This window comes from Camellia sinensis, chromosome 2 (genome assembly GCF_055761805.1).
Source record: "Camellia sinensis isolate YWXY chromosome 2, ASM5576180v1, whole genome shotgun sequence".
NCBI lineage: Eukaryota > Viridiplantae > Streptophyta > Magnoliopsida > Ericales > Theaceae > Camellia > Camellia sinensis.
Window position 1 is genome coordinate 83,536,144 of NC_138962.1, and position 121,896 is coordinate 83,658,039.

Below are 121,896 nucleotides of genomic sequence, written 5' to 3' on the forward strand. Positions count from 1 at the left end.
AATTTTTTTCTTCTCTAACTTTTGCCTAGGTTGCCCTTTCGGGTTTTCGACCTAGCGAGCCACTCAGGGATAATATTTCTTCAGCTTGTCCATGTTGATTGGTTAGGAGAATTCGAGGCCATCTAGGTCCATAAGAACGACAGCTCCACCCGACCAAATAGACTTGATGATGTAAGAACCAATCCAATTAGGTCCAAACTTGCCCCTAGGGTCATGAATGGGAGCTCGGTTGTCTTTACGCACCAAATCCCCTTATTTCAAATTCCTGGACTTAACTTTCTTGTTGAAAGCCTTGGCAATTCTTCGTTGATAACCTTGTACGTGGTACAGTACTTTCAGCCTTTTCTCATCGAATAGCATAAGTTCCTTGAACCTGCTCTGCTGCCAATCCGCTTCTGCTATCTGGCACTCAGCCATAACCCGCAGCGACGGAACCTCAACTTCGATCTGCAGAACAGCCTCCATCCCATAAACCAAAGAATACGGAGTTGCCCCAGTGGAAGTCCAAATTGATGTTCTGTAGCCCCAATGAGCAAATGACAGCTTATCTGGCTAGTCCCTGTAGGTTTCCACCATCTTCTGTAGAATGTGTTTGATGTTCTTGTTAGCGGCCTCAATAGCTCCGTTGGTTTGCGGCTGATATGTGGATGACTTATGAAAAGCCACATTGTATTTCTCCAACAAGCCGATCACTTCCTTCTTGAAGTAAGAACCATTGTCCGAAATGATCTCATTCGGGATCCCATAGCGACAGATGATGTTGTTCCTAATGAACTTGGCTACGTGCGACGCTTTCAGCACTGCATAAGATTGGGCCTCAACCCACTTTGTAAAGTAGCCTATCACCACCAGGATGTACTCATGCCTGTTTGACCTGTTCGGAATAACTACCCCAATAACATCAATTTCCCAGACTGAAAATGGCCACGGTGAAGTCATGTTGTACAGCTTCGACGGCGGGATATTTATGCGATTTGCATGGATCTAGCATTTGTGGCATCGCCGAACAAAACCGATACAATTCTCCTCCATGGTTGACCAATAGTAACCTTGTCTGAGAATCTTCCGAGCTAGCATCACTCTGCTCATGTGCGATCCGCACTCTCCTCCGTGGATGGCCTCCATTAAGCGCTTCGATTCTTTAGCATCAACACACAACTTATGCATTCCCAAATGGCCCCATTTGTACAATTTATCCCCGCAGACGATAAACTGAGAAGCCATTCACCGTATTGCCCTTTTATCTTTGGCATTTGCCCCTGGTGGATAAGCCTCCTTTTCCAAGAAGTTCCAGATGTCATGATACTAGGGGTTCTAATCTTGTACTTCATCAATTGCGGCAATCAACTCGTAGGCCGGCACATACCTCTGTTCAATAATGATTAGACGCATCCGAACTCCCAAAGGGATGTCTATCATGGAAGATAGAGTTGATAAAGCGTCAGCGAACCTATTGCTCTCTCTTAACAGATGCGTGAAGGTTAGCTTCTCAAACCTAGGAATCAGAACGCCCAGGGTTTGGTGATAGACTTTCATCCTTTCTTCTTTAACCTTCCAGTCTCCTTTCGCTTGAGACACAACCAAGTTCGAGTCCCCAATGATGTCCAACCATTTTGCCCCTAGTTCCAGGGCGGCTTCTAAGCCAGTGATACATGCCTCGTATTTTGCTTCGTTGTTAGATACCTTGAACCGGAGTTTGAAAGCTAAAGGTATGTAGGAATTGTCGGGCGCTATCAGCAACACTCCTATCCCATACCTGTACAGATTAGACGCTCTGTCAAAGTACATAGTCCAAATCTCTTCTTTGACTTGCAGAATGGCCTCATCCGGGAACAGATACTTTACTGCTTCATCTCCCTCCACAGGGTGATCGGCTAGGAACTCCGCTACCGCTCTCCCTTCCACAAACTAGTGAGTCATATACTTCAAATCAAATTCAGAGAGAAGAAGCAACCAACGGGCTAGCCTATCCTCAACTCTGGTTTCTCGAAGAGATATTATTGGATCTAATCTTGAAACCAGAATTATAGAGTGAGCTAACAGGTAGTGCCTCAACTTCCTGGTAGTCTATACCAAGGCCAAACAAGCCTTCTCAAGCGGAGTGTAACAAGTTTCATATTCTAGCATCTTTTTGCTCAGGTAATAGATGTTTTTCTCCATTCTATCCTCAGATTACTGTGCAAGCATGCATCCCATTGTCGTGTCGGTTATTGACAGATAGAAAATCAACGGCTTCTCCGACTCTGGCGGTGACAACACGGGTGGGTTCTATAGATACTGTTTGATCTGCTTGAAAGCAACTTGGCATTGGTCATCCCATTGAAATTTCTTTCCTTTCTTCAGGAAACCAAATAGTGGTTCACAAGTCAAGGTTAATTTTGCAATAGACCGTCTTATGAATTGCACTTTACCCAGAAAGCCCCGTACCTCCTTTTCAGTCCTTGGTGGTGGCATTTCTAGTATGGCCTTGATTTTGGAAGGATCGACTTCGATGCCCTTTGTGTAATCAAGAACCCCAGCATTTTCCCTGCTGTAACACTAAAAGTACATTTCTGAGGATTCAGTCACAACCGATACTCTCTGATCCATTGCAAAAATATCTTCAAGGCACTGTAGTGGCCTTCTCTTTCCTTTGACTTGACAATCATGTCATCCACGTACACCTCAACCTCTTTATGGATCATATCGTGCAAGATCGTAGTTGCAACCCATTGATAAGTAGTCCCAGCATTTTTCAGACCGAACGGCATCACCATATAACAGTAAGTTCCCCACGGCATGGTGAAGGCAGTCTTCTCCCTATCCTCGGGTGCCATCAAGATTTGGTTATACCTGGAAAACCCATCCATAAAGGAAAGCAATACATGCCTGCGGTGAAGTCCACCAATTCGTCGATGTGCGGCAGAGGAAAGTCGTCCTTCGGACTAGCTTTGTTCAGATCTCTGAAGTCCACACATACTCGAATTCTGCAATCTTTCTTCGGCACTGGAACACTGTTGGCCAAGCAAGTAGGATGATCAGATACTAACAGGAACCCTGCATCTATCTGCTTGGTGACCTATTTTTTAATTTTCAAAGCCCAATCCGGGCGTATTCTCCGAAGCTTCTGCTTAACGGGTCGGGGTCTTAGGGTTAAGAGGGATCCAGTGCTGTACAATCTCAGGATTGATTCCAGGCATGTCTTCGTAGGACCACGCGAAAACATCTTTGAAATCTTTTAATAAAACGATTAAACGCTCGCGTTCATCCGAAGACAACGTGGACCCGATCTGGACCAGACGTGGATCCTTCTTAGTACCAACATTAATTGAAGTGATTTCATCAACCAAAGGTGTTACAAACCTCTCCTCCTCTTGATCAATCAAATGTTTCAAAATCGGAGAAATTTCTTCCTCGTCATTTTTGTCAAAGTTTTGAAAGTCCTGATTAATACAATAAACAAACGGCACAGAAAAGTACTTGAAAACAGCAGCGGTACCATTCTCATTTACAACTTCCAGTTTGTCTGATTCCTCAGTTATAACCGACTCAAAAGAAAATGAAAAAGACAACCTGGACAAAACAACGACATCTGGGTTAGCAATCCCAGGAATATTGGACTCTGACTTAGAAGAACTAGAATCTGATTCTGACTCCATAGACTCTGTGGAATTAGATTCTAGTTCACTACTTGACTCAGAACTGCTAGACAAAAAGCCCTCCTCGTACTACCAAATGAGGGAGGGTGCGATAGATGCGTCTAGAATGTCGGAAGAAGGGCCCACAGCTGATTGATCTCCAATCATGGAAACAGAGAAGTCACCCCCCAAGCTCTCTGGCGTGATCTAAGGATCTAAGAGAAGATAAGCCAACGCTGCTCCTATCTCGAGTTCTGTGCCATCGGACTCATCCTCTTTACACTGGTCAGTGTCAACTAGTAGGTCAGTCTGCTCTTCTGCAACTTCATCCCCTCGTAACTGTAGGTCAAAATATATCTCGAAGCTGGGCAAACGCCACTTCTCAGAATTCAGCCATGGCTTCGAAAAGCCACAAAATAGGAAATCTTCCCCCTCCCAGACAAAGCGACCGTTCAGGGTTCCTTGAATAATGCACCAGCTCGTAGTGCTTCCCGACTTGCTTAGCCTTGGCTCTTCCGGCCATTTCCTTTCCCTTTCTTACCCAATCCTCTTTGGTAGGCGTGTAACCTAAATCAAAGGTATAAGAGTTGTGCAGCACTTCGGCCAACGCAGCGACGCCCTTCTGGCCACTCCTTCCCAATCCCATTTCGAGTACATGTTGAAGCTTATTCATGAAGTAGATGGATTACACACTGAAATACAGTCCCTCATCAACAGCCAGAATATCCTGCACTACCCGGGCCTCGGCCAAGGTGAACCTAGACAAAAAGACATCCTCCTCGCCGTGCACAATTTCTAATACCGGTGTAGTAACCTCTGGCAATGGATGTATGGAAGAGTTTCCAAAAACAATAGCTACCCCATTTCCATGGAGGTACTTCAGCATTTGATGCAGAGTAAAAGAGACAGCTCTCACTTGGTGCAGCCACGGCCGTCCGAGAAGTAAATTAAATGTGGCTGGGACATCCAAGACATGAAATTCAATGTCCTGTTGCGTCGGGCCAACCTAAGTTCTGATCCGCACTGTCCCCATCACTTCCCAACTTGTATTGTCATAAACCCGAATCACCTGGGCTGTTGGTACGAAGTCTGTAGGTTTCAAACTGATAGCGTATGTCGTGCGCGACGGACACACATTAATTGTAGATCCCGTATCAACCAAGACAACTAGTATCCACTTCTCTTTACACTCCACAGAGATGTATAATGGCTTGTTGTGCTTAGAGTCCTCAGGCGGCAATTCTTTATTTGTGAAAGTCAAAGTTGGTGAAGCGCCACTTGGGAAAACCAATCCTACTAACTGCTCGAGGGTTGTGTCAATAGAGAGCTTAGCCTTATCCATTGCTGATAGGACGGCTTGTCTATGCGCCCGTGAGACCATGAACAATGCCCAAATGGAGATGTCTGCTTGAATCTTTTTTAGATACTTCAGTACAACTTTCTCCTCTAGCAGTTTATCTTTCTGTTTCTCTACTTCCTTGTCTTTCCCTGACGCCTCTGAGTGGTCCAGGTGTGGGGGCTTGAAGTACCGCCCACTTCGAGTCATGTGATCAACTTCCTCGGTATACCAAGTATCATCTGGTAAATTCTGCCCCCAGTCCTCATCAGTATGGTTGAGACACAAACCATCGTCTTCCCATCACATTCCTTCGATAACTGACAAACAAATGTCCGGTTCCGCTGTAATTGTTCCCGTGTTCACAACACATTTTGTCCCTGCGGGGCCTTTGGCTTTTCTATCCTCCTATTCATTCTCGATTCTTTCCTGCTCAAACCGCTTTAGCGCGGCCTCCTATTCTGTATTAGTTGTACACAAACTACTCAATTCCCAAGCAAAATGCTCAGTACCGGTGCTCTCTGACAATGTCCCCTTGTTGGCGACCATTCTGGCCGTTGCAGACGTTCCTGTTTCTGACTGTCCCTGTTTTGGTTGAGACCTCTCATCTACATCCACCTCATCACTAAGCCACCTTGTATTATCCGTTGACCTGTCCATATCAAATGAGCTAATCTGTACATCCCCCAGATCCTGTTCATCAAAGAACTACAGGTTACTGATATCCTCCTTATGCTCAGCCAAATCATCCAGCCCCTGGCTCGACCCGTCTTCCCGGACTACATTTACCTCCATCCCCATCAGCAATTCCACCCTCGACTTGGCCTAGCTAGTTGGCACGATGTAACTGCAAGGGTTGTATGCTTCCTTAGTTAAGCTCACGGAGCCCTCAGGCATATGCCTTCTTCTGTCACAGCCACCACCACAGGTTCGGGTTGGGATATGGACATGCTCATCATGCACAAGTCTGTGCTTTCTGGGATAAATAATGCCAGTTTAGGCAGGTGGGAGGAAGTGATTTAAATGCAGAGGTCGTATGGGACGACCATTGTTTGGATAAGGTTTACTTACCTGGGTAGTGGGGGTTGGTTATGTGGTGGGAGTGGGTTTGTGGTGACGTTTGGCTTCTCAGGAAGCACTATCACTTTGTTGTCAATGAGATCCTGAATCTTATGACGGAGCCTAAAGCATAGGTTAGTATCATGACCATGCTGCTGGTAGAAGGCGCAATACTTGGCCGGGTTGTGTGTAGAAGGGAGGAGATTAGGCAATAGGCATGGTTCCAGGGGCTTCAGATGCCCCTTTCTGATCAGGACCCTCAAGGCCGTAGACAAAGACATGTAGAGTGGGGTGAAAACCCTCTGGCGTCGGGGTGGGTACTTTGTAGGTTGTGGGGTAGTTCCAGATGTACCGGTAAAAGGTGTGGCTGTTTTTGGTGTGGTGGTGACCATACCAACATTAGAGGTCCTTGCAGCTGCATTGCTACTCATAGCTGCATTTGAATTACGTGTAAAAGCCCTCTTGGGCTGCTCCTTTTCATGGTCAATCAAACCATGTTTCATAGCATCTTCTATGTGTACCCTTATCTCATGAAGGTTAGCAAAGGTAGGGAGGGGTAAGACATTCATCTTCTACAGCAGCTTCGGTTGCAGATTACGAACGACCATTCTTATCTGATCCTTCTCAGCTGGTCGGGTTGTCATCATTGAGGCCTTGGCCCTCCACCGAGTGACAAAGTTGGAGAAGCCCTCATTCGGTTCTTGTCAAGTAGCCTCGAGATCACAAGTTGTGACCTCGATTTGAGTATTGTAAGAATATTGGGCGATGAAGGCCTCGGCCATCTCCTCCGAGCTCTTTTTCACAGAATCTTCCAGTTTAGCATACCAGATGGCCGCAATACCCGACAGGGTCCAACCAAAGAGGGATAACTTCTGTAGTCTAGTCAGGCCCATTGGCTACAGAATATCTGAAAATAGCCTCAAGTGGACCATAGGATCGCCCGAGCTGTCGAAGCAGTCTATGTGAGGCATTTTAAATCTATCCGACAATGTCATCGCCGAATCTGTGTAGTCGTCGTCGATATCTGGGATCGAATTGACTCTCTGAGCTCGTTTGAACAGCTTCTCAAGCTTGCTTACTTTCAAAGCTGTAGGATCAACCTTAAACTCGAACGGTGTGTCAGTTGGGTAGGCCGGTGCTTTGGAAGTCTGAGACGGGACTGGCCCTGCTGGAGTGTCTGTATTTTTCTGGATATTAGCTGTATCCCCAAGTATTGGAACCCTAGGTGGGGGTGGGTGCGAAGTAGAAGCCGCTGCTTGTTGTGGTTGTTGTTGCTGTTGAAGCTTAGCAATTAGTTCAGCCTGCTGGGCTACAACCTCTGTTTGTCGAGTGGTAACTTCCGCTTGACGGGCAGCATCCCGCTGTATAGCCTCGATGGTTTGTTAAAATTGACGCATCATATCCTCTATACTGTTTATGGGGTGCTGATCTGTCTGAATAGGTGTATACTCTCTTTCTGAGGTGGAAGCAGAAAACGGGGCCCAACTGCGCACAGGTGAGGCAGACAATGACTGTTAAACTAGCGACTGTTGTACCGGTGATCTATGCCTGACTGCCTCCATCTCGTAACCGGGGGTAGTGAAGCAAACACTTGTTGTCCTCCAATAAGATCCTCAGATCGGTAAATCCTCATAACCTTGGTCCAGAGTGCTCGGGGGGTATCTGCCTCGTCAGAAGCAATTGTGAAATACTACCTTGCAAAAAGAAAAAGAAAAAAAAAACAAAAAGGAAACAACAATCAGCAAACGCACAGCACCTTAGCTTAGACAAAGACAACACACAGTTGAAATCATAAGCTGGACAATCTGTACTCAAACACTGATTTCTGCCCCCAAAATTTCTACTTCAAAACTAATACCCTCAGACTGATACCCAGACTTGCAACTGGTACATGCATTCCTGCAGAGACACACTCTAACTTCACATAGCAAGCAAGTGGGAGCCAAAACACCCCTATGATGGGGTAGGGTTTCCCTGTCCTAATTTCATCAGGAGCTAGGGTTTCACTATGCACACGTGCGGTTTCAAACAATCCTGCATTCGGGTGAGCAACCTATCCTAGTTTGGAATAGTCTCTATGGTTTCCAATATGAAACTAGGTCAATTGGTCAAAAAGGGTGCCTCAGCAAGACCACCTAATATACCTCTCGCACCTAACACTGAGAAGTGAAAGGAGGATCAAACGGTACAGCGGTGATCCAGATCCAAGGTTTGTGCTCCCATCGTGGCAGAGCCCACAATCGGTCAGCCTTATGGCATGTTTTTCCAAGCAAGCCTCCGACAAACCGTTCAGGAATAGCAGATGGCAAACACTGTAACTTAGGCGCACCATGTAAATGCAATGCAAAGAAACACATAAATATAGATAAAACAACATATCATGAGTTCGAGTCAAGTTCTCTAAATCCCCAGCAGAGTCGCCAGAAATTGTAGACTCAACTTTCTTCGCGCCCCCCCTTTCGGAGTGGCTCGAATTGGTCCTACAGTTCAGACTGCTGTCACGGTTCTGAATCTAATCTCACAAAGTGCAATGTGAGACTAATAAACACCAAAGAGTCCAATCCGGCAAATCATTTTGAAAAATCGATTTTGAATCAAACAATGCCAAAACTGGACTACTTTGCCAGATTACAGAGTCGCCACCTAAATATTTTATTTTTGGAAAATTTAGGAAACCCTGACTTGTGCCAAAGGCCACTTGTCTATCATCACCAAAGTTGCCTCGGCTCGAGAACTTAGGTACGAGAGGGGAAGGTCCTGAAATGAACACCCCCGCTCGCTCGATCAAAGGATTGGCCTCTACTAAGCATGATATGTTGTTTTATAAACCTCGTGTGTTCTTGTTCTAGTTATTTTAGCTAACTTTACTATGTGACGCACACACAAGTATAGACTAAATCACAAGAATTGAAATGAATTCAACTCATGTTTACTTTCGAAAATGGTTTGAAAATGCCACCCTCAAGTGGGCTAAAGCGCGGATTTGCCATCCTTAAGTGGGCTTAAAAACATGATTTGCCACTTCGCAAAGTGGGCTTAAAACTCACATTCGACAAATTGTTCCAATTCAAGTAATCGAGCCTTTATCCATAGGCATTCATGCAGTTCATCAATTAAGCACATAGCCTCATGGCAAGCATGCGATCATGGCAACACTCACACTCATGTAAGTATGCTAAAGCGTAAAACCTACATTGCACTCCGAGCCAAAACAAAAGCTAGTTAGAAACAATGTATGATCCTAACTATACAAGATGCCTAATGCAACACATGCAATAATGCAACTAATAGGCTCGGCTACTAATATGGCGTTTGAATGCAACAATTTGATAACATGCTTTAAAACACGTATTCAAATAGGTATTGAAATACAATGAGGTTTGAATGATGCGCCGAGCCCGATGCATTCAAGACAAATGAATGATGTACGCATGCGAGCATAAGGTATGCTAATCAAAACATGCCCTAATCTAACCATCGAAAGCAGTTAAATAAAAGGGAAAAAGACGTGAGGTTGGAAGACATGCACGCATGCACGCACACTTATTACAACATTGCGCCCTCTTGAAGGAGGGTCCGAATAAATAAGCTAAGCTACACTAGGCTAAGCTAATTTATTACAAAATGAACTAATTAACTATTCTAATTAACTAATTATTACAACACAATTGAATAACTAGCTATGCTAAGCTAATTAAAATATTACAAAACAAATTGAATGATTAATTACAACACATGTAATAATCAACTACAACTAGCTAATAAAGCAATAAAGTGGCCTCGCGGGCGAGGGAGACCTGCATGCTAGGGCTGAGCAAGGAATTCGTAAAATCCGTAATCCGATCCGGTCCAGTCTAATCCGATAGGTTTGGATAGGTTTTTTGAATCCGTGGTTCGGTTCCGAATTGAAAATCTCAAAATCCATAGGCCACGGATCAGTTCCAGATTGGAACCGATCCAGACCATCTAAAAATAACTATATTTATACTATATACCTTCCTACACAATATAATTTCTTCTCTTATATAAAAACTAAAATGTGACCTAATTTACGCCTCACTCATTCACGCCTCATCTCATCTCTCTGTCAATGGTGTCTCTCTCTCTCTTCTCTTTCTCATCTCAGACTGAGTTCTCTCTCGCACTCTCATCTATCTCAGATCAAATCGGCGACGGTGTGTTGCTCGTCTCTCTTTCTCGGTGAGTTCTCTCTCTCTCTCTCTCTCTCTCTCTTGGTGACACTATTTTTGTTTCTTTGTTCCCAATTCATAATCTCATATCAGATCGATAGCTATAGCTATTGTCTTTCTCTCTCTCGATGAGCTCCCTCACTCTTTCTCTGTAATGTTGTTATCTACTATTGTTGATGTGTGTTTGCTTGGAATGGATGTTGTTTGCTTAGAATGGATGTTTTGAGATATGTAGAAGGTTTATGCTGGGTTTACTGGTATTACTACCAAGGTGTCTACTCATGGCAATGGTCAGTTTCCGATTTATAGGAGACAACATCATAATTTGTCTTACCAATAATGTTCGGGACACTAACAATCATATTAACTAGACTATTTGGTGAATGTGAACCCTATGTCAACATGCGATTCTTGTATCTTAGTTGGTTTGTTTGTTGGTATATTTGTGAGTGTTCTAGCATTACTGTTTGTTCTACTTGTTCAATCATGAAGATAATCAGTCATCTGTGTATGTGTATAGATATTAGATATTAGTGCATATGTTGATGATAAGCTTCTGTAACGACATATGGCAAAATAAGAGGCTGTTCACCCATATTGTGTTGTATATTTTTTTTGTTATTTAATTATTTAAATCCATGGTCCTAAACCGATCTAATCTGTGTTTTAACGGATTGGTTCGGATTGGTTCCACAATTTAAACGGATTGGATTAGTTTTAATTTTTCAGGAACCGTAGATAACGGATTGGTCCTGGTTTTCTCCCAATTCGGACCATGCTCACCACTAATGCATGCTCGATTGCTTCCTCCAAAAATCCATCGCCTTGCCATTTGCTGCCTTTATTTGCACTCGCCTTGATCGCTGAACATCGAACCAACTTTCCAGACTGTTTCTACTCCAACACACGAACACTTTGCACAAAAATGGACTGGTGGCCGGTCGGCCACAAAAAGTGGCTGCCAGCCACCTTAACTGGCCAGTCGGCTAGTTCAAGTGGCCGGTTGGCCACCCTTTTTTCCAGGCTTCTGATTTTGCTGCAACAGAGAGCAACAAAGGCAAAACAATGTATTTTTCAAGAAATGTGTGTACTGCCACCCTCCTTATCATTTCTCAAGCTCAAAGGAGTATGGCACTTGGCACTCAAGCCACCAATCAAGCATTTTCATGCATGATGGCCAAAGAGTCAAGCTTGTACATGCTTAATGAATGCACAAATATGACTCAAATGGCCACCACCCTATCATGCATGATCAAGGGTGACGGTGACCAAGAAATGTGACACATTTCATCATTTTGAGTATGAAACGTCCCACATTTCTTGTGTTTGGATTAACATCCGATCCAAACACATGCAATGCAACACACATGTTCATCTTGCTCAAATTTTACTTGGTTCATTTTGTTTACACATTTTAGATTACCGATTAATCCTTTAACCGATTAAGTCCAATGTGAGAGTCCTCTAATTGGAAAGATGGCCTAAGCCACAAGTGCCTTGAGATTGAAAGAGGCCTCATGTTGTTGGTTACGAGGAACCCTCGAGAGAGGGTTAAAACCATTAGGCATGAGAGCCTCAAGTTCACACTCAAGCCAACAAAGGGCTCAAGACCACTTTTAAAGCAAATTGAAAAAGTGAAGAATAGAGGGAGGTTGCAAACTTTTCAATGCTAAAATGGCATGAAAAATAGTGCTACAACATGCAAGCAACACATGCACAACAAGTTAAAGAGTAAAAACACTAAACTAGTGAAGAGCATTACACTAGAAGCATGCAATATCAAGCTCAAATGACCAAACCAGCTCAAAATAGAGCTTAGACATGCCAAAATAGTGGCTAAAACATGCTGAAATTGAAGCATAAAAGAGTAGAAAAACATGCACACATATTGGCTCGCAAGCAAGACTCAAGACACAACTCTCAAAAACAATGAAAGAGTGAAATAAGTGAGAGTATGGCAGAGCTATAAATACTGAAATCACATGTTAAATGATGCTATAACATGCAATCATCTCATGCAAAACATGTTAGAGGCCTTAAAACACTAAGCTAGTGAAGGCAATTACACTATAGCTATGCAAGACAAAGCTCACATGACCAAGACCACCCAAAACAGAGTTAAATCATGGCAAATCAGTAGCTAAAACATGCTGAGATCAAGTCACAAAAAGGCAGAAAAACATGCTCACATGTTGGACTATCTACACTTGCAAACAAGACACAAGTAGGGGAGGCCACCCCCTCCTATTTTGGACCTCAAAACGAAGTTTTTACCACTGAAACTTCCCTGGAATCCAGTGGTTAAAAGGCCGAAAAAGTTGTTTTAGAAGCTTTGAAAAAAAATGCACAACACTCTAGCAAACAAGCTACAAAGAGAGTGGACCACCCCTAACTCCAAAACAAACCTCAAACCATCATTTGTAACCTTAAAAACAGAGTTTTTTAGAAGTTAAAACCAGCCTTAAAATAGCATGCAAAGGTGGCCAAACAAGTAACTAAAACAAAGCTTAAAAGGGGTAAGCCTTATACCTTTGAAGCACAGCAACAAACAACAATAATTCTGAGCTGAAACCACTTTTAGAAGTTCAAACAAGGCCTCCAAGAACCTCAGCTCCAAGGTGAAGGTGTTTGGTTAAGGGTTTTAGTGCAAATGTGTAGAGAAATCTCACTTTCTAGCACAAAATAGGGAGAAAGAGAGAATTCTAGAGAGAGAGAGAGGAAATTTTGCTCACAAAATTTCTAACCCCTCAAATGGGGGAGAGACCTCCCCTTATATAGAAATACAAGCCAAAGGCTTGCTTCCATCCCTCCATACACGTGTATGGAGATGGCAATCAATGATCAACAGCTGGCACAGTTGGGAAAGAAAATATCTGAAAATGGAGAAAAATGGCCGTCGGCCACTTTAGGTGGCCGGCCGGCCACCTCCCTAGCCGACCAACCACTTCAAGTGGCCGACAAGAGGGAAAAGTGGCCGACAAGGCCCTTCCCTCCTCCAAGCAAGAGGGACCAAGGTTTGGTCCAAAAACAAGCACAAAATAAAGAGAGTTTAGACGCCTAGAGACAAGGCGTTCCGCCGAGAACTTTGTGCACTCAAAACGAGCACAAACATGCACAATCATCGAGTGCATAAACGATGACGTCTAAGTCTTAAGGTCGATTAAAAATGGGGTGTCTACCCCCGTTGATAAGTATCCCCAGCATTCTTCAGACCGAACGGCATTACCTTGTAGCAATAGGTTCCCTACGACGTGGTGAAAGCAGTCTTCTCCCTATCCTTGGGTGCCATCAGGATCTAGTTGTACCCGGAAAATCCATTCATAAAGGAGAGCAGCGCATGCCCTGCAGTGAAGTCCACTAATTCATCGATGTGCGGTAGAAGAAAGTCGTCCTTCGGACTAGCTTTGTTTAGATCTCTGAAATCCACACACACCCGAATTCTGCCATCTTTCTTCGGCACTGGGACAATGTTGGCCAACCAAGTAAGATACTCAGATACTAACAGGAACCCTGCATCTATCTGCTTGGTGACCTCTTCCTTGATTTTCAGAGCCTAATCCGGGCGTATTCTTCGAAGCTTCTGCTTGACGGGTCAAGCGTCAGGGTCAAGAGGGATCCGTGCTGTACAATTTCAAGATCGATTCCAGGCATGTCTTCGTAGGACCATGCGAAAACATCTTTGAAATCTTTTAATAAAGCGACTAAGCGCTCGCGTTCCTCCGAAGACAACGTGGACCCGATCTGGACCAAACGTGGATCCTTCTCAGTACCAACATTAATTGAAGTGATTTCATCAACCAAAGGTTTTACAAACCTCTCTTCTTCTCGATAATCAAATGTTTAAAAACCGGAGGAATTTCTTCCTCGTCGTTTTTATCAAAGTTTTGAAAGTCCTGATTAATGCAATAAATGAGTGGCACAAAAAAATACTCAGAAACAGCAGCGATACCATTCTCATTCACAACTTCCAATTCGTCCGATTCTTCAGTTACAACCGACTCAAAAGAAAAGGAAAAAGACAACCTAGACAAAACAATGACATCCGGGTTATCAACCCCAGGAATACAAGACTCTGACTTAGAAGAACTAGAATCTGATTCCGACTCCACAAACTCTGTGGAATTAGATTTCGGTTCACTACCTGACTCAAAACTGCTGGACAAAAAGCCCCCCTTGAACTGCCAAACGAGGGAGGGTACGATAAATGCATCCAGAATGCCGGAAGAAGGGCCCGCAGCCAATTGATCTCCAATCATGGAAACAAAGAAGTCACCCCCAAGCTCTCTGGTGTGATCTAAGGATCCGAGAGGAGACAAGCCAGCGCTGCTCCTATCTCGAGTTCTGTGCCGTCAGACTCATCCTCTATGCACTGTTTAGCCACAGCTGGTAGGTCAGTCTGCTCTTCTGCAACTTCATCCCCTTGTAACTGTAGGTCGAAAAAGATCTTGAAGCCGGGAAAACACCGTTTCTCAAAATTTAGCCATGGCTCCAGAAAGTCACAAAATGGGAAATCATCCCCCTCCCGGACAAAGCGGTCGTTCAGGGTTCCTTGAATAGGTCTATGCACCAACTCATAGTGCTTCCCAGATTGCTTAGCCTTGGCCCTTCCCGCCATTTCCTTTCCCTTTCTTACCCAATCCTCTTTGGTAGGCGTGTAACCTAGACCAAAAGTATAAGGGTTGTGTAGCACTTCAGCCAATACAGTGATGCCCTTCCGGTCGCTCCTTCCCAATCCCATTCCGGGTACATGTTGCAATTTATTCATGAGGTAGATGGATTGCGCACTGACATACAGTCCCCCATCAATAGCTAGAATTTCTTGCACTACCCGGGCCTCGGCCAAGGTAAATCCAGATAAAAATACATCCACCTCGCCGTATATAATTTCCGGGACTGGTGTAGCAACCTCCAACGGCGGATGTATGGAAGAGTTCCCAAAAACAATAGCTACCCCCTTCCCATGGGGGTATTTCAGTATCTGATGTAGGGTGGAAGAGATAGCTCTCACTTGGTGCAGCCACAGCCGTTCAAGGAGTAAATTAAAGGTGGCTAGGACATCTAAGATGTGAAATTCAATGTCCTGTTGCGCCAGGCCAACCTGAGTTCTGATCTGCACTGTCCCCATCACTTCCCAACTTGTATTGTCATAAGCCTAAATCACCTGGGTGGTTGGTGCGAAGTTTGCAGGTTTCAAATCGATAGCGTAGGCCGTACGCGATGGACACACATTAATTACAGATCCCATATCAACCAAGGCAACTGGTATCCATTTCTCTTTACATTCGACAGAGATGTATAATGGCTTGTTGTGCTCAGAGCCCTCAGACGGCAATTCCTTATTTGTGAAAAAAAAAGAAAAGAAAAATGAGAGTCTCGTACTCTCAACACACACTTTCTAGCTTACACACATAGTCACAGTAAAATGAGTCTCGTACTCTCAACACACATTTCTTCGCCTCTAGTTAGGCAGCATCACCACATCTTTTCCTGCACAAAATCCCGTAGGGTGAGCATAAACCCCAGTAGGAAATCCTTAACAAAGTATATACATTTTATACAAGTCTCAAGAGATGAAATGCACATGTTATGCTATGCCCTTTTGAAAGAAAATCACATCTTCATCTTTGAAAACCATTATGCTCATTGAGGTCATGCAATTTCAATTCTTCAAAACTTAACAATTCATTTCAAGAGTGGTAAAGATGACTCTGCTAATCCCTAGGTTGATATCTGCAAGTAGACTATATAAGTACTACCAATTTGTCATTTTTACTATCATTGACTGGAAGGCTCGACACCTATAATCTGTCATTTTTACCAGTATTAACTGGAAGGCTCGACACCTATTCAATTTCATCTACACCATGTGTCAAGACTTACCCCCTTATTTACCCCAAAACCAATTCATGGAAACTTGTTTCTCAATATTCTTTTCTCAATGCAAGTTTTCAAATCAATTTTCAAAGTTTAATATAATCAAATGAATTGATATGCCAATAACACAAGATGAATATAAATACTTTTATTCCAATTCATCATCCAATGAATAACACAATTCCCTTTTCTCAAGTATCCTCAACAATTAGTCATTTCAAGACTATTTCAACATTTTGAATAACAATTTCCAAAATGAACAACAATTCTCATAATCCCTGAAATTCATCATTTATATAAATATAAATAAGAAGTTTTCCAAACATCCATTTATTTTGACACAAAATAAATATAACAATATCATTCATGGGTTTTCAGTCTCTTTAAAAAAAATTCCCAAATTCTAGGTTTGCTCACCAAAACTATACAACTCAAATCTTTTGAAAGAAAACTTTCCAAAATCATCTTTTCTTCAATCAACAAAGATCAAAACGCATAAGATCATTTTAAAAGATCAAGAGACAAACCCACTTTCAAAATCGCTCAACTTCTTGAATTAGCAATCAATTTTCAAAACTATCGAAGGATGATTTCCAAAATCATCTAGATCTTGCAAAAATATATATATATCTAAGAAAATCCCTATCTTAAGTTTTGAAGAAGAAATGAGATGAAATCCCCAAAATCAACGGTGTCGAAACTCGATTTTCACCCTACACAACGAAGCCCTCGAGAAGTTAACCAACTTTGATGAAGAATCTATGACAGAACTCTAATGGATCCTGGAAAATCAAGGTTTTGATCCAATTTGGCGTAGGGAAATGTAGAGAGAAGTGAGAGGAAATGTTTTTAGAGAAAGAGAGATATACAAAAGTGATATGAAACATCAGATTCATGAACTGATATAACATGGTCCGCTCGAGCGTCGAATATACCTTCTCAGTACTTTTGCAGACAAGTCAAACTTCTGGAACCAAACATTCTCCGCTCTAGTGCATAAACGGCCACTCGAGTGAACAAGCAACTTCGAATGCATTTTGCATTTTTGCTTTGGGGGTGCTGCCCCTCAACCCTGCCAGGGCACTACCCTTGGACCCGCCAATGGGTGCTGCCCCCTCGACCCCCGTGAGCTGACCGGGTAGCTCGATCCTCGACTTGGCCAGTCGAAGTGGCAAAACATGAAAGAAGGGTCGAAACCGAGATCGTTACAACCTTCCCCTCTTAAAGAATTTCGTCCCCAAAATTTCAAATCAAACTACCCAAACAAAGGGGTTTCTAGCAATCAAAACCACGCCATTTCATTTTCAAATCACAATACTAACTCTCAACCAAATTCCACCATTTCCACTATGGTTATCTCATTAACAACAACCTCCCAAATACGCATAAACATGTAATTTCCTAAAAAGTAATGGCAACTCTCAACAACCTTATGCTTAAAACAACAACGTACATATCAACATGTGGTTAACAACTTTAAATACGTTTGTAACAGCGCCCGCGTGGGCCTCGCGCTACAGTTCGGACTCGATTTGTGTCACGGTTCTTAATCTGAACCAAAGAGTCCAAATCTGGCAAATCGTTTTGAGAAACAGATTTTTGAAAAAGTAGTGCCAAACATGGACTGCTTTGCCAGATACAGAGTCGCCACCTAAATATTTTTAAAATGGGAGAATTTAGGAAACCCTGACTCGGTGCCGAAGGCCACATGTCTGTCATCACCGGAGTTGTCTCGGCTCGGGAGCTCGGGTACGATCGGGGAAGGTCAGCTATGAGCACCCCCTTTCGCCCGGTCCGAAGACCGGCCTCTACTAACCATGATATCTGATTTTGAAAACTTTATGTGTTCTTATTCCGGTTATTAGCCTAGAATTACTATGTTATGCGCACAGCAAACAAGTATAGACCAAATCGCCCAAATTGGAACAAAACATTTCATGTTTGTTTTGAAAATGGTTTGCTACTCGCAAGTAGGCTAAAATGCAGATTTTGCCACCCTCAAGTGGACTTTTGGAAAAGATGGTTTTGCCACTATCTAGTGGGCTTAAAAATCGCAGTTTTAACGCATTATCCCAATTTAAGCAATTCGACCTCCACCCACAGGCATTCAAACAGTTTATCTCATATAAGCACTTAGCCGCATGGTAAGCATACTGTCATGGCAACACTCACACGCATGCTGGATGCTAAAGCAAAAATACTTACATCGTACTCCGTGCCAAAACAGTAAACTAGTTAGCAAACATGCATGTCCTAGTTCATGTTAAAAGTGGCTAATGCATCACATGCAAAATGCGATCTAGGCAGGCTCGGCTAGCCCTAAACATGGCATATGAAATGCGATCAACTATCACATAGTCAATTTTTGAATTGAAGTACGAATGCAGTTAGCGTGATGTACCGAGCCTAATGCATGCAGTACAAATGTATGGATGCACGCATGCATAGCATAAGGTATGCTAAAATAAATGTGCCCTAATCTACCATCATAAGCAGGTAAATAAAAGGGAGAAAGAAGTGGGGGTTGGAAGACATACACACACGCACCCACACTTATTACAAATTTGCCCTCGCTCGGAGGGACCGAATAAATATTACAAATTAATTAACTACGCAAGCTAATTAAATATTACAAATTAATTAACAAATTAATTATTCTAAGAAAACAGTAAACCGCCTCGGGAAGCGCGCCGCCATGCGTAGGCTGCCTCTGTTTTCTTTCCTGTGCTCCTCTGGAGGCTGCCAAAATTTCAGGACTGCTTCCTTGGATGCTGGGAGACACCACCGGCTGGGTGAAATTGCCACCGGCACTGAGATGTTGCCACCGGCACAAAATTGAAGCTGTCGGCAGAGAAAAGATTGCCGGCCGGCACCTTACACTGCCGGTCGGCAGAGTATTCCTGCAGAACCTGCAGCCCACAGCAACAGAGGACAAGGCAAAGCATGGCAGCACATTTCAAGGCATATATGCACCAACCATGTCTCTTATCATTGTAATGACTCAAAGGGACATGTGCCTCGATTCTCGGACCACCAATCACGCATTTCCATGCATGATGGCCCAAAGAACCAAGTATGCAACTTTGATTTCAAATGTATGCAAACCAAATCAAACCAAACAAGGCCCAATTCCTATCATCAAGTCAAGGAACAAGGCATGCATGTAAGATGCAATGCAACCTAAGCATGCAAGCTAAGGATGCGACATGGCATGGGGGAGCAATTATGCAAGCATGCAAGCATAGATGAGGCAATGCAAATGGATGGCAAGATGGACTTATACATGAATTAGGCAGCTCTAAAATAGACCTAAAACAGTGGCCATAATATGAAAATGAAGTGCCTCGAAATGCGTGCACACGGGCACGCAAACCGAGGCAATGGCATATGCAATGCAATGGCTAAAACGGCATATAGAATGCAACACGGACTTATACTATCATGAGAGAGCCTCAGCCACACTCACATAAGAGGCCGATGAATGAAAATGAAGTGCCTCGAAATGCGTGCACACGGGCACGCAAACCGAGGCAATGGCATATGCAATACAATGGCATGGAAAATGACATGCAAATATGCTAATGGGATTTCATCACTGAAATATGGGGGAAAACAGCCCCGGAATGAGGCGAAAACACACCCGATGCATGGAATAGTCCCGAAACATGGACTTTGGCACCCGAAATGGCTTACAGCTATACGAAGCATGCATAATATGGACATGGAGCATGAAGACAGAAGCAAGACAGCTCTGAGACAAGCATTTTTACAGTTTATGACATGGCCAATCAGCAAGCAAAGATGGGGCTAAAATGGCATACAAAAACGGCCCTAAACATGCGATTATGAAGCAACTCACAGCTACTAACCCCAAATGGGTTAGGGCCCTTCAACAACATTGAAGAGGGGCCCAAAATATGCACATTTACAGTTCATGGCAAGGCTCAAAAACAGATACAAGCATGGAAAACAATTTATGCAAGATTGAGGCCACAAAAGGGCTATAACATGAAGTACACAAAATATTCATCAAACAGCCAAAGACCCTAAATAAAACATGTTCAGGAGGTCAAAATAAAGCCACTTTTAGTTCGGACCAAGGTCCAAAAACAGCAACATCAGGGGCTGCCAAGACATGCAAAAATGGGACCAAAAAGAGGATATAAAGGGGAGTACAACATGGAAGTCCCAAACAGTGTTGAGCCCTTCTTCAATGTTGAAGAAGGGCTCAAAATAAGCCTATCTTCAGTTTACTACATCCTCAAAAACAGATTACACATAGGCCAAAAATAACATGCAAGATTAGGGCCTAAAGGAGAGATAAAGAAGGAAGTGCTAGCTACTATCCTCAAACAGCAAGAGGTCCTCAATCAAACATGAAGAGGACCTCAAAATATGATGGTTTGAAGTTTGGGTCGGAGCCCAAAGATGCAAGAAACTATGGCTTATGTATTGATCAAGAAAAGGCTAGAAAAGAGAAAAAAAGGAGCTCACCCTTGTAGACCAAGTCTTGACAGCCTCTTGGCTTGAGTTGCAGCACTCCTAGCTCTGAAAATCAGCCTCAAGCTTCTGGAATGGATGATGGAAGCCTTGTGCTATGAGTTGGTGTGTAAATGGCCAAGGATAATGGACTTTTTTGAGCTTGGAAGAGGAGGGTTGAATGTATAGATATAGGTTTGTATGTATAATGGTGCCTCAGCTGGTTTTTCCTCTAACCTAGCATAAGGAAGAAGAGGGCTTCCTTTATAGAGCCAAAACCAAGTGCAAAGCTTCTTGAGGAAGCTAACAAGAGTGCATATCCTCCATACACGTGTATGGAGGATCCTGTCTGTGCCCTCCAGCTGGCATAGCTGGCATACACTCTATCTGTAGAATGCTCCGGAAGGTCGTCGGCTAGCAAAATATGCCGGTCGGCTACTTTAAATTGCCGGTCGGCACAATAAATGGCCGGTCGGCACAATAAATTGCCGGTCGGCACAAACATAGTGCCGATGGGTGGCCGGTGAGGTCAAAAAAGTGCCGGTGGATGTCCAGATTGAAGCCTCGGAAGTTATATTTCCAATGGCGCAAACCTTGCATTAAAATTCCTTCTGTGCAAAAAGTTATGCCCTTTTCCGTGAAGCCGCGCAGATTCGATCCAACCGGGATGATGCCCGACTTCAACTGATCATATCTCCCCCACCCGGACTTGGCTCTAGGAGATTCTTGAGTGAAAAATGAAGCCCCGGAAGTAAGCTTTCCGACGGTGGTGGCCCCATAGCTAAACTCCAAGCGTACAGACAGATAAGCCCGATTCAGCGAGGGCTGCTCGACTTGCTTCTACCCGGATTCATGCCGAACTTTTCCCAGACCAGTTTTCTCCTCTCCTTTCCTCTTTTCTTCAACTCCAAACCCCTAAACAAAGTGTTTTGAAGGATTTGCCTCTCTCCTTGCCGAAGAAATTGAATCTTTGCCCTGCACATCTCTCAACACCGAGCAAACCATCAGTAGTGCCCAAGTCTTAAGGGCGGTCAAAAATGGGGTGTCTACAGTTGCCCCTCTTTGACAGAACTCGAAAGTCATAACAATGACGGGAGTGAATGTCAAAGCCCAGAGACGACCCATTTTTGACAAGGCCAAAGACTTGGACAAACAAACAAAATACCGATAAATAAATGGTTGTGCCCACAGGCTGCCTACGTATCCCTTTGCAAGGAATCAAACCAGCGTAGTTCAGGGGCATGATGCAAATGATATGCAGGAAGACTTTGATAATTGGACTTATACGCCACGCGAAGCCAGTTTGAACATTGGACTTATATGCTACGCAAAGCCGGTTTGTAATTGGACTTATACGCTTTCGCGAAGCCGGTTTGATAAAACAATGCAAGTGGAATGTGCGTGACAACGCAAGTGAAGAGGTGTGCATGACAATGCGACCTAAGATGAATTCCAAACACACTGAAATTGTGTGGGGAAATGGGACAGGGAGAAACATAGGGACATATCCCGGTGTTTCGGAATGGTGTGAGCATTGGAACGTATTCCGAACGCTTTTAACTGAAGAGGGAGAAACATAGGGACGTATCCCAAGGATTAGGGACGTATCCCAAAGGTTAGGGACGTATCCCAAAGGTTAGGGACGTATCCCAAAGATGAGGGACGTATCCCAAAGGTTAGGGATGTATCCCGAAGGTTAGGGATGTATCCCAAAGGTTAGGGACGTATCCCAAAGATGAGGGACGTATCCCAAAGATTAGGGACGTATCCCAAGGATTAGGGACGTATCCCAAAGGTTAGGGACGTATCCCAAAGATTAGGGACGTATCCCAAAGGTTAGGGACGTATCCCAAAGATTAGGGACGTATCCCAAGGATTAGGGACGTATCCCAAGGATTAGGGACGTATCCCAAAGATTAGGGACGTATCCCAAAGATTAGGGACGTATCCCAAAGGTTAGGGACGTATCCCAAAGATGAGGGACGTATCCCAAAGATTAGGGACGTATCCCAAGGATTAGACAAAGGAGAAGAAACATAGGGACGTATCCTGGTGTTTCAGAAAAGGAGAAAGAAACGTAGGGACGTATCCCGGTGTTTCGGAAAAGGAAGAGAAACATAAGGACGTATCCCAGTGTCTCGGAAAAGGGAGAGAAACATAAGGACGTATCCCAGTGTCTCGGAAAATGAGGAGTGAAACGTATGGACGTATCCCGGTGTTTCGGAAAGAGAGAGAAACGTAGGGACGTATCCCGGTGTTTCGGAAAGAGAGAGAAACGTAGGGACGTATCCCGGTGTTTCGGAATGGGAGAGAAACGTAGGGACGTATCCCGGTGTTTCGGAAAGAAGGAGAAACATAGGGACGTATCCCGGTGTTTCGAAAAAGGAGAAAAAACATAGGGACGTATCCCGGTGTTTCGGAAAGAGATAGAAACGTAGGGACGTATCCCGGTGTTTCGGAATGGAAGAAGAAACATAGGGACGCATCCCGGTGTTTCGGAAAGAAGGAGAAACATAGGGACGTATCCCGGTGTTTCGAAAAAGGAGAAGAAACATAGGGACGTATCCCGGTGTTTCGGAAAGAGAGAGAAACGTAGGGACGTATCCCGGAGTTTCCGAATGAGAAGGGAAAGCATAAGGACGTATCCCAGTGTTTCCGAATAAGAGAGCGTGCATAACAATGCAAGTGGAAAGTGCGTGACAACGCAAGTGAAAAGGTGCATGACAATGCAAATGTAATGAGCATGACAATGCTGGATAGATGTGCAAAATCAATGCAATGAATGAGCATAACAATGCTAGTGAAGTGGGTGCATAACAATGCAATTGGAACGTGCATCACAATGCAAGATTGATCTTGCGCCTGAGGTAGAGGTACACTCATATTTCGGAGCATTGACAAGGCCCTGAAGAGGTACGTCCGGAGTACAATCACGGAATTTTCTGAAGTTGACACAAACTCAGATACTTCGATTTTCGCTCTTTTGCTTTTGCTTTGCAGTCTGGAACTATCATAGCTTCAGATAGGTCCTGGTTTCACCGTTCACACTTATCGGGGGTGGACCCTGCAGTTTTCGAAAGAACAAATTTCCTTTTTTGCACAAATGTGGAGAATGGCACAGCACTCTGAGCACACAACAAATCATTTTTTGAAATTGAGAAAATGAGTTCTCGACCAGGTATTGGGCCTACGACTGAACACAGCGAGAAAGACTCAACAACGGAAAACAAAAGGTAAACAACCTAAACACGTCGAGACACGCTCGGAACGACTCAAAGCAAGAATCGAGACAAACAAAACAAAAGACACGACACACAGACGTGCACAGGGAACCTGTTTCACCGGGTATTATTCCCACCCTTTCTTATTTGTGATTCTCACATCACTCGTCTCTCAAGCTCGGTTTTTCTCTCAAAACCCTTTTCTCGCTTTTTCTCTCAGCGCACATCTCTCTATTCTTTAATCTCTCGTTTTTCATCCCTCCCCTGGGTGGTTGATGGATAAGCTGGAAATTGTGGGCTCTTGCCCCTGGTATTTTACCAGGCTCTTGTTCACAACAGTAAGTTTCTCCCACAGAGGGGTTGCAATGCGACCAGACGCGCAGCAGATCTGCAATTGACATCGGTTGACGACGCTCCGCTGGGGAGTTTGGACGTGATCAGATCTGTCCAGATGAGGGAGTGGAATATCTTGATCCTTTCCAGTTTGTGCTTCGTACTTGACTTGATTCCTCGTTGCTTGGAGGATGAGAGAGCTTTTAGCCCTTTGTTGTTGACTTCAGTTGTGCCCTTTTCTGGCAGGTAGAGTGCCCTTCTTGGCAAGTATGTTCTGACAACGGGGGAAAGACAGGAAGCCTGACTCAACTGTGCCCCTAGTTCATTATTTTGACCATTTTTTTGTTTTTGTTTTCTACTAAAACAATTTTGACCAATATGAGAGTTAGATTGACACACTTGTTCGATTTTTGATTTGAAATCATGCAAGTCAGGCTATGAGCACTGAAAATTTTCCTATTTTGGGTCCAAGAAATGGTCCAGTTTTTTGGGAAAATGGAATAATTTTCGAGAGAATAGTCAACCTCAGTAAAAATTCTCAAAAACTATTTTTGCAAACGGCCAATGCTTAACAAGCACGGAACCCGCTCTTGAGACGCACAACCTCAGATTTGGAGGAAAATTGCCCCTTGTTGGAGGGAAGCTGCATGGCAACGGAAAGTTGCCCCTTGTTTGAACGGCACCGCAGCGCGTTGAATGGCAACGGAAAGTTGCCCCTTGTCTGAATGGCACCGTAGCGCATTGAATGGCAACGGAAAGTTGCCCCTTGTTTGAATGGCACCGCAGCACATTGTAGTCAGTCTTCACAGTGAAGGTCACAACCAAACTCTCAGATACAGAGAAGGCAAAGATGATCAAAACCATTACATGGACACAATTGATTTTAGAGGTGTTTGTGGCTGGACTTCAGAATGAAGTTGCCTACGTATCCCAAACATGGGAATCAAGCCTTACGTAGTTCGGGGGTTAAGGTACACTCGGGTATTTAACCTCTCCTTTTTAGGCTCTAACTTTTGCCAAGGCGCCCAATGCGGGTTTTCGACCTTGCGAGCTTTGTTTTTCTTTTCTTTTCAATTCTTTTCATTTCTTTTTTCTTTTTTTGATTTTTTTCGTTCTTTTCTTTGCATCTTTCTTTTTTGTTCTCTTTTTGCATTTTTTGCTTCTTCTTTTTTTTTGTATTTTTCTCTTGCTCTAACTTTTGCCTGGGTCGCCCTTCCGGGTTTTCGGCCCAGCGAGCCTCTCAAGGGTAAAAGTATAACAAGTCCATGCCAAATGGTTTTGAGATCCTGGAGTCATCTGAATCCAGGAGAATGGCTGCTGCTTTGCCTTGTAAGCTTCTTCTGATGAGATCTGATCTTCTTGACTTGACTTTGGTGCCTCTTGTTCGAGGGCTGCTTCAAATCTAGCCACACAGGCCTCACATTGTGGTTGATCGTTGAACCTTCTGAATCCAAGTTCAAGGTTTGAAAATGAGGGGTCGAGTCTCGAGGCTGAGAGCGATCCTAGGCTGCACAATCTCAAGAGCGATTCCACACAGGTCTTCGCAGGGCTGCGCAAAATATTTTTTGAAATTTTTTAAGAAAACGACAAATCGCTCGCGCCGAAGATAGTGTGGGACCAATCTGGATCAAGCCAGGATCCTTCTCAGTACTCACATTAACAAACATGATCTCATTCATTAAGGGCTTAGCACGCCTCTCTTTCTCTCAGTTGATCAAGTTTTGCAAAACCCAAGGAATTCTTTCCTCTTTGTTTTTATCACAATGTTTCAAAAAAAAAGTTTTGGAAAACTTAGGTCATTACAATGACTTGAAAGGCACAGAAAAGGCAGGCCAAGAGCACTGTCATCTCATTCAAACTTCTGGCATAACTGGCACACGGCAGAAGCAAACGCAAGAGTGTGGAAATCACTGCTGTTCATTCAAATCTGTTGGCACAACTGGCTCCCTGGCAGAAACAGACTCAAAAGGACAAACACAAAGCAAAATAGTGATATCCGAAGTAACACCCCTGGAATCACCCGACTTTAACAAAACAGGACTGACTCGACACAACAAGACAGACCCGACTGACTCAGCATGAAAAGACTGACCCAATACAAAACGACAAGACTGACCCAATACCCAAGTCAGAAAGTACAAAACTAACATTCACAAATGCTCAAAACAGTGCGTGCCATACACCATATCTGGAGTAAACTGAGTGCCGCCCGCAGGTGGTCCAACCTCTGATCACATCACATTATCCCCCACAAGTTCACTGATCCAATGACGATAGACTTTTCTGAGTTGGTGCGACGATGACCTCATTGTCAATCAGATCTTGTATTTCGTGGCGAAGACGGAAACACTTATCAGTGACATGGCCAACTTGCTGATGAAAGGCACAGTACTTGGCCGGATCATGGGAGGAAGGAAGTCTATCTGGCAGTGATCGCGGCTCCAGGGGTTTCAGATCCCCCTCTTTAATCAGGACCCTCAAGGCCGCTGATAGAGACATGTACAGTGGTGCGAACACCCTCTGGCCTCGAGGTGGGTGTTTTGAGGTTTGTGGAGTTTTGCTGGATGCACCAGCAAAGGGATTGGCAGGCGTTGACTGGGTTTGCTGATCGTTTCCGAGCACGGGATTAGGGCTGAAGGGAACATTCCTGGTACAAAGGCCCTTCTCCCGGCTTGCCCCTTGATTCAGAGTGCTCTCATTCTGAGTGGCGAAAGTGTCATCCACAGTTTTTGTGACAACCGCAAGGACTTGCTCTTTGTTCAGTCCCTCAGCTTTCAAAGCCTCAATATCCCACTGAAGGTGTTCATGGGGACCAATACCTGCTCCTACCTTGTTCTTACCAGTTGCTTCCACTTTGTCAAGAGATTGGCCTTCTTCCAATGCAACCCGTCCCAAAGTTGGGGAGCCTTTAGACATGAACTCCCTGGTACGTGATGTGGTTGATGATGGAGCCAAAACCCCAAAGGCCAGATCTGCCACAGTTCTCTGAAGATCTTCGATCATCCTCATTAGTTCAAATGTAGTAGGCTCGCGAGCCTGGTATAGCTGGGAGGCCCAGACCGGGTGCGCAACAGGCAACCTGGGCGAATGTGGTGCACCACCATCGATCTCGCCCTGCAAACTGATTCCTTGACCTAATGTGGCTGTCATAACCACAGTCTCTTCTGAATTCTGTGCCATCATAAGTCCTGCCTCAGCAAAGGGGGAACACTGGCTATTCTGTATCACCTCTCCGACTCTCCTGAACCCTTGAAAGGAAAAACAGGCAGCATTTCAGCCCAAAACGGATCAAACACGGGTGTAGCCGAACAACTATACCCTACTGCTGATCACTGTTCCCAAAAATCACTGTTCCCAAAATACTGAATCTGATACCCGCAGATAACTGATTCTCAATTACTGATCCCCAACAATACTGATTCTGGTGCCCTCGGGCCTGATACTCAAATGTGCAAACTGGTATATGCATTCCTGTAGAGATACACTCTAAAAGCACATAGCAAGTAAGAGAGAGCCAAAACACCCCTATGTTGGGGTAGGGTTTTCCTGTCCTATTTTGTCAGGAACTGGGATTTCACTACGCACACAGCGGTTTTCAAACAACCTAACATCGGGTAAGCAACCTGTCCTAACTTGGAATGGTCACTATGGATCCGAATATGCACTAGGTCGAATGGTCAAAAAGGGTGCCCCGGTAAAATCGGGGTTTGTGTTCCCATACTGTCAGAGCCCATAGCCGGTCAGCCTTATGGACATGCCTTGACAAGACAAGCCTCCGGCAAACCGTTCAGGAATGGCAGATGGCAAACACTGTGTTCCTAGGCGCACCAATGCACATGCAATGCAAAGAAACACATAAATGAGATCAAAACAGGATATCACGAGTTCGAGTCAAGCTCTCTAAAATCCCCAGCAGAGTCGCCAGAAACTGTAACAGCGCCCGCGTGGGCCTCGCGCTACAGTTCGGACTCGATTTGTGTCACGGTTCTTAATCTGAACCAAAGAGTCCAAATCTGGCAAATCGTTTTGAGAAACAGATTTTTGAAAAAGTAGTGCCAAACATGGACTGCTTTGCCAGATACAGAGTCGCCACCTAAATATTTTTAAAATGGGAGAATTTAGGAAACCCTGACTCGGTGCCGAAGGCCACATGTCCGTCATCACCGGAGTTGTCTCGGCTCGGGAGCTCGGGTACGATCGGGGAAGGTCAGCTATGAGCACCCCCTTTCGCCCGGTCCGAAGACCGGCCTCTACTAACCATGATATCTGATTTTGAAAACTTTATGTGTTCTTATTCCGGTTATTAGCCTAGAATTACTATGTTATGCGCACAGCAAACAAGTATAGACCAAATCGCCCAAATTGGAACAAAACATTTCATGTTTGTTTTGAAAATGGTTTGCTACTCGCAAGTAGGCTAAAATGCAGATTTTGCCACCCTCAAGTGGACTTTTGGAAAAGATGGTTTTGCCACTATCTAGTGGGCTTAAAAATCGCAGTTTTAACGCATTATCCCAATTTAAGCAATTCGACCTCCACCCACAGGCATTCAAACAGTTTATCTCATATAAGCACTTAGCCGCATGGTAAGCATACTGTCATGGCAACACTCACACGCATGCTGGATGCTAAAGCAAAAATACTTACATCGTACTCCGTGCCAAAACAGTAAACTAGTTAGCAAACATGCATGTCCTAGTTCATGTTAAAAGTGGCTAATGCATCACATGCAAAATGCGATCTAGGCAGGCTCGGCTAGCCCTAAACATGGCATATGAAATGCGATCAACTATCACATAGTCAATTTTTGAATTGAAGTACGAATGCAGTTAGCGTGATGTACCGAGCCTAATGCATGCAGTACAAATGTATGGATGCACGCATGCATAGCATAAGGTATGCTAAAATAAATGTGCCCTAATCTACCATCATAAGCAGGTAAATAAAAGGGAGAAAGAAGTGGGGGTTGGAAGACATACACACACGCACCCACACTTATTACAAATTTGCCCTCGCTCGGAGGGACCGAATAAATATTACAAATTAATTAACTACGCAAGCTAATTAAATATTACAAATTAATTAACAAATTAATTATTCTAAGAAAACAGTAAACCGCCTCGGGAAGCGCGCCGCCATGCGTAGGCTGCCTCTGTTTTCTTTCCTGTGCTCCTCTGGAGGCTGCCAAAATTTCAGGACTGCTTCCTTGGATGCTGGGAGACACCACCGGCTGGGTGAAATTGCCACCGGCACTGAGATGTTGCCACCGGCACAAAATTGAAGCTGTCGGCAGAGAAAAGATTGCCGGCCGGCACCTTACACTGCCGGTCGGCAGAGTATTCCTGCAGAACCTGCAGCCCACAGCAACAGAGGACAAGGCAAAGCATGGCAGCACATTTCAAGGCATATATGCACCAACCATGTCTCTTATCATTGTAATGACTCAAAGGGACATGTGCCTCGATTCTCGGACCACCAATCACGCATTTCCATGCATGATGGCCCAAAGAACCAAGTATGCAACTTTGATTTCAAATGTATGCAAACCAAATCAAACCAAACAAGGCCCAATTCCTATCATCAAGTCAAGGAACAAGGCATGCATGTAAGATGCAATGCAACCTAAGCATGCAAGCTAAGGATGCGACATGGCATGGGGGAGCAATTATGCAAGCATGCAAGCATAGATGAGGCAATGCAAATGGATGGCAAGATGGACTTATACATGAATTAGGCAGCTCTAAAATAGACCTAAAACAGTGGCCATAATATGAAAATGAAGTGCCTCGAAATGCGTGCACACGGGCACGCAAACCGAGGCAATGGCATATGCAATGCAATGGCTAAAACGGCATATAGAATGCAACACGGACTTATACTATCATGAGAGAGCCTCAGCCACACTCACATAAGAGGCCGATGAATGAAAATGAAGTGCCTCGAAATGCGTGCACACGGGCACGCAAACCGAGGCAATGGCATATGCAATACAATGGCATGGAAAATGACATGCAAATATGCTAATGGGATTTCATCACTGAAATATGGGGGAAAACAGCCCCGGAATGAGGCGAAAACACACCCGATGCATGGAATAGTCCCGAAACATGGACTTTGGCACCCGAAATGGCTTACAGCTATACGAAGCATGCATAATATGGACATGGAGCATGAAGACAGAAGCAAGACAGCTCTGAGACAAGCATTTTTACAGTTTATGACATGGCCAATCAGCAAGCAAAGATGGGGCTAAAATGGCATACAAAAACGGCCCTAAACATGCGATTATGAAGCAACTCACAGCTACTAACCCCAAATGGGTTAGGGCCCTTCAACAACATTGAAGAGGGGCCCAAAATATGCACATTTACAGTTCATGGCAAGGCTCAAAAACAGATACAAGCATGGAAAACAATTTATGCAAGATTGAGGCCACAAAAGGGCTATAACATGAAGTACACAAAATATTCATCAAACAGCCAAAGACCCTAAATAAAACATGTTCAGGAGGTCAAAATAAAGCCACTTTTAGTTCTGACCAAGGTCCAAAAACAGCAACATCAGGGGCTGCCAAGACATGCAAAAATGGGACCAAAAAGAGGATATAAAGGGGAGTACAACATGGAAGTCCCAAACAGTGTTGAGCCCTTCTTCAATGTTGAAGAAGGGCTCAAAATAAGCCTATCTTCAGTTTACTACATCCTCAAAAACAGATTACACATAGGCCAAAAATAACATGCAAGATTAGGGCCTAAAGGAGAGATAAAGAAGGAAGTGCTAGCTACTATCCTCAAACAGCAAGAGGTCCTCAATCAAACATGAAGAGAACCTCAAAATATGATGGTTTGAAGTTTGGGTCGGAGCCCAAAGATGCAAGAAACTATGGCTTATGTATTGATCAAGAAAAGGCTAGAAAAGAGAAAAAAAGGAGCTCACCCTTGTAGACCAAGTCTTGACAGCCTCTTGGCTTGAGTTGCAGCACTCCTAGCTCTGAAAATCAGCCTCAAGCTTCTGGAATGGATGATGGAAGCCTTGTGCTATGAGTTGGTGTGTAAATGGCCAAGGATAATGGACTTTTTGAGCTTGGAAGAGGAGGGTTGAATGTATAGATATAGGTTTGTATGTATAATGGTGCCTCAGCTGGTTTTTCCTCTAACCTAGCATAAGGAAGAAGAGGGCTTCCTTTATAGAGCCAAAACCAAGTGCAAAGCTTCTTGAGGAAGCTAACAAGAGTGCATATCCTCCATACACATGTATGGAGGATCCTGTCTGTGCCCTCCAGCTGGCACAGCTGGCATACACTCTATCTGTAGAATGCTCCGGAAGGTCGTCGGCTAGCAAAATATGCCGGTCGGCTACTTTAAATTGCCGGTCGGCACAATAAATGGCCGGTCGGCACAATAAATTGCCGGTCGGCACAAACATAGTGCCGATGGGTGGCCGGTGAGGTCAAAAAAGTGCCGGTGGATGTCCAGATTGAAGCCCCGGAAGTTATATTTCCAATGGCGCAAACCTTGCATTAAAATTCCTTCTGTGCAAAAAGTTATGCCCTTTTCCGTGAAGCCGCGCAGATTCGATCCAACCGGGATGATGCCCGACTTCAACTGATCATATCTCCCCCACCCGGACTTGGCTCTAGGAGATTCTTGAGTGAAAAATGAAGCCCCGGAAGTAAGCTTTCCGACGGTGGTGGCCCCATAGCTAAACTCCAAGCGTACAGACAGATAAGCCCGATTCAGCGAGGGCTGCTCGACTTGCTTCTACCCGGATTCATGCCGAACTTTTCCCAGACCAGTTTTCTCCTCTCCTTTCCTCTTTTCTTCAACTCCAAACCCCTAAACAAAGTGTTTTGAAGGATTTGCCTCTCTCCTTGCCGAAGAAATTGAATCTTTGCCCTGCACATCTCTCAACACCGAGCAAACCATCAGTAGTGCCCAAGTCTTAAGGGCGGTCAAAAATGGGGTGTCTACAACGTTTCCCTCAACACTAGGAAATATTACAAAAAAAAAAAAAGCAACTTAAGCATTTTTAAACAAATCCGGATATTTGAAGCTGACTCCTGCCTCCCGTTCCCACGTCGCTTTTTCAACCCCATGGTGTCTCCACAACACCTTTACCAACGGTATAGTTTTGCCCCGTAGCACTTGCTCCCGGGTATCTAATATTTGAACCGGTCGTTCTTCGTAAAAGGCATCCTATAGACACCCCATTTTTGACTGTCCTCAAGACTTGGACGTCACCGTTTGAACACTCGGTGATCATCCTTGTTCGTGTTCGTCTTGAGTTCTCAGAGGTCTCGGCTACGCGCCCTGCCTTAAGATCTCTCGACTCGACTGTTTTGTGTCTGGTTTTGCACCAAACACTTGTTGTTTTGCTTCTGAGGGTGGGAAGTAGCTTGTAAGCCATCCCCACACCTCACCGGCCGTGGCTTGAGGCCACCAGCCTTGTTTCCTTGCCACCGGCCATTGGTGATGGCCGGCCGGCACTATTGATGGTCGGTCGGCGTTGTGTTTGGTCGGCCGGCCACTGTTTCTGATCAATCGGCCACTTTTCCTGGCCGAGACCTTTTCTTGAGGGAGCTTGACCCTTTTGACCCTTTTTTAGCTTCTCCAAGAAGTTTAACCCTTTTTAGCTTCTCCAAGAAGCTTGAACCTCTTGACCCCTTTGCCTAGCTTCTCCAAGAAGCTTGGCCCTTTTGCTCCAAGCTTCTAAGAGAAGCTTGGCCTTTTTTCTCAAAGCTTCCAACAGAAGCTTTGCCCCATTGGTTTCTCTATATAAGGAGAGCCTCTCCTTCCATTTTAGGGGTTGGAAAAATCAGATATATATGATATATATATCACTCCCTCTCTATATCTCCCTCTCTCTCTACATTTGTATGGGTTAGAGGGTCCAAAAGAGTCTTGTTCTTGGCCTATTGCACACCACTTCATAGCCACACACTTCCATCATCACTTGGAGGTTCTTGGTGCTTGTTTTCAGAGGTTGAGGACTGGTTTTTGAGACCTAAAGGCTGCTGGTTCTTGCTGGTCTTCAAAGGTAACTTCTTACCCTCTTTATTCCCCGTTTTTGCACACCCTTTTAGCCTGTCTTTCTTGTGGATTTGGGCTTTGTGTATAACATAAAAAAGTTCTGTTTTTTTTGTGTTTAAGATACTTCATTAACACCACTTTTGTGTTTGGGGTCGTTTACCCCCTCTTAGGCCTTGTTTGGTCCCATTTTTGTGTGATTTTGGTGAGCTCCGGGACCACCTTGTTTGGGCCTCCTCACCACTGAAATCTTGAGGGATTTCAGTGGTGAGGATGGTGGTTTGAGGTCCTAAGAAGGAAAGGGGTGACCCTCTCCCTTGTTGCCTTGTTTGTTGCCCTTTTTGGCCTTCCAAAGGGGCTCCTATTTGCATACTTCCAAGCCTTGTTTCAAGCATTTTTTAGTGGGTTTTAGGACCCCCATAAGCCATTTCCAGAGTTGGTTTGGTCTTGTTGAATGTCCTTATTGCATGTGTAGAGTAACCCTCTTGTTGGCCTTTCAAAGAAACGCCCCATTCTAGCATGTGTGGACCTTGTTTCCATGGGTTTTTCGGGCTTATTTGACATACCATGTTACTATTTTTGCTTGGTTTAATGGTCCCTTGCATGCACCTTACACTTGCTTTGCATTCCTTTATTTTGCCTAGAAAGGCATCTTGCATTTGGACCACCATGCTTGCATGTTTTGGCTTAGCTTTGTGAAGTTTTTAGTCATGTTTTAACATGTTTAAGTTCTGTTTGGTGTCGTTTTGGTCATGTTTGCCATGCTTTGTATAGCCTCTTTGCATTCTAGCTTGTTAGCCTTGGGTGTGTGTGTCACTAGCATGCTTTACTTGGCATCTCATGATTTGGCACCATTGGAGACCATATTTTAGTCCATGTTCCATGCTTTCATACTTGCATTTTCCATCCCTTTTCATGCTTTGGAGAGTTGATAGCTTATGCTCCATGTTTAGGCCTTTGTGCATGCATGCTTGTGTGTGAGTTTTCATGCCTTTGTTACATCATTTTGGCCACTGATTTTGGCATGCTTGAGAGCTACCTATATTAGTTTGAGTCCATCTTTGCATGATGTTGCATGATTGTCTTGCGTATTGTCACATCCTTGTACCATTTTACATGATTGTTGCATGCTATATGTATTCACATGTTCATGTTGTATACTTAGCTTCCATGCCTAGGTTGCATAGCATTTTGCATGCATGCCTTGCCTCTTGAACCACCATGATAGAGGTTGGGCTTTATGTGTTTATTTGGTTTGCATGTCATTTGAAATCAAAATGCACAACTTGGTTTTTTGGACCATCACGCATTAAAGTGCGCAATTGGTGGTCCGAGAATCGAGTACCGCCGCCCTTTGAGTCATAAACATGATAAGGGGTGTGGTTGTGCACACATTTGCTTGAAATGCATTGCCATGCCATGTTGTGTCCTCTGCTGCTGTCAAACCAGTTTCTGCAGGAAGATTTGGCCGGCCGGCCATCTTCAGTGCCGACCGGCAAATAGTGTTGGCCGATGGATCAATTTTGTGGCCGGTGATCATTTCCCTTGGCCGGTGGCCATTCCCCTCAGCCGGTGGTGTTCCACAGTGTGCAGAGAGCATATCCTGGGACTTGTACAATTTTCAGAGGAGCAGAGCAGGGAAAACAGAGGCAACTTGTGCATGGTGGCGGATTTCCGAGCAGAACCGAGCACGCATTGCATTGGACCCTCTTCCCGAGGCTGATTTTATTGCTTAATTAGCTTAGTTAATTTGCTTAGCTAGCGAATTGTTTGTAATAATTAATTATCTTGATAGTTAGTTAATTGTATTATTCTTTTGGTCCCTCCGAGCGAGGGTTAATTTGTAATATGTGTGGGTGCGTGTGTACATGTCTTCCAACCCCCACTTCTTTCTCCCTTTTACTTACCCGCTTTGATGGTTAGTATTAGGACACGTTTAATTTAGCATACCTTATGCAATGCATGCGTGCATTCATACATTTGTCTTGCATGCACCAGGCTCGGCGCATCATTCTAACTGCATTTGTATTTCAATTCCAAATTGAATACGTGATTAGTTGTAGCATTTCACATGCCATTATAGATTAGCCGAGCCTATCTTAATCGCATTCTGTATGCGTTGCATTAGCCACTTTAACATGAACTAGGATCACACATGTTTGCTAACTAGTTTATTATTTTGGCACGGAGTACATTGTAAGTATTTATGCTTTAGCATACCGCATGTGTGTGAGTGTTGCCATGACAGCATGCTTACCAGGTGGCTAGATGCTTATGTGATAAACTGTTTGAATGCCTGTGGGTGAAGGTTGGATTGTCTGAGTTGGAAAAACTTGTTGAAATCCGTATTTTAGCCTACTTGCGGGTAGCAAATTCCAAAGTGTTTTTCAAGACAAACGGATATGTAATGCTTATTTCCAAATTAGGCAATCTAGTCTATACTTGTTTGCTGTGCGCATAACATAGTAATTCTAGGCTAATAACTGGAATAAGAACGCATAACGTTTTCAAAAATGGATATCACGGTTAGTAGAGGCCGATCTTCGGATCGGGCGAGAGGGGGTGCTCATAGCTGACCTTCCCCAATCATACCCAAGCTCCCGAGCCGAGGCAACTTTGGTGATGACGGACACGTGGCCTTTGGCACCGAGTCAGGGTTTCCTAAATTCCCCCATAAAAATATTTAGGTGGCGACTGTGTATCTGGCAAAGCAGTCCATGTTTGGCACTTCTTTTCAAAAATCTGTTTCTCAAAACGATTTGCCGAATTTGGACTCTTTGGTTCAAATTAAGAACCGTGACAATTTAAGAGTCCGAACTGTAGTAGACCCGCAAAACGAACAGAACGGGACTCGTTCTCCCGGGGCGTTCGGGGACGTGTTACACATCCTCATCTACCTCCAAGTCAACCCAATCAAGAACATGTGTAGACGTCCCCGAACGTCCCGGGAGGAAATCCCCCGTTTTGTTCATTGGGCTCACTACAGTTCAGGACTCAAAGTCACGGTCCAGTATTTAATCTCGCAGAGTGCAATGCAAGATCGATGAATCATCAAAGAGTCCAAATCCAGCAAATCATTTTTTAAAACAGATTTTTTTGAAAGAAGTGCCAAACATGGACTGTTTTGCCAGATATAGAGTCGCCATCTAAATATTTTATTTTGAGAAATTTAGTAAACCCTGACTCGTTGCCTAAGGCCACGTGTCCGTCATCACCAAAGTTGCCTCGACTCGGGAACTTGGGTACGATTGGGGAAGGTCACTTCGTGAGCACCCCAACTCGCCCAATCAAAGATCGGCCTCTACTAACTATGATATCTAGTTTTGAAAACATTATGCGTTCTTATTCCGGTTATTAGCCTAGATTTACTATGTGATGCGCACAGCATACAACAATAGACTGGATCGCCTGAATTGGAACAAAACGTTTCATGTTTGTTTTTTGAAAGGGTTTGTTACTCACAAGTGGGCTAAAAATACAGATTTTGCCACCCTTGGGTGGGCTTAAGAAACATGGTTTTGCCACTATCTAGTGGGCTTAAAACCCACAGTCAACGCATTATTCCAATTCAGATAATCCAACCTTCACCCACAGGCATTCAGGCAGGTATATCACATAAGCAACTAGCCTCATGGTAAGCATGCTATCATGGCAGTCACTCACACGCATGCAAGGATGCTAAAGCATAAAACTTACCGAGTACTCTAAGCCAAAACAAAAGCTATGTTAGAAATCCATGCATAATCCTAGCTATACAGAAATGCTTAATGCAACACATGCAAAATGCAACTAAAATAGGCTCGGCTATTTTATAGATGGCATGTGAAATGCTACAACTAACAAGTATTCAACTCGGAATTGAAATACGATACAGTTAGTATGATGCGCCGAGCCTGGTGCATGTAAAACAAATGAATGAATGCAAACATGCTATCATGCTGTATGTTAATTGAAACATGCCCTAATCTAACCATCATAAGCTGGTAAATAGAAGGGAGAAAGACGTGGGGTTGGAAGACATACATCGCACGCACGCACACTTATTACAGTTGTACCCTCGCTCGGAGGGTCCGAATAAATAATATACAGCCCGAATAAATAGTACAGTCCGAATAAATACAAAATCCTAATTAATTAACAAATTAATCTAGAAAAGTAGGTAAATTAGCAAGCAAATCCATGGACCGCCTCAGCTCTGTTCCAAATGATGAATGATGCATGCTTGAGTTGCCTTGCGCAGAAATCCATTACGATGCCCCAGTTTGCCTCTGTTTGCAATTGTTCTTGGAATATTGCGCAACGCTCCAAAAGGCCACTGATTTCTGATTTACTGCAACAGAGAGCAACAAAGGAGCATGGCAAAGTATTTTCACATATGTATGCATAACTACCCTTCAGGAAGTGTAGTCCTCGATCCTCGTGTCACCAATCACGCATATCGATGCATAATGGCCGAGGAGTCGAATTGCACGACTCGATGTGAAATGAATGCACATGAAAACACAACAAGACCTAAACTCCATCATGGGTAATCCGGAGTATCGGCGACCGGGAATTGAGACACGTTCTGTCACTCGGAGTACGAAACGTCCCTCGTTTCCTGTGCTTGGGCTAACTCCTATCCCAAACACAATGCAAATGAGATGGCATACACAATGCGACTAACATACAACCTAGCATACGCAATGCTATGGAATGGCATACACAATGCTCGATGTGACATGGCATACACGATGCTCTAACATGCAATCTAGCATACGCGATGCTATGGACCGAAATGACATACACAATGCACGATGGACTTACACCAACATGAATAGACCTCAGCCACACTCACATCAGTGGCCATTAAATGGAAAAGAGACAACCGAAATGCGTGTACACGTGCACGCATACCGAGGACCGAACCTAAGGCATAAAATTCCACTCTACCAAAGCATGGCAAGGGATGAAAGATGGCATACAAACATGTAATCTCCAGCACTAAAACATGATGCTAAATGATCCCGAAACATGGAAATAAGGCACCCGATGCATGAAATAAGCCCCGAAACTCAAAGCTAGGCACATGTATTGAATTATAACTATGCAAAGCAAGCATTATTTGGCCATGAGGTACAAAGACAGAGCCAAGGAAGTCCCAAAACATGCACATTTCTAGTTTAAAGCATGGCCAAAAGGTGCTAACATGATGGACTAAAATAGCATGCAAATTTGGCTAGCAAGCATGGTTTAAATGGCATGTATATGAAGCGTATGAGAACTCATCAAACCAGCCAAAAAAAGTGAATAAAACATGTCAAAATATGCCCAAATAACCACTGGAATGCAACCAATGCATGCAAAAATGATGAGTTCCTTTAGAGGGCCATACAAGGGGTTATTAAGCACATACAAGATAGACATGTAACATGGAAAAACCACCTCTGGAAATGAGTTATGAAAGCCCTAAAACCCACCAAATAGGCCCTGAAATCAGTCTCGGAAACATGCAAAGAAAGGCCCCTTTGAAAGGCCTTGAATGGGATTGCTCTATACATGCATCATAGACATAAAATATGGCAAAATGGGCTCTTGATAGAGCTTAGGCAGACCTTAAAACCCTCAAAATGAGGCCTGAAACATGACTTCAATACATGCAAAATTGGGTCCCTTTGGAAGGCCAACCATGCTAGTAAAGAGAATGAGGGGTGAGAAGGTCACTCCTCTATGATTCTGGAGCTTAAAGACACATCAAGGCCACTAAAAATCCACTGGATTTCAATGGCCAAGATGCCAAAACAAGACCAATGCAAATGCTCAAATGCATGGCTCAAAGCATGAGGAAGTGAAGCATGCAAGGAAGAAGATGACTCCAAATAGAAAAGTGACCTCAATAAAACTTAAAGAGGAGGTCAAAACAAGACTTTCTTAAGTTTAGGCCTAGGTCCAAAAATGCTCACAAATAAGGCTAATATATCATGCAAAATAAGCCCTAAAAGAGAGATAAAGCATACAAGTATGTAAGAGACCTCAAACAGAAAAGTATCCTCAATCAAACATGAAGAGGAGCTCAAAATAAGACTATTTTCAGTTTACACCAAGGCTCGAAAATGCTTGCAAATGGAGCTAAAGTATAGAGCAAAATAGTGCAAAAAAGGGGTAAATGAAGACTTACCCTTGTAGAGCCGACCCTCAGCAACTTCTGGACCAAGAATGTGACTCCTCAAGCTCTTCAAATGACCTCCAAGATGCTGGAGTGGATGGTGGGGGTGGTAGGCTATGAGGTGTAGTGTAAAATGGCCAAGAATATTAGGGTTTGGAGCTAGGAGAAGAAGGCTATGGAGGATGGAGTGTGTATGCCTTAACCAAATGTCTAACCCTTGCAAAATGAGATGGAGGGTTGGTTATATAGAGGGAGAGAAGTAAGGCTTCTTGGAGAAGCCAAGAGAGAGGTTCAAAGCTTCTAAAAGAAGCTCGACCAAAGGGGTCAAGCTTCTTGAGGAAGCTAGACCAAAAGGGTCAAGCTTCCTCAAGAAGCTTGACCAAAAGGGTCAAACTCCTCCTACCAACCAAGCAAAGGAGTCAAAACCCCTTTTAAGGACCAAAACAGGGACAAAACCTCGGACAGTGGGTCAAGTGCAAAACAGCTGGCACAGCTGGAACACACCTGAGAAGAGCAAAAAGCAGAAAGCTGGCCGACCAGCTAAGGTGGCCGGCCGGCCACTCCCCCTGGTCGGCCGACCAGGGGTCAAAAGGGTCAAGCAAAAAAGTTGGTCGGCTTCACCAAAAAGGTGGCCTCCCAGATGAGTAGAATACAGCTGTGTGGTGAAAAACCATAAAATGTGACCCAAGAGAGAGAAAAACTAGCTTTTTAGAGGGGTTCAAAAGGATCAAAAAGAATTACTAGTCGGCCTACCCATATTGGTGGCCTCCCAGATAAGCACAACACAATTATATTCTACCATCTTTCTAATAATGAAAATAGGTTCTCTACCAAAAATAGACCAAAACGGATGCAAAACGAAGGTTCGGGGGCTAAAACGCGCGGTTCGGGGCCCCGAAAGCAGCCTGTTGTAGACGTCCCCAAACGCCCCGGGAGGGACGAGCTCCCCCGTTCCGTTCGTTTGGGGTCACTACAGCTCAGGACTCTCAAATGTCACGGTTCTTAATCTGAACCAAAGAGTCCAAATCCGGCAAATCGTTTTGAGAAAACAGATATTTAGAAAAGAAGTGCCAAACATGGACTGCTTTGCCAGATACAGAGTCACCACCTAAATATTTTATTTTGGAAAATTTAGGAAACCCTGACTCGTTGCCTAAGGCCACGTGTCCGTCATCACCAAAGTTGCCTCGGCTCGGGAACTTGGGTACGATTGGGGAAGGTCACTTCGTGAGCACCCCCACTCGCCCGATAAAAGATCGGCCTCTACTAACCATGATATCTATTTTTGAAAAATATTGTGTGTTCTTATTCCGGTTATTAGCCTAGATTTACTATGTGATGCGCACAGCATACAAGTATAGACTGGATCGCCTGAATTGGAACAAAATATTTCATGTTTGTTTTTGAAAGATGGTTTGATGGTGCTACTCGCAAGTAGGCTAAGACGTGGATTTGCCACCCTCGGGTGCGTTTAGAAAACATGATTTTGCCACTATCTAGTGGGCTTAAAACACACATTTGATGAATTGTTCCAATCCAAATAACCCAACCTTCACCCACAGGCATTCAGGCAGTCATATCACATAAGCAAATAGCCTCATGGTAAGCATGCTATCATGGCAGTCACTCACACACATGCAAGGATGCTAAAGCATAAAACTCACCGAGTACTCCAAGCCAAAACAGAAGCTAATTAGAAATCCATGCATGATCCTAAATATGCTGAAATGCCTAATGCAACACATGTAAGAATACAACTATAGCAGGCTCGGCTATTCTAAACATGGCATATGAGGTGCAACAGCTAACAAGTATTCAATCTTGGAATTGAAATACAAATGCAGTTAGTATGATGCGTCGAGCCCGGTGCATACAAAACAGATGAATGAATGCAACATGCTATCATATTGTATGCTAATTGAAACATGCCCTAATCTAACCATCATAAGCTAGTAAATAAAAGGGAGAAAGACGTGGGGTTGGAAGACATGCATCACACATACGCACACTTATTACAACATTTCCCTCGCGCAGAGGGTCTGAAAGAATAATACAGTCCCGAATAAATATTACAGTCCAAATAATTACAAAATCCTAATTAAATTACAAATTTAACTAAGAAAACTGTAAACTAGCACGCAAGCTAGGGACTGCCTCGACTCCGCTCCGGATGATGAATGATGCATGCTCGGGTTGCTTGGCACGGAAATCCACAGCGATGCCCCAATTAGCCTCTGTTTTGTAATGATTTCTTGGAAAGCGTGCCAAGCCCCGGAAGACTGCTGATTCTTGATTTGCTACAACAGAGAGCAGGAAAATGGCATGATAATGTATTTTCACAAATGTATGCATGCCTCGATCCTCGTGCCACCAATCACGCATCTCGATGCATGATGGCCGAGGAGTCAAATTGTGCAACTCAATATAGAATGAATGCATATGAAAACACAACAAAACCTAGACTGCATCATGGATAATCCGGAGTGTCGGCGACGGGGAATTGAGACACGTTCCGTCACTCGGAGTATGAAACGTACCTCGTTTCCCGTGCCTGGGCTAATTTCTATCCCAAGCACAATTCAATATGCATGATATGCATGAAATGCAACTAAGATACAACCTAACATACACAATGCTATGAAATGACATACACAATGCACGAGGTAACATGGCATACACAATGCGCTAACATACAACCTAGCATACACAATGCTATGAAATGGAATGGCATACACAATGCATAAATGGACTTACACTAACACAAGTGGACCTCAGCCACACTCACATAAGAGGCCATGAGATGAAACTGAGACACTCGAGATGCCTACACGCATGCACACAAACCGAGGACCGACCCTAAGGCACCAAATGCCACTCTAACAAGACATGGCAAGGCATGAAATATGATATGCAAACATGCAAATTTCAGAAGCGAAATATGATGCAAAACATCCCTGAATCATGGAAACATGGCGCCCGATGCATGAAATGGTACCCGAAATGCAAAATTAGGCATACGCAATGACCTATAGCTATACAAAGCATGCATTATTTGATCATGAAGCATGAAGACAGATTCAAGGAAGTCCCAAAACAAGCATATTTATAGTTTTAAACAAGGCCAAACAATGGACACAAATAGGATTAAGCTAGCATGCAAAAATGGCCCCGTAAGGGAGGTAATGAAGCAAGTGGAAGCTTCTGGCCTCAAACAATGAAGATCCCTTCAACAAAGTTGAATAGGGGCTCAAAAAAAGGTATTTTACAGTTTATGGCCGAACCCAAAACAGTGCACATGCAAGCCTAAAATACTATGCAAAATGAGGCCAAAAAAGAGGTTAAAACACAAAGGGCAAAAGGGGAACCTCAAACAGCAAAAGACCCTGGATCAAACATGAAGAGGGGGTCAAAATAAGGCTATTTGCAGTTTGGACCAAAGCCCAAAAATATAAGCACAAAGGGCTAATAAATCATGCAAAAATAAGGCCAAAAGAGGGATATAAAGGCAAGTGGAAAATGGAAGCCTCAAACAGTGATGAGCCCTTCAATAATGTTGAACAAGGACTCAAAATAAGCCACTTTACAGTTTATAATAGAGCTCAAAACAGTTTACATATAGGCCTAAAATAATATGCAAGAAAATGGCATACAAATGAGGTAATGAAGCAAGTGCAAAAAGGGAGCCTCAAACAGTGAGAGGACCTTAAACAAACATGAAATAGAGCTCAAAAAAATGATATTTTTAGTTAGGGTCGGAGCCCCAAAATGCAACCACAAAGAGCTAAGATGTGAACCAAGAAAAGGGTCAAAAATGGGAGAAGAGGACTTACCCTTGAAGACTAATCTTTGACAGCGTTTTGGACCAAGAAATGCTGCCTCCTAAGCTCTGAGAAGACCCTCCAAGCTGATGGAATGGAGCGGTGGTGTGGTGCTAGGTGATGGTGAGGAAATGGTGTAAGAATCAAAAGGTTTTTTAAGGCTTAGAGTAGAGAGAGAGAGAGAGAGAGAGAGAGAGAGAGAGATTTAATGTGAGAGCTCCAAACCAAAATTTTCTAACCCCTAAAACACAGCTGGAGGGTCTGTTATATAGACACAAGAGGGTGGAAAAGAGGGGGGAAAATGGGGGGGAAATGAAATTCAAATTTCCCCCCAAAATTGGCCTAAAATGGAGATAAAGGGGCAAGTGATAGTAGAAAATCTCAAACTGAAGAGATCCCTTCAACAAAGTTGAATAGGGGCTCAAAATAAGACACTTTGTAGTTTATAACAAGCCACGAAAATAAATACAAGTAGGCCTAAACTATCATGCAAGAAAAGGCCTAAAAGAAGGGTAAAGAAGCAAGTGGCAGTAGGAGATCTCAAACAGCAAAAGGTCCTTAATCAAACATGAAAAGGACCTCAAAATATGACTAACTCAAGTTCGGGTCGGAGCCCAAAAATGCAGAATGAAGGTTCGGGAGCCAAAACACGCAGTTTCGGGGCCCTGAAAGTGGGCTGTTAGGCACCGAAAGTGGTGTCCGACCATGAAGTTGGTCTCTCGGACCGCAGTGTCCCTCAAAAGGGAGTAAATAAGATGCATGCCAAAAAATTGGAGCAAACGGAGGTGGTTAAGCGGTCCCGAACTAAGGCACACGGCCAACGGCTCCGAAAAATCGGAAACCGGACTCCAAACGGGCAAAACGGCCTACGACCATGAAACGTAGCCTACGGCCACTGAGAGATGATCTACGAGACCTCTCCCTCCCTTCGGGAAGAGAAAACAGAGAAAATGGAGCCTGATTCGCAAACCGAGGCAAAGCACAAAAGAGTCCGGAAGTCCGGAGGCAAGGCTCGCAGCCGAGACTCTGAAACTTCTGAACGAGCACAATATGCAATATCACCGAGCGCTCAACTGGTGATGTCTGAGTCTCAAGGTCGGTCAAAAATGGGGTGTCTACAGTTGCCCCTCTTTGACAGAACTCGAAAGTCATAAGTGACGGGAGTGAATGTCAAAGCCCAGAGACGACCCATTTTTGACAAGGCCGAAGACTTGGACAAACATACAAAATAACACAGATGTGCCCGCAGGCAGGGGCAAAATGCAACTGCCAATGCAAGAAGCTGAACATAACTTATGATCATGCAAAGAAAACTGTAATGAAGCATACCATGCAACAGTTTTAAGCAAGTGAATACAAATCTAACTACATTTCATGCAGAAAGGATGTAAGAAAATTATGCAATTCTCACTGCGTCTCACGCGGAGAAGGCTAAAAGCGACTACTGAGAATACCCGGAGTCTTACACACAACATCTCTCTGCATATCACACATAGGAGAGGAAGAAGGTAAACCTCTCAGCGTATCACACGCAAAAGAGGAAAGGCAAACTTCTCAGCGTATCACACGCAAGAGAAGAAAGGCAAATTCCTCAGCGTATCACACGCAAAAGAAAACCTCTCAGCATATCACATGCAAGAGAGGAAAGGCAAATTTCTCAGCGTATCACACGCAAGAGAAAACCTCTCAGCATATCACATGCAAGAGAAGAAAGGCAAATTTCTCAGCGTATCACACGCAAGAGAAAACCTCTCAGCATATCACATGCAAGAGAGGAAAGGCAATTTCTCAACGTATCACACGCAACAGAAAACCTCTCAGCATATCACATGCAAGGGAGGAAAGGCAAATTTCTCAGCGTATCACACGCAAGAGAAAACGTCTCAGCATATCACATGCAAGAGAGGAAAGGGAAATTTCTCAACGTATCACACGCAAGAGAAAACCTCTCAGCATATCACATGCAAGAGAGAAAAGGGAAATTTCTCAGCGTATCACACGCAAGAGAAAACCTCTCAGCATATCACATGCAAGAGAGAAAAGGGAAATTTCTCAGCGTATCACACGCAAAAGAAAACCTCTCAGCATATCACATGCAAGAGAGAAAAGGGAAATTTCTCAGCGTATCACACGCAAGAGAAAACCTCTCAGCATATCACATGCAAGAGAGAAAAGGGAAATTTCTCAGCGTATCACACGCAAGAGAAAACCTCTTAGCATATCACATGCAAGAGAGAAATGGTATGAATGAACACCGGAACTCGTCCGAATGTTCGAAACTAAAGATGTCCTAACACACCGCATGCGAGAGGAGAAAAGACGACAATTGCAAGTAAAAAGGTGCATAACGATGCAGGTGAAGTGTACATAACAATGCAAGTAATGAGCATAACAATGCTAGATAGATGTGCATAACAATGCAAGTAATGAGCATAATAATGCTAGATAAATGTGCATAACAATGCAACGAATGAGCATAACAATGCTAGATAGATGTGCATAACAATGCAACGAATGAGCATAACAATGCTAGATTGATGTGCATAACAATGCAACGAATGAGCATAACAATGCTAGATAGATGTGCATAACAATGCAACGAATGAGCATAACAATGCCAGTGGAACGCGCGTGACAACACCCGTTTGAAACAAAAAATACCGAATAAGGGAATACAAGCCTTAAGTAGACCAATTTGCAAACGCAACCTCCAATTTACCTCTCAGAGGGGTCACGATACATTCCAAAAAGGATACACCTCGTGCATGCCGACTGACGATGAGCTACACATCGAAGACATGAGTTGAAAATTCCGCATAAATGTTTTGAGCTGAAAAGAGTGGGTTCTTCTTGCACTTTCTTGATTGTACTTCCAAACCGCAGTTACTACCTTTCCTTCCTGGCCATGTTCACAACTTTCCCTATTCTCCAACGGGGAGGCAGACTAGGTTGATTCAGTATCCAGAATCGAGGCGCATTCACATGCTATCTCAATCTATGGGGATGCCATACAGATTTCAAGCTGAGGATAGACCCTAGGTATTTAAACCAAACTTTAGTCTCGGAAATTCCGAACCTTTGCGTTCTAGGCAATAGCCGTCCGAATTCTAATTTCCACCGTCGCAGTTGGTCTCCTAGGAACTCATTGCAAACACAGCCAAGATGCATCTGGCAGGGGCTGGTTTTCTGAGGGAGCACTTCGATTGCCATTCTGGCATTGAAGTAGGCTTGAGTTTGGGAGTAGAGGCACACTCATACTTCGGAGCATTGACAAGGCCTGAAGAGGTACATCTGGAGTATAATAACGGAGAGTATAATCACGGAAACTGAAACAAACTCAAATGCTCCAATTTTCCCTCTTTTTTTTTGCTTCGCAGCCTGGAACCTATATAGCTTCAGATAGATCTTGATTTTACTGTTCTCACATGACTTGGGTTGAACCGTGCGGTTTTACGAAAGAACGAATCTTGTTTTGCACAATCATGAAGAATGGCACAGCACTCTGAGCACAAAACGATTTTATTTTTTGAAATTAAGAAATGAGTTCTTAACCGGGTATTGAGCCTACGACTGAACACAGCGAAAAAGACTCAACAACGAAAGACAAAAAGGTAAACAACTTAAACACAATGAGACACGCTCGGGACGACTCAAAGCAGGAATCGAGATAAACAAAACAAAAGACACGACACACAGACGTATTACAAAGACGATAGACCTCTCAGATCGCGAGGAGCCAGTTTCTCCGGATATTTTTTCCCACCCTTTCTCATTTGTGTCTCTCACATCACTCGGCCCTCAGGCTCTGTTTTTCTGAAAAAGCCCTTTCCTCACTTCTTTTCTCAGCACACACCTCTCTATTCTTCAATCTCTTATTTTGTTATCCCTCCCCTGGGTGGATGATGGATAAGCAAGAAGTTGTCGGCTCTTGCCCCCGGTATTCTACCAGATTCTTCTTCTTGTTCACAACAGTGAGTTTCTTCCACATAAGGGCTGTGCTATAATTGGGTGTGTAGCAAATCTGCAGCTGACATCGGTTGACGATGCTCTATTGGGGAGTTCGGACATGATCAGATCTGTCCAGATAAGGGAGTGGAATATCTTGTCCCATTCTGGTTCGTGCTTCGCACTTGGCTTGATACCTCGTTGCTTGGAGGATGAGAGAGCTTTCAGCCCTTTGTTGTTAACTTCAGTTGTGCCCTATTCTGGCAGGTAGAGTGCCCTTCTTGGCAAGTATGTTGACAATGGGAAAGACAGGAAGCCTGACTCAACTGTGCCCCTAGTTCATCATTTTAACCATTTTTTGTTTTAGTTTTCTCCTAAAAAAATTTGACCAAAATGAGAGTTAGATTAACATGCTTGTTCAATTTTCTGATTTAAAATCATGCAAGTCAGGCCATGAGCACTGAAAATTTTCCTCTTTTGGGTCCAAGAAATGGTCCAGTTTTGAAAATGGAATACTTTTCGAGAAGATTAGTCAACCTCAGTAAAAATTCTCAAAACCTATTTTTGCAAACGACCACTGCTCAACGAGCACGGAACCTACTCTTGAGATGCGCAACCTCGGATCCATGGCAATGGAAAATTGCCCCTTGTCTGAAGGACACTGCATGGCAACGGAAAGTTGCCCCTTGTTTGAAATGACACTGCGGCGTTTTGAATGGCAACGGAAAGTTGCCCCTTGTTTGGATAGCACCGCAGCGCATTGTAGTCAGTCCTCGGAGCGACGAACACAACCAGACTCTCAGATACAGAGAAGACAAAGATGACCAGAACCATCGCATGGACATAGTCGATTTGGAAGTGTTTATGGCTGGACTTCAGAATGAAGTTGCTTACGTATCCCAAACATGGGAATCAAGCCTTACGTAGTTCGGGGTTAAGGTACACTCGGGTATTTAACCTCTCCTTTTTATGCTCTAACTTTTGCCAAGGCACCTGCTGCGGGTTTTCGACCTTGCGAGCTTTGTTTTTCTTTTCTTTTCAATTCTTTTCATTTCTTTTCTTTTTTGATTTTCTTTTTTTTTTTTTTTGTTCTTTTCTTTGCATTTTTCTTCATTTTTCTTCTTTTTTTTTTCATTCTTTGCACTTTTCTTTTTTTTTGTTCTTTTTCTTCTTTTTTTCTTTTTTTTTTCTTGCTCTAACTTTTGCCTGGGTCGCCCTCCCGGGTTTTCGGCCCAACAAGCCTCTCAAGGGTAAAAGTGTAGCTTTGTCCATGTCCAATGGTTCTGAGATCCTGAAGTCATCTGAATCCAGGAGAATGGCTGTTATTTGCTGACGAAGTAGAAGTCCATCCAATGGGGACTGAATTTGCCTCTAGTGTTGTGGATAGGAACTCGGCTGTCCTTCAGCAATACTTTCTTCTTTCCTCCCTTCTGGGATTTGGCATTCTTGCCGATCTTCATTGACTTGCGGAATGATCCACCTTTGGCTCTTCGAGCTGTCTGACATTTTTTTTTGCCCCTAGTTCGAAGGGTGCTTCTGACCTAGCTTCGCAAGCTTCTTTTGATGACATCTGGTCTTCTTGATCTGACTTCCTTGCCTCTTGTTCGAGGGCTGCTTTGAATCTGGCCACACAGGCCTCACATTGTAGTTGACCGTCAAACGTTCTGAATTCGAGTTCAAGGTTTTGAAAGCAGAGGGGTCGAGTCTCGAGGCCGAGAGCGATCCTAAGCTGCACAATCTCAAGAGCGATTCTACACAGGTCTTCGCAGGACCGCGCAAAATATTTTTTGAAATCTTTTAAGAAAGCGACCAGTCGCTCGCGCTGAAGACAGTGTAGAACCAATCTGGATCAAGCCAGGATCCTTCCTAGTACTCACACTAACAAGCATGATTTCATTCATTAAGGGCTTAGCACGCCTTTCTTTCTCTCGAATGATCAAAGTTTTGCAAAACCCGAGGAATTTCTTCCTCTTCGTTTTCACCGCAGTGTTCGAAAAGTTTTGAAAAACTTAGGTCGATGCAATGAATTCAAAGCACAGAAAAGTCACAGCTTCTAATCAAATACTGCCATCTCATTTGGAATTTCTGGTACAACTGGCACAAGGCAGAAGCAAATGCGAGAGCGTGAAAATCACTGCTGTTTCATTCAAATTTGTTGGCATTACTGGCTCCAAGACAGAAACAGACTCAAAAGAAAGCAAAAAGACAAACACAAAACAAAACTGTGATGCCCGAGGTAACACCCCTGGAATCACCTGACTCCAACAAAACAGGACTGACTCGGTACAACAAGACAGACCCAACTGACTCAGTAAGAAAAGACTGACTCAGTACGACACAACAAGACTGACCCAATACCCAAGTCAGAAAGCACAAAAACTGGTATTTGCATATTGCTCAGAACAGTGCATGCCATTCCCACGTCTGGAGTTAATCGAGCGCTGCCTGCAGGTGGTTCATCTCCTGATCACATAGTCACATTATTCCCCCCAAGTTCACTGATCAAGTGCCGATAGACTTTGCAGGACTTGGTGCGACGATGTCCCCGTTGTCGATCAGATCTTGTATTTCGTGGCGGAGACGAAAGCACATGTCAGTGTCATGGCCAGCTCGCTGATGGAAGGCACAGTAGTCGGCTGGGTTGTGTGAGAGAGGGAGGTTCTTTGGTAATGGCTGAGGCTCCAGGGGCTTCAGATGCCCTTTCTTGATCAAAACCCCTAGAGCCTTTGACAAAGGCATATAAAGTGGGGTGAAAACCTTCTTGGCTTGGGGTGGATATTTGGCTGCTTGCGAGCTACTCCCGAATGCACCGGTGAATGGGGTAACTTTTTTTGATGTGGTGGTGGTGACCATGCCCACTTCAGAAGATCTTGCGGCTGCATCACCACTGGTGGTCGCATTCGAACTGCGGGTAAACGCCCTCCTGGGCTGCTCCTTCTCCTGGTCAATGAGGCCCTGCTTCATAGCATCCTCGATCTGTACTCCCATCTCATGTAAGTCTGAAAAGGTGGGGAAGGGGAGAACGATCATTTTCTGCATAAGCTTGGGCTAGAGATTGCTCACAATCATCCGAATTTGATCTTTGTCAGTGGGCCTAAGGGTCATCATTGAGGCTTTGGCCTTCCAGCGGGCCACGAATTCTGAGAAGCTCTCCTTAGGCTCCTGTCTCGTCGTCTCAAGATCACGGGTCGTAATCTCGATTTGGGTATTGTATGAATATTGTGTGACGAAGGCCTCGGCCATCTCCTCCCAGCTTCGTTTCACTGAATCCTCCAATTTGGCGTACCAGATGGCCGCAATACCCGACAGGGTCCTGCCAAAAAGGGAAAGCTTCTGTAATCTTGTCAAGCCCATCGGGCGCAGAACATCTGAAAACAAACTCAGGTGGACCATGGGATCTCCTGACCCGTCAAAACGGTCGATGTGAGGCATCTTAAACCTGTCCGGCAGTGTCACAGCTGCGTCGGTGTACCCGTCCTCAATGTCCGGGATGGATTTTACTCCTTGAGATTTCTTGAACATTTTTTCTAGCTTGCTCACCTTCAGCGCTGTAAGGTCTAACTCGAACTCAAAGGGTGAATCCGGTAGGTTGATCAGTGCTTTAGACAGCTGGGGTAAGATTGGGGGCGGAGCCAGTCCTGTCGGAATGTTCGTATCTCCCTGGACATTTGGTGCCTCCTCGGGTGCTGGAACTCCTGGTGGGGGAGGGGCTTGGTGCGAAGCAGATGCTCCATTTTGCTGTTACAGCCTGGTGATTAGCTCAGCCTGCTGGGCCATGATCGCAGCCTGCTGTTTGGCAAATTCCATCTGGCGGGCAGCATTTTGCTGCATGAGTTTCATACTTTCTTGCATCTGGCGCATCATTGCCTCCATCCCTAATGTGTTCTGCTGATCCATCTAACTGACTGGTATCTACCCCTGTAGTAGAAACTGAGACCTCAGCCTGACTGTTCACTGGTGGGGTGGATAAGGGCCACTGATTTGGTAACTGCTGAACTGGTGATTTGTGCCTGACTGGCCCTTTTACCCTGCCTCTGCCAAAGGAACACTGATTGCCTTTGAACTGAATCTCTGACCTGACAAAGTCCATCAGCACAAGTTCGATGAACCTCGGGGGATATCGGAGCCTTCTGAAGCTATGGTTCCAGGACTGCCCCTAGCAAAAGAGAAAATAAACAGCACCTTAGCTCAACTTCACCAAAACAAATACGAGCGTAGTAGGATGACTGTGCCCTCTACTGAATTCTGCCCCCAAAATTCAGCCTCAAATCTGATACCCTCAGGTAAACTGAATCCCAAAATGCTGAACTGGTGCCCGCAGGCCTGATGCCCAAACTTGTAAACTGATACATGCATTCGTATAGAGACGCACTCTAAAGCACATAACAAGCAAGTGAGAGCCAAAACACCCCTATGTTGGGGTAGGGTTTTCCCTGTCCTATTTTGTCAGGAGCTAGGGTTTCACTACGCACGCAGCGGTTTCAAACAACCTATATTGGGTAAGTAACCTATCCTAGTTTGGAATGGTCACTATGGATCCAAATATGCACTAGGTCGAATGGTCAAAAAGGGTGCCCAGTAAAACCGGGGTTTGTGTTCCCATACTGGCAGAGCCTACAACCGGTCAGCCTTATGGTCATGCCTTGACAAGACAAGCCTCCGGCAAACCGTTCAGGAAGAGCAGATGGAAAACACGGTGTCCTAGGCGCACCAATGCAAATACAATGCAAAGAAACACACAAGTGCAGTCAAAAACAGATATCACGAGTTCGAGTCAAGTTCTCTAAATCCCCAACAGAGTCGCCAGAAACTGTAGACATCCCTGAACGCCCCGGGAGGGATGAGCTCCCCCGTTCCGTTCGTTTGGGGTCACTACAGCTCAGGACTCTCAAATGTCACGGTTCTTAATCTGAACCAAAGAGTCCAAATCCGGCAAATCATTTTGAGAAAACAGATTTTTAGAAAAGAAGTGCCAAACATGGACTGTTTTGCCAGATACAGAGTCGCCACCTAAATATTTTATTTTGGAAAATTTAGGAAACCCTGACTCGTTGCCTAAGGCCACATGTCCGTCATCACCAAAGTTGCCTCGGCTCGGGAACTTGGGTACGATTGGGGAAGGTTACTTCGTGAGCACCCCCGCTCGCCCGATCAAAGATCGGCCTCTACTAACCATGATTTCTATTTTTGAAAAACATTGTGTGTTCTTATTCCGGTTATTAGCCTAGATTTACTATGTGATGCGCACAGCATACAAGTATAGACTGGATCGCCTGAATTGGAACAAAACATTTCATGTTTGTTTTTGAAAGATGGTTTGATGGTGCTACTCGCAAGTAGGCTAAGACGTGGATTTGCCACCCTCGGGTGGGCTTAGAAAACATGATTTTGCCACTATCTAGTGGGTTTAAAACACACATTTGATGAATTGTTCCAATCCAAATAACCCAACCTTCACCCACAGGCATTCAGGCAATCATATCACATAAGCAAATAGCCTCATGGTAAGCATGCTATCATGGCAGTCACTCACACACATGCAAGGATACTAAAGCATAAAACTCACCGAGTACTCCAAGCCAAAACAGAAGCTAATTAGAAATCCATGCATGATCCTAAATATGCTGAAATGCCTAATGCAACACATGCAAGAATGCAACTATAGCAGGCTCGGCTATTCTAAACATGGCATATGAGGTGCAACAACTAACAAGTATTCAATCTTGGAATTGAAATACAAATACAGTTAGTATGATGCGCCGAGCCCGGTGCATGCAAAACAGATGAATGAATGCAACATGCTATCATACTGTATGCTAATTAAAACATGCCCTAATCTAACCATCATAAGCTGGTAAATAAAAGGGAGAAAGACGTGGGGTTGGAAGACATGCATCACACACACGCACACTTATTACAACATTTCCCTCACGCAGAGGGTCTGAAAGAATAATACAGTCCCGAATAAATATTACAGTCCAAATAATTACAAAATCCTAATTAAATTACAAATTTAACTTAGAAAACTGTAAACTAGCATGCAAGCTAGGGACTGCCTCGACTCCGCTCCGGATGATGAATGATGCATACTCGGGTTGTTTGGCACAGAAATCCACTGCGATGCCCCAATTAGCCTCTGTTTTGCAATGATTTCTTGGAAAGCGCGCCAAGCCCCAGAAGACTGCTGATTCTTGATTTGTTGCAACAGAGAGCAGGAAAAGGGCATGGCAATGTATTTTCACAAATGTATGCATGCCTCGATCCTCGTGCCACCAATCACGCATCTCAATGCATGATGGCCGAGGAGTCGAATTGTGCAACTCAATATAGAATGAATGCATATGAAAACACAACAAAACCTAGACTCCATCATGGATAATCCGGAGTGTCGGCGATGGGGAATTGAGACACGTTCCGTCACTCGGAGTACGAAACGTACCTCCTTTCCCGTACTTGGGCTAATTCCTATCCCAAGCACAATGCAATATGCATGATATGCATGAAATGCAACTAAGATACAACCTAACATACACAATGCTACGAAATAGCATACACGATGCACGAGGTAACATGGCATACACAATGCGCTAACATACAACCTAGCATACACAATGCTATGAAATGGAATGGCATACACAATGCATAAATGGACTTACACTAACACAAGTGGACCTCAGCCACACTCACATAAGAGGCCATGAGATGAAAATGAGACACTCGAGATGCGTACACGCATGCACGCAAACCGAGGACCGACCCTAAGGCACCAAATGCCACTCTAACAAGACATGGCAAGGCATGAAATATGATATGCAAACATGCAAATTTCAGAAGACAAATATGATGCAAAACAGCCCCGAATCATGGAAACATGGCGCCCGATGCATGAAATGGTACCCGAAATGCAAAATTAGGCATACGCAATGACCTATAGCTATACAAAGCATGCATTATTTGATCATGAAGCATGAATACAGATTTAGGGCAGTCCCAAAACAAGCATATTTAAAGTTTTAAGCAAGGCCAAACAATGGACACAAATAGGATTAAGCTAGCATGCAAAAATGGCCCCGTAAGGGAGGTAATGAAGCAAGTGGAAGCTTCTGGCCTCAAACAATGAAGAGCCCTTCAACAAAGTTGAAGAGGGGCTCAAAAAAAGGTATTTTACAGTTTATGGCCGAACCCAAAACAGTGCACATGCAAGCCTAAAATACTATGCAAAATGAGGCCAAAAAAGAGGTTAAAACACAAAGGGAAAAAGGGGAACCTCAAACAGCAAAATACCCTTGATCAAACATAAAGAGGGGATCAAAATAAGGCTATTTACAGTTTGGACCAGAGCCCAAAAATATAAGCACAAAGGGCTAATAAATCATGCAAAAATAAGGCCAAAAGAGGGATATAAAGGTAAGTGGAAAATGGAAGCCTCAAACAATGATGAACCCTTCAACAATGTTGAAGAAGGACTCAAAATAAGCCACTTTACAGTTTATAACAGAGCTCAAAACAGTTTACATATAGGCCTAAAATAATATGCAAGAAAATGGAATACAAAGGAGGTAATGAAGCAAGTGCAAAAAGGGAGCCTCAAACAGTGAGAGGCCCTTAAACAAACATGAAATAGAGCTCAAAAAAATGATATTTTTAGTTAGGGTTGGAGCCCCAAAATGCAACCACAAAGAGCTAAGATGTGAACCAAGAAAAGGGTCAAAAATGGGAGAAGAGGACTTACCCTTGAAGACTAATCTTTGACAGCATTTTGGACCAAGAAATGCTGCCTCCTAAGCTCTGAGAAGACCCTCCAAGCTGATGGAATGGAGCGGTGGTGTGGTGCTAGGTGATGGTGAGGAAATGGTGTAAGAATCAAAGGGTTTTTTAAGGCTTAGAGTAGAGACAGAGAGAGAGAGATTTAATGTGAGAGCTCCAAACCAAAATTTTCTAACCCCTAAAACACAGCTGGGGGGTCTGTTATATAGACACAAGAGGGTGGAAAAGAGGGGGAAAAATGGAGGGAAAATGAAATTCAAATTCCCCCCCCCCAAAAATTGGCCTAAAAGGGAGATAAAGGGGCAAGTGATAGTAGGAGATCTCAAACCAAATAGAGCCCTTCAACAAAGTTGAATAGGGGCTCAAAATAAGACACTTTGTAGTTTATGACAAGCCACGAAAATAAATACAAGTAGGCCTAAACTATCATGCAAGAAAAGGCCTAAAAGAGGGGTAAAGAAGCAAGTGGCAGTAGGAGATCTCAAACAGCAAAATGTCCTTAATCAAACAGGAAAAGGACCTCAAAATATGACTAACTCAAGTTCGGGTCGGAGCCCAAAAATGCAGAATGAAGGTTCGGGAGCCAAAACACGCAGTTCGGGGCCCCGAAAGTGGGCTGTTAGGCACCGGAAGTGGTGTCCGACCACGAAGTTGGTCTCTCAGACCGCAGTGTCCCTCAAAAGGGAGTAAATAAGATGCATGCCAAAAACTAGAGAAAACAGAGGTGGTTAAGCAGCCCCGAACCGAGGCACACATCCAACGGCTCCGAAAAACTAGAAACCGGACTCCAAACAGGCAAAACGGCCTATGACCACGAAACGTAGCCTACGGCCACTGAGAGATGATCTACGAGACCTCTCCCTCCCTTCGGGAAGAGAAAACAGAGAAAACGGAGCCTGGTTCACAAACCGAGGCAAAGCACAAAAGAGTCCGGAAGTCCGGAGGCAAGGCTCGCAGCCGAGACTCTGAAACTTCTGAACGAGCACAATATGCAATATCACCGAGTGCTCAACTGGTGACGTCTGAGTCTCAAGGCCGGTCAAAAATGGGGTGTCTACACCTGTTAGGCACCGAAAGTGGTGTATGACCACGAAAGTGGTCTCCCGGGCCATAGTGTCCCTCAAAAGGGAGAAAGCAAGGTCTGTGCCAAAAACCGGAGCAAACGGAGGTAATTAAGCGGTCCCGAACCGAGGCACACGATCGACGGCTCCGAAAATCGGAAACTGGGCTCCAAACGGGAAAAATGGCCTACGACCACGAAACGTAGCCTACGGCCACTGAGAGATGGTCTACGAGACCTCTCCCTCCCTTCGGAAAGAGAAAACAGAGAAAACAGGACCTGGTTCGCAAATTGAGGCAAAGCACAAAAGAGCTCCGAAAGTCCGGAGGCAAGGCTCACAGTCGAGACTCCCCAACCTCAGAACGAGCATAATATGCAACATCACCGAGCGTTCAGTTGGTGACGTCTGAGTCTTAAGGTCGGTCAAAAATGGGGTGTCTACAACATGAGAAGGGTCAGGTTCATACTTCCTAAGCATAGATACATGAAATACGTTGTGAACTCCCAAAAGTTGTGGTAAAGCTAACCGGTATGCCATTTCCCCAATTCGCTCTAAGATCTCAAAAGGCCCAATGAACCTTGGAGATAATTTGTCACTCTTACCAAATCTCATCAAATCCCACCTTGGTGAGATTTTTGGAAACACATGGTCACCAACTTCAAAAGATAAAGGTCGTCTCCTTTTATCGGCATAACTCTTTTGTCTGCTTTGGACCGTAGCTAACCTCTTCCGAATGAGAACAACTTTCTCGGTTGTCTCTCTAACAATTTTCAGACCCAGTAACGGTGCATCACCCACTTCGGCCCAACAAACCGGTGATCTACAAGGTCGGCCATACAAGGCCTCAAATGGTGCCATCCCAATACTAGCTTGGTAACTATTGTTGTAAGCAAACTCAATCAATGGTAAGTGTCTTTCCCAAGGTCCCTTAAAATCAAGGACACAAGCTCTAAGCATGTCCTCCAAAAACTAAATGGTACGTTCCGACTGTCCATCGGTTTGAGGATGATAAGTGATGCTAAGAGTCAACTTAGTTCCCAACGCCTTTTGAAGGCTTTGCCATAATCGGGCAATAAAACGAGGATCCCTATCCGATACAATAGTCATAGGGACTCCATGAAGTTGAACTATCTCTCTAATGTACAACTCTGCCAAGCGTTCAACTAAGTCGCTGGTGCACATCGGAATAAAATGGATAGACTGAGTTAACCTATCAACAATCTCCCAAACGGCGTCATTGTCTTGTTGTGTTCTAGGAAGCCCAACTACAAAATCCATGGTAACACGCTCTCATTTCCACTCGGCTATCGGTAAGGGTTGTAACACACCCGCTGGTCTTTGGTGTTCGGCCTTCACTTGTTAACAAGTAAGGCACTTAGATACAAATAAAGCGACATCCCGTTTCATATCCCTCCACCAAAACTGACGACTAAGATCATGATACATTTTAGTGCCTCCAGGGTGTACCGCAAGGCGTGAGTAATGGAACTCTACAAGATTCTGGTACAAACAAACAGTCTAGGTAACGTACACTCAGATCCGAGTAAACGTTCAAACCTTTCTCTTCCTTTCCATTGGAAATCTTAACACGGATTGATTCCACATCATGGTCTCCTCATTGTGCCTCTATGACCTTACTAACCAAGGTAGGTTGAGCATTCAAAGTAAACAAAGTAACACTCTCTCCAGACTCACCCAAGTGCAAATCAAACTTGCCAATAACATCTAGCATATCCCATTCCCGAATGGCCACACTTGCCAACTACTCATAGATTTTCGACTCAAAGCATCGGCCACAACATTGGCCTTCTCTGGATGATAGTGTAACTCAAAGTCATAATCCTCCATAAATTCCATCCACATCCGCTGTCGTAAATTCAAGTCTTTTTGAGAAAACAAATACTTTAGACTCTTATGATCGGAAAAGACTTCAAACTTCTCACCATACAAGTAATGCCTCCAAATTTTCAAAGCAAAAATCACCGCTGCTAATTCTAGATCATGGGTGGGGTAATTTCTCTCATGAGTTTTCAATTGTCATGAACCATAGACCACTACTTTTCCCTTTAGCATCAAAACACAACCAAGTCCATCTCCGGACGCATCACAATAGATAGTGTAATTTAAACCCCTTTCTGAAATTATCAAAACCGGTGCGGTAGTCAATCTAGTCTTAAGCTCTTGGAATGACTTTTCACAAGCCTCACTCCACACAAATTTGATACCCTTTTGAGTCAACCTAGTCAAAGGTGCAGCTAGTCTAGAGAAGTGCCTTATAAAACATTGATAATACCCCACTAATCCCAAGAAACTCCAGATTTCAAAAACATTCTTTGGTTGTTCCCAATCCTGTACGACATCTATCTTTGAGGAGTCCACAGCCACTCCCTCTCTAGACACTACATGCCCCAAAAACTTCACCTCTATTAACCAAAACTCACATTTTTCAAATTTGGCATACAATTGGTGCTCACTAAGTAAACCCAGCACTACCCGCAAGTGAGTCTCGTGTTCCTCTTCAGAGGTTGAATAAATCAAGATGTCGTCCACAAAAACGACCACAAAATGGTCCATGTATTCCCGAAAAATTCTGTTCATCAAATCCATAAAGGAAGTCGGTGCATTGGTCAACCCAAAAGGCATTACAAGGAATTCATAGTGGCCATAACGAGTACAAAAGGCCGTCTTCTGAATGTCCTCCTCTCAAACTCTTAACTAATGGTACCCTGACCTCAAATCTATTTTTGAAAAGCAACGAGACCCTCTAAGTTGGTCAAACAAATCATCTATTATGGGTAGAGGATACTTGTTCTTAACTGTAACTCTATTCAACTTGCGGCAATCAATACACAACCGTAATGACCCATCATTCTTCTTCGCAAAGAGAGCCGGTGCTCCCCAAGGCGATGTACTAGGGCGAATAAAGCCCTTGTCTAAAAGTTCTTGGAGTTGAATCTTCAACTCATGCAATTCGGCGGGTGCAAATCTATGCGATGACATGAAAATCGATGTCGTGCCAGGCAATAATTCAATGGAGAACTCAATCTCCCAGTGAGGTGGTAAACTAGTAAAATCTTCTGGAAAGACATTAGGGTATTCACAAACTACCCTTGGTAACTCAACACGAGCCCCATCACTCTCACTATCCAAGAGAGTTGCAAGAAGGCCACTAAGCTTGCTCCTACTACGAGGGTCAACAACTGGTGACAAGGCTCTATCAACTCGGTAAATATCACCACCCGAAGTGCACTCTGTAACTCTCTGACGGTAACAATCAATAACAGCTTGATAAGAACACAACCAATCCATGCTTAAAATGACATCAAAACTCGACATATCTAGCAATACAAAAGCAAACAGAAGTCGACACCCGGCTACTTCTATTTCACAATCACGACAACCCCGGTCTAAATCAACTGTACTCCCAACAGGTGACTCTACTCTAAGTGGAGGCACTAACCGTGCTACCTCAAACCCCAATGCAAAAGCAAATGCAGTAGATATAAATGAATGAGACGCACCCGTGTCTATCATTACATTAGCCAAAGAATTACACACAACAAAAATACCTCTCACAACTGTGGATTTTGGTAACTGCTCTGGCACGGTAATGGCATACACATGCCCCTGTGGCCCTTGATTAACTTGCTCCCCTCTCGGAGCATATGCCTGTTGTACTGACTGAGCCGAAGTGGCTCCCTGATTAACTCGCGAAGCTTAGACTGATTGAGCCTGCTGGTGGCTCTGAGTCAGCCTCGACCCAGATGCGCCAGATGCGCCTCCCAACTATGGACAAGTTCTCTTCATATGCCCCGACTGACCACACTGATAATAATTAAACCCTTGACCTTTATTCTGAGACTAAGACTGACTTTGAGATCGATTAGGTGGTAGTAACATTAACTGCCCTCCTCCCTTCTGTGGGCATGAGAAAACTTTGTGACCTGGTAGGCCACACTTGAAACACGAGAAGCTACTCGATGCACTTTTTCCCAGACCCGCACTAGGCAAAGGAAAAGTGGATCTATACTGCTTTGGTTGGGACTGGGATGGATAGGTGTTCCTGCTCTTCTTGTTTTGCCTATAGTCTCCTTGAGACTCTTGGCCCCTAGACCTCGAACTCCGAAGCCTCGCCTCCTCGGCTTGTATAAAAATTTCTACGTGTGTCGCCGTCTCCACGAGAAAGTCATATTCCCAAATCATATTTCCAACAAGATTGAACATAACTTTTGTTTTCAATTTCTTTTCAAATTCAATGCAACGGCGCTCTTCTGTTGCCACCAACTCTGGTGCAAATCTGGACAAACTAGAGAAAACCGCCTCAAACTCGGCCACGGAGCATGTCGAGTTGTTTAAGGTCTTTAAACTCTTGCCTCAATCTCTCCCTAGCAGTGGGAGGTATGTACTTATCTTGGAAAGCAACCTTTATTCTGTCAGCTCCATTCTACCCTTGGCATATTTCCACCATTAACCTACGTCTCCCTTAAGGTAGTAACTCGCTAGAGTCACTCTTAGTTCACTATCTTCGATATGAAACATCTCAAATGTCTTCACAATTTGTTCGAGCCACTCATCCATTTTCTTGGGCTCGGTGCCACCATGGAACTCATCCGGTTTGGCCCGCAAGAACTCTCTATTAAGGAAACTCGCCCTTGACTCCGCAGTGTTCTCTCGGGCTTGATTCTCCACCCTCAACAAGTTCATAGACTCTCTTAAAGCCCCTGTCATTTCTCGAGCTAGGGCCCCCATTGCAGTTTGACCCGCTTGTCCTACCTGCTCGGTCACATTAGCTTGGCCTGCTTGCTCAGCCATATTAGCTTGGTCGAACCCTTCTTCTTGCACCAGAACCCTATGGACTAGTACCTCATGCACACCTTGGCGAGCCCTACCATGCCTCCCGCCTCTACCACCACGGACTTGACCCCTTCCTGACATCCTAATAAAGGACATAAGATAAATAATTTAGCACATTAACTCATATGTGCTCGTAACTTGACTCACACATTCGACTACAACAATTCCATATATTTCTTTACCATATACATAATTCAATTTCACTCCACATAAGCACTTGGGCATGTAAACACATACAAACTATTCTTTTGCGATGAAATCTGTCCCACGGAAAACCAAGAATTCTTAGTAGAACGAGTATTGATCAAGTACCCTTCTAATGAGACCTCAAGGAATTTAACAGGCGCAAACAATATCCCAAAAGTCCAATCCCATACCCATTTAGTCACATAAGCATGTTATCACATAGTCACAAAATGCATAACACTTCCTAAGCATGCTAAATGAACCCATTGTGGTTAAACAACCACATCCCACAAGCTTCAAGTATTCAAACCCGGTAGCTCTGATACCAAGTTGTAACGCCCAAATTTCTAGCACAAATGATAATACAACAATCATGGCTCTTTCAAGAAAAATCGAATATAAATCTCCAAACTTACATTACATGATACAATAGTTCTTCATGCAACAATACATTAATCCAACAACAAGTAAATAAACAAATAAATACTCCCAAGGGGTTTACAAGTTTCCAAGGCTTGAACCTGGTTACACAAAATGATTATTCAAACCCACACACATACAACCCTTGGCTTACACACAGAGTCACAACAAAATGAGAGTCTCGTACTCTCAACACACATTTCTTCGCCTCTAGTTAGGCAGCATCACCACATCTTTTCCTGCACAAAAATCCCGTAGGGTGAGCATAAAGCCCAGTAAGAAATCATTAACAAAGTATATACATTTTATACAAGTCTCAAGAGATGAAATGCACATGTCATGCTATGCCCTTTTGAAAGAATATCACATCTTCATCTTTGAAAACCATCATGCTCAATGATGTCATGCAATTTCAATTCTTCAAAACTTAACAATTCATTTCAAGAGCGGTAAATACGACTCTGGTAATCCCTAGGTTGGTGTCTGCAAGTAGACTATACAAGTACTACCAATTTGTCATTTTTACCAACATTGACTAGAAGGCTCGACACCTATAATTTGTCTTTTTTACCAGTATTGACTGGAAGACTCAACACCTATTCAATTTCATCTACACCACCTGTCAAGACTTACCACCGTATTTACCCCAAAACCAATTCATGGAAACTTGTTTCTCAACATTATTTTCTTAATGCAAGTTTTTAAATTAACTTTCAAAGTTTAATATAATCAAATGAATTGATATGCCAATAACACAAGATAAATATAAATATTTTTATTCCAATTCATCATCCAATAAATAACACAATTCCCTTTTTCTCAAGTATCCTCAACAATTAGTCATTTCAAGACTATTTCAACGTTTTGAACAATAATTTCCAAAATGAATAACAATTCTCATATTCCCTGAAATTCATCATTTATATAAATATAAATAAGAAGTTTTCCAAACATCCATTTATTTTGACACACAAAATAAATATAACAATATCATTTATGGATTTTCAATCTCTTTAAAAAAAATTCCCAAATTCTAGGTTTTCTCACCAAAACTATACAACTCAAATCTTTTGAAAGAAAACTTTCTAAAATTATCTTTTCTTCAATCAATGAAGATCAAAACCCATATGATCATTTTAAAAGAATAAGAGACAAACCCACTTTCAAAATCACTCAACTTCTTGAATTAACAATCAATTTTCAAAGCTATCGAATGATGATTTCTAAAATCATCTAGATCTTACAAAAATATATACATAACTCTAAGAAAATCCCTACTTCAAGTTTTGAAGAAGAAATGAGATAAAACCCCCAAAATCAATGGTGTCGAAACTTGATCGTCACCGCACACAACGAAGCTCTCAAGAAGTTAACTAACTTTGATGAAGAACCTATGGCAGAACTTTAATGGATCTTGAGAAATCAAGGTTTTGATCCAATTTGGCGTAGGGAAATGTATAGAGAAGGGAGAGGAAATGTTTTTAGAGAGAGAAAGATATACAAAAGTGATCTAAAATATCAGATTCACGAACTGATATAACATGGTCCGCTCGAGCGTCGAATACACCTTCTTAGTACTTTTGCAGACAAGTCAAACTTCTGGAACCAAACATTCTCCGCTCGAGCGGCCAAGCAACTACGAATGCATTTTGTATTTTTGCTTCGGAGGTGCTGCCCCTCGACCCTGCCAAGGCGCTGCCCTCGAACCGACCAAGGGGCGCTGCCCCTTGGACCCCTACAAGTTGACTGGGCAGCTCGATCCCAGACCTGCCCAGTCGAAGTGGCAAAACATGAAAGAAGGGTCGAAACCGAGATCGCTACACTATTGATCCATAGGGATCATTAGACCCAGAATAACTTATTAGAAGTTATTTATAAAGAATGACACCACATAAAGTTAAGAGTATTATACAATGTAATACATGGAAGGAAATACTCAATTAATAGAGTATGACTGCCATGATTCGTGTATCTTGACTCTTATAAGGTTTGGGTATTTTTTGTTTAATGGGCATAATTAGTTTGTTGGTTACCCAAAAGTTAGCAAAATGTGGCACATGTGCCAAGTGGGAGAATGTAAGTATGTCTCCATAAAGTGGCCTACATGCCACATTAGTTTTATTTATATTATTATAGAAATATTAAATATATTTATATATATATATATATTTATTTATTTGTTTATTTATTTAATCAGAATTATTTGGGTAACTAACGTGTGCGATACCTACCATCCCATATGGTGGTTTCATGGGAGGTTACAACTTCCCTAATGGTGGGAAGTTATAAGGAGTTACACTTGGATATGAGTTCAAGCCTATCTATATATATATGCAAGTGATAGCCATCAAACACAGACGTTGTTTTGTTAATAGAATATGTTTGAAACTCTGTTCCTTCCACTTTTCCCATATGGTTCTGTAAAAGTGTTCTATGAGTGTGTTTTCGTTTATACATTCAAGTTTGATCATTCAAGAACAAAATTCAATGGCTTGAACATCATGACAGGAGGTATTCTTCTTTCTGAATTAAAATAATTTTAATTCTCACACATACTACTCAAAAGGTGTATCATATGTACTTTATAATTAAAAAAGAAAATTGTACAATTTCATACTTTCTAAGTTACTAGGGGTGTGAGCCCACCCGATGTGTGGATTTAAAATATAAATCTTAATTTTGAATTTGTAACATATTCTTTATGTTGTTTAAGAGATAAAAGTGTTCTTTAGTAAGTTAAGTGAATGGTCTTAGGTTCAAGTCTCATACTCCACTTTTAATTAGTATTTTTATTTTCCTTTTGGATGTAGAAATTGACACTATTGAATGGAAAAATTAACACTTTACACAAGAAAAGAAAATCACTTGGTAAAAAGAAATTTCTTAGACACTAAGTGAGGTATTCAATTTTAATAATAGTATAGACAACTAAAAAAAAAAAGAAGTTATAACTAAACACCATATGAGATATAACCAAAGATCTCCTTAGTAATAACTAAAATAATGTCATAATTAAAGAAAAAAATTTAATTATAATTAAAAAATAAAATAATATAATTAAATATACATATAATGAAGACTGTGTATGGTAGAACTCTCCCTTGTTAAGAGCATCTCCAACGGTTCAATAAAATTTTCACCAAACCTGCGTAAAAAAAAGGTAATTTTCTCAATCTGATATGAGCAGCTCCAATCGTTCCACTGTAACGTGGCGAAGGGGACGTCCGGTGGGTCGACCGGGTAGGCAACTCAATTTTTTTTTTTTTTTTTTCTGCTTGAATTCATGAATAAGGTAGTTGGTCTTGGATTCCTCTCCTATGACAAATTCAATCAAGAAATGCTGATTCTGCAAATGGGACAAAAAGGCTATATGGAACAAAAAAACACCATAACTTACTTTAACAAATTAATTTGTTAGTGGCTCTTTATCATTGAATGGGTGCAAAAGATAGTAAAAGAAAGATCACAAAGGTGAAAATCCCAGGTCTCTTTTTGGTAGCCGAGAAAGGGGAAGGAATTGGAATGAAAAAATTCACAATATACTTAACTGATAAACAAATTTGTTATTCTTTGATGAAATTTGCATGCATGCAATTTTTTCAAAAACATATTGTATATGTGTGTATATAAACATGCATTCGTATACAGACAGAAAAGATTCAAGAAATTCAAGAAAGAAAACTCTTAAGACTAATCAATTTCTTAGGGAAGAACAAATAGTTACTCAGGTTTCAATTGTGGGATAACATCATCATCATCGTGAGTAGTCAGTTTGTCGAAGGGTAGAAGATCAACATTTCCTTTGTCAAATCCCTCTGTTTTAGCAACATTTCAACCAGTTCGCAGATTGGACATGCGCCGATTGACCGTGGGCCCCACTCCAACGTTACCAGACAGTAAAATGGTGAAATCTCACATGGATCCTCAATTTGATGAAACTTTTGCTCCATTCTCAGTTTGATATCAGTTTGGTGAAACCATTGCAGAGAGAAAAATTGACTTTTTTCATCAAATTCAAATCTGATACTTAATCTGATGCAACGTTAGAGATGGTCTGATATACAACCATTATCTTGATTTTGAACATACAATTCCTATTGTAAAGAAAAAATGAAAACCTCGTGTAGGCTAGTGCAATTTATTGTTTTTTATTTATTTTCTACACATTTAACCCTAGGAGAATTCTACCGGGCGTACTTCTGAACATATAGTTGTGTCAATTTTTTTTTTTTAATTATGATTAATTTTTTTTCTTTAGTTGTGATGTTATTTTAAAATTTTTGGTTATACCTCACTTATGGATGAACATCTATCCATTGGCCCACCTAGCCAGCCTTATTTTTTTTAGGACTTGAGAAGGTTATTTTAGCTCATAGGGTCAAGTTAGACCAAAGTCCAAAGTCCAAAATTTTAATAGGTTAGGTTTGAAATTTATACTTTCCACCCAACTTGGCTCGGCCCACTATTAAATTAAGTATTTATTTATTTATAATACATTAAAAAATATATTTTTTATTAGGATTTATACTTTATTTTTATTAATTTTATTAAAATTTACATTTATGATAATGTGTGATTGAATTTATTTAAAAAACTTTTCGATTTAAAATGATGTCAATATCTTTATATTTAATTTAATTATAAAATGATTTAATTTTTTTTTACACATATAACCTGATAGATGAATTTAAAATTTATAATTATTTTTTAAATCAAATTTAGACAGATATAAAAGTTCGGTGTTATACCGAACTTAAGTACACATAAAAACCCACGTTATATAGTACTGTGACATTTGTTCAATTATAATCTGTGTTTGATTAATTTTTTTTTAATTATAATTTAAAAAATATAGAATTATAAGTACTCTACGCGTTAATATAATAGGTGCTCTACATATTAATGGCAAAAGTTCCATCTGATGCATTAAACAGTTACACGTTACTCTACGCGGCTTTGGTGTCGACCATCTGTCACTCTCTCTCTCTCTCTCTTTCAAATTACAAGGAAAATTTTGAAAAAAAAAATAAAAAAATTATAATTATTAATATTTACAAAATTCTTCATAAATTATTAATATTTTTATAATTCTTTGTTACAAAGTCAACTGATATTTCCCCAAACTATAACGCAAAACCTCCAAAAATCGCAAGCTCTACAATTAGGTATGTTTGATTTGATTTTAAAATTAATTTAAAAAAATAATTTTGTAAAACTTTGTAATTTGTGATGATTTATTTGTAATTGAATAAATAGATATGAGAGAAAAATTAATTGATTGATATATAGAATATGAAAAAATTAAAAAAAAATAATTAATTGATATATAAAATGTGTTTAAAAAAATATATTTGTAAAATGTGCAAGGATGATAGAAAAAATAAAAATATATATATATATATTAAAAATAATTTTTAAAAAATTATAAACTAATTTTTTTTTTTTAATTTTAAGCTGTCAAAAAATTATTTTGAAAACTGTCGATTAATTGTGGTTGTCATTTCTCGAATTCACAAAACACGTACTTTAAATCTCGATTCTCGAGAAAACCTGAATTTGTGGTCCCCGAGGCCAATCCAAATCCCTACAAATAGTAGGGATTGTGTGTTTGGTGTTGGTGATTCGGAGAGGGTGTCGAGTTGAGGCGAGCTGGCAATGGGGTCTCAAGAACAAGCGCTTTCTTCTTCTTCAACTTCTGTTGTTCATTCTCAGGTTCACGTTGACTCATCTGTTTCAGGTTAGTTATACTGCTTCTCTATCTATAATCTATGTGCATGTGTGTTTTGTGTTCTGTATTTGATTTAAAATTGACTGATTTGTGTTTTTTTTTTTTTTAATTTTTTTTATTTATGTTGTTTCACTCTGTTTGGTTGCTGGGAAAATATGGACGGAAAAGAAAATGAAATTCATGTGATTTGGTGAATAAGCTAAATAAGTGTTTTGATAGAGAATTTTTGTTGAGCAAATTGAGAGAGTTACTGTTGTGTTGTTTCCAATTAAGGCTTGAAGCTTTCAGTGCTGCATTTTTAATTACTGCTACTGTTTCTCTATCTATAATGTATGTGTATGTGTGTTTTGTGTTCTGTATTTGATTTAAAATTGACTGATTTGTGGATTTTTTTATTTTTTATGTTGTTTCACTCTGTTTGGTTGCTGGGAAAATATGAAGGACGGGAAAAGAAAATGAAATTCGTGTGATTTGGTGAATAAGCTAAATAAGTGTTTTGATAGAGAATTTTTGTTGAGCAAATTGAGAGAGTTACTGTTGTGTTGTTTCCAATTAAGGCTTGAAGCTTTCAGTTCTTCATTTTTAATTACTGCTTACTGTTTGGTTGCGCCGAAAACTGTAGGAAAGGAACATAATTTAACATTCTGATCTTCATATAATTATTTTATTGTTTTATGTGAGGGAAGAAAATCTTAGGCTCAACCGGTTTAAATAATTTAGTGTCACAAAACCAACTTCCATTGCTGGATGTCAGTGTTTTAATTACATTACAGCATTAGAAATGTTGGATTTTGCAAAATGGTCTGCTTGAAACTGCTGTTCTAGAAGCTAAGCAAGTTGAAACACAAGTTGCTCTGCACAGAACAGGTTGCCTCATTCAAAAGTAGTGTGCAAATAGTGTGCCAGAAAAGAGCAAGTAGTGTGCAAGTGAAAAGCAAGCAAGAGTGTGAAAGAGTGTAGCAATCAAAGTGTGTGAGAGTGTGAGTTGAGTTTGAGGGTGTTGTCTCGTTCTCCTTCATTGTTGTAATCTTGTTTTCTCTTCCTATAGTGAAATCCCCTGCTGTGGACGTAAGCACATTGCCAAACCATGTAAACCTTGTTGTTTGTTTGTGTGATTGTTTGTTTGGTGTTTGTTTCTGTCCTCTAGGGGCAACAGAAACTACCCCGTAAGATTTTGCAGTTTTTTGGCCAACCCATGTCTCAGTTTGTCTGTTGCATTAAAATAATGGATTAATATGCTTGAAAGGGCGGCTTGGTCCAATTGGAAGGCTTCCTGTTAGTGTCTGTACTGGCACGGGTTGAAGTCACAGTAATAGCCTCTTCAGAAATTAGAATAAAGCTGAGTACATTGGGCTCTCTCCAAACTTTGATTTATTGGGAGCCTCATGCATTGGGTCACCCTTCCTAAGTAAACTAAGTGAATGTAGTGTGATACAAAAAAGCAGGGGCAGAGCCACAAATATTTGTGTAGTGTTACCAAAATAATGTCTTGACTTTTGAGATGATCATTTTGCATTGAAATATTAGCTTATTGTGTCAATGTTTTGTTACAAAACAAATATTAGAATACAAGTTTGGCATATTTTCATTCCCCCCCCCCCCCCCCCCCAAAAAAAAAAAAAAAAAAAAACTTTCTGCACCTGTATTTGTTAGAGTTCTAAAGTGATGAATTCAACAAGAAAATTAGGTTAGAATGCAAAGAGTCAAAATTAGACTGAAATAATTTTTTTTTTAAATTAGAGGCAAGAGCCAACATTTGAATTTGGGTAATGCAAAATAGGCATTAAATTATATAAGTTCGGGGAGAGCATTATCATTATGAGGGGGACCAATACTTGGGCACTGAATTGTACATGACCGTATCTATGGATGGTTACGAGGGGCGTGGCCATTACTAGTTCCCTTCTCCCTTTGCCTCTGCAGGCAAGGTTTTTTAAACCACTGCCATCTTCTAGGACTCGATATTTGTATCTACTACATTTTTATTCTTCATTTTTTTGGGATAAGTGCTACATTTTTATTCTATTTATCTAGCATAAGAAAAATGAGGAAGCACAGCTGCACAGACACACATGTCAAGATCTCAAGCAATGGTGGTACTGTGGGAAAGTCATCTTGTTTTTCTTTAACTGATTGATTTTCTAATTTCTATAGGACTTCATGAGAAGCATCTGCGGGAGCTAGAAAATCTGACACTGACGACAGACCCTTTAAAGACTCTAAAATATTTCACTTTGGCTGTTTTTAAATGTCTTCAACAACTGTTCTTTGGTATCTTTGCAAAGCGTGGTTGGCTTATGGTTTTAGGCATATTGGCATGCGGTATTGCTATAGTGGTTACGCATGTTGGAGGAGCTCATGAAGAGGTACTTACAGTTTGAAATTTCTCTTTGTTGCTTTGTTATGAAAAACATCCCATATTCGTTCATGTTCAATGAACACATTTCTTCTTGTATGAATGAAACCTCTTTCAAGTGGCTGTGAAATTTTGATCAACCATTGTTGGTTCAATGTCTCTAACTCGAAGGCTACTGTGGCTCCTAGACTTGTTTTTACTGTAATATTCTTCTATAAACAGTTGATGGAGTTGGCTTTTAATTATGCTTTTACTTCGGTGATATTCCAGCATGTTCAGGAGCTCCTTCATTACCTTCGGTTTGGACTATGGTGGTTGGCCCTTGGTGTAGTGTCATCAATTGGATTTGGTAAGTGGACACGAAACTGCAACTTTGGGTGTAATTCTCATGATAAGCTTGTATTAGGTTTGGAAGATTATTCATTATTGACTCTTTATGTTTTTTTTTTTTTTTGTTTTTTTGATAAATCTTATTGACTCTCCATGAATTAGGTGTTAAAATCTAGTTTCTTTTTTATTTTTGCTTGGGAAGTATTAGTCACACTTTTAGGCATCTAAAGGAGTTGCCCATCCTATCTAAAAAAAAAAAGGAGTTGTCCAAATATCAATCAACAATCATTATCTGGGATGACTGGTAGATTTCTTAATACTGCTCCAGGTCATGGTAAACAAAATAATCCATCACGAGTGAAGAGGGAAGGCCTTAATTCACGAAATCCTTACTCTGGTAAGTGATTGTTGGAACGTTATCTGTCCAGGGTTACATGAAATGTACCTCTGGTTCCAGATTCATTTCTTTATGTCCAAAAATTACCTGAATACCTAGGATTTTCAAAGCATTGGCTAAAAGCTGGTTAAGCAAATGTTGAGCAGAAAATCAGTGAATTTCATATTTTCTGCTAGAGTCCTGCTCTCCTTGCAACTTAGTATTTCCCATGACTTTATTGTGGAGATTCAACTCCTGATTGACTTGGCAGCAGCCATAGTGTGATGATATGGTGTTTTCCTTTTGAAATGCAAGAAATTCCCATTCAAATTATATGTGCAACTTGAGGATCTTGGTTGTTGAAACACTAACTGGGGATTGGTGCAAAGATTGCTTCATCTGATACTTCTTTAATTTTCGGAACCATTATTAAACTAGATGAATGACTAAAGCACGCATTTCTGTAAACAAAGACTCCGTTTTTCCTTTTTTCAGATTGTAAATACTTCTTAGAACATGGAGTGTGAATCAAATACATGTTTGAATTGAAATTGAGATACTGATGCAAGTTCTTCCCTTTTGAATCAGATATATGCAAATATAGTATCATGCTATGGTGGGCCTTTTTGGTAGATGCATTGAGATTGTAGGTTGTGTTTCTTTATGTTTTTTGTTGTGAAATTTAATATTTGTACACACCATAAGATGTAGAGCTTACTGACCTGGCTGCATCTTGGAAGTCCTTGTTAGAATTTAGTTAGACCAAAGCTCCATAAATCACATTTATTTTCCAGTAAACAAATAACCACCCTATTTTTATAGCTGTAATGTTTCTGGGCATATCTTGATGATTGTAGCTTTGCTTGCTAAATCAAAGCGTTTTTCATTACCTTCTCCTCATAAACACCTTTTTTTTTTGGCAGGATCTGGTTTGCACACATTTGTTTTGTATTTGGGCCCACACATCGCTCTATTTACCATAAAATCTGTGCATTGTGGGCGGGTTGATATAAAGATTGCCCCATATGATACAATTCAATTGAAAAGTGGTCCCTCATGGCTGGATAGGGACTGCTCTGAATTTGGACCACGATTGTATGCATCTCCTGATTCACGTGTTCAGCTTAGTCACATATTGCCACAGGTTCGGTTGGAGGCTATTTTGTGGGGTATTGGAACTGCACTTGGAGAACTTCCTCCATATTTCATATCTAGGGCAGGTAATTTCTACAGTTAACTATTTATACCAAGTTATTATGCTCTTGATGCATGTCCTAAAAACTATGATAAACTCACAAATGAAAAAATTGTTGGTAGAGATACCAATTAATGACCGATCATACTGTTTATCTCAAATGCTTTTACATGATTTTGTTTCTTCATCTCAAACCTATTATGATTTTGTGTGCAGAGATTGTCAAGAAGGCTAAAACTATAGGTATTCTACATCATGAAAATGACAAGTCTCTTTTGTAATAATGGTAGACGTTTAAAAGGGAAAAGGTGTGGGGAATTGTTCCTAATTGTTTATTTTGGTGTATTTGGAGGAAGAGGTATATAGATGTGTTTTAAGGATGTTAAAGCAATGGTGTATAATTTTGTAGTCTTTTTTATATACTTGGGCATTGGAAAGGAAAGGGTAAATCTGACCTTCAGAATTTTTTCAATTTCTTGGATGACATAGATACATTTCTATAGGGTCTTCTCCTTAATCACGTGTACTTGGGTTTCCCCCTTTCTTTTAGTCCCTATTAATGAAAAAGAACAAGAAAGCAAAAAGGAAATGTCTTCTAATTATTTCCCTGATCTCCTCTAACAAAATAAGAAAGTAAGTCTGAGGTTGCATGTGGATTGGTTCCTAGTCCACGTGTTCTTTGACTTAAATGAATATATTCGTGAAATGGTAAAAGTAGTACCAAGGGAAGATAAGTTGAGTGAGACTTGGCTAACCATTATGAATGAAAATGTTAGGGAGAGAAAAATCTAAATTGACATGGGATGTGATAGTAAAAATAGGATATGAATTTATTTAATTTAACTGGGAATATAGTCTGGGACAAAGCGGGATTGCAAAAAAGGATTTATATAGCTGATCCCACCTTATTGGAATACAAGCTTAGTTTGGTTTGATTTGGTTTAAATAGTGTGTGTGTGCGCACGCGCACGTGCGCACTTAAAAAGTAAAACAAGCATAATGTTTTTTCCCACTGTATTGCAAATTTAAAATTAGAATGAGAAGCTAAAAAAGTTGGAGTTCAACTTAGTTGGGTCAGTTGTTGGGTAGATGATTGGACTTCAGGCGCCTTGTGTTTTGGAAGATATTCAGAGTTGCACAGTGTAGTTTGTTTTGTTTACTTTCTTTCTGTAAGTAAAAATGAAATAGTAACTAGGCTACTGTTGATTACAATAACGCATATTAACTTATATGTGTGTGCAGCTTACAAATCACATGGCAAATCTGCAGTTGTGGAAGATAAGGATTCTTCTGAAAAAGAAGACAGTGGTATCATGGCCAATCACCTAAAACAAATCAAACAATGGATCCTTTCACACTCTCAACATCTGAACTTTTCTACAATATTGGTTCTTGCTTCGGTAATTTTGCATTGATTCACTCTTTATTTCTAGCAAGAAATTCAATGTTTTGAAGTGGCATTCTCTTTTTGTTGTTAGATGCTGTACTGTATTCTTGTCAACATCAAATCTCCTATGCCTTTGTATGGTTATGTTTTGTACTGCACTGTGATCCGTAATAACTTGCTTTTGTACATTGTGTGCATAGCCCATAAAATGCCATGTTCACAAATTTTGTCCCTTTTTCCCTTCCCAAATGTAGTTCTTTTCTTTCTCTTTTCGGTTGAACGAAGTAAGTGTGATGCTTATGGGAAATTTTATTTCCACACATCTACTTACCTCAGTGCACATCATTTCTCAGTGCACACACTTTGTAATTTGATTATTAATTATTATTCTCATTTCACACACCAAACATTCCAATCATACCCTTAACTCATATCTTGTACGCGCACCACCTCAACCATCTTTCCACACACTCTCACATCAATCTAGCTCCTCTCATGGAGTCGATGAGCAATTCGTCCAAGGCCAAACCGATGCAATCGATCTATTGTCAAGAGTAAACTCTGATCAAGAGGAAATTGAAGCTCTAACAAGTAGCAGCTTTGAACTCAAAAGAATTCCATCTCCTTTGTCTTCATTAATCTCTATCATTAAGCCCATCTTTCCATTTTCCAAACAAGCCCTAGTATTTCTATTTGCATGTTGATTAGTTGAATGAAATCTCATATGGGTCTTTGTTATTAAGATGTTCAATTTGTGTTTTTGCTTCATCATGGTAACAATTTGGTAGTAAACAAACACACTAGGAATGGAGGAAGAAAGCAACAAATGGAGTGGCTGTGGAGATGGTGAAGGGGAGGGGTCTGATCCACCATAGAAGTTGGGATAAGATTGAGATTAAGGACTGCAATATATATGATTTTTAGGATTTAGTTCATATGAGTCTTTTGTAGAATGTTGGATTTAGCCAATTGAAATTTTTTTATTTTTTTATTTTTTAAAGTTTAATATGTAATGAAAATTCCTCCACACAACTAAGAATTTTTAATTATTTTATAATGCTTTATTTCAGTTGGATGTATAAATATGTGATTTTAATCTGTTTGGTTGACTAGAAAATTGATGCTAAGAAGAAAGAATGAAAGATTATAAAAATCTCCTAATCTACTTTGTTTACTGCTATTTTTTGTCTAAAATGGAGGAATTAGGATTTAGTTTTTTTTTATTTATTAAAAGATGTACATTGAGATTTTTTTAGGAGCTTTTTTGATAAATCTCCTTCCTAAGAGTTTTATATCATAAAACCCAAACCCTTTTGTAAGTGTGGTAGGTAGAGTTGAGCACACCTTTTTGATTATCACATTAGGTCTCATTCAGTGTAATAGGACCAAAAAACCCCTTAAGCCTCTCGCGCATTTCTATATGTTTGAATTGAAACATAGTGTTAAAACCTACCACTACCACTACCACCTACTACACCTACTCCACCCACTTCACCTACTCCACTTCACCTACTCCACCCACTTCATCTACATCTCCTATATAAGGAGCCCCTCATATTTGTAATTTACACAAACATACAACAATCAATAATACAATCATTTCTCTTTATACATTAAATTTCTACACATAGAATCAATTAAGCAACGACCTTCTAAAATCCCAAACCCTAGGTCATCAATCCCTAATATTTCATCTCTTCCATCATCTCATCGTATGTGCGTCGTTGTTCACCATAATCACAGTCGGTTATCAAAAACACACATCGTCACATCTCTCATCAGCGCATCTGTCACAAACCAATCATGAAGCCTGTCATCGCCTCGTGGTGATTACTGCCGATTCGCCAGAAACCGCCATCATTGCATCGTGTCATCGTCGCGTCAGTGGCAACACAATCATCAAAAACACCATGAATCCCATCGTATTGTCGCTGTTATTACCCATTGTTAGTGTTGTTTCGTCGAAATCGCCACCATCTCATTGTCTCATTTGTGGCAACCCAAATCATCAATAATGGTCAAGAAACATAATTGTTCATCACAAATCTTATGTACAAATTGTAACCCTCTTTTTTTTTTCGTCATAATTTCAACTTTCACTCAAATTTATTGATCCTATTTGTGCAATGTGTGAAGTTCATACTATTGTTGTTATTTCCCTTATTGTTCAATTATTGTTATTGACACTACTAGTCGTTGAATGTGAAACCCTCACCCCCAACAAAAATTGCAGTAACAGCTTGTATGTTAATAGTAGTGAACATTCACATGGGGAAAAAAATATGTGGACCAACACAGTTGTTTCCACTGTATTCTTGTTGAATGATACTCATATGTGAACATTCAGACTATTCTTGCCCCTAATATTGTTGTTGTTGATACTAGTGAACATTCACATGAAAGCAAAGAATCATGGTCCAACTTACTTGTTTCGGATGTTGTTGTTGTATGTAATTATGTTGTGAAAATTCATAACATGTGTAAATTAATCACACACTCTATGAACATTCACCAATGTGTTTAGGGCAAACATATCACTTTTGTTATTTCCATGCCAACTTTAATGTTTTAAAATGTATTTCAATTTTGGTGTTGAACTGTAACATTGGCATTGCATGACTATAATAAGTATGCACATTGTCATCTAAATTACAAGTGTGGATGTTCACTACATAATTTGATATGTTGGGTTAACATTTGACAAATGTGGAAGTTCATGTGAATGCCTTATTCAAATTGAATGTCTTAGTCAATATGTTGGGCCAATCCAATTGTTGCAGATGTTCTTCTTGTTGTATTTTTTGATCATGTGCATGTCCTATTCAAATTGCATCAATATGAATTTCCACACATATCCCCTGTTTCTATTCATACAATGTGTGTAATTTCAAATTGTTACTATTCATGCCCCTCATATTGTTGTTGTTAACAAAAATGAACATTCACATGAAAACAAAAAATCGTTGTCTAACTTGCTTGTGTGAGATGTTGTTGCTACATATAATTATGTTGTGAACATTCATAACATGTGTAAATTGATTATACACTTTGTGACCATTCACCACTATGTTTGGGGGAAACATATCACTTTTGTTATTCCATGTTTGAAACTGTATTTCGATTTTGAGGTTGACCTATAACATCGGCATTGCATGATTGTAATAATTTTGTGCATTGGCATCCAAATTAGTAGTGTGAATGTTCACAACATAATTTGATTTGTTTGGTTTAATATTCCCATGTTCTTGAATGTTCTTCATGGTTGTATCAACACACAGTGATCTTTACACACACTGTGCACAATGTGTTTATGCTGACACAGTTAACATCCACATCCATGGACAGATGTGGACATTCACATCCATCTGTCGACATAACTGTGGACATTCACATTTGTGCAATATTGTGAATGTTCACATCCACCCACCCAATATTATTTTGAATGTTTATATAACTAATGTTGTTGGCAACATATACCATTTGTTACATATTCTGATCGCATGAGTCTTGTCTTAAATTTTATACTCTATTTTGCATATATTGCACATAAAAAAACCTCAAAATGAAAAAGAGATGAATATCATGTGAAAGCAGAAAGACCACATGCAAATACTAGCAACAATGTTGACATGTGCTGTGTCAACTACAGATTTAACATGATCGGGTTGGTGAAATTAATGAAAAGCACCAAATTCACACAAGCATAGCTCGGTTGCCTACGGCAAACACCTTTCTGGCATTTATTAAATGCATTGAGAACCGGTGAGATCGACCTTAACAAATGCGTGAAGTACGATGATGTTGTGTATGTCCTACAGACGTACAAGGCATCAAAAGATGCCTTCTACATGGCAGAGAAGAAGATGAACATACACGACAGCGACATTAAGCTGATTTTTGGTGTGGATTGTGTCATCAAACCAATGGACATATCATATGGTGCGAAATCAAAGATTGGCATTATACAGAAAAGGTGTAAAAATGTTAGTCGGTTGACTTCGAAATGGATACGCACCCTTTTGACCGAGGCATTGAATGACAAGAAGAAAGATGACAACAAAGAAATTGCGCAATTAGTCTGCATGCATGTATGCCAGAAACTTTTTTTTCTTGACAAGCAGCGAGACAATAGGATGGGGCTACTATGCACATATGGTCCCATTGGAAATCATGCAAGAATATGATTAGGCTAAACAAATTTGAGCAACGCTGACATCCTTTATTTCCCAAAACGACTAAAAGCCAGCAAAAGTCACCGATTGTGTCATGTTATTGATGGTAAGTACTCATGTTCCCAAATATTGGCATTCGTATGTTCTTGAGTGTTTTCATCTCTGCCAAATGTGAACATTCACATCTATGCCACTGGTCTGAATGGTCACAACACACCTATGCCAATGTTGTGAATGTTCACCTTCACACTTGTGGCACTGTTATGAATGTTCACATTCACATATGTGGCATTGTTATGAATGTTCACTTTCACATCTGTGGCATTGGTGTGAATGTTTACATCGGTTGAGATTGCTCTGAAATAGCAAAATAACGTCTTTGTTGTTTGTTGAAGTACTAGTTGTGTGAACACACAATCATCCTACAACCCCACAAGCCCATTGCAATTCCTCATTGTGTCAAATGGGACTTGATTGCTTTACACAGGAAGATGAGATCCACATCGTTGGTTGATCTTGGTATTAATGAGGTATGACCTTCAAATGTTGTTGAAAACATTCACATCATGACACCACCCAAATATGTACGTTAACTAAAATGACATTTTCATTTTAGGTTAATGCCAGTGAGCTCTTCGCAACCCAAACAGAATTCCAAAAGTTCAACTGGACCACATTGAAGGTAGAGCCCCAATGTGATGAACAAACCATCACATCACACGAACTCGCTAACATCAAGGAAGAACAACATAGTGGCAGCAACTCTGAATTTCCCGGAGAGGGAGTTGACCTAAATGACAGTGACAAGGACATCAACATTCCATTTAGCAGCCTACCTGGAGAGAGAGCTATTGTCATAGCAAGCACAAGCCAACCCGACATCATCGATATGCTTGTCAAAGATAATCGGAAGGCTTGGGGCATTATAAGGCAGTGGAAAGCAAAATACAAACACCTTGAATTCTCATGGGAGTTAAGGGCAAGAGTGATAGCTGATCTTAAAGATAAACTGTTCAACTAGTCAAGCCCACCCAACATTAACACTGAAATAAAAAAGTGCATGGAATAGAAGGATGTAGAAATTGTGCACTTAATGCAGTTGGTCATCGACTTAGAATGCGAGAAAACAGTTCTTCAAGACCTTTTCGATGATCAGTCTGTCCACACTGTCACACAAACCGAGACACAGAAGCATCATGATAGCCTCAGTGAGCAACCCCCGCCCTAATGCAACACAATCTCAGCCCACCTTCTAGAGTGAAGCGTATCAAGGAGAAAGATCGAAAAGAGCACTACTTGCTTGACTTCTAGTACCCAAACCTAAAAAAAAAGAGCATGATCGAGGTCCAAACCAGCCCCATACAGTCCACATAGTTCAAGATGTGGACAAACATCCACCGACAAAGCACCCAAAAAAATTATTGACATTGACCAACAAGTTCAAGGTCTGGAGCATGATGTCCAAACACGACAAGCAAATGGTCCAAACTTTACAGAAGAGTAGAGGCGATGAGTAAGTGACTATACAAACACATAATGTGAACATTCACCTTTTATAAATGTCAACATTCACAACTATACTTATTGATTTGGTTTAGTTTACTTATGCGTAATGTTAATATTCACATTGATTTACTAAAAATGCACAGGTTGCTTATGTGGAAAGGAGTCTCGAAAATACGTGTAATTTGATGACATCGTGTACCTCATCAAGGAGGAATTGATACACAACAACGTATGCCATTACCAACATCATTCATTTTTCACACATAGACAGGCGCACACACACTGTTCACCCACCACAAATAATATAATATGAGCCTATGTTTGTGCAAGTGATAGATGCATATGTCGAACTACTACATGAACAACAAGAGGTGGTCAACCTAACTTCAGAGGAAGCCTCATTCATCTTCACGAGCATGTATTTGGTAGCAGCTCTAACATTTCATTTTTTAAAAATTGAATGTGAATCTTCACAGTCCATTAATGTGACCGTTACATGATTGAATGTATAATGTGTGTAGAAAGTGATACGAGAATACCCTCCTTGCAAAAGAAGTAAACATATTAATGCACATATGAAAGACTACCAGAGAGAGAAAAACCTACTATTCCCATTGCACCATAACTTCCATTGGACGATCATTGTACACGACGCTAAAGACAATCTGTAGAGGCATTATAACTCATTGCGACCAAGGCCCGGCATACATGACCTATATGTCGACCAAGCATAGCAAGTTGTAAGTGACTCTTACTGTACACAAATATGAATTATTATGATGTGTTAAATTCCAAAATGAATGTACGCACACATTTGTTGATTGGTGCCTAACGTGAAATTCCTTACACAGAGGGACAACATCGAGAGCGTTGTGTGCGTTATTAGCGAGGCATCACCGCTATGGACTAAGTTCATAGGCCAAGATCCATCACAACAAATCATATCAGTTGATGTCTGTCCTCAACAGGCCGACACCTCGTAAGCCTCACAACATTTTGTACTAATCCTCCACAACCATTATGCAAACATAAATGTCAAGTGCTAATCATAACCATTTTGCATTTACAGGGTAGACTGCAGGCCCGCAGCATGTTACATCATGCGGGCACACATATACCATGAAGAAATTGTTGGTAGCTTCACTAGTTCTGAATGGTGTGGCGTACAAGACGTACTAGTACACAGTTTTTTGAATCACAGAAAAATAAAGCGCCATGAAAACCTATAGGTGGGGGGTGTCCACCTACAAACTAACCAACGCTTGATGTGCATGTTAATATCAATTGATTTGACATTTTGACAAACAAAAACTAATTGTAAATTGTTAAGTGTTAGGGTAGTTTGGTCTTTATGTCTTATGCTTATTATTATTATAAATAGGTGTAAGGGGGAAACCCTATTCTTTTAAATCAAATAAATATATACAGCAGCTTTCTCTCGTTCTATTTCTTCTTCTTCTTCTTCTTCTTCTTCTTCTTCTTCTTCTCATCTATACATTCAACATGGTATCAGAGCAATATCTTCCTCCTTGAAGATTGTTCCTCTCAGTCTCCTTTCTGTTCTTGTATCCTAGTACGTCTGTTATACAAAAAAAAAAAAAAAAAAAAACAGTATGGTTGAAATTTAATGGGTAATCACCCTATAATCTCCTTTTGATTGTTTGGTCATTATTGATTGAGTTTTCCATTTTTTTATTTTTTTTCCGTCAAAATTGGTTGATTTTTTGAAAATCACTATTTGACCCTTTGTTTGCTGGTTTTTTCCCTCCTTCTCCTCTCCTGGAGAGTCGACTGGAACCCTAAAGGGGTTTGTTGTCCCTGGTTTGATGTATTTTGGCCCTATCTTGGCTTTTTATTGCTGTTTAGATGCTCTACTTTAGTTTTCTGACTTGTAGTTAATATAGTTGCTCTATTCTAGGCTTCTCTTGGACTGTTTTAGCCTTAGAAGGTGATTTGCTATGCTGGTTGGGTGGTTTTTGGACTTGTTTGATATCCGGCTTGTGTTTTTTGCACCCTCTTTTCTCATCTCATGGCTGATAGCTTGGGTCAGGACTCTAAAGGCAAGGAGGAGAGTGGACTGAGTCGTGGTCTGACTCTTGGTGATAGTCCTTCTCTCTAGATTAGTCCGGTCAAACTTAATGGTCTTAATTACTTGATTTGGTCTAGCTCCTGTAGTCTTGCCATTGCCGCCCGATGTTTGACTGGCTACATTACTGGCAGTACCCAGTAACTTACTGCGGATAGTGTTTTATCTGCTCAATGGATTTTTGAGAATGCTTTAGTTATGACCTGGCTAATCAATTCTATGGAGCCTCCTATTAGTCAGACTTTTCTCTTGATGGATACTGCTCACAAAATCTGGATAGCCGCCTCTCAGATGTATTCTCAACAGGGTAATGATGCCCAGGCCTATGAATTGAGAAAGAAGATTAGAGGCTTGAATCAGAAGGATCGCTCTCTTGCAGTCTACTATGCGGAGTTGAGTGGTTTATGGCAAGAGCTAGATTACTACCAGAGTTTCTAGCCCATTTGCTCCACAGATGCCATTATGTTTCAGCAGGCTGTGGAAAAGGAGCGAGTGTATGACTTTCTTGCTGGCCTGAATTTGGAGTATGATTAGATACGGGTTCAGGTGTTGGGTCGCTCTCTGTTTCCCGTACTGCGCGAAGCTTATGCTTTGGTTCAGCAGGAGGAGAGTCATCGTAGTGCTATGGTACATGTCTCTACTCAGAATCGGTCAGCGATGGTTGCAGCCCCAAAGTCACATGCTACTTAACCTAGTTAGTCTTCGGGTGGTGGTACGGGTCCCTTGGTTGATCGAGACCGGTTGAAGTGTGATTATTGTGGGAAAGATAGACATAATAAAGAGCATTGTTGGAAGTTACATGGTCGGCCTACGCGAGGCTGTGGTCGTGGTTGTGATGCTCGTTCTCAAGCACATGTTTCGGAGACTACTGCTAGTGCCTTTGGTGACACTGGTTCTCTTTCTCAGGATGAGCTTCACACTCTTAGACGTTTGATGGCTCGCCTTGATTCTTTATCTACCTTAGTTCCTTCCTCTTCTGCCTCTTCCAACTTTGTCAACACAAGTATTGTTACTAGTGCACTTAGTACCTCTTCGTCGTCACCTTGGATCATTGATTCCGGTGCTACAGATCACATGACGAGTACTTCTAGTTTTTTTCCTTTCTTATTCCCCTGGTTCTGGGCGAGATAAGGTTAAAGTGGGGCTGATGGCACTTTATCCTCCATCTCCGGCAAGGGTTTAATTCACTGCACCTCTTTGCTTTCTCTTTCATCTATTCTTTATGTTTCTAAGTTTTCCACTAACTTTCTGTTAGAAGCCTTACAACTGCTCTCAATTACTTTGTAACCTTTTTTCCGGCTCATTGTCTTTCAGGAATTGGCTACGGGGAAAATGATTGGCAGTGGTAGAGCACAAGGTGGTCTGTATTTTCTGGATGCCGTTTCTCCTCCATTAACTTTGTCCTCTCAGGCTCTTCAATCCACTTCTGGCTCCTCTCTACGTCCGCTTCATCAGTGGTATCATCGTTTGGGCCATCCTTCTTTTAGTATTTTAGAAAAACTTTTTCCTTCCTTAGTTAGAGATTGTCCTAGAAATAACTTTGTTTGTGATGCTTATGAGCTTCCTAAGTATAAACGTACCTGTTATCCTTTTATTAATAAAAGAAGTACTTTTCCTTTTATGCTTATTTATACTGATGTGTGGGGTCCTTTCCCTGTGGTGTCTACCTCTGGTTATCGATGGTTTGTCACGTTTATTGATTGTTATTCCCGTGTGACTTAGATTTATTTACTTCGTACTAAAAATGATGTTTTCTCGTGCTTTCAAAGTTTTCATGAAATGGTATTCAATCTCTTCAATACTAATATCAAAATTCTTAGGAGTGATAATGGAACTGAATATGTTGATGGAGCGTTTGGGGCATACCTCGAGGAGCATGACATTCTTTATCAAAGTAGTTGTGTTGGCACTCCTAAATAGAATGGAGTTGCTGAACGCAAGAATGGCCACCTCATTGAGGTTGCTCGCTCTCTCTTGTTTACCATGAACTTTCCTAAGTCTTTTTGGGGGGATACTGTTCTTACCGTGGCTTACCTTATTAACCGTATGCCCTCTAGTGTCCTCTACTTCCAAATTCCTCTTGAGCTTCTTCCTGTGCCTTATCCCGCTTCTTCCCTTCCCCCTCTGGTTTTTGGTAGTGTCTATTTTGTTCATCTCCAATCTCGTACTCGTGGGAAGCTTAATCCCAAGGTTGTACGGTGTGTCTTTCTTGGTTATTCTGCAACTCAGAAGGACTACAAATGCTATAACCCTCACACTCATAAGCTATATGTTAGTATAAATGTTACCTTCTGTGAATCTGAGTCTTTTTTCTCGTGTCCTCCGCTATCTCCTCAAGGGGAGAGTGTTACGGATGAGGTTGCGGATGAATCCTATGAGATTGCGGATGAATCATATCAGCATGAGTTGTCTTTTTTCCTTCCTAATCAACAGGTTGTTATTTATGGTGAGGGGGAGCCTAAGAGTTCTGTTGAGAAGGAGACTGATGAGAGTGGTCGTTTAGACAGAGCTGATCTTAAAACTTATTCACAGCATCAGAAAGAGCAGACTTCTCTTGTGCCACCCGGTCAATCATCATCTCCCACGCCAGTTCCATGCCCAGTTTCCAGTGACTTTACAGGTAATAATCCTCAGCCTATTTCTTCACCAGTTGTTGATAGCCCTGTTGTTGATGATTTGAGTCTTCCTGTTGCTCTTAGAAAGGGGGTTAGAACCTGTACTCAACATCTCATTTCTCAATTTGTGTCATATGGTTCGCTGTTTTTTACATATTGTGCCTTTGTTTCGTCTCTTTCTTCTGTATGTATTTCGCAGGGTTGGAAAGAAGCTATAAATGATCCTAAGTGGAAGGTACCTATGGTAGAAGAGATGCAAGCCTTGAGTAAGAACAACACTTGGGAGTTGGTATCTCTTCCTAATGGAAAAAAACCAGTTGAATGTAAGTGGGTGTTCACCATTAAGCACAGTGCAGATGGGACAATTGAATGGTACAAAGCAATCTTCATGGGGATTTGGAGGAGGAGGTATATATGAATGTACCTCCAGGATTCTCATCTCAAACTATAGTTGGAAAGGTTTGTAGATTGAAGAAGGCTTTTTATGGTTTGAAACAATCTCCTCGAACCTAGTTTGGTCGATTCCTAAAGGCAATGCTGGGATTTGGGTATAAGCAAAGCAATGCAGATCACACCTTGTTTGTCAAACGCAATGTACATAAGGTAACAGTGCTTATTGTATATGTGGATGACATAGTTGTGACAGGTAATGATGAGGAGGAGGTGACTCATCTCAAGATGCAGTTAGCTAAGGAGTTTGAGATCAAAGACCTTGGTCCATTGAGGTACTTTCTTGGGATTGAAGTTGCTAGATCTGATAAAGGCATCTTTATTTGTCAAAGGAAGTACATTCTAGATCTTCTTGAAGAAACGGGTATGTTAGGTTGCAGACCAGCTGATTCTCCGATTAAGACTAATCATCATCTTTGTAGTGGGGTTGGTGAGCTTGTGGAGAAGGAAAGGTACCAAAGACTTGTGGGAAGACTGATATATCTATCTCATACTTGGCCAGATATTGCCTATGCAGTTGGGATAGTGAGTCAGCTTATACATGATTCTCATGCAACTCATTTGGATGCAGTCTATCGCATTTTGAAGTATCTTAAATCTGCTCCTGGAAAAGGAATTTTGTTCTCTAATCATGGTCACCTGAGGTTGGAAGCATTCATAGATGCAGATTGGGCAGGCTCTATAGATGACAGACGCTTTACCTCCGGTTATTGTGCTTTTGTAGGGGGAAATCTAGTCACATGGCGGAGTAAGAAGCAGGCGGTAGTATCCAGATCCAGTGCTGAAGTTGAATACAGAGCTATGACACATGGAACATGTGAACTAATGTAGCTTCACTCTTTGTTGAGTGATATAGGGTTTGATTGCTGAGATCCCATGACTTTGTATTGCGACAAGAAGGCTGCCATTAGTATTGCGCACAATCCTGTTCAACATGACCGGACGAAGCATATTGAGATTGATAGACATTTCATTAAGGAGAAGTTGAATAAGGGTGTGATATGACTTAGAAAATATGAAGAAGAAGAACTCCGAAAATATGAGGAAGAAGGAATATATTTCTGTTATATTCAAAACTTCTTATCTTACAAGACCAAATGACACTCCTTATATAGGAGATATTACAAACATCATCATAACCCATTATATGCCACTTACATATTATATATTACCACTATCTACCACTATCATATTATATACATGCCACTATCTACCACCAACACCACTATCATATTCTATACATGCCACTATCTACAACCAACACCACTATCATATTCTATACATACCACTATCTACCACCAACACCACTATCATATTCTATACATGAACACAATTTCCAGCACTCCCCCTCAAGCTGGTTTGAAGATATCTTCCATAGCCAGCTTGCTAGTCAGCTTATCAAATTGCTTCTTGTGTAGTCCCTTCGTTAGCACATCAGCTAATTGTTCACCTGTTGGAAGGTAGGTCATACAGATTATGCCAGCATTGATTTTCTCCTTGATGAAATGTTTATCCACTTCTATATGTTTTGTGCGATCATGTAGAACTGGATTATGAGCTATAGATATAGCTGCTTTGTTGTCACAATAGACCTTCATAGGTGTCGGGTGAGAAAGCTTTAATTCTTTAAGAATTCTTTTAATCCACATTACTTCACAGATTCCATGGGCAACAGCTCTGAACTCTGCTTCTGCACTACTTCTAGCTACCACATTCTGTTTTTTACTCCGCCATGTAACTAGGTTTCCACCTACAAAGGAGCAGTATCCGGATGTTGATCTCCTGTCTGTAATACTTCCTGCCCAGTCTGCATCTGTGTATACTTCAACTTGAAGATGTCCATGTTTCTTGAATAGTAAGCCTCTCCCTGGAGTTCCTTTCAAATATCTTAAGATCTTATAAACGGCCTCAAAGTGCTCTGCCCCTGGTGAGTGCATGAACTGACTTACCATGCTGACTGCAAAGGCAATATCAGGCCGCGTATGAGACAAGTAAATCAATTTCCCTACAAGTCGCTGATATTGTTCTCTCTCTTTGACTTCTTCAGCCTTAGCAGCTTGTAACTTCAAGTTAGGCTCGATCGCAGTCTCCGCCATCTTACAACCAAGCATACATGTTTCTCCAAGGAGATCAAGAACATATTTTCTCTGATTAACGAATATACCTTCCTTGGATCTTGCAAATTCCATTCCGAGGAAATACTTGAGGGCTCCCAGATCCTTAATGTGAAATTCTTTTGCGAGTTTCTCTTTGAGGGCTGCTAACTCTGCTTCATCATTACCAGTTAAAATGATGTCATCAACATAAACAATCAAAATTGCAATTTTACTGTTTTTTGAATGTTTATAAAATATTGTGTGATCTGCTTGACTCTGCAAGAAGCCACAACTGATAACTGCCTTCCCAAAGCGTTCAAACCACGCTCTTGGTGATTGTTTGAGTCCGTATAATGACTTGTTCAATCTGCATACTCTGTCACTTCCAAGTCTCTGCTCAAATCCCGGCGGTAGGCTCATGAACACCTCCTCTTCAAGATCACCATTGAGAAATGCATTTTTAATGTCAAGTTGATGTAGAGGCCAATCTGAATTTACTGCAAGAGATAACAGTACTCTGATGGAATTTATTTTAGCAACAGGAGCAAACGTCTCCTGATAGTTGATCCCATAAGTTTGAGTGAAGCCTTTAGCTACCAGTCTCGCCTTGTATCTCTCAACGCTTCCATCTGCGTTACATTTTATCGTAAACACCCATTTACACCCAACTGTTTTCTTGTCTTTGGGTAGATCAACTATCTCCCAAGTACCACTTCTCCTTAAAGCATTCATCTCCTCCATGACTGCTAATTTCCAATTCGGATCATCCAATGCTTCCTGTATATTCCTTGGAACAAACAAGTGTGAAATCCTAGATGTGAAAGCTCTATAGTTTTTAGACAGTCTTTGATAGGAGAGGTAATTTGCAATAGGATGTTTAATGCAATTTCGGACACCTTTCCTAATTGCTATAGGTACATCAAGGTCGGAAATAGAAGGAATAGGATTACCTAAAATTTCGATGCCAGAACTCGGGTGGACATTCGGGTCATTAGGATGGACATTCGGGTCATTATTCCTCAGATGAAATCGCTTCCTAGTATAAACCTGAAGCTCAGGATTTAGATCATTTTGTAGTACTTCTCCCCCTAAACAAGAATCTTCTTGACTAGGCACCATAGAACTTGGTTCTCCTAAGTGATCATTATCAGACAGATGTGGTTTTTGTGTAGGATAAATGACATTGGGGAGCGGGATAGAAATATCCCAAAAACGGTCTTCTACTCCACTTGTCTCCCCCTGAAGAGAAGTGTTGGGGAAATAGGATTTTGTTTCCACAAATGACACATCCATACTCACATGAAATTTCTTGTTTTGAGGATCGAAGCACTTATACCCCTTTTTGTTTGAGGAATAACCCAAAAAAACACATTTTATAGCACGGGGGTCAAGTTTTGAACGAAATTGACTGGGAACATGAACATAGGCAGTACATCCAAAAACTTTGGCGGGTAAATCAGAAAACAACCTCGTGTCAGGAAAAAAAGTTTTGAGACAATCAAAAGGTGTTTTGTATGTTAACACCTTTGTAGGCATCCTGTTTATCAAATAAGAGGCTGTTAAAATTGCTTCACCCCATAAATATTTAGGAACATGCATGTAAAACATTATAGCACGTGCTACTTCAAGTAGATGTTTATTTTTTCGTTCTGCAATGCCATTTTGTTGAGGGGTATCCCGACATGTAGATTGATGAAAAATCCCCTTTTTTTCCAAAAACTCACCCAACTGCTCATTGAAATATTCTGTTCCATTATCAGAATGTAAAATACCAATTTTGGTTTGAAATTGGTTTTCAATCATATTGTAAAAATTTGTGAATAAAGTTTTCACGTCAGATTTTTTATTCATCAAATAAATCCAACATAAGCGGGTATGGTCATCAATAAATGTAACAAACCATCTTTTACCAGAAAGAGTAGTGATTTTAGAAGGGCCCCAAACATCACTACGAATCAAATAAAAAGGTTTTGAAGCCTGGTAAGGTTTTGGCAAATAAGTAGAGCGATGAAATTTTGCAAAAATGCAACTTTCACAATGAAAAGAAGAACAATCAATCTCTTTAAATAATTCTGGAAATAAATGTTTCAGATAAAGAAAACTAGGATGTCCTAACCTATAGTGCCATAGCATTATTTTTTCTCGAACAGAGATTGAACTGGTACTATTAAAGCTCTGAGCTTTTTTATTACTAACAGGTACTTCATCAAAGTAGTAAAGACCTTCAAGCATCCTAGCACGCCCAATCATCATCCCCGAGTTCTGGTCCTGAAATTCACAATGGGATTCAAAAAATGTAACACGACAATTAGAATCCTTAGATAGTTTACTGACAGACAAAAGGTTACAGGCTAAGTTGGGGACGTAAAGAACAGCATTGAGATTAATTTTCTCAGTTAGTTTAATAAATCCTTTTCCTGCAATAGGTGAAAAACTACCATCGGCTATTCTGATTTTGTCATGACCAGAACAAGGGAAATAGGTACTAAATAAATGGGAAAAACTAGTCATGTGATCGGAGGCACCGGAATCTATGATCCACGGAGAGAAGTTTAGGCAAGAGAAGGCTTTAGGATTTCTACCTGTTTGTGCCAACAAAACACTAGGAGTACCGGTTGAGGAGTTGGATTTTATCAGCTTTAAGAGTTGATCAATCTGCTCTTTGTTGAAGGGACCTGAATCGGCTTCATTAGCGGTAGGAAAGCCACGATTCTTCTCACCTTGTTTGCTGCTTTTCCAGTTGACAGGTTTGCCATGAATCTTCCAACACGTTTCGCGTGTATGGCGAGGCTTGTTGCAAAAATCACACCAGACCCGTGGCTTATCATCAAACCTGCGCTGGTAATTTGCAGCCTTGTTGGCCGCAGCATCGCTAATTAAAGCAGAAATTTCAATTGATTCACCATTACCTTTTTTCTTAAGCATGACGCTCCTTCGGCTCTCTTCCCTTCTGACTTCGGCAAATACTTCGCCAATGGATGGGAGAGGAGGTCTGCCAATAATTCTTCCTCGCACTTCATCGAACTCAATGTTGAGGCCGGCAAGAAACTTGTAAATACGGCTGTCTTCCATAGTTTTCTTGTGGTGGTTGCAGTCGTCAACCGATTTCCATTCGTATGTGTTGAAGATGTCAAGATCCTGCCACAACCTTTTCAACGAATTGAAATATTTGGTGACGGAATCATCTCCTTGACGAATCTCTCCCAACTTCAAAGTTAATTCGAAAACTTGAGATTGATTTCCTAGGTCAGAATACATCTGACTAACATTATCCCACAATTCTTGTGCAGTAGTATAGCACATGTAATTAGAGCTTATATCCTCCTCCATGGAATTGACCAACCATGTCATAACCATGGAGTTTTCAGCGTCCCAATTGTCGAACAGCGGATCATTAACAGCAGGAGCCTTCTTGTCACCAGTGATGTAACCGATCTTTCCTTGCCCACGGATATACATCCGGACAGATTGTGACCAGCGGAGAAAATTATCACCATTTAGGCGGATGGTGGTGATTTGGACAGAGTGAGAGTTGGACGTTTTCACCGGAATGGCAGCGGCAAGGGTTGAAGTGGTTCCGGACGTGACTTCCGACATGGCTATGACGGTTTTAGGGCTGTTGTGTTTTTTGTTGCTCTGATACCAACTTAGAAAATATGAAGAAGAAGAACTCCGAAAATATGAGGAAGAAGGAATATATTTCTGTTATATTCAAAACTTCTTATCTTACAAGACCAAATGACACTCCTTATATAGGAGATATTACAAACATCATCATAACCCATTATATGCCACTTACATATTATATATTACCACTATCTACCACTATCATATTATATACATGCCACTATCTACCACCAACACCACTATCATATTCTATACATGAACACAATTTCCAGTAATATGTATGCCTTTTGTTAAGTCTGAAGATCAACTGGCGGATGTTTTTACGAAGAGTCTTAGTAGTAAGGTCTTTCACCCCATTTGGGCATGAGAGACATCTTTGCACCAACTTGAGGGGGAGTGTTAAGTGTTAGGGTAGTTTGGTCTTTATGTCTTATGCTTATTATTATTATAAATAGGTGTAAGGGGAAAACCCTATTCTTTTAAATCAAATAAATATATACAGTTCTATTTCTTATTCTTCTTCTTCTTTTTCTTCTTTTTCTTCTCATCTATACATTCAACATAAATCAGTGATATGACATCTAAAAATACATCCGATATGCCACTTATGCATTTTGATCTACATTTGGTGTTGTTCTGTTAATTTATGCGATTATTTGAACCACATTGTTTTATAATACACATATTATGTGCAGGAATGTTTACATTTTCTACACGGCATCATTACAAAGGACAGACACAGGTGTGAATATTCACATATGTTCTTATCACAACAGTTGTGAATGTTCATACATTGTCAAACTCTATGCATGTGAAAGTTCACATCCCATATTATATTCCTGTCAACATTCACATCAATAATGTGAAATTTTCAACACAAATGTGAGTATTCACATAATGTGAATCTTTTATACAAGTGTGAATATTCACATTATGTAGTAATCATTAAAACACCAACAAAAGTCAGTTTCCCACAACAAAAAAACAAAAAAAAACAAACAATGTCCCCTTTTGTTTACACCCTTATTCCAAAAATATACAAGAAAACGAAATATAGACAACACAAATCAAATAATATGTTTGCCAACGCATTATTATGTTTGCCAACACAACGTAATCTTATTTCAACACAATATTTGCTAACACAATGCAATCTTATTTCAAACATCGACAAAAGAATCCCACATAAAACACAATGTTGAAATGAAAATTGTACACTCTATATTGGTTCTTTGCATGATTTCTGATTGTGACTTCCCAACTTATCACATCTCCCGCACCTTATTTGTTTTAGCTTCTCACCCTTTGATGGGATTTTATTCTTCTTCGGCCTGCCGGGTGGTCTTTTCACACTCAGTGGGTATATGGTAAAGTCCGTGAGATTGAAATGCGGCTTTTCCACCGACGGTATGGGAAATATGGTACCCGAATAGGCTGCACGATACGTCTTTACATAAAAATAATGTTCTGCACAATCATTGAGATTGTACCGGCTCTTCTGAATAGCAATAATAGCATGGTCACATGGGAATCCGTTGATCTGCCATTAAAAGCAAGAACACGTACACTTTGTTATTTCAACTTTTACAGATGGTATTGAATGAGCCTCAAATACATTTTCATTAGCTTTGCTAACTTGCCAAAACCTGCTGTCGTTAAACGAATTAAGAAGCATGGTTTCGAATGTAGGACAAATTGTTTCCTTTCACTTGTTTGCTTGGTCAAGCCACTCCGACAGTTGCCGCATCAACTGAGTACGAATTGTGTCCACCGACCGAGTAATAAGAAGATTACGTGCTTATTTAATCCAATTAGTAAATGACTCTGTCGCATTGGATGTCATTTTCCCATAACGCATGCCCCTGCACAATATCGCAACCTTGTACAACACTGAAGTTAATTTCTTCGAAACTGAATATGAATTTTCACATCACCACAAAACATGACTAAAATTACTACAAGCTACCATTCTAAACTTGACAAACAGAATACATCAGGAAACTACTATTACCTGAAATATGAATTTGCCCAGTGCTTAGGTACCAACTCCTTGAAAAAATTATGTGCTCGTTGCTTGTCCTCCTCTTTTAATTTCTCAAGTTTTTTATGGAACCCCACGACAGTTGGCTTGTAAGCACAGTCACCCAAATTACTAACCAGGTAGTCCCTAAATCCATTATCAATCCCTTTCATCCAATCTCTTAAATTGTTCTTTAAGTGTTGTAACCAATAACCATAGCAAACCAAGATTACAGTCAGAAATAAAAGTAATCTGACGCTTACCATCAACAACCTTCCCAAGTTAGTGCAAGAACCACGACCAATTGGTCGGGGTCTCTGAATCAACAACCGCAAATGCAACAGGGAATAAACCTACAACATAACAAAATTAAACAACTGATCACAATATTCCAATGTGAATATTAACACAAGTAATTTACAAAAACACTGAAAAGCTAGCAGGGGTTGTAAATATTAACACTGTGTAAATGGTAAGCCAAATATCCACACTACACTCAATGTAAATATTTATATGGACACACCCAGATACAAAAAAAATACTAACCATTGTTCCCATCTTTTGTCGTTGTCGTAAGTAGTTAACCTTTGTACTTTCCTTTGAAGAACATTCCATCAAGGAATAACAAAGGCCGACAAAAATTGTACTCAGAAATACACATAGTGAATGATACAAAAAAACGACAAAACTATTGATTACTCGCATTGTAGTCAATATTAATATAACTCCCCAGATTGTAACGCATCACAGCATCTGAATACCACCGTAGCTGGTCAAACGACAATGAGTGATCTCCATGAATGACAGCCTTTGCTTTCTCTACGCCCAACCATACCACTTGGTAACTTACATCCAGGCCATAATCTCGCTTCAAAATAGTCACCTCCTCACACAGGCGAGTCAGCTTGTCTCTCACAATTTCAGATATAATACTTGACACCAAATTAGAACTAACTCTCGGGTTCTTCGCCGTCGGAACATCTGTACCACAACTATGAACATCATTAAACCTCTTGATGTAGAAAAATCCATTTGCTCGTTGTGTTGTACAATGTATAGCCTATAAGCATCCTCTTTCCTCACGCATCGCACACACCGCAGTAACCCTCGTTGTCTCGTTCTTGACCTACTCAAATTGGAACCCGCATTGGATTGCATACTTGCATAAAACATCATGAAATTCTTGTGCACCTCCTACAAACCGTTGTCCCACATTTGTAATACCATTTGCCCAAGGGGCTAACAATAACGCCTTCTTCTTATGATGGCAAAATCTCCGGATTGCATCAATTTCTTTCCCACTCCCCACACGCAGCAACCCAGAGCGACTCAACTAATCAATATCACTTTTCAAATCAGTGACAACCTCTACATATTGTACCCTCATTGATTAGCAAGCAATAACATATTCTGAAATTCTTTGTCATTGTTCAAATCACACCTATTAATCTCAGGTAACCGATAGAACAATGAAACAGAACAAGCAGACAACTCACCCTATTTTTCACACAAACACTCCACCAAACACGAATAACATAATGTGCGAACCACATTTATTACAATTGTACTGCAACCATATGTGCACACCAACATCATAAAGGTATTCATCTCCTATAAAAACACACCAATACAACAGTCAACAATCACGTTATAACCATACGAGCAACACCACATACAACAATCCATACTATATGAAAATTCACATTGTGCAAAAGTAAATACCTATGTGTATAGTTCCACTGCTAAATCCATAATGAAAACTATCACCACCATCCTTACACAACATAAAACATCTTACAATATCAAAATGACACCACCAGAATAAGGTGACAACACACAACACGCAAGCAACCCTCCATAACTTCATACTAATAAGATGTGAACATTCACATTGTTTTAGACATCCTAAATTATCTCGCCCACACAGTGCCTCATTAAGCAAACATCAAAAACTTATCAAACAAACACTTGCATTACCACATAAATCAAAACATAACATAAAACGAACATACAAAGTATATGCGTATATGTACATTTTACACTACTAAAACCAAACTCAAAATATCACCACCATCATTACAAATGAGATGTGAACATCCACATTCTTCACATAATTTGAATTACCTCCCCACCACAGGTCCACGTAAAATGCATATAAATCAACAAAAAGAGCATCTGATTCATACTAATCAAAAAACAGAGTATCCAATCCATCACACAAATCAAAACATAAACTAAACATGCATTCATAACCAAAATGATACTAACCTTAATCATGCAATCCTACACTCGTCCTCTACCTCGAAAACAACTGATTTCAACTAGTTATACTCGAAACAACGTCACAATTGAACACCGTTTGAGCCGTCGTCTTCACTTCTAAATCACTGAACCCTACCACAACAGTAACAATGAAACCTTAGCACATTGAAGCCTTCAAACGAGCCAGCAAATTGAAACGTATTCATCTAAATTAGAATCATGATCAAAAGCGTGAATACAGAAACTACCAAAATAGAATGAACAAAAAAAAAAGGAAACGTCTATATGTATCAACGCTATATATAAGGGCATAATAGTCCATTAAAAAATATAAAATTAGTAAAAAGGATCTCATGGATTAAAAAAATAAGCACATGGGACTAGTCAAGCTACAATAATCCTTTATGGACTCAATGGGTTACAACAACTCTAAAATAGATTTATCAATAAAAATTCCGATTCTTTTTTTTTTTTTTTTTTTAAAAGATGTGTCCAGAGAATGTTTTCCTATAATATTGTGGGTGTGTTTTAATATCTATTATGGTCATTTTTTACTTTAGGGTATGATTGTCATTAAAATAATAATTCATTAAGTGTGTACACTTAGATAAGTAGGTGTGTGGAAATAAAATTTCCTGGATGATATGAAAATTGTAACAAATAATGAAAAGAAAGTAAATAGAGCTAATTCTCAAAACTCAATTTTATTTCGAAATCCAAGGTACCTCTTTCTTTTCTTTTTTTTCTTTTCTTTTTTTGATAAATAATTAACCAAATATTATTAATAAAGCATCAAGATGATGCAACGAATACAGAGAACCAAAAAGAGAAAACCAACTCTACCCAATCACATTATCTAAAAAATCTAAACAAGCAAACATATCTAGATCAACCTTCCGTTCAATCCAGCTATACAAAACTCTAAGTAAACAACTCTGAAGCCAAAACACAGAATGAGACACGTCTTCAAACGTCCATCTATTCCGCTCCAACCACACCAACCGCATCAAACACGATGGTGCCACAGCCCAAATACTATTCTAAGGAAAATCCCTTCCCACCTCCCCTACCAAACTCCAGTAAACGGCCCTTAGCCCCCCCAACCTTTCACACAAAAGCATCCTCCCCCTCTTGCCACCCCCAACCCATACAAGTAACACCATAACTCCACTAGCTGAGTGACCTCCCAATCTTGAACTTGCTGTCGTAACCTAATATCCCAAACCACCAAATCCCCATTCCCCAAATAAGATGCCACCATAGCCTCCCGATCCACCGCAATACTGAAGATCAAAGGGAAACGATCTTTCATCATAACATCCCCACACCACCGATCCTTCCAAAACCGCACCCTCAACCCATCCCTTACCCGGAACCCCATCCATTCCTAGAACTCCTCTCTCCCCAACCAAATTCCTTTCCACATGAGATCCAATCACCCCCCCAGTCCCCCAATCTCCCCTAACTAACCCATATTTCACTGCCACCACCTTTCTCCACACCCGTTCCGGCTCCCAAGCAAACCACCACAACCATTTACCCAACAAAGTCTATTAAAAGGCACTGACCTCCACATCCTTAAACCCCCTGCCACTTTGGATTGGCAAATCCTCCCCCAATCCACCAAATGAACTTCCCCTCCACTACCCCACAAGAACTTCTTTTGAAGCGTCTCAATCCGTCGTGCCACAGACACTAAAATAACATGCAAAGACATAAAATATATCGGAATGCTGCTCAACACACTCTTTTTCAAAGTCAATCTTCCCCCTTTCAAAAGATATTGCCTCTTCCACCCTGCTAACCGGCGCTGAATGCGTTCCACAACCCCTTCCCACTCTCTTGTTGCCTTAAACGTCGCTCCCAATGGCAATCCCAAATAAGTCACTGGCAAAGCCGATATCCTGCACCCCAACACTACCGCTAGTACCGGCAACCTCTCCACCACCCCCAGGAGTCAACTCGGACTTCCGCAAATTCATCCGGAGGCCTGAACATGCCTCAAAACACAATAGAATACATCTCAAGTATCCCACCTGCTCCACCACAACCCCACAAAAAATTAGGGCATTATCTGCATACAACAAATGCGAAACACAAAAAGGTGCATCCCTGGAAGAACCCACCTCAAAATCCTCCAACAAACCTTCATGAACTGCTCTGTCCAACAGTCTGCTCAACGCCTCCATTGCCAAAATAAACAATAGTGGTGATAAAGGATCTCCCTAACGAAGACCACGGTGCGTCGAAAAGAAACCTGCTGGAGTACCATTAACCATAACCGACATCCGCACCATAGAAATACAAAACTAAATCCACTTACGCCACGTATCGCCAAAACCTATACGCTCTAAAACATATAATAAGAACTCCCACCAAACATTATCATAGGCCTTTTCTATATCCAATTTGCAAATCAAACTTGGCTACTCCTGTCTAATCCGGGAATCCACACACTCATTAGCCACCAGAATTGCATCTAAAATCTGCCGACCTCCCACAAACGCATTTTAAGACTCGGACACAACCACTTGCAAGACCCCTTGGAGCCTATTTGCCAACACCTTAGCTAGCAATTTGTACACAGTCCCAAGCAAACTAATTGTCCTAAAGTCCTGAATGTCCTCGGCTCCCCCTTTCTTTGGAATCAACACCAAAAAAGTTGCTCCATTCAAAATGCCCAACTTCGTAGAATACGGCCAATGCCACCATCACATCCTCCTTAACCTCACTCCAACAATGCTGAAAGAATGCCATAGTAAAGCCATCCGGCCTTGGAGCCTTGTCCCCACTCATCGCGCGCAACGCACCAAATACCATCTCTGTAAAAGCTCGCTCCAAAGCCACCCAATCTACATCCGAAATCATATCAAACTGAATCCCTACCAACCTTGGGCATCATTCCCCTTTTTGTGGCCGAAACATATTCTTATAGAAACCCACAATGCCCGCTTTAATCTCTGCTTCATTACTCAACTCTCGGCCATCCACCCGCATCCGACTGATATGATTCACCCGTCGGTGAGCATTAGTCATCCGATGAAAGAACTGTGTTCCTATCCCCCTTCTTTAGCCATAAACATCTAGATTTTTGTTTGAAACTCACCTCCTCCAAACGCGAGATACAAACATACTCATGTCGAGCCGCTTCCTTTCTAGCAACATCATCTGACAATGAACCCCCTTGAGCCTATATCTCATCCAAGGAATGAAGTAAAGATACCACCGCCGCTTTCTGGCCCTCTAATCGACCAAAGATCTCCTTGTTCCAACATTTCAAATCCTTTTTTAGCAATTTCAATTTTTGTGCCAACCTGCAACTAGGTGTACCTATTACCATATAATCTATCCACCAACCTCGGACCATCTCCATAAAACCATCTGACTGTTGCCACATATTCGCAAAGCGAAACAGTGTAGGGCCACTACGAACCCCCCCACTGTCAAGTAAGATAGGCCAATGATCCGAAACTGGACGGGGTAATCAAATCTGCGCAACATCTGAAAAATGTTCCTCCCAATCACCAGAAATCAGAAAATAGTCAATCCGAGACAAACTCTACCCATTCAACCAAGTAAAGTTTCCCCCTTATGGTGGCAAATCAATCAACTGCAGCTCATCAATGAAAGAACAAAAAGTCCGCATACAACTCAATTCTTGAGAACTCCCTACCTTCTTTGTTTACCACCGCACCATATTGAAATCACCCCCCCACACACGAAGGCTCTAACCCGCGAAAAGCCATATTCTCTAATTCAAATAAGAACTCGGCCAATTAACACCCTGCACCAGCCCATACACCCCTGTAAACACCCACCGAAACAGGTCCTCCACATACCTAAACATGCAAGATACAGAAAAACCACCCATCTCCTCTTCCTCCCTCACTACCACCTTGGTGTCCCAATAGAGAAGTACACCGCCCACCGTGTCTGAGGCTGGCAAATGCAACCATTCCACAAACCTTCCCCCCTAAATCTCACGCACCAAATCCTTCCCTAACATCTCCATTTTGGTCTCCTACGGGCACGCCACATCAACCTTCGCACTTCACAGAGCTGCCTTCACTGTTACCCTTTTGTCCCTATCATTCAGGTCCCGCACATTCCAGGATAAAATTTTTAACTTCATTGCAACAAAAGTGGTTCCCTACGAGATCTCCTTGACTCCCGAGTTACCATCATACCTCCATGGTCATAATTTATAGAGCATTATAAATTCTTCAACTCCCATTTCCCTTTACAGCAAGTACTTCCCAGATTGGCCACCTATTTACTAAATGACCCCTTTTGCCACGACGCCTCCACCGCTGAAAACAGACGGAGAGCTTCCTCCACATGCCCCTCGAATAATAGTCCCAATAAGTGGCTTACATCACCTATTTGTTCCAACACCCATTCTGAAACCTCCTCAGCAGAAGGGATACCATTCCTGCCCAGATCACTTCTACCCTCTTGACCACTATCACCCACAGTGAAAGATTGTAACGCCACTGGCCAGTGATTCCGTCTCTCATCAAGCTCTACTTCAGTCTCCTCTGCCCACGACGATTTACCGAACTGGTCTGGCCCAAGTCGCACCTCGTCATCGTTAAAGGCAAACGACTCAGATGAAGATCACCAGCCAACCACCTCTGACACATAACCAAAGTCATGCATCTCATCGTGCAGCTCGCAACGCACCACTACCTCATGACTCGATGTCGATGCCATTTGCAGTAACCCATCCCCGTGCGTTGCAGGCAAACCATCCACCATCCTCGTTAGCAACCCTCGCTCCATTGTCGTTGCTCCTTCTTCTGTCATCCTTACCGTCGACAGATGTTGCTCGACACTGTCGCGCGAAAACTCAAGGACCCGACTTACTGAAGAATCCACCATTTGACCTGTTAGTTCAAGCCCAACCTCTTCTCATGGCCCATCACATAAATTTCCTTGGGCCCCATTGGAATTGAGCCCATCATACCCTCCACAGGCCTTACAACTGCTTCCTCTTGGGCTTTTTTATTTCCTTGACCCACTGGGCCCAATCCCATGGGTCGGTTGCCCTGGATCCTCCACCCATCGACAACCCGCTTCCCCTTAAAGGCATGGGATGCAGATCACGCCCTAGATGGCCCCCAAATCTCTAAATTGTAGGGCAATCCTCAATTCTACGCCAACTCTACCGATCTTGCCGCACCAAATTCGTACCTTCCATTCCGATTCGTCACACACCCCACCAAGCTTCCATTGGTAAGCCAGACTCCACCGATGGCCTTGTCTCCGACCAGATGGGTAGAACAAAATGCCAGGAACCCCATCGGAGTGAAATTTGTGACGGAATCCCATTCGCCAAACCTCGAACTTTCATCCGAACACAACCCAACAAATCTATCGTCTCATCTACCTCCATGAAGCCGCCACACCAATCCCCAATGGCTCGATACGCGACCATTCCACGAAGATGAATTGGCAGACCCAGAACCCAAATCCAGTTACTCTGCTTCAGTGTCGGCCAACTCTAACAAAACGCAGCCAATGACCACCAGTCCAAAACCAGATCTCACCTAGTAATGGTCCATCTGCGTCTCAACACAACCTCTGCATCTCTCCTTGAGGAGAATACGAACAAGAAAAATTGGCCTCTCATCCCGTGGACCTCTACCTCTCCGTGTGGTTTCCACCATCGATGCACCCAATCGACTACCATCGAAACCCTTAAACCCTTTTCGTCTACCACCCCCACCCTTCCCACAAATGCCCTATATCCAACACCCTTAGCCACCCCTCTTTTGTTTCTCCTGTGAGCACCACATTGTCGCCCTCATCCCACCTAGAAACTGGCCCCCCTTTCAGCATCATCTCCTTTGGCACCTCTTTTTCCACAGTTCTCTTTTTCTTCACCCAACCATCCCCAAACCCAAAACCCTCAACCACTAAAGCAATCTCTTCCCACCCATCTCCAAAACTGGATTCCGGTATGAAAACTTGTTCCCTTTTGTTACTAGTCGTGGCCACTATGTGCACCGACAAGCCACCATCAATCTCCCCTCAAACCCACATAGCCACCATACGTGTGCCACGAACAAGGCGGCCTAAAAATGCCAATTTTCTGGAGTTTGGAGCACAACCAACTCACTTCAAAGCCACATAGAACGATTGCCCTTCAGAGGCCCTATCCCCGCTCGACAATCGACAAGCAGTGGCACCCAATCAGGTCTTCCTCCTCGAGTTCAAATGAACGACCTCCTAAAAAGAGGATCCTTCGGCAACATCTGTTTTCCGCCTAGAACTTCATTTGATAGTACGCACTCTCTTCCCTAAATCTCAGAGCATATTCCCTCTTCTCAAAGGTACCTCTTGTTATGCAGAAATCAAATGGTTGCAATCACAAAAAACAGTAAAGAGAAATAATTAAACACACACAACACAAGATATGTGGTTCGGCAATGTGCCTTCCTCCACAGAAGGGAGGAGATCAAATCCACTATACGCAATACAAATTACAAAACTCTGAACCTCTTCAGTCAACTACTCAACAAGCTGTCACACTCTCACTCAGAAATGCTAGCCGAAATATAAAATAAATGCCTCCAATATTCTAGAGTATTGGCCAAGTATTTTGTACTATAATGTGACCTTGATGATGCCTTAAGATACTTATGCCCATATCTTTTCTTTGTAGTAAACTGGACTATCGAAAATCACCTTGTCCCATAAAGGATTTGGCAGATGCCATTCAACAAAATTAATAATCCTTAACGATATGATTTCCCAAATTACATGTGTTGATATGTAATCAAAGCCCTTTTTTGTTCTCTGTTGGATGAGCCTCTTCACCTTCGAAATGTCTCTTGTTTCTAGCTTTGTAAGTTAGCGTAAAATATGGAATGTTTTTCCTATGACTCCACTCTTCTTAGTTGTTTTCACTTTTCAACATAGCATAACCTTTCTAATAATGGTAATCAGACTTAAAAAAAAGATAGATGATCTTGCAACACTGGACCAAACTTGCATTGCTCAAGGAGTTTATCTTAGGTTTCTCTCCCATGCCTAGACAAATCAAAATCCGTGGCTATGTTTATTTCTATAAGCCAAGAAAGGCTTATATTTTTAGTTAATCTATTACATTTAACCCATAAAATGCTCAATGTTTTGTGACACCTGTATGTCCAAATCTAACCTCTACAGATAAAGCTCACATGCCATCTCTTCTGGGAAGTGTTGAATTAGCTTGGGCCCATGTCGTAACAACTTAAGCTTTTGGAGAAAATTGGTGACTTAACAGGAAGAACAGAAACCATCTGGGACTTGCTAACCTACACATCCTAAATAGCATAGTTCGATAGTATTTAATGTGTCTCACAAGCTATGGACAAACTCACTAGACTGATGGTGGTTAGGAATGGCAACGGGGCGGGGCCGGGGATTGCCCTCCCCGTCCCCGATCCCCAACGATAGAAATTCCCCCGGCCCCGACCCCAATCCCCGACTGGGAAGCTATCACCGGCCCCGCCCCCTAACGGGGATCGGGTTTCCCTGACCTCGGAAATTCCCCAACCAAAAAAAAAAAAAAAAAATCAGTCCCAAATCTAATTCAAATTTCAGTCCCAAAAAAATTTCAACCACAGATTCATATTCAACAACAACAAACAAGATCAGATCATCATCATCAACAGATTTAAATTAAAAAAAAAATAATCTGAAAACCTAACAGATCTAAATTAAAAAAAATAATCAACAGATTTGAATTAAAAAAAATAATCTAACAAATCTAACAGATTCATCATCATAATCTGAAAATCTCAAGATTTGAGTACAGGGAGAGGCTGCGGCGAGGTCGACTGTGAGAGGCTGTGGCGAGGATGAGCCGTCGGTGAGTTGCAGCCGCAATGCCGGTGCTAAAGTGAGGATTCGCCGTCGCCGTCGTATGTGTGAGAGAGAGTGGGACGATCGGCGGTGAGGGAGCACAGCAGCGGTGAGGGAGGAGTGTCAGTGAGAGTGAGAGTTGAGAGTGAGATCGACGGTGGCTATGTTGTGAGAGACATAGAAGAACGAGAGGCTACTGCTGTGAGAGGGAGAGAGTTGAGAGAGAGAGAAGGACGAGAGTTGAGAGAGAGGGAGAGAGAGAAAGACGAGAGTGAGAGTGAGAGTGAGAGAGTGACGCACGGTTTAGGGTTTGGTTTATTATATATATATATAAGGGGTATAAAAGTAATTTAATTTTGGGGAAATTCGGGGACGGGGCCGGGCCGGGGCTTGAACACTGATCACCGTCCCCGGCCCGAAACAGATCGGGGATTGATTTTCAAATACCGTCCCCTCCCCGTCGGGAGTATTTTTCGGGAAAAAACCGTTTAAATCGGGGTCGGGATCGGGGATTCCCGTCGGGTCGGTTTCAAATTGCCATCCCTAGCCGTCGGTGAGTTGCAGCCGCAATGTCGGTGCTAAAGTGAGGATTCGCCGTCGCCGTCGTATGTGTGAGAGAGAGTGGGACGATCGGCGGTGAGGGAGCACAGCAGCGGTGAGGGAGGAGTGTCAGTGAGAGTGAGAGTTGAGAGTGAGATCGACGGTGGCTATGTTGTGAGAGACATAGAAGAACGAGAGGCTACTGCTGTGAGAGGGAGAGAGTTGAGAGAGAGAGAAGGACGAGAGTTGAGAGAGAGGGAGAGAGAGAAAGACGAGAGTGAGAGTGAGAGTGAGAGAGTGACGCACGGTTTAGGGTTTGGTTTATTATATATATATATAAGGGGTATAAAAGTAATTTAATTTTGGGGAAATTCGGGGACGGGGCCGGGCCGGGGCTTGAACACTGATCACCGTCCCCGGCCCGAAACAGATCGGGGATTGATTTTCAAATACCGTCCCCTCCCCGTCGGGGGTATTTTTCGGGAAAAAACCGTTTAAATCGGGGTCGGGATCGGGGATTCCCGTCGGGTCGGTTTCAAATTGCCATCCCTAATGGTGGTCCCATATGCTTCATGATTGCAACTCTGGTCTGAGTTTTCCAACTTTGGAAAACAAAAATAGAAGTCAAAATAAAAAGGTAGGAATAAGTGTCAACTTGGTACTTTTAGGGGTTGTTTGGGATGTCCTAAATAAGTGCACTTTTTGACTGTTTTGACTAAAAAGTAGAGGAAAAAAAGATGATTGTTTAGGATAACTTTTTGTCTTTTTACAAAAAAAAATGTGTATTAAAATATTGTATAAAATAGCAAAATTATGTTTTTACCCCTACGTTCTAGACTCATCAGTGACAGTGCTGCAGAAAGACCGTACGGAATGGTTGAAATGGTGAGAAGAATCTGAACCATATGCATATATAGCATGAGGCTTCACAGGTACTGTTGGGCTCATGGAGGCCCACCATGGGTCCCGTTTCGATAATCCAAACTATTCAATGTGTAGAATTCATTGAGTACTATATGCCTGTAAAAAATCACTTTGATCGAATATCAATAGCTATGTGATCAAAACAGTTTTGTATGAGAAAAATGGACGGTGAAAAATAAACGGCTGGATAAAATCTGATTTGATCACATAGCTATCCATATCTGATCAATGTGATTTTTTCAAGCATATAATACTCGACAAGTTTTACACATTGAATGGTTCAGATTATCGAAACGGGATCCATGGTGGGACCTCACGGACCCAACAGTATCCTCTAATTTAATAAATATATATCTTTTTTTTTTTTATACCATTACTGCGTAAATTTCCCATCACTTCAGGACCATCACTATGTAGCTTTTTGGATCGTACTAATATTGTGGAAATTAATTTTTTTTATATTTTTAATTTGTGAATAGTGATAGCTTTTTTGCTTTTTGAGTAATTTTTTGACTTTCTCTCAACATGCCAAACCAACCCTTAATATCCATATCTTCCTTGGTTATGTATCAACTATTAATAATCATAATTACGAATAATTCTTGTATTTAAATATATATCCCTGGTAATTTGTTCACATTATACCCCAAAAAAAAAGAGAGATTTGAACAGTTTCTTTCATGATGTGTTTGGATCATGGATTTGGGCAGGGATTTGAAAAGAGAAAGGGCCAAATCCATGATCCAAACACAGCCTCGGTATAATTGGATAATCCATCTTTTATTGCCTTCACTTTTTCATTTAGCGACTTGCACTATTAAACTTCACATTATGCAGCTTATTCGAAATAATTTTCAGGTGCCTAATCCTCTATTTGACCTTGCTGGTATCATGTGTGGACAACTTGGTATCCCATTTTGGAAGTTTTTCTCAGCTACACTGATTGGGAAGGCAATTATTAAGACTCACATACAGGTTTTTGGAGATCTTAGATTTTTCAATTTGCAATTATATCATGTTAGAATTTCTCATCTTTACCTTCACCTACTCCACTACACACTCCACTTCACCTACCTCCACTTCACCACACACTCCACTTCACCTAACCCACTATCACCTCCACTTTTTGCGGGACAGCAACAGGCTCCTTCCCTCTGCCTTCTTTGTTTCAGCTGCAGAAGATGGCCTTCGGATTCAACCCATCAATGACAGAGTTTACTTTCCCAAGTTGTACATTAGTGGGGGCAGAACCAGTCCCAAGCACCGAAACTTTGTGGGAAAGTTTGTTAATCTCAATTGCTGGACTTACATTACCTTCCTCCACTGGATGCCTCAAGCTCTTAAGATGAGTGAGTCCGAAATCATCAACCATGCTGGTCTTGATTCTGCTGTTTTTTAAGGTGGTGCGCATGTGCGTATGGGGGAGGGACGGACTCACAAACAGACCCACTATCCCTCTCTCTCTATCTGGTATATTCCCTCTCTCTCTCTCTTTTTGTCCCCCACCATCATTGTTTCCATCACCCACTTTAATTCTATATTCCCTCTCTCTCTCTTCGAAGTTTCATATATATTATATATATACATACCATACTTCAAGACCAGACACCACTCAAGCAAACCCACGTTCTTTCACCTTTTCCATTTATTTTAATATATATATATATATATATATATTTTTATTATAATATATTTTTCCCTCTCCTGGTTAGTGAGCATCCCCGTTTTTTCCATTCTCTTATTATTATTTTTTTTATATTCCACAAAAAAAAATAATAATAATAAAAAATAAATAAAATAAAAAAAAATAAAAAATAAATAAATAAATAAAAAAAATAAAAAATAAAAATAAAAAAAAATCACACTGCTGGTTTTCTTATCACCCATCCACAACTATTTTTCTCTATTTTCTTTATCAATTGCTTTCTTTTATTTTATTTTTCTTATTAAACAAAATAACACTACCAACTTTTCACAATCTTGTCATTTTATTCATATCAGGGGATCAACCCCGATCACACTTTTACATCCCAAAAAAAAAAAAAAAAAAAAAACAAACAAACAAACAAACCAAAAACCGACATCCCTTCTCTACTCTGCCGCCGGTCTCTTCTTCTTGCCTCCGTCTTGGCCAGTCCTTGACGGTGTTGCCTCTGTGTTTTCCACGCCGCCCAGCACGTTCACTCTCCCATACTCTTCCACTGCAGCATATGGCGGACCTCCAAAACGGAACATCACGGTGGCCTTCCGCTTCAGTTCCTTATTTTCCGCCTTTAGCACACTTATCTCTGCTCGCGCATCCTTATACATGCGTTGGAGCAGAGCCAGCTGGGAGTTTAAATGCTGCACCTCATTTGTCCTACTCTGCAGCCGGTTCGACAAATTTGTGACCGCCGTCATGCTTTCCACACATGCCTTCAGAGTATACTGATTGGCCTCCACATCCGACTGCAATGCCATTCTTTGCTCAACCGACCGCATCGGAAAGTTCAATGGAGCAAAACCAGAGGTGTTTGGTTGCGGTTCACTGGCCACCGCACCAGTTATTTCTCTTGTGGGCTCGTTCAGTTCTGGAAAGAGCGTGAGCAGGTTCTGGGTAACTGGACGGGAAGAAGAGGCCATGTTTTTGAGTTGCTAAGTGTTTCAGAGAAGGGTTGGTTTCCGGGTGTTTCAAGATTTGCAGAGACAAGCTCTCCGAGCGTTCAGAGGTTTCAGACTCGTATGCACAGCCTTCGCCTCAACCTTGTTTTAAATAGCCAGGGCCAGCCACGCGCATCGCGCGCCTCTTGCCACTAGCCGACAAAACGGGCACGCAAGCCAAGGCGCCCACGTGCCTCGCCATCATGTCCGGCACGCCTTTTGATGAATTGGGCACGCCTTTTTATGGCACGCCTTTTTTTGGGCACGCCTTTTGATGGCACGCCTTTTGAAAGATTGGGCACACCTTTTGAGGGTCCGACAAGACTCTGTAAACTGTCCCGACATTGATTCCGGTTAGCTCCTTTATGGGTCCGACAAGACTCTGTAAACTGTCCCGACATTGGTTCCGGTTAGCTCCTTCAAGGGTCCGACAAGACTCTGTAAACTGTCCCGACATTGATTCCGGTTAGTTTCTACAAGGGTCCAGCAAGACTCTGTAAACTGTCACAACAACTGTCACAACATTGTCTGCTACAACGGTCCGACATGACCCCATAAACTGTCTTCTACATCGGTCTGACACCGCCATCCAGTGTCCTCTACACCGTTATGACACCATCATACAGTGTCCTCTACAACGTTATGACACCCCCATACAGTGTCCTCTACAACGTTATGACACCACCATTCAGTGTCTTCACCAATGGTCTGACACGACCATACAGTGTCTCCTATCCTTTTTTATTTTTATGTATTTTCTTGTTTTGTTACTCTCTCCAAACTCAAGTTGGTTAGTTTCTCTCCTCCTTGAGTTTGCGGGGGGCTGTTAGAATTTCTCATCTTTACCTTCACCTACTCCACTACACACTCCACTTCACCTACCTCCACTTCACCACACACTCCACTTCACCTAACCCACTATCACCTCCACTACACCTACTACCACATTTTCTTCTATATATAGATTGTATAGGAATTGTAATTAATCAATCTTGTAATACATCAATCAATAATCCATAAATTGTTACATATCATCATATTTGCTGCTTTATGGCTATTCACTTAATTTATTTGTCTCTAGTATTAAGGACTTTTTTGCCTCTATTGTTGCAGACAGCTTTTATTATCTTAATTTGCAACAATCAACTTCTCGATTTCGTAGAAAATGAATTGATTTGGGTGCTCAGCCATGTTCCCGGACTTGCTTCTATCTTGCCCAACCTCATTGCAAAACTACATATTGTTAAACAGAAGTATATGACAGCCTCTCCTCCAGCTGCCTCAAATATGAAGGTAATTCTTCTTTTACTGCCAGAGTACATTACTACTTATCCACTGGGCATGTCAGTTGTATGGACCATAAACTAGCATTTTGAATGAATGGAAATCGAGAAAGAGAATCAGTATGTGACTTTAGGTGCTTCGAAAGTCACTTCATTAAGGGATAATTGGCCCCACTTGAACAGAGTTTGCTACAACATTAAATAGCAATTAACCTCTAGGATACAATAAAGTCACCAAAATCTGACAGATAGCAATTATGTAGATTTCTCTTCAAAACTTCTCTATGAAATGGTGTTTCATTTTTTGTGAAATGATTGAGAGATAATGTAATAGTGAAGTTTTCAACATTTTTAGTTATAGATTTTACTCCCTATTAATAGAGTCAAGGGTTAACAAAGCACCCTTTTGTCGATATAATAAGTTCACAACTCTTCATTAAAAGGCATGATAAAATGAAATAAAATGTCTTTTAATTTAATGGTTCATTTTAATTTCAAAACATAGTTATTTCTAACAATTAGAATTAACTTCAAAGAGTTGTAACCGTCAATAATAACCTTTAACAGTATAAACTATCATGTTTAAACATAATCATAATTTAAAAATTCTTTCTCATCATTTTAAACTACCAAGTGATGTGTTAAATACAAATTCACTTCAAATAACTCATTTAATACTGCAATCTATATCGAAATCTAACGTGAATAATTGTGCATCTTTTTCATCTTAATTTCCGCCCTTTTTCTTTTAGGACAAGAAGTGGGACTTGTCACTTGCATCTGTTTGGAACACTGTTGTGTGGCTCATGCTTATGAACTTTGCCATGAAGATCGTGACAGAAACTGCACAGAGCTTTCTGAAGGAACTGCAGGAAAAGGAGTTGGCCTCATTGACAGAAAGTGCACCTACTTCAACATCCACAATATGCAATACCAGCCAAGCTCTTGACTAAGTTTCCCAGCTGTGATATATATATATATATATATATATGTTATGTTCCACGAAAGCAAACTATTAGTGGCTGAAAATATGTTAGTGTCATGATTAGAGGCTCTGAAAGTTTTTTATCTCACTAGCCTCAATCTTAATTTGTGTTATACTACACCTAGATAAACAGGGGATAATATAGTTTTGTTTTCCTCTTTTAAGTATGAAAAGTGAACACATTTTTCAATCATTATTAGGGTTTGGCATCTTTTTTAAGTTATCCTAGGAATTTAATTTGGTATAATCGCCATGGAGATACATGTGTATTTACTCTCAGACGAGAAATATCTGTATTTTAAGTTTTGCTTTGAGACTCAACTTGTCATATTCCTTTCTGCAGCTCAATGTTTCTCTTTCCTTTTGCTTTCTCTTCTGCTGTGCCATACAAGATTGCATTGTGTGGCTTAACTACATGAGAGATTAATTGCATTTTTTTGTTTCTCGATTTTTTCTGGCATGGTATTTGACCCGATTGTATTTGACACAACTCGATTCTAATAGAAAAGGTTTGGGAGATCATTGATAAGTTAAGGTCGAGTAGAAGGGTAGTTCTAAACTGTCAGGTTATGTTGAAGTATAAAGTAAATATTAATAAAGTAGTTGAGTTTAAAATCAAAAATTCGCACAAAACTCAACCCATTGTTCAAGCTTGGGACCCTTTTGATGTATTATGAATGACTGAAAACTGATTTTTATTTATCTATTTATTTTGTTGAAGTTCATCAGCACTGCTGCAGTAGTGAATTAGTTCCAAAAAAATATTAGTGGCAAAGGAAAATGTCTCGTAGCTCAAATTTTGTGGTTCAAAAGTGGTTCAAATGGCCAAAATGACGTCATTTTGGCCATTTTTATGTTGTTCTGTACTCAAAACGACGTCGTTTTGACCATTTGAGCCACTTTTGAGCCACAAAATTTGAGCTACGTAGCATTGTTGAGTTGCAAAATAGGCGGCAAGGAGAAGGTAGTTTCAACATTTAGGCCTTGTTTAGAAACAAATTATTTTAATAATTTTTTTACTTTTATGAAAAAATGTGTATAAAAATAGAGAAAGTGATGCGACAATTTATAGTGATATTTTAACTTTTTAGTTAAAATATATAGTTGACAACAATGCCTTAATTAGAATTGGGCAAATTTACTTTTAAATCCACATATTGTGAGATTTTTATAATTTCTCTGTGGTCTCTTCCTTTTTTATAATAGGCTCCGATTGGGAATGTGACTATTTTAATAAGTTATTTTAGTTTTTGACTATTTTAATAAGTTAAAATAATTATGTTTGGAAAGAATGTTAAATTTTTCTGTGGTTAGATGTGATGTTTACGAGAGAAAAAAATAAAATGATATAAATTTGATGTGACATTTTATCTTATTAATTATTTTAGTCTATTTTATCTTTTAGTACTATTTCAGCTCAAAAAACTAGGAAAGTTTCATTCCAAACGCCCCTATAGTTGAATGAGTTTCGAACTTGGTGTTGCCCTACAATAGCCCCATTCCATACAACATTTCATTTGATTTGGCTACAAATAAGTCAGTAGCTTTAGAAATTAGAGAACCATGAGATCCTGACACACATACAAGGTCCAACATTGGTATTCCCATGAAAAATAAAACAACAGTCAATTTGAATCATTGGTGGCAATTCAACTTCCTATAAAACAACAGCAGTTCAATCAAGGACACATCAACTGATATCTCAAATTGCATTCTGGACAAATTTCATTATGTTGAATTATATATGACTACAAAGTTGTAGCTCAGATCTTGCAACAATAACAGAATAGGACAAACCTTACTGAATGTTCAAATTTCCTCCAGCTTATTAGGGATCACACATACAAATGCTTCATAATACTTGCCCCAGGAAACTATACAGCATGCAGCCGAACGTGAGATATAATGGCATCCCATTTGTCAAGCTTGATCGTGTCCCTTTTCACCATGTTGTACAAATTTCCAACAAGTTCGAGCCTCTCCATTTATTTTATTTGTTTCAATCTAGGCCAATCCAGCCTGCTTCTCCCACGTAAGATCCTCGGAGAATTCTGTAAGTGCAGCTCGGGGGTCACCATTTGATATAGACAAGTAATATTGAGCAGTTCCATCATCCACTTGCATACGTCTCTTCAAGGAGTCAATTATCCTTTTCTTGCCTCGATCAGAGGACACCTTATTCAACAGGTGGTTGACCTTCCCGTCAGGGCCACCCTCCAAATAGAGTACAGCCACTTCCCTCTTGGCATAAATATCCAGCTCTATGTAGCACGTGCCACCAATCAGAAGGTCTGAGTTGCTCAAAGGGATCAGCAACCTCTCCCTTGAGTGTATGCCATGGTCACTCATCATATTGTTTAGGCGTTTTATGTCCGTAACCTACAGATATAGGAAATAGTAATGTCGAATGTTAACACATCTGCTTTCAAACTACTTACAGAGGAAAGAGGGTATATACTTATAGGGTGCAAAAATCTCTGTAGTAAAAAGAAGTTCAAAATGAGAAAACCTTGTGCAATCAAGTGCAAATCCAGAAGAAACAAACATTGCCATGAAAAGGCAGGCTAGATACTGATAGAAGAATTTTCAATTCTTCAATCATACACTGGACCAACTGGCTTATTACTTCTAGGGTGACCAGGGCAAATGTTTCTAAACATTTATCTAACATGAGAAGCAACCCATGCAGCTATAACAAGTTTTGTGTGTGCAATAAGATCGTTTCAGGTTCTCAAATGTTTTTTCAGGGAATGCAGATTTTGGATGAGGTGTTGGTAGCAACTAGCAAAAAGAATTTAGACATGAGATTGGCCAAGGAACAAAGTCTAGTGTCTTGAGAAGGCATAAAGCCAAGCTTCTGAAAAACGGTTGCAGTTGCCGTAACGGTGGCGGTGGCGCGGTTGCAGTTGCGGGATGTAAAGGCCGTAACGTAACGGTTGCGCTAACCGGAACTGTGATTTTTTTTATTTTTCGCATGATTTGAAAAAAATTTACCGATACGCATATTTTTTTTCCATGATCATATTTATTGGGTTTAAAATAAATATTGATCAATTTTTGTAAATTTTTAAATCACTATAAACTGAGTTTTTTTACATTTTATTTTAATAATTAATAACTTTATATTATACAAAAAATCAATCACTAACTATTATATATAAGATAAACAATGACAAAAGTAAGAATAAATAAGAGCCTAAATATATATATATATATACATATACATATACATATTTTAACCAAGTCAAATAGATAATGACTACACTTATTATTATTATTATTATTTTCAAACAATATATAGATAGACACACACAAACAAAATGGTTGAGTGATAGCAGCTGAATAGAATAGCATAGGTCTTACAGCTTCAACAAATCAATAACATGTTCATCTTCCCTCTTCTCTCTCTATTTCTTGCTCCTCCATCTTCTCTCTTGATCTTCCCTCTTCTCTTTATCCCTCTTCCTCCATTTTCAGCTTTTTTTTTGTGTTTTTTTTATAAAGAAGCAGTTCAGAACCGTTACGTAACAGTGCGTAACAGGCTGTTACGGCTGTTACAGCACCGTTATGACGACCGCTACGGCGACCACTACAGCCGACACACCTATAAATCTCAATCACACTGCAAAAACGGCCGTAACGGGTGATGATAACCACCACAACCGTTACGTAACGGCATTACGTAACGGTTGCGGCCGCTTTTTAAAACCTTGCATAAAGCCATCAAAATTGAGGCTCCTTCTTGTATGTTATCAAAATGATAAGCTTAGAGTGGAAATGGAGGTAGTGGATTGGATCATGTATCACATGGATTATGGTTGATTATTGCCTCTGCACAAGAGCTATTAGTTCTGACGTTCTCCAAACTTCATACGCCTCAAAATGCAAGGCTAACTTAAGGTGCAAGCCTTGCCAGATAGTTAATGAACTTCACACATTCTACTAGTAAGTAATAACATAGTTGAAATTACAAGAGATAAGAATAATAATTCCAATGTGATGTCTAGATCCAAAAGGTATCAAGACAACATTGAGGAACTTTTTCAAGGTTTCTGTAGTCATTCTTTTTATATCCTTTGAGTGAAATGGTTAAGATAGTGTTAATATTTTTGGGTTAAATATCAAATAAGAAAAAGACACTTGATGGGGCACAACACAAGTACAATGAAGCATATAGGCTCAACATGATATAAAAAACTAATAATAATCATTAGAACATATGAATTGTCATTTTCATTAACTTCATGACCTTGTTTAAAGAGGATATCCCCTAGTTGCTTGTGAGTCCATGTGGATATATAGTTTAAATTAAAGATACAGGAGGCGGAGTGAATCCCAAGTTTAGATTGTGTATGTTGCTTGTAGATATATAGTTTTAATTGATGAGATGAGAGGTGGTGTGGACTTTAAGGTTGAATTATGGAGAGAGATTTTAGAATCTAAAAACATATAGCGTAATCTTAGCAAAACCATAATAAAAATAAATAAAAAATAGAACTTGATGGCTAAGAGATACCTAAGTGTGAGCATTTCGATATCTAGGATTAATTATTGGTAAAGAATGAGAGATTGATAAGTGTCTCATAGAATTACAAAGGGTTAGGATGAAATGGAAGAATGCATTAGGAGTGTTATGTGATGTATGATCCCCATTATATTGAAAGGCAGGTATTAAAAGAATATTACAAGGTATGGTATGTTATGATGTATGGGGAAAAAATGTTATGAAGATAGAACAAGGAATGAATGCGTTAAGAGAAGTTAGAAAGGACAAGATACACCAACTAACACATTTGTAAGGAAGAGTGATATGATATGATATGATCCATGTTGAAAATACAAATAAAGAGATTATACACATTTTGCACCCTTGCACTTTACCTTCAATCCCACATAAGTCCCTCAAATCAACCCCTTATACTTATAATTAAGTTACAATATTAACCTTTCATGAGTTGTCATTACATGGCTGACAAAAAAATATCCAGATGGCATTTGAAGAGAGTGCCACATATACGCCACATGTGCATTTTCCATCATCCCATATGATGACAACTCATAGAAAGGTGACATTATAACTTGACTGCATTTTCATACAATTAAAAAATGAGGAACTAGTGTAGGATTTAAGGTAAACCACAGGGATACAAAGTGTATTTAACCCTAAAAATTAGAGGTATATTAAGATGGAGTCTTAAACTCAACTAAAGGCTTTTTTTTTTTTTTTTGATTGGCACATGGTGTCCGGAAAACTCAACTAAAGACATTACTTTTAATCAAGCAAGAAGAAAATAAATTAGAGTAGCCATCTGATTCCCAAGTAATTGGGACAAAGGCCCTGTTTGGTAGAGCTGTGGGAAAATGCTTATAGCTTATACCTTATACCTTAACAACTTATAACTTATAACTATGAACATAAGCTGATTTCTGATTTATGAATTAAGATTCACCTGCCCCACTCAAAGAATAAACTGATTTCTGATTTACAAAAAATTATAAGTTGCATTGTTAAGCTAAACCAAACACATCAAAATAGTTTAAATTAAGCTGAAAGCTGAAAAAAAGCTGTACCAAACAGGGCCAAAGGCTTATTTAGTTGAGTTGACTTGAGTTGACATGATGTTAATTTCATCCTAAAATAATGTACTCAAGTCTGATAAGAGCAATCCAAAAGCTCAAATCAAATGTATTATTTTGACCCTCTTTTGCAAACCTATGCTATGCCCTTCAATGAATTTATTACTTCAATTCTTTTGTGCACTTACCTGAAAATATCAAGTTGTTGCAAATTTTAACAATCTATTATCAATCCTAACGCTTCACAATGATCTCAGTTCTTAATTTGTCGATGGGATCAACAAAACAACTTGTACAACAACGAAGACTGAGGTTTTTTTTTTTTTTTTTTTTTTTGGAGCAGATTACACACAACCTATGCACAAGTTTTGATACGATATTTAATTCCAGTCAAAGATCCCTAAAAATGCAAAAAGTTGATCTCTTACAAAACTTCCATTTCTAAAGGCATCGATGAACAAAATCAAAGTATGACATATGTGAATCCCTAAGAGAGAGAGTAGACCTGAACAGAGTATTTGACAGCGAGGCTAGCAATGGTGTCTCCGCGAAGCAAGCGGTGAGAAATGGCGAAGCGGCCGAGACTAGTGTCTCTCCAGAAGCTCCCGGAGCTGGGATTTCCCATAACGTCCTTCAACTTCCAGGGCGACTTGAAGGCCTTGGTTTGGATATCTCGGTCGGAAGCCACAGAGAACCATAGCCTGGAGACACAGGCCGACCGAGCTAGATCGATCAGCGGGAGCTTCTCCAAGATGGTCCGAAGGATGTCTTTGCATACTAGGGCTTCGAAATTCGAATTCATCGGAGACAGAACGGCGGAGGCGGGGTCTAGGGTTTGAGATTGGGTGTTTTGGGGTTGGAGTGGTTGGAGGATCTCGTCGTCTTCTTCGTCGCCACAGCATCCCATTTTTGGGTACGTGTGTGATGAGAGAGGAGAGAGAAGAGAGACAGAGAGAGTTGTGATGGTCCTCAAAGGCGTATTTTAGAGAAAAGAGCTTATTCTAACTAAGCTCTGGGTTTCGTCATGGAGGATCTCGTATGGGTCGTCGTCACCGTATGTATGACTGGTGGATGGAGGAGGTTGCGATGGGTTTCGACTTTTCAATCATTATTTTTTGAATAATGTTTGGTACTCTTTTTGGGGGTCAAACGCTGCTAGAGGTTGGGCAAAAATATAGATTTTTTTTTGAAGTTTGAAAAATTGTATTGAGATTTATATTTTCATAACTAATTGTGTTTTGAGATTTTTATTTTCATATAGATTTTTTCTTAATTTTTTTTAATTTATTATGAAAATTTGACTCTCAGAAAATAATTTGTAATTTCTCAAAGCTCAAGAAAATTTATATTTCTACCAAATTTCGAGAGAGTGTTTGTAATTTGTCCTTTTTTTAATTTTGGAGAATTTATTAAAAAATTCTGTTTTAGGTACGTCAATTAATTTATAAGATATTTTTATATATTAACAAATATCACTATTTTAAATATTTGATTTAATTTTTATATTTAAGATATTTTATGAATAATTTTATTTTTATAAATATTTTTTAAATATTTAGAAATTTGATGATGTGAATATTCATATTAAATAAATTTAACAATGCGAATGTTCACACCACGGAACATTCATATTGTCAACGTGAACATTAATATGCGCTCCACCCTATTATTATTAGAGATATTCTGATATTTATGTCACTCGTAGGATGTATTAGAATATAAAAAAATAATTTAAAGTAAATGGAACAAAAGTAAGTGAATAGGAATTTATAAATAAATGCCCCTTTTACGCTGTGTTTAATTAAGGAATTTGGAAAATGATTTGAAAAGAGAAATGAAAAAAGAATGTGAAATGTAAATAAAATATATCTATATTTCACATAGTTTCACACACATTTTTCCTTTCTTTTTCTAATTATCTTTCCAAACCTCTCAACCAAACATAACATTAAAGAACTCTTATTAGCTAAATAATTAAGAAAAAATTACAAGAAAAAAAATCTTAGAATTTAATCATTATAACAAAATAAATCTTGAAATTTTAATTGAGAAAATTGGTGATAAATCCAATTTAGAGAGTGTCTAAGGCATTGAATCCAGTGAATATTTTTTTTGTTAGTGAGAAGTTTATCTTTTGTGAAATAGTTTAGAGAAAAGTCTTTTTGTTGGTTTTGAAGGACATTTTGTTTTCAATTTTACTCATTAATTTATTTGTTGACTTTTTTTTATCTGTTGACTCTTTTTATCTGTTGACTTTCATTGATTATTTGTTCAAAAATTTTTTCTATCTGTTCAAAAAAATTTCATATCTATTCAAATTTTTTTCTATCTTTTAAATTTATATCTGTGTTGAATTTTTTTCCTATTTGTTCAATTTTTTTACCCTATATGTTCAATTTTATAATCTTCTCACTTCAAATTTTATTCATATCTGTTCAATTTCTTTCCCTAAATTTATATGTTGAAATTCTATATATTTTTTTTTTCTATCTGTCAAAATATCAAGCCAAACCAAATCCTATCTATTCAAAAATTTATATCTTCGAACATTACCACACTGTCAACAACAATCACCACTACCATCACCATTTCTAGAATCACCAATATTTCGAACACTCCATTGGACGGCATTGTCAAACAACTTCGAAGATTTCAGAGACTTAGACAGTGATCGAATAATTCCATTAATTAAGATTAGGTCACACATAGACATTTTTTCGAAATCGGCAAAGAGTTGTCAACACTTGCAAATTTCCAAAATGATACGAAAGCTATTGCATTGTATTTGTTTCCAAAAACAAAAAACAAGACCAACATCTCTAAGAGTATCCCTACCAGATTACTTATATTTTACTCTAAAATATTATTAAAAAATTCATTTCCTATTTTAAGAATCACTTTTTCATCTACTTCTTCCAATAGACTCCCTATTCTTTTTCTATTCCATTAACAAATTCTATATTTTTTCTCTATTCTATTAAAATATAATTTTTCATTATAAATTTAAAAAAAATAAAAATCATAAATGTATACTACAGTCCGTAAACAAACAAAAGCAAAATATATATATATATATATATATAAAGGTGCTACAGTGACTCCCTACAAATAGGGAGGCACTGTAGCAATTCCTATTTTAAGAGAGTGTTAGTGTATAGGGGCCATCAAACCCCTTAAAATAGGTAAGGAGAGGATATAAATGTTCTATTAGGGACGCTCTAAGAGCATCTCCAACGGTAGTAGGCATTTTACCTATCTAAATATTACTATAAAGTATATATTTTATTTTGCCTATAGACTGTTTTATGTTTTTACTCCAACCATGCTCTTTATTTTAGCTATTTATCCAAATACTATTAATTTTATAGAATGCCACGTCAACAACAAAGATGGAGGGAAATGATCCTAATGATTGAATACATTTTGCCTAGCGTTGAAGGCTAGCTACATGTAGCTAGTGAATATGAGCTGAGGCAAAATGCCTAATCATATGCCTAGTGCATTGAAATTGAAAAAAGTGAATCACATTAGGCATTTTAACTAATAAGTATTATATGCCTAAGCCATTGCAGATGCTCTAATACACTTAATAACTATTTAACTTATTGCATCCAAATCCCAAAAGTTAAACATATCCATTTCCTTATTAAATATTACAAAACTTCTATGTGAAACGACATTTATAAAACACTAGTATCCGAACATTACTCTTTCTTCACTTCTTCATACAAGAAGTGAATCGCAGAGTTTGTTGGCAAGGTTTAAGAGAATCGCAGGTGGAATCACAAAGAGCTCAAATTATGTTCAACAAATCACGATCTCTTTTTTTTTTTTGAATCATAGAGAGCATTCGTGTTACGATCACGAAATCACGATCCCGATCTCGATTCGTTAAGCTTCTCTGTCTCAAATCAAAGAACCTTGATAGGATCTGACGACGAAGACGAAACCCTAACAATGGTTCTCAGCCAGTTGGACATTACAAGTTGTTCAGCCACCGTACTTTTCTGCTTCTCTGGAAAAACACTGTTGTCGATTTCAATAAATCTTGTTTTGAATCTCCTTTTTTTTGGACTAAGTGTGATTAGGTTTGGGGATCGAAAGAAAATGTTGATCTTCGGGTTTCTGATTTGCTTGTATGCTGAAGAGATCGATTGATTTGGATGAAGGGTGGAGGAGCCATCAGCAGAACAAATAACTGATCTCAGATCGGTAGGGAAGAGAAAATGAAGATAAGAAGAGAGACAAAGCTGAGGGAGCGAAGGTGACACCACCAACGAGTGAGGAAGGAAGCGGTGGTGACGGAGGAAGTAGCGGCGCAAAAAGCAACGCCGAGAGAGAGAAAGGCTAGGGTTTGGAAAGGGTGAGAGGGTGTGTGTGACGAGCAAGGATCATCTAGAGTTTTTTTTTCCTAAAGTTTCTTAGAGTGGTGCATTATGTGGTTGAGATTTAATGGCAAGTCACATCAATTTTTCAGTATTAAATCTCAACCACTACTTTAGGAAACTTTAGGAAAAAAACACTCTAGAGGATCCTTGGTGGTGTGTGACTTATATGATATATATAAGGGTTGTTTAATCATTTTAATTAAGAACAAAATAATTTAGCACCTAGAACTTTGGACAAACAAAATTGATATTTAGATTTATGGACCGAATGCCCTTTTTAATCTTGTCTATTTAAACCCTAATTTTTTAATTTGTTTTCAATTTAAGTCATTCACCTATTTTCAATAACGTTGTATTTGGTTGGGAGATTTAAAAAATAGAAAGAGAAAAGGTCAAATTTTCGCCTACCTTTTCCCTTTCTTTTTTTCAAATTTCTTCTCAAATCTCCTGACTAAATATAGCGCAAGTAAAACTAATAATAAAAAAAAAAAACCACTAAACTCAATGAAATGGATATAAAATGTCTAAACTACACTTTTTCAATAGCTAAAATGCTCGGTTTTTTTTTATCGATTTTACTTAACAAAAATAAATAAATAATTTAAGTTAAAAACAAAAAGGATTTAAATTGATAAAATTAAGGATTAAAGATTTATTTTGTTACAAAGTCAAACCCTAACTTTTTTTTTAAAAATAATTTTTCCAATAATTAATTATTTTCATTTTTTATAACTTTAACAACCTCTTTACATACCACTTGTAGAGCAACATAATAATTATTATTATTATTTATTTATTTTGAGAAATACTTGTAGAGCAACATTATGATAAAGCTTTCTACCGTAAATAACAAATTTCTCGAGTAAACATTATGTGAATGCTGCACCACGAGATCCTGTAAGAACCTCCTTCAACTTATTATATTATAGGGGAAATTTGTGTAGCATATACATTTTTTACTACCATCTTTGCAATATTTATAATCTATTGTATTATTAGTTATGACATATTATGATATTAGTTATGACAAATTTTTTATTATGATCTAAAAATTAGTTAGTCATAATTCAATTTTTTTTTTTTTTTTAATTATGACTCACATAGTACTAAATTATATCATTTATGATAATCAAACTCACAAGTGATATAACTTGCTCATACCATATTTATTATATATTCTCAACTATAATGCACTTCTCAAAAAAATACTTCATAAAACGACCTAGGTTTAACAGTTAGCCACAAACTGCTTAAAAATGGAAATAAGTTTTTAACACTTATATTTGATAAATAAATAAGGGTGATTCTACTTACATCACTACTTTACCTCTTTACACTTTTCATGTGAGCCTTTTTTTTTTCTTTTTTTTAATCCACGCATGAAATTACCTTTTAAGGACAAAACACTAAAATTAAATATATTTTGTTATCTCCTTATACCCCTTAATTTTCAATCCCTACTTCTTTTTTTCCTTTCTTAAATTTTCTTTCTTCTTACGTATCTTTTTTCAAAAAGTGAGAATTATAGTATTTTAATCAGTAAAGAAAGCAATTGATGCAAAAACGGCGGTGAAGAACCATAAAAAAGTGAAATTGTGACTTTTTTTTATTTATTTGGTAGGTTTTTATTTCTTTTTCTGAACTGGTATTTAACTTTCGTTCAATGGTTCGAAATCGAACAAAATAAAATAGTCCGACATCACATTGTCGAACAAAAAATATAAATCTAGTAACCAACTACTGAATAAAAGATACATTTCCGGTAACCCCAAACCGATTTTTTTTAATTTGTTCAGTTTCTCATTATCATATATTTTCAATTTCATTTTTTTATATTTTTTATTTTTTTACCTAGAAAGATTATACTTATACTCATTGCAACAACGCAAGTACTACAATATTAGTGGACTCTAGTTATGAATTCATTACAAACGAAATTTGTTAAATTTGTTTTTTGAATATGATTTTTTCTTATTTTTAATTTGTATTGAGTTTTATTAATAATTTGACGTATAAATGTATTTATTATCTTTAATTTTTTAGTAGCTGTGAAACATTAATGAAATGAGCTTCTGACGTTAGGAAGAAGACTGTCATTGTTATAAAGACATCAGATGCAGGAGATAATGGTAGAAAACTAAGACTTACACTTGCTTGTAAAAGAAGTGGTTACTATAGAGACAACAAGAAGATCAAAGGGGAACAATTGAGGTTGACAGGCTCTAAAAAATGTGGATGTCTATTTCTATTAAAGGGGGGGAAAATGACCTACAAATGACCAAGATGAATTGTGATAATATGTTTGATTGATAAATGCAAACAATGACAAATCTTATGAATACTTTATGGATATTCGTACACTTAATGTTTTTTTATGAATAATTATATGGATACTTTTTATGTATGATTTTATGGATGCGTGTTTGATTTATGAATTTTTTTTATCAATGTTTCAAGGAAAAAGTAAATCTTTCAATGTACAACGATGGGGCCTAGACAACTCTATTGTAGTTTGGCAATATAACATTAGAGTAATCTCATTTGTATAACAATGTATCATTGAACATGCATTTCACAAGTGGCCCAAATTAATTTTTTGTTATCATCCAATTGGACGGCAACATAATGTTAGGGAAAAAAATATTATCTGGTAACATGGCACTGGAGATCAAATTAATTAGCATTGTATTACCGAACATGTGACGCCCCGGTTCTACACCATTGGTTGCAGTCAAGGGAGAGTCACTAATGAGTTCCATGGTCAATAACCAGTAAGATCTCAGATCGCCGGAGGAGTCAGATTAGCCTCCCTTCTAAGTCCAGCTTTCTTAGACAGCGCACTACCCTTTTGACAGATCTTAAAAGGTATTGACACAAGGTCTCATAAGCAACGATAAGGTTCATACATGTAAATATTAAAGTATAAGTGCATAACAACCACGAATATCCTTTATTTCAAAAGCTTGTTCTATTACATTACATCCCAAAAGAAGCTTTAAAACTTCACATGCGTTCTTACAAAATAACAAAAGGAAATTTCTAGCTTTCCTAAGATAGCCAAAAGCCTTCGAAGGTTTCAGGCTCGTCGTCTCCAGTTATAAATTCTGCTTCGTCACCTGGCATGATACGCCGTGAGCTTTGAATGCCCAGTAAACACACACACACACCCCACCCATTTTTTCCAGTCTAATACACAATCACAATTATAACGTCAAATAGTAAAGCATGATACTTCAATAAATAAATAAAGGGTTAGGTTAGGTGTTAGCAACTAGAAATCCCCCAAAGAGATTTCGTCCTCCCAACCACAAGAATCGGACGCGGATTATTCGGTATGCCCCCTCTTTTGCTGCTTTGTTGCAGAACTAACCTCGGATGCCTACCAACGGTTATATACCGCGTAGCACCAACCGCAGGGCCTCAAAAGAGACGGTAAAATAGGGCCTTGCCCAAATCCCTCCTCACACCAAATACCTAGGGTCCGAATACAACCGCTCCGTTCAAGGGTTTCGAAAATCACTTGCGCAAGACTTTAACTTTCGAATAGGGAACGCATCCCAACAGTCCATATATCACATTTTCTCATCTTTTCATTACTCAAGTGTTCGAAAACCCAATACCCACCCAATTAGATTTCCCGTTGAATTAGGTGTTTTAAGTCAAGGTTAGTTCAACTAAACGATAAAATAAAATTCACATAAGCATGCCTCCTCAAGATAAGAAGATAAATAACATAACATGCCCATACAACATTATGCCAAGATATGATAATAAGCCATTAAACATTTTCACGAATACAAGGGTATAAAACATCCAAACATAACAAATTTCCAGATTTAACATCACATGAAGGTTAATATGGAAGGACTACTTAGGTTCATCCACCAGACTCGGTTTTCCTATGGTTCGTAGAGAATTTGATCTAGTTCCTAGAACATTTTTCGGAAATGGGATTGCTTTTCCCGATTTTAAGTTATTTAGAAAATAGTCCAGCACTGTTCCAGAATCTGTCCAGAATCTGCCCAGAATCTGCCCCGATCTGTCGACTGTTACGAAAACTTGATTTTCTTGCAAACCACTCAATTTTTTTCGATGAAACCAATTTTAGTTGAAAGCTATCTCCTTAATAAAGGTTTTGACATAAAATAGAGGTTCAGAATATTTTTGTACA

General features: G+C 40.6%; 3 protein-coding genes and 1 long non-coding RNA gene across 16 annotated transcripts; 3 read left to right on the forward strand and 1 right to left on the reverse strand.

Annotated features, from left to right (window-relative positions):
• Positions 1 to 66,220: 66,220 nt before the first annotated feature.
• Positions 66,221 to 108,081, forward strand: LOC114265363 (vacuole membrane protein KMS1). 11 transcript variants are annotated; one of them, XM_082914964.1, is made up of 9 exons: positions 66,831 to 67,068; positions 69,214 to 69,425; positions 69,686 to 69,764; positions 71,045 to 71,341; positions 71,533 to 71,559; positions 72,559 to 72,716; positions 103,690 to 103,862; positions 106,521 to 106,785; positions 107,528 to 108,081. In XM_082914964.1, exons 1-9 carry the CDS (start codon positions 66,987 to 66,989, stop codon positions 107,726 to 107,728), a joined length of 1,494 nt encoding a protein of 497 aa, XP_082771090.1. In that variant the 5' UTR covers positions 66,831 to 66,986; the 3' UTR covers positions 107,729 to 108,081. The 11 variants fall into 11 exon arrangements, with proteins under 11 accessions (XP_028061942.2, XP_082771092.1, XP_082771097.1 ...); XM_082914970.1 differs by having other exon boundaries at positions 103,690 to 103,827; positions 106,606 to 106,785; XM_082914965.1 differs by having other exon boundaries at positions 103,711 to 103,862.
• On the forward strand, positions 76,824 to 79,824 carry LOC145820158 (uncharacterized). 3 transcript variants are annotated; one of them, XR_014361213.1, is made up of 8 exons: positions 76,824 to 76,981; positions 77,271 to 77,405; positions 77,492 to 78,388; positions 78,525 to 78,610; positions 78,712 to 78,806; positions 78,903 to 79,121; positions 79,233 to 79,360; positions 79,451 to 79,692. XR_014361213.1 is itself a non-coding variant. In XM_082914972.1 (3 exons), exons 2-3 carry the CDS (start codon positions 77,367 to 77,369, stop codon positions 77,894 to 77,896), a joined length of 444 nt encoding a protein of 147 aa, XP_082771098.1. In that variant the 5' UTR covers positions 76,824 to 76,981; positions 77,271 to 77,366; the 3' UTR covers positions 77,897 to 78,481. The 3 variants fall into 3 exon arrangements, 1 of the variants encoding a protein (XP_082771098.1); XR_014361212.1 differs by having other exon boundaries at positions 78,525 to 78,806; positions 79,235 to 79,360; positions 79,451 to 79,824; XM_082914972.1 differs by lacking the exons at positions 78,525 to 78,610; positions 78,712 to 78,806; positions 78,903 to 79,121; positions 79,233 to 79,360; positions 79,451 to 79,692 and having other exon boundaries at positions 77,492 to 78,481.
• A 1,374-nt stretch (positions 108,082 to 109,455) lies between the features above and the next one.
• On the reverse strand, positions 109,456 to 116,554 carry LOC114265365 (peptidoglycan-binding LysM domain-containing protein). The gene is made up of 2 exons (XM_028206143.2): positions 113,843 to 116,554; positions 109,456 to 110,139 (listed from the first exon to the last, which is right to left on the reverse strand). Exons 1-2 carry the CDS (start codon positions 114,242 to 114,244, stop codon positions 109,765 to 109,767), a joined length of 777 nt encoding a protein of 258 aa, XP_028061944.2. The 5' UTR covers positions 114,245 to 116,554; the 3' UTR covers positions 109,456 to 109,764.
• On the forward strand, positions 112,954 to 114,308 carry LOC145820159 (uncharacterized). The gene is made up of 2 exons (XR_014361214.1): positions 112,954 to 113,095; positions 113,347 to 114,308. It is a non-coding gene; the product is annotated as an uncharacterized LOC145820159 (long non-coding RNA).
• Positions 116,555 to 121,896: the final 5,342 nt, after the last annotated feature.

Coding starts and splice junctions, on each gene's coding strand:
- LOC114265365 (XM_028206143.2), bottom strand. CDS start 114,244: ATGGGATGCTGTGGCGACGAAGAAGACGACGAGATCCTCCAACCACTC. Junction 110,140..113,842: donor CTGTCAAATACTCTGTTCAG/GTCTACTCTCTC, acceptor CTATATCTGTAG/GTTACGGACATAAAACGCCT.
- LOC145820158 (XM_082914972.1), top strand. CDS start 77,367: ATGAGATCCACATCGTTGGTTGATCTTGGTATTAATGAG. Junction 77,406..77,491: donor TTGATCTTGGTATTAATGAG/GTATGACCTTCA, acceptor TTTTCATTTTAG/GTTAATGCCAGTGAGCTCTT.
- LOC114265363 (XM_082914964.1), top strand. CDS start 66,987: ATGGGGTCTCAAGAACAAGCGCTTTCTTCTTCTTCAACTTCTGTTGTT. Junction 71,342..71,532: donor ATATTTCATATCTAGGGCAG/GTAATTTCTACA, acceptor TTTTGTGTGCAG/AGATTGTCAAGAAGGCTAAA. Junction 71,560..72,558: donor CAAGAAGGCTAAAACTATAG/GTATTCTACATC, acceptor ATGTGTGTGCAG/CTTACAAATCACATGGCAAA.